The following is a 132,186-nucleotide window of genomic DNA, read 5'->3' on the forward strand; positions in this document are numbered from 1 at the left end:
GGACTTTGAGTTATCATGTGGCCAAGTGATTTCACTCTTTTGGTACCCAAAAGAACTGAAAGCAAGAGGTCAGAGACTTGTACACCAATGTTCATAGCAGCGTTATTCATAATAGTCAAAAAGTTCAGTTGCATACCAAAGTGCAAAAATGCATTCTACTGTCATGTATGACTAATTAAAACAAATTAAAAAAAATTTTTTAAAGTGTCATTTGCACATGACTGTACTCCCATCTACTCAGTAGACTGAGGCAGGAGGATTGCAAGTTAGAGTCCAGCCTCAGCAATTTAGCAAGACTCTTTTTTTAGAGAGAGAGAATTTTTTAATATTTATTTTCTAGTTTTCGGTGGACACAACATCTGAGGATCGAACCCGGGCTGCACACATGCCAGGCGAGCGTGCTACTGCTTGAGCCACATCCCCAGCCCCTAGCAAGACTCTATCTTAAAACAAAACTTTTTAAAAAGTGCTGATGGTAAAGCTCAATTGTAGAGTACTTACCTAGCATGTCCATTGCCAATACTGCAAAACTAACAAACAATAAATAGTAGAAATAACTGAAATAACTGTCCATCAAGTGATGCATGATAAGAAAAATATGGTATCAGGTCAAGGCCAGCCTCAGCAACTTAGTGAGTCTCTAAGCAACTTAGTGAGTTTCTAAGCAATTCAGTGAGACCCTGCTTAGAAGAAGAAGAAGGAGAAGGAGAAGGAGCTGAGGATGTGGCTCAGTGGTAAAAAAAAAAAACCAAAAAACCCTGTTTTTTTTTTAAAAAAAAGATTGTAGTGATGGTCACACACCTCTGAATATGCTAAACCCCACAGAACTGTACACTTTAAATGGAGGAATTGTATAGTTCATGAAGAGTAGCTAAAATGTGGAGCCCAGTAGCAATACTGAAGTTGGCCTCAGGCCCCTTAGTGCCCCACTGTCTTGGTTTGCCGTGGGCTGGGTCGGTCCCCCCGCCTGCTCTAGATTGTGGACCAGGCTATTCTGGACTGAGCCCCAGGCCTGGTGCAGGGCCTCTGAGAGACTGCCCTTCTCCCGGGCATGGTCATAACAGGGACAGCCACAGTCAGGTCTCTCCAGTGCTGTCTCCTGGCTCTCTCAGGAACTGTCTTGCAAGCCAGGTGGGTCTAAGGTTTCATCTCAGGACATGCTGCTGGGCAGAGCAGGCCTCCTCAGGACTAGTGGGCAAGGAGCCCACCCACATTAAAGTCCCTGGGTGGAGGCTGCGTGCTCCCTGCTGGGCAAGAGAGAGCAGTATACATGGGCACTGCCTTGGTGCAGTCCCCACAGAGAAGACTAGACTAACTGGGCATGTGCCATCCCCGGGAGGCCACAGCACTGGGGGCTGCTCCACTGTGCCCTAGCAGCTCCTCGAGGGGTCCAGGTCCTGGCTTGTACAAAGGTGATGGAGAGCCAGCCTCTGCTCATCTGCTGACCCAAGTCCTGAAGCCCAACCTTAAGCCAGGCTGGGGGTGCCCAGGATAGGAGTGCAGTGGCAGACAGGGTCCTGGAACCCCTCCCCATCCCACCACCATAGGCCTGGACCTTGAAGGCATTCTGGGACCCACCTAAGTCCCCCACCTCACTCTGCCTGGCAGGGCTGGCCTGAGATGCACCCTGAAGTATCTGCCACTCTTTTGTTCACTTGACAAATGGGATCTTCTAGTGGCAGTTTCTAGTGGTGACCGAGACAAGGTCCCCACCTGAAGGCAATTTCTGGTGGGTGTGTGTTGGAAGCTGTAGCTGCAGACAAGTAGAAAATCAGATTTAAATAAAAAGGAAACATCTTGTGCAGGCAGAAGCCCAGAACTGCTGTGTACCCCAGGTCAAGCTCCACTGTCAGGGCCCCTGGGGGAAGTGGGCAATTTGGGGCTCTGTCCAGCCCACTTGCTGGACAGATGTCCTTTCTAGTGCTAGAAAAAGACTCCAGGAGGCTGAGTAGGGCCAAGAGTGTGTTTACACATATGCATATGTATGTGCATGTTGTATGTGTTGGTGTATTGCTATAGGTGTGTGCACATACGCTTATGTGTGATTACACATGTACATGTATTCACATTCCTATGCTCATAAATCTGCATTTGTACACATGTGAGTGTGTGTGTATTTGTGTTTGTGTGTGTGCATTTGTATGTGTGCTTGTGTGTGAGGTGCTAGGTTAGGGTGGTCCCCTGCGAGCAGGTGATCCTATTAGGCATCTCCCTCCTCCAGCTCAGACTGGCTCCCTGGTCTTTTCCTGTGCCCAGCCTTGCCTCTCCAACACCTCCTGCCCTTATCTCCATCTCTCCAGATGGGCCAGCTCTAGTTCAAGGGCAGGAGGTGGAGGCCTCTTGTGTGCAGGGTGAGCCTTGTTGTGAGCTTCCAAAAAGGTGAGACAAGACAAGCCCTGGATTACTTTTCCGGAGGGCATAGATACCTTGCAGGGGAACAGGGTGGCAGCCACTGCAGGGCTCTGTCTGAGGCAGTGATACCAGGCAGTGCCATCTACAGCCAGGGGAAGCCCTGGCAACTGAGGAAGCTGTCACCTGCCCTCGGCCTGCAGACAGTGTCCTGGGGTGGCCACAGTTTCCAGCTGGGCACTGGCCTAAACCAGACATTGAAGGAGTATTCCTTGTTCATGTTCTCTGCTCTTTTTCATATGCATTATTTTATTTATTTATTTTTATGTGGTGCTGAGGATCGAACCCAGAGCCTTGCACGTGCTAGGCGAGCGCTCTACCACTGAGCCACAGCCCCAGCGCCATGTTTTCTGTTCTTTAGTAATAAACCAGACAGGAAATGCTGGGCTTCAAGGCTCCAGATTGAGGACGTAGCCTGGTGGATATGAGAAAAGGCGGAAGGAAGAGAGCTCAGGCCGGCACCACTTCCCTCTCAGCCCCATCCCACGCTGAGGGGCCCTGGTTCTCGTGAGAGCCAGGGGCATTACTCCTTGGAGGGCCCTGGGCAAGGTCTGAATAGGCCCTCAGGGTCCAGAGTTGGGAAGACACAGTGTCCCTGGGTCTGAGCAGGGACCAATGGCCGGAAGCCAGCGAGAGGGCTTCTGGCCAAGGTGGGCGGGTGGGCTGGGCACTGAGGAAGAGGAACCTCACTGCGCAGCAGTGGCCTGCAAGGGGCCTAGCGCTGTCCCTGGTCGTGAAGCTGGGAAGGAAGGGATGGGCGAGGCAGGTGGGGACCTGGATAGGCAAGTCGGGCGCCAGGGCTACCAGGGCCCTGGTGGCAAGCTGCGCTGCGCCCAGGCTATTGGACCCTGCTCCCTCGCGGGTGTCTGTGCTGTGCTCGGCTGGGGTATGTTTGGGTTGGCAGGACAGAGGCCACCCCAGAGGCCCGGAGCAGAGGCTCCCAGCAATGTTGGTGGAGCGCATTGGGTGCAGGAAGCTAGCCCACAGCTCCCCAGCTCCCAGACATCCTGGTCCCCAGCCCCCTCTGGGGCTGGTGGAGGTGTTTGGTGATCCCTCCAGGTTGCCTGAAAGTAACCCAAGCCTCTCTTCCCGATGCCCCTCCCCTGCACACTCCTCCTGTCCTGTGACCTTTTTTTGGGGGGTACAGGGGATTGAACTCAGGGCACTTGACCACTGAGCCACATTCCCAGCCCTATTTTTATTTAATGACAGGGTCTCACTGAGTTGCTTAGAGCCTCGCTTTTGCTGAGGCTGGCTTTGAACTCGCCATTCTCCTGCTTCAGCCTCCCCAGCCGCTGGGATTACAGGCTGAGCCACAGCCTGGCTCCCTCCCCACCCCTATTGCCTTTTGGGGTCCTTGTCTGTGGGTGGGCTGGCAGATTTGAAGGGACTTAGAACCCTATCTCACCCCTGCTGAGCCCACTTCTCCCCTCCTGGGTCTCAGTCACTTTGCTAGAAGAAGCTGTTACAGCCAGAATCCAGGCATTGCCTTTGGGATGGGTGTTTTCTCCATACAGGTGGGACCTCTGTATGGAGATCTGCCCAGGACTTAGCCCAAGTGAAAGACTGGGACTTGAGATTGGCACCACTCCCCAGTCAAGGTTCCCAAATGCCACATTCCAACCTCGTGACAATCAGAGCAGGTGGGTGGTGCACTCCTGTGATCCCAGTGACCGCACTGGAGAGACTGAGGCAGGAGCATCACAAGTTCCAGGCCAGCCTCAGCAACTCCGTGAGGCCTGTCTCATATACATATATATGGCTCTGTGGTTAAGCACCTCTGGGTTCAATTCCTGGCAAAACCAACAATCAGGGGGGTCTCCAAAGAAAACAATGGTATTTATTTGGGCAGGGAAAGTTTTTAAAGGCAAAAGGGAGAAGCTCGGGAGCTGCTTGGATCCAGAGCTCCATGGTCTTGGAGACCCCCCAGGACTTGGCGTCAGGGCTTTGGTGCAGGGGCCTCTGCTGTGCTCCGGCCAGAGCCTCCCGTCTGAGCTGCCCCTGTCCTAGAGAAGGCTAAGGTGAACTGTGCAGGGACCTGTGTGCACGTGTGCCAGGCGCACAAAGCCCGGGACGGCTAGAACAGGGACTCTCTTGTGAGGCTCTGAGGCATTCCTCGAGCAGGTACAGGAACGAGTGAGGAGCCCTTCCCAGCAGTTACTTCCTGGCTCTGGTTCTGTCTGGTCTGAGAAGAAGGATTTTTTCCTTGGGATCACCGACTTTCACAGTCACAAACTTGCTGACAGAAGGTCATGGCTTGGAGGGTCTGAGGGGCTTGCAGTAGGGTGGGTGCTGCAGGGAAGGGGACTCTGCCCTCGGGGCAGTTCTCTTCCAGGGACTTTCTACTCTCTTCTCTCCAGGGTGTAAGGCCAGGGGGGCATCTAGAGGTGCTAGATACAGCCCGCCAATGACCTGTTCACTGCAGGGCCCGCTGCTGATGGACCCCCCACCTGGCAGGGAAGGTGGCTGGAGGGGTCTGGGCTCACACCCCTAGTGGAGATGGGAAATACCCCAGACTGGGTTCAGGCTGGGTCAGTGGAGGGGAGGGGTCTGCAGGGCAATGTCGGGGAGGCAGGGTGCTGACAGGCCCCCGGGGCTCTGGCATCCTGGGCAGCACTCCCAGGGGAAAGTGTTTCTTGTGGCTAGTTAGTTCCCAGGACCCCCTTTGCTGAGGCAATGGCCCAGGTGGCCTTAGGAGGTAGGGCTGCAGAGGAGGGTGTGGCCAGCCCCAGGGCACACCCGAGGTGGGGTGGCACACAGCTCAAGAGAAGACCTGCCTGGGCGCAGTGCAGAGAAAGTCTGTGCCGGGGACGAGGTGAGAACTGGACGTTGGCAGCATTTGAGGGAGAGTATGAGGGGCAGGAGGAGGGCCGAGAAACACCTCTGGTGGGGAAGGGGAGGGCGGAGCCTGTCGCCACACAGGGGAAAGGGTGTGCGAGCCTCAGGCTTGTCTCCTAGCAGTCCCTTCCCGCCCCAGACCTGCACCCACGCAGCCCTGCCAGCGGGTGTGGGGTAAGAAGGAAGGAGAGAACAGGCAGAAAAGAGACTGAGGGAGGCTGGGCAGTCAGAGAGGAGATCAGGAAGACGGGGGCCACAGACCAGTGTGCCTGTCTGGGCAGGACTGGAGGCATGCCCGTCGCGCCAGCTAGGCGGTGGGAGGCTGACCAGGGTCACATGACCAGGTGGCGTGCTGGAACCGGCGCTGTGGCTGCTGTGTGCACTGATCCTTCCCCTCTGAGGTGCACATGACCCTGACGGGGTCACTGTGAAGGTCAGGTAAGCTGTGGCCTGGCATGTCCTGGGAAAGGGCCGCGTGGGGCCCCTTTTATTTTGATATTCATGAACAATGTTCACTTGGGGTTTGTTCGCTACAGGAGACTGAGCCTGGAGGTTGCTCTACCACTGAGACACATCCCTTGATACAGGGTCTCACTCCATTGCTGAGACTGGCCTTGAGCTCACGATCCTCCTGCCTTGGCCTCCGGAGTCACTGGGGTGACAGACGTGGGCCACTGCCCTGTTCCCTTGGCATTTCTGTCCTCGTGTGTTTTTTGTTCTTTCCTTTGGGGGATTTCTCAAGAATGAGGTTGCTCCAGAGGCCTCCCCAGTCACATGCTTCCTGCAGACAGCCCTTCAGAAGGGCTACTCAGCCCCGAGGCAGAGGTTCGGGGAGGCTCTGCCCCCTACTGACACAGAGCAGAGGTGCGCGGCTTCTGTCTTGGCCAGTTTGACTGGCATCAGTTGTAGGCATACCTGCCAAGATGGGTTTCTGAGGGCGGGCTGGGAAAGCCCCCGTGTCCCTTCCACAGCTGCACAGCCCTGATAAAGGCAGTGGCTGTCAGGCCTCGCCGGCCACCCGAGACTGGAGGTGGCAGAGGAAAAGTCATGGAGCCAGCAGCTTGGGATCAGCGGAGCGGTTCAGCCTGCTGCGTGTGGCACAGGGCTGGCAGCTGAGGCCTCACCTGGTGCTGGTGGTGTCTGTCAGCACAGGTGGTATCGGTCACATGGCTGTTCTGACCGTCCCCGTGCAGGGGCTGGCTTGGACAGCAAGTCGGGTGCTCACAGGTCAGGGTCTCGGGGGTTGACAGAGGGTCCTCTGCTGTGAGCTGAATCTCTGGCTTCTCCTGTCCACCTCCTTTTCCTCCTTCTTCTCCTCCTCCTCCTCTTCCTCCTCCTTCTCCCGCCCCCCCCCTTTTTTTGGACTAGGAATGGAACCCAGGAGTACTTTACCACTGAGCCACATCCCCAGCCCTTTTTTAAAATTTTTGAGACAGGGTCTTGCTAAGTTGCTTAGGGCCTTGCTAAGTTGCTGAGGCTGGTTTTGAACTTGTAATCCTCCTGCCTCAGCCTCCTGAGTTGCTGGGATTATAGGTGTGAGCCACCGCACCCAATTCTGGCCTCACGTTGGCGGTCGGGACTTCAACATATGAATTTGAGGGGGACATAAAAATATTTGTCCTAGGGGCTGGGGATGTGGCTCAAGCGGCAGCATGCTAGCCTGGCATGCGCAGGGCACCACATAAAAATAGCCTGGCATCCTCAGCACCACATAAAAATAAAATGAAGATGTCGTGTCTGCCGAGAAATAAAAAAATAAATATTGAAAAATTCTCTCTCTCTCTCTCTTAAAAAAAAAAAAAAAAAAAAAAAATATATATATATATATTTGTTTGAACATGGACACATGCTGCTCACCCTCCAGCAGGCCAGCCCTGGCTCCTTCATGAGACAGAGGTTGCAGGAGTCTCCCTGAAGTGGGGCAGGGCTGGGCCAGGGCATACCCCCTCCCCTTCTGAGCTTTGCCAGGTTCTGGGGATCTTAATGTCTGGGTGTGGGCAGGGCCCATGGTCACCAATCCTGGAACATAGGTTATCCAGAGCTACTCATGGGCCTGTCCCACTGGCCACTCCTCTGGCTACCTTGAGGAGAATTCCAGGAAGGGAAGAGACAGAAACCTCAGTTGAGGGTCCAGCCAGGCATCCGGCCTTCTGAGTGCTGGGATTACAGGCACGTATCACCACACCTGGCAAATTTTTTTAAATGTTTGCTGAAGCTATTTAATTGTGCTTTTGAGACCCAGAGCTCCTGCCACACAGGGCCCAGCTGCTCTGTCCTCTCCCTAGGTCTCCTCTCTCTCTCTCTTCTTCTCTCTCATCCTTTTTCCCAATATGGGAAGTGGAAATGGAGCCTCTGACTGGGTACTCACCCTCTAGCCACCTGGATGTCCTCATGGCTGGGGAACAGGCCAGTCAAACTTTGCATCTACTGCCTAGAAGATCTGTGTCTTTTCCTGACTCAGAATTACATGGGGTTGGAAATCGCAGCCCCAGAAGGATTACGTCCCTGAGGTTGGAGGCCCTCAGCTGCGCCAAGCCGTCAGCCATTGCTGGGCCTGGGCGGAGCGCCTGGGGCTGCTGTCCTGGCTGGAGGCCTACTGCCCTCTGGCTGGCCATCAGTGCTTTCGTCCCCATCTTCCTGTTTTCCTCCAGCGGGAGACCTTGCCCCGTCTTGCCCGTGTTTTTCCAGGTCCTGGGACATGCTCTCTTCCCCAACCCTCACCCCAGGGGAGTTCCTGTTCTTGAAACCCAAGGACTTTCTCCTCCCTTCTCCTTCCTCCGTGGTACTTAAAGGCTTTTGAGAAATTTGGTTCAGGTGGTGAGGTGAGTTTTCATCATCATGGGGATATAATGCGTCACTACCAGAGCTTGTCTCATTCAGGACAGCAGACAGGGCCACTGCCCCAAGGCAGACATGTGGCATGTGCCTCTGCTGGTGGCCAGTTTCTTCCCAAGAACACGTCCTTCTCCTCTGGAGTCCTGAAGCCGGCGGTTCTCCGTGGCAGGCCTCCCTGGGTCTCCCACAGGTCCTGTCTTGAAGGACGGTGGCCCTGCTGCTTTCCTGCTCTGGGAGCACTGGGCCTGCTGTGTCTCCTCAGCTGCTCTTTCCCGTGCCCAGACTTAATGCTGCTACAGGGGACAGTTCCATGTCCTCCGAGGAACCCGGGACCACCCGATTTGGTTTAGTCTACTTTTCCTTCTTCAAGGGGCGGGGGTTTCCCAGTCTCCTGGCCTCTGAAAGGCCTTGGGGGTTAGTAAGTGAAGGAGGCAACCCAGGGAAAGGGTCAAACCAGAGTCAGCCCTCACCGGGGGCCCTGCTGGCTGGCCCTGCCTAAAAAACAGGCCACTCCTGCCTCAGCTCTGCAGCCTGTGAAAGCTCAGGCACTGTCCACGCATGGTGACGCTCCCATGACCTCAGCCGCTGGGAGGCCGGGACAGGAGAACACTAAGTTTGGACAACTTAGAGACCCTTTCTCAAAATAAGTTAAAAAAAAAAAAAAAAGGACTGGAGTGTAGCTCAGTGCAGAGCACCCACCCAGCACACAGAGGCCCTGGGTCCATCCCAGCACCACACACACGATCTCCAGATGCCCACTTCAATTTAAAATATGGAGGTCTCTGGCTAAACTGCGGATGTAGAGCCCATTAAGATTTAGTTAAAACAAACAATGCCATTATGTCTGAAAGAGATAGAACCCTATGAAATGGGACCTTGGGAGGCAGTGGACCCATCTGCACACTTTCTTGAGCTGGACTCACTAGTAGTAGCCCCTCTGCGCATCAGTACTTTAATTGAAGAGGAGCTCCGCTTGGTGCCGTGGTTTCCCACTCTCCCTGCTTGTGATTGATGGACATCTTGACTGTTTCTGGTGAATACCTTGAGACAGCTCTTGGGCTGCAATGGTGGTTAACTGCAAGACCTTGCAACTCTCTGCCTCTCCATCTGATTTCAGTCTCTCTCTCTCCCTCTCTCTCTCTCTCTCTCCCTCTCCCTCTCCCTCTCCCTCTCCCTCTCCCTCTCCCTCTCCCTCTCCCTCCCTCTCCCTCCCTCTCCCTCTCCCTCTCCCTCTCCCTCTCCCTCTCCCTCTCCCTCCCTCTCCCTCTCCTGCCATCTATACTAAGATAACTTGTAAGGATTGTTGCAAAATGTAAATTTAAAAAGGAAACAAGGGGGCTGGGTTGTGGCTTAGTGGTAGAGCACTCACTCACCTAGCATGCGTGAGCGCTGGGCTCAATGTTTAGCACCAGATAAAAATAAAATAAAGGTATTGGGTCCACTTACAACTTTAAAAAAATATTTAAAAAAAGGAAAAAAGGCAGGAAAGAACCAATAAGTCCGAAATAAGGAACAACATGAAGCAAGTTATGGGTATGAGGCCACAATTTTGGTAATGAAGGTTCAAAATAAAAGAGAATATTTGGGGAGAAGAAAGAATTTTCTATGACAAGGTTTTTGTTCTAAGATAAAAGGCCAAAATGAAAAGACAGAAAGACAAGGCAAAACCAGAGGATCACAGCATGGAAAGTGTGGCTAAGTCAGCTACAGGCAAGGAGGTCTACACTTAATGCATGATGGAAAACCAGGGTCTGATTATGTTTAAAGCAGCTAGATTCTATGCTATAGCTGAAGTTTATAAAAACTGGCTTAAGGAACAAAGCTTTTGTGTTTTATTGAGATAATCTCTTGTATTTTCTGTTGCATTTGTTAAGCTTTTGATTATTTAGGAAAATGAGTCTTAGCAAAGCCAAGGTTTAAGTGTCTATTCATTTTATTTATTTATTTTTGAGTTGGAATCATTTTTAATAAATACAAAAAGTGAGTGCTGACTTTTTTTTTTTACACACAGGTCTAATAGCCAAAATGTGCAGAGGAAACGAGCCTCTGCTCCGTCCTCCACACTCATTGTCCCCATTTTGTGGCTGAAGCGGTAAACGGCCTCCCTTCTCTTCAGAATACACGGGGCTCCTGGTGCTTTACAAGACAGCCACCGTGCTCTTTGTCAGTTTTATAATATGTACATGTCCCTCCCCAACATCTCCTTTCTTAAAAAAAAAAAATAAAAGAAAGAAAGAAAGAAAATCAGGGGCCCTTCCCTCCGGTTGTGGAGCATCATTTCTACCCCATAATGAGACAGACAGTGGGGTCCTCCCTAGGAGCAATGTACTGAAGGGGTGAAGTGGCCAGCGCTGGGACACCCCTCTGCACAGCTGCACTCTGGTGTCCCAGCGAGGACAGAAGGAACATTGAGGACAGCTGGAGGGCACGGTTGACAATGAGGGGAGAATTCTTCCCACCAGGTTGGGATCAATGTGCCACAGTTTAAAGAGATTTTTGTTTTCTCCCCAAATAGTCAGCAGTCAGATTGAATTGAATTTCAAATTTCTCCCATGGAGACAGCTCCAGAGCGCAGTCTCCACGGATCCTCCAGGCCTGAGGGCAGAGCCCTCCTCTCCTCCTGGCAGCTCTCCTGCAGCCTGACCAGCTGGTTAGCCTAGAGGTGTCTGCCGCTGGGTGACTTCTCTGTCTGGGGACGACGTCACACAGCAGGCGCTCGTCCCTGGCTGCCCTGGAAAACCTGGACCTTTTCTGAGCCACTAAGAGGGAGAGATCAAAAGTGGCTCCGGCCGCCGACCGACCGGACCCTCTCCGGGAACGTCTCCGACAGAGTCTCTCCGAAGGGTCCCATCTGGCTCGTCGTCGTCATCATCCTCTTCCAGCTCTTCCTCAGTTTCCTCCGTCGCCTTTCGGGAACAATTCGTCGGGGACAGCGGCTCCCCAGCTCCGGCAGCGGCCAAGGTCGTGTGTCTGTCCATTTTAAAGTCTTTGAAGTGACCACTTAATGACTCTGATCAAATCGACGACAGTCATTGTAAGTTGACACTGTGTCTGTGAGTCAAGCTGAGTGCCATGTCCGCCGTGTAGCTCGTCCCTAAGTGTAAGGTCGCTCAGGCCTAGCACCGGCAAGGTGACCCTAAGTGCTTTCTTTCACACAATGTGCATTGTATTTGGACCTTCAGCACATCAAATAGTCAATAAAACTTTTGGCATTTCTGCCACTTTCATTCGGTACCATTAAGATGGAAAGAAACTTACCAGTTGGGAAGTCCACCATTAAAACCTGTTGAGCACCTGTTTGCTCTGCGTGTTAGATATTATGATATTAGATGCACTTGTACATGATGCAATCGATCTATTTGTGGTCATTAGCACTGTTTCCTAATCTTATTAGAGATCTAAAGCTATTCTTTGATTTTTTTTTTCAATTTTGTTAGTCTTCCTAGTCCTGTTAAAGGCAGAATCTCACAGTTATAGTTCTCCTACTGAGCTATGGATTCTAAATTTTGCTTCGAAAGTAAAAGCTAAATCAATACATAAAGGACTTCTGTGTAGCTATGATGCTATTCATTACTGGCTTCCCTGTAGGTTAGATATATCTGTGTTTCCCAGTGTTCAAGGTCTGGAGAGCATTTTTCCAAGCTGGTGTCTTCCAGGCAAGACTTATTTGCAGGGACAGCTTTTTCCAGGCTTATGTCTGTGTATTTCTGCTGTGTTGTGATTCTCACTTCTGTGCACGGTACTGGATGTGCCTAAACACTATCTCAAGCAGCACCACTCTGGAAATTAAACGATTGGGCACTAGTCACCTAGGAAGTGAACCTACAAACAAAACACACTCTACTTTTTAAATATCAAAAAATTTTTTGTGTGGTACTGGGAATGAAACCCAGGGGAGCTCTACACTGAGCCATATCCCCAGCCCTTTTAATTTTTTTATTTTGAGACGGTTTCTCACTAAGTTGCCCAGGCTGGCCTTGAACTCGGGACCCTCCTCCCTCAGCCTCCCATGGCACTAGGATTATAGGGCTGTGTCGCTGTGCCCAGCACGTTTTGTTTGTTTATTTATTTATTTTTCAGTATTAGGGATAGAACCAGGGGCATTTTACCACTGAGCTACATCCCCAGCCTTTTTTTATTTTTTTTTTTTTTGAGCAGGGTCTAAGTTGCTCAGGGTCTTGCAATGCTGAGGCTGGTCTCAAACTTATGATTCTCCTACCTCAGCCTCCTGAGTTGCTGGGATTATGCCTGGCTTCATTTCTTTTAGTTTTTAATAGTAGATGGACACAATACATTTATTTTTTTTTAATGTGGTGCTGAGGATCAAACCCAGTGCTTCACACGTGCTAGGCAAGCGCTCTACCAACTGAGCTACAGCCCCAGCCCTCATTTCCTTTAGTTTTAAAAGACAACGTTGCATTGGGATCTGTTTGTGCCATTTAGTGCTGTGCAATTGGATAGAAACGGCCTGTGGTCAGTGGGTGACACAGGGAGGACCGTGTTGAACATTCACACTGGGATGGTGAACTGGAAGAGCTTCTGGAGAGGGCGAGGATATGCTGCATCCAGTGGGATATCAGATCGCCTGACAGTTGCTGAATCGTCCAATCCCGGCTGTTTGAAGTCCTTTGCCACTCACAGTTTTCTCTCTCTGAAGCGCTGGTCAACAGATTCACGGAGACGCCTCTAATGACTGCTCTTCGATCATCTTCCTGACAAGGAGAGACCTATTCTTCTGCAGACTAGTTGGGTTTTCTTTAGATGTCATTGAGAAAATTGACATTATTATAAAATAAAATTATGTTTTTGGTTTGGAACTATCCTATGGCCTGGTTTGTTTTGCCTGTTGGCTTTTTATTTCTCTTTTAAAACTTATGGTTTCCTCTTAAAATTCTGCAGAAGTACGACTATTGATATTATCTGAGCCAGTGTTTTTTGCTGCTAGCCATCACCTCAGGACAGGGAAGTTAAATTGAGCCCCGGGCTCCAGTTACGCTTAGCTGAGGAGCTACTCCTTTGAAAACTTTGTATTGCCCACAGGTAGCTCTAGGGTTTTGATACTGAGTCCAACATTCATCATTTCCTTTTCAATGTGGGACCACGCCCAGGACAGCATCCTGGCAAGCACGGACAATGAAAACCTTCCACAAGTGTCTCGTCACTCCAGGGGAACTGGGCTGCATGAAATAACCACACAAGAGACAGAGAGACCTTTTTCTTTGGGTCCTGTGATGGCTCCTCTGACCTTAGGGGTCAGAGAAGAAAGAGAGTGAGGAACCCGTGCTAAACCCTTTTATTGGGGAGAAGCCATTCAAATGAGGCAAGGGGTCAGGTGTCAGGGGGTTGAGTCTAGCTTCCTGATGTCTCCTGTCAGCCCGTCGACTGACATCTAGGGAGGCCACGCCCATCCCATGAGCTGTGTGGGGATCATGGCAGAGCAAGGCCCAGCCAAACAGAGGGGCAACATTGGGTCTGTCCACCCTGTGGGCTCAGTGCCCATAGTCCACACACACAGCCCATGGCTGGCTTGCCACATCTCCATATTGTCATCGCTCAAGGCTAAGGGGCACTCGGTTCCTATGTGGCAACTTCCGACATATTCCCCCTTTCTAAATATATAAAAAAAAAAGAGCAATTGGGGAATTATATCTTCCAGTCACTGGATTCTTAGTCCAAGGTCATCGTGATCTACTATTGAGACACAAATGAATTAGTAGAAAACAGATTTTAATAACATAATCAACTTGGAAGATCCAGATTATTATTATTATTCTGCCAAACACTCATCAGAATATTTTTAAACTTTTCCCAATTTTATTGGGAAGCATTGTGTTTGGCCATAGTAACACAAACGTCTTCATTTGGCATGACATTTAAGCCTTTCCATAAACCATAGAGCAGAGGGCTCAGTCACAATATTTATTACAGTGGCTTCTAGAGCATTTTAATTTAGTTCCCATCTTTCCATCAGCACTTCTCTGACTGTGAAGGATCTTGGAAATAATTTAAGTCAAATCTTAGAAAATTCACCTGTTGCAAGTTTAAAACAGAGCCATAAAGGCTGTATTGTAGAAGCAAGGAATAATATTTAAAGTAGTGACTTTAAGGATCATGAGACCAGCAGCTTGCCCAGTTCTGGTTAATTGACTTGCACCTGTTTCAAAGCCTGAATATTAACTTCAGCATATTATTGCTCTGAAATATCAGCTGGCAATAACTAGTGATACAATAAGAAAAGTTGTATTCTTACAGGCTACAGGATATTCATCATTCTTCCTCTTAATTCTCACATTTAGGGAGTTTATTGGTCTGTCAGTAATGTAAATATTTTGAAGGCAGAAGTCAAACATAAAAACATCCTTTTGGGTGCCATCTCACTGAGAGTTAAAGTTTCTAGGAATTTTGGCATCCTCATGTGATCATTCTTGTCCATTTTAGAGACCAGCGTAAAATATCCACTATTTCTAGATATCTTGTGTTCTACTGACATGCACAATCCATCCACTTAGGAAAGGTGCCAGTTTCTACTGTAGAATGATTAGGGCGACAATACATTGGTGGATATTCTATGTAAATAACTGGTCTGTATAGGAAAAATCTATTTTAGTAATCTTTCTGACAATTGTTCAGATAGGTAAATATAGTCTTAATCTCTAAGGACCAGCATGATTGGCTGGTTCAGTTTTCTGATATGCTGTCTTTTTCTCAAAGGATACTCCCAGACAGCCTGTTACCATAGGATCAACAGCTAGGGATAACTGACCACTACCGTCAGCACAATTCATCTAGTTTCATTGGTGGACTTTCCAGTCCACACCACAATGTACATTAAAAACAGACCTGGGAAGTGGGTCCATAGAAGTCTCTTCATGATTTTTACTTACCTGAAGAGCTCGTGAAGCTGCATGGTTGTGAACTCTGCAGCTGGAAATTCACCTTCCTAGGCCAGGTTTCTCAGTCATTTTCACAATGACAGGTTTAAAGTCTATCTTTTGAAATCTGATTTAATTTACTGAATCATGTTCAGCAGCAGTGAAACTCTCAGAATCACAATTTAAGAAAAAGTTTTAAAACATTTTATAAGATCTAGTATGTGTCTGTGGGGTCCTGTTTCCCCCTTTCTTTATTTAGTAAAATTGAGCAAAGACCTTCTTTGTTAGTAGTAATTGAGGTTAGAGATGAAGATGAGAAACTTTTTATTGATTGTAACTTCCCAATATATAGACTAGATAATTTATCCTAACGATTTAGAAAAAACCCTCAATCTCTTTCTGAGAGAAGGTCTCAAAATATCTCTATGTTTCAGAATATTATCTTTTAATTAGGCATCTCTTAATTGTCTTTTAGAAAACATGGTTGAGTTTACTTCCAAGTATAGGCAGTAGTATATTAATCTTACCATATTTTTATGGATAATAGGTCCAGTCAGAACTTGTATAAATATCGATAAATTTCCAACAAAGTTTGTAACTTTTATTGTTCAAAACTAACATACAACTTTAATTTGGAGAACCTCAGTCCTAATAAAATGTTCTCCCAAATCTCATAACTATCCAACAAACAAAAGTAATGTTCAAGAATCAGCAGTGTCGTTGAATCAATCAAATTTAGTCTCCAAGGAGAATTGTCAAAATTGGGATCTAAGTCAGCAGTTTAATATATTTAGTGTTTAATCAAGGATGTGAGTTTATTCACCAAAATGAATCCTTGTCTCAAACAGTAAGAATCACTAGGCAATAAAGACCTTCCTTAAAGGAAATAAACTTAACATCTTAATAGGTCTTTATCATGCCAAAATGCGGACAAAATCTCAGCTCACATCAGGGAAATAGCCCGAAATAGCCTTGAATCAATCAGTTAGAATTTTTATAGTCAGTCCAGGACATATATGGTGAAGGTACCTCCCCGCTGCCCACTGTCTCGACAAGGTCACAGTGAGGATAAGTGCTGGCAAAGCCGCGCCAGTGGGAAACCGAAACCATGAGACCCTTTTCATGCCCTTGGGACTTTTCATTTTCATGCTCCTGTCCTGACAGGAGGCCTGAGTATGCTTGAGGCCAAACTAAATTAAACTTCAGAGGGCTAGAAGCCAGCAGGCAGTTCACACCTTGAAGGCTGTTCTACTACCTCTCAGCATATCGGGGACTGCCGGGTTTCTGTTCTCGCGACTAAAAGGCTCAGGGTCACTCTAGTTAAACTGGGCTGACTGGGCTGCACGAAATAACCACACAAGACACACAAAGACCTTTTTCTTTGGGGTTGCTGTGACGGCTCCTCTGACCTTAAGGGTCTGCAGAAAGAGAGAGAGAGAGAGCACTCGCTGACCCCTTTTATTGAGGAGAAGCTATTCAAATGAGGCAAGGGGTCAGGTTTCAGGGGGCTGAGTCTATCTTCATGATGTCCACTGTCAGCAGGTTGACTGACACCTGGGTAGGCCACACCCAAGGGCACAGTAAGAGAAGGGGACACACACAAGGCACTTCCATGGAAGATTCTACCCTAAACAGGGCAAGGGGTTATATTACAAAGGAACAGGTGAGGGTAGCTCCACCCATGGGGCTGTAGCAAGACACACCCATTTCTGTGACTGAGCGCCTCAGCACCCAGCTGGGGAGTGTAACTCAGTCACCCGTAAGGTTGGCCTCCCACAGGGGACAAAACAGAAGGCTGCTCTTCTATTTTAGTACATTGAGGACAAAACTGATATAATGAACAATAATCATTTTCCAAAAGGTCATGAGAACTTTAGGCACCACATTGATTAGATCACTAAGAACCCAAGCCCAAATTTCCAGCCCCTTAGAAAGCCTAATCATCATGCTTACTGCACAAAGCCCACCATATGTAGTTTTATTTGATTAAGGGAAAGTTATGTTATGCACTTAGGAAAGTTAAGGTAAATAAAGATACATTCCCCTCTTTTCTATAAATCCTCTTTTACCTCACATAGGGACTTATGATGAACATAGTTAATATTGGCGGTAAGTGGACTGATGTTCAGAACTTGCCTTTCACTGAGAGAGATTACAAAAATATAAGAACTAGTGCACCTTGAACAAGAAACAAAGAAACTCTTAGAGAAAGTAGCCCCAACCAGTTTTATGAGAATAAATGTAGGAATTAATTAAAGTAGCTTCATAAGACATATAGATTTTTTTTTTAAAGAGAGAGTGAGAGAGATAGAGAATTTTTTTTAATATTTATTTTTTAGTATTTGGCAGACACAACATCTTTGTTTGTATGTGGTGCTGAGGATCGAACCCGGGCCGCAGGCATGCCAGGCGAGCGCGCTACCGCTTGAGCCACATCCCCAGCCCTTACTTAGATTCTTAAGTTTAGAATTCTTAGGTTTTTAGCTGTACAGGTCCGGGACCCGGGTTCGATCCTCAGCACCACATAAAAATAAAGGCATTGTGTTGTGTCCATCTACACCTAAAAAAATAAATATTAAAAAAAAAAGATTTAAGGTGACTTCTTTAGATTGGAATCTTAGATAAGAAATAAAGTACAGGTGTACTTTAAGCTTAAAGGTTAATGATAGGTTAGGAGACTTAGAGTCTTATGTAGTTTCACATCTGTTAATAAGAAAATAGTACATCTTGGGAAAATCTGAAAAATGCAAATTAGTGACACATTTTATTAATGATTTTGTACCCATAATAATTGATAAGGAAATGTAACATCTGGAAAAATGTAAATTGATGTCCCATTTTTCTATACCCCTAATGACTGTTAAGGAAATGTCACATCTTGGCAAAATCTGGAAATTGTAAAATCAATGACATATTCTGAATCCATATGATGAGAAAAATGGCCATAAAAGATGACCCAGAGAAAGCTGCAGGAGAGCTCCCTCTCCGGAGATCGCGCCAAAGGAACGAGTCCTGTCTCATCCTGTGCGCTGATGCCACTCATCCTTCAGGACCCCCTGGACCCCGCTGGGGCCTGACCCTGGCACATATAAATCTCTTTTTTAATTGTTTTTACTTTATATATCATCTGCCTAGCTAATGGTATAGAGATCTTCCTATTTAGGAAAATACTTTTATCATTAAAATCTAGAATATAAAGAACTTGCTTTACCCAAAGATGACTTCTTTCTTTCCCTTAGGACTTCCAGTGTGTGCTTCCTCTCTGTTGAAGAATCTTCTTTTCCTTTTAGAATTTTTTCTTATTATACTTTGGAACAGTTTCTGAAAACCTTAAACTCTAAACAAATTATTGTACCTTGATAAGAAGAAATGTCTCAATGAAAATATAGTTAAAGCCCTTGGATATTTCTGCAGACAGAATTATATTTGTTTGTCATCTTATAAAGTTTGTACAATAATTTGAGAATTAAGGATTATTTGATTATCTCTTGAAAGTAAATTTATAGTAAAATATATTTATCTCAAATATCTGTACCAAAAGGCAGAGAATCAGATAAATGCATGTATAAGAAATATATAAATTATATGTTTTCTGTTGAAGAAAAACAATTAGATAAACATATATTAATTAAACAATTAGACATATATGCTAATTGTTTTATGGATTTTTAATTATAGGTTATCCAAATACCTAGAAAAATATAAATTAAGAATAAGGGCATAACTTATAATTGTAAAAGCTTTATGTAGCTATGTGATTCTTAAGATATTTTGGATCCATTTTAATTTTCCTTGGATTAGTAGTGCACCTTTTTATATTTGTGATGTCACATGATAAGATCCTTGGGTTGGCTGGAGTTGTAGCTCAGTGCTGAGTGCTTGGTGAGGCACTGGGTTCGATCTCAGCACCACATTAAAAAAAAATAAGGTCATTGTGTCCACCTACAACTAAAAAATAAATGTTTAAAAAAATAAAATACTTGTGTATACATATATTTATTTATATATTACTTATATAGTCAGGAATGAGAATAAGGATTCCTTGATTATCACAGGAACATTGCTGGCTTTGTTCCTGCGACAAGCAAATGCATCCTTATAACCTTTAAAATTAAAAGCAAAATGTAAAGAAGCATGTGTGTTTCTTATAATTGTTACATTACCTCTGCAATGTTTTAAATAATACAGCTATAAAGAAAAACATAGATTACTTAGTTTTGAAAATAAGTTAGGCTCAGGGCTGTAACACAGAAACCTGTGGAATTAGATTTTTGTCTGAAAAAGATCTTTCCGTAGCATTTACAGGTGGTCATTCTTAATAATGCAGGCTCCTAGTTTCAGGAGCTGGTCTGTGTGAAACAGGAAGTACAGGTTGGTGGCTGAAGGTGGTCCTGTCTGTGTGACAGTGGAAGAACCAATGGGAAGCCTGAGAAAACGGGGAGGCGGGACCAGGAAGGCTGCTCTGCAGGGCAGGCTTTGGTGGTTACCATGGTGATGGAAACAGCCCACAGTCGGGCAACTTCCCTACCAGTTGCTTTCCATTTGATTTGTCTGTATTTTCTCCCACGGACAGGATCTTATGGCGGGCAGTGGCTTGCGACCTGTGCAGTACGTGGGACCTCAAAATGAGTTTCAGCAGCAGATGCCAGTGTTAGGACCGCATCTTCAGGCAGTCTGCGCTGGGCACCCGGCCAGGCGGCCTCAGGGTTACTAGCACTGCTGACCCCATAGGGAACAGCGGCTAAAGGCTTTTGTCCCCAGCGGCTGAGTTACAGCCATTCTGATCTGTAGGACAAGAATGTAACAAAGAGGTTCAGTATAGACCGAGTATGCTCAAAAATAGAAAAATAAAATTCACTTCTCTACAAAGAATCCTTGTATCAAGTCTCAACACAAAATTTCCTTACCTTTTTCTCACTCTCCAAGCGCAGACTTACAAACCCAAAAAATCTTTACCTAGTATTTCAAAATATGAAGATTCACAAAAACAATCCAAAAGGTCCACAACAGCGCTCTTCCCACGGGAGAGGACTGAACTTAGCAGTATATCCCGTTAATCATCTTAATAATTTTTACATTTATTTAGGGTCTCTAGAATTGTAAAAGTATTTTTTTCTTTCTAAAGACAAAATATTCCCAGGTATTAAGAAGGTCACAGTTCACTCACACGGCCCATGGCTGGCCATGTCTCCACATTCTCATCACTCAAGGCGAATGGCTCTCGGTTCCTATGTGGCAGCTCCAACCCGTGAGGCTTCAGGGACTCTCTCACCAGGACAAGGGGGATATGAGGAAAGTCTGGGCACCTAGTCAGACCCCAAAAAGTAAGTAAAGGGTTCTTATCCTGGTGATTACCCCAAAAACTCTGCCAAAATCACAAGTTTGCCCTGAATCAACTTGAGCCCTATCTTATAGAACTGCTATTGGAGAAAGCCAGATCTTGAGGTTCACGCAGATAAGAGCAGTTTTACAGCCTTGTGATGGCCTCCCAGAGGGAAGGGCGCCAACGCACAGGCCCGTCCACCAGGTGCCGCCACACAGAGGGCAGCACTGTGGCTCTAGCAAGGGCCTCTACCTAGGCAAGGACTAGACAGCTGTTTCATAGACCCCACCAGTGTCTTCCCAGCGACACCCCCTCCCAGGGCTCCCCACTGCTTGGTGGGACGCCTCTGGCTCTGACTTGCTGGGTTGTTCTTGGAGTTTATTATGATGCTTTGCTCTTAGGCTTAAGTATCTTGCTGCTTTTAAAAGATGGCCCAGGGTGGTTAGAACACGGTTAAAAAGGCTCTGTCGGACTTCCTCGTGTCTGTCCAGTGCGCTCAGTGCTAATCCTGCGCCTCCCTTGCCTTGGACCACAGGCCATGCCACAGCCCCTTGTGGGAAACATTCTAGCCTTTACATTAGTACCTCTGGGCAGATAAAAGAAAACATCAAAATCTTAAAGATCACATGACCATCTTAAAAACAAACTGGGGACTGCATCAGGGCAACGTTGTGGGCAGTACTTCATAGCTGGTTCAAACAACGAAGACTGCTGCGCAGCCCTCTGCGCCTGCTGCCTTAGCAATGCCTCTTATTTTTGGCCCATGTAACTTGTTTTTTAGGTACTGGGGGTGCTTTAGCACTGAGACAGATTTCCCAACCCTTTTTATTTTGAGGCCTCTAATTTACTTAGGGCCTCAATAAGTTGCTGAGGCTGGCCTCCACACTGTAATCCTCCTGCCACCACACTGGCTTGACTTGACTTATGTCTTCTACAACCAATTCAAGAAATGGTGATGGTTACCTAGGAACCCCAACGCATTCTCAGTTAGGCACCTATGCCACTGTCTTCTTCACCTTTGGATCGGTGACAGATTTATAACTTCCCAGGGTAGGGCCAGTGTCTATACATCAGCTTGAAGAAATTACAGCAGAGACCTTTGGCACTCACTTCTTAAGAATAAGGGTAAGCCAGGCGCAGTGGCGCACGCCTGTGATCCCAGCAGCTCAGGATACTGAGGCAGAATTGCGAATTTAAAGCCAGCCTCAGCAAAAGCAAAGTGCTAAGCAACTCACTGAGACCCTGTCTCTAAAAAATAAAAATATAAAACAGGGTTAGGGATGTGGCTCAGTGGTTGAATGCCTCTAAGGTCAATCTCTAGTACCCCTCCCCCCAAAAAAAGAATAAGGGTGAAAACTACTCAGGGGGAATGTAAGACAGAGACCCCCATGAAAAACAGAACACCTCAAGATTAAGGGGTAAAATCTCTTAGCAGGAAACGAGACAGCCAACCTAGCTCTGAGTCAGGAGTTAAACAGTGGGCCAGTCTTCAAGGCCATGGGCGTCTTCAAGGAGATGGCTGGTTGGGACATTAGTACAGGCTTCTGAGATGGTGTGGTCAGCAGATACAGACAAGACAGTCAGTAAGACCAAACCCCAGGGGACAGGACAATATTCTGCCCTGTTCTGCAAATATTAGGGACTCTCCCAGATTTGATAAGGAGCAAATTCTAGATGGGAAGGACACAAGTAGGCATAGAATCATCACTGAAGTAACTCGCAGTTACTTTTACCCCATTAGCATAGTAAAAAGCACACCCCAACATGAAGACTTCACCCATTTAGTTCCAAGTTTTTAAAAATATTCTTTATTAATTGTTGATGAAATTTTAAATTTTATTTATTTGTATGTGGTGCTGAGAATCGAACCCAGTGCCTCACACATGCTAGGCAAGTGCTCTACCACTAAGCCAGAATCCCGGCCCAGTTCCAAGTTTTTAATTCTGCAAATATTTCAATGACGTGGGTGCATTATAGTACATTGGAAATCATTACCATCACCTGCAGCATATTTGTCGTTTATTATCAGTGAGGAAAAAAATACCTACAAACAGGACACTGGAACAATACACTATCTTAGAAATATATAAGCCATCCAATGAACAGGACATTGGGCGCACATCCCACAGTTTACGAAGAAGCGCCTGTGACAACCTGCTCCACAACAGTGAGAAGGAGCCAACCCCCTCAGACACAGGGTCACACTGAATTCCTGATGTCTGCTGTCTCCTATGACTTGTTCTCACATCACTGTTCCCACAGTTTGAAGATAAGATGGCCTCTCATGTCCAGTCTGACACCATTGTGGACAGTAGCAGCCCCAGGAGCATGACCCTTTCTTCCTTCTGGTGATTTAGAGAGCTAGGCAGATGGCTCTTCTGAAATCCAACAGATTTGAGATTTTTGTCTTTGTTCACAAATCTGTAAATAATTCATATACTTATGATACGTGTATCAATTATTCAAGTGAAGAGTCCAATATCATTGTTTACCTCAAATAGAAGTGAAATATTTGGAAACCAACCAATCAGGTCTATCGCACCACACTGAAATTGTTATAAGTGCTTACTACCTGTGGTTGGGTACATTGGCTCATAATCTTTTAAAATATCTATTTAGTTGTAGATGGACACAATACCTTTATTTTACTTATTTTTATGTGGTGGTGAGGATCAAACCCAGTGCCTCACACATGCTAGGCAAGGGCTCTACCCCTGAGCCCCAGCCCCAGCCCCAATCTTTTTTTTTCCTTTTCTTTTGTGCTGGGCATTAAACACAAGGGTGCCTTGCCTCTGGGCTGTATCCCCAGCCCTTTTCATTTTTGGGTCTGGAGCTCAACATGAGGGCACTGGGACTGCGGGATGTGCTATGGTGCCCACCTTCACCTGCTCTTCACTGAGGTTCTCTACCGCGGACAGCTGTGGAGTACTCCATTGTACTGTGGTTCATTCCAACAAGGACACGTTTATTATCCCACCATTTTACAGCAAGGACTTCATCATGAGCACTGAATCTGTAATCAGGTGACCCTCTTGCTTATTTTATCATCAAGGTCGTTGGTTTCAGAAGATACTTGTTCAGTCTGTTTTTCCTCACAGTGCCTGGTGCTTAGAATCCAACATTTCAAAGATGTATCAACAAATCATAAGCAGTGAACAGACTGTCGGAAAAAAATAGTGTGATTCAGAGTGTGATTGTGTATTCTTGACTATTTCAAGCATTTATAGAACCACTTTATTCTCAAGGAAGAAAAGGAAAATTGTTTTTTTTTTTTTGGGGGGGGTACCAGGGATTGAACTTAGAGGCACTCATCCACTGAGCCACATCCCCAACCCTATTTTGTATTTTATTTAGAGATAGGGTCTCACTGAATTGCTTAGTCCCTTGCTTTTTGCTGAGGCTGGCTTTGAACTTGCAATCCTCCTTCCTCAGCTTCCTGAGCTGTTAGGGTTACAGGCATGTGCCATTGTGCCTGGCTGGAAAATGGATTTTGAGTAGATGACTAGAAATATTCAGTTATACATCCAGTGTGCTTTTGGTTTCTCTTTATTACAGCACCAGGCATAAAACATTTATTTATATATCTAGCTTGCTATGACTATTAAAGGCAGTACAGTAGCCAGGGCCTTAACAGCAAAAGAATGGCACAGAAAAGGGGTGTCTGAAGAGAGTATAAAAAAATGGACATTTACAAAGATACAGACAGGATTGTGGGAACTGACCAGACATGGTGAAACACCAGGGACTGCAAAAGAGGTGGCAATTATTACCCACCTTACTGTTCGCTGCTAGTAAAACCAGCCAGTGCAGAGGCAGCAGATGCTGTGCTCAGCCTCAGCCAGTCCTTCAGGGTTAAAAGATGCAATTGAAAATCAGGGCTTAAACAGTGGGCCATCACAACAGTCTCGGAGATTGTGACACAACAATCATGGAGAATAACACTCTGACCCTCATCTCCTTTCTGGCTGTGCCTTTAATTGGGCAAGTCCAACAGGAAGCCAGAGGGAAAACACAGGCCATATAAGTCAGCCTCTTTGAACTCCAGGCAGAGGCAAAGATGAATTTTGATGTACAAAGAGGATAATGAGGGCAGGCGGATATTGCTTCTGTGGCCCAGAACTTTCAGGCAATCCAATGCCTGTTACTGTGCAGTCCACAGTGTCCCAGCGTCCTATGTATAGGACAGTTATTTTCCACCACTGAATTTGAAATACAGTTTGAAATACAGTGCATTCCTTGAAATAAAATGACAACCCAGTTCTAAAAAAATACTTCCATAATTTCTTATATTATGCATCAGTTCAGTACATAGTACATAATATTTTGTCATTAAAACTCTAAAAATAGTTACTTCAAAGTTACCATAGTAGCATATTTATTGCTTAGCTTTATAGGTGCTCCACCTCTGGGACAATGGGCAGATGGATTAAGATGGTAATGAGACATTGTAAGGATGGCCTTAAGTAACTCCATTTTGAAACAAAACCGCAGTCCCCACCAGGTTCACTTAGGGAGACCTCCAATATGGTCATCAGACACAGCCTGATAAAAGCAGTCACTTCTCAAAATTCTGACAAACTCAAAGACTGTCTGTCACATTGCCCTCGCCCTGATAAAGGCAAGAGGTGAGAAAATCAGGGTGGGAATCACCAGACCAGATGCCTTAAACTCAGGACAAATGATGTCACTGAGAAACCTGGTAACAGCTGATAGGGATTGAAAAAATTTAGTATAAATGATGGGACCAATGAATAGACATTCAGCCAGTGACACTGATAGCCTCACTGAGAGTCTGATGAGGACCTGGACTGACATCCCAACTCTTCTCATCATCTGCCTGATCCTCTGCATCTTCCTCACCTCTTTCAAACTCTACAACCACATGTTAACCCTGGTGAGAACAGCAACTTCCCCTTATGACCCTCTCCTCATGGAGAAACCTGCCTTGGTTCCTCACGTGATCACTGAGGTCTGAGAGAGTGTGCATCTGCTGGACTTAAAGCCTAAGGCTGGAGACTTTAGATCTGGCACTTGAGCTTAGCCTGCAGAGGGAATGTCTGTCATGATTAAGTGTGATTGCAGTGCTTGGAATTAACTTAGAATTGTTTGCTATGGACTGATTATGTCTCTTTCAGTGCCCAGCATTAAGGATCACATTTTCTTGATTAAGAACCTACAGAGTGGGCTGGGGCTGTAGCTCCGGGGCAGAGTGCCTGCCTCGCACGTTTGAGGCAATGGGTTTGATCCTCAGCACCACATAAAAATAAAACAAAGTTATTGTGTCCATTTACAGCTAAAAAAAATTAAAAAAAAAAAAAACCCTACAGAGTAAAATTGTATTGCGTGATTTGAGTGAATAAAACATAGAAAGGGGCAGAAGCGCATGGGCATTCTTTATTTCTCCCCCTCAACTGTATGAGTCGCATCTTTGCCCACTGAGACAGGTATGAATGGCACTCAAGAGGCACGATGAAGACCAGGCCCAGCTAACACTGTGTCTCTGCCCTCATGACATCGAGCAGCAGTCCCGTGGATGTCATGAAAGCTGCACACCTTTGCCTTTGAGTCAGCCTGGAATGTCCGTCTCCCCCTCCTTTATGCTCAAGCCTAAGAATAAAGTCTTGTTTCTGTTTGATCTGATTCTTCTGGCAGGGAGTAGTGGAACCCACACTTTTACTTAGCATAGTTTTCGAAGTTCGTCCACGTTATAGCACAGGTCAAACTTCATTCCTTTCCAAGGGTGAATAACATCCCATCACATGCACGTGGACATTCTGTTCTGCACACACACTGGCGCTGCTTCCACTTGGCTGTGGTGACGAGGCTGCCGAGTCGCACCGACCGCCCAGTCCGTGCCTTCGGTTCTCCTGGGTGTCCACCAGGTGGGGGCTTGCCACAGTCCTACCTTTACCTTTCTGAGGAACCCCACGGCCGTTTCCGGCGGCTGCACCTTCACGTTCCCAACAGTGCACAAGGGTTTACACGTTTCAACACTTCTTTCCACCCACAAGCCAGGCTTTCATGTCTCCGTAAAAGGCCTCAGGGCGTCTCGATCGTTCTCTTCCGGCCGCAGCTTGGCGTCAGCAGAGCCTCCCGGCCCAAGGCAACTGTTAACCGGTTCATCTCCACCCGGAGCCCCTCGAGAACCTCCAGCTGCCCGGTGCGCAGACACTGCGAGTCGCCGCTGCCGGCGCTCCCCGATGACGTCACCCGCGGCTCGCTCTGCGCGTGCGCAGCTCCGCGTTGCTGAGGCGACGGCGCAAGTCTGCCGCCCGCGGTCTGGGTGCTCCCGGCGTTCAGCCGTTCTGACCCCGCCCGCCGGGCGCAGTCGCTCAGCGATGACGTTGCGGGGGCCTGGCCGGGCGTCGCGGACTCGGGAGATGGAGGAAAAGGAGCAGCTGCGGCGGCAGATCCGCCTCCTACAGGGTGGGTCGGCCCCGGCCGGGCCGGGCGTGCGTTCCCTTTTTTCCCCCTCACCGCTGGCGGGCCTCTCCGGAGTGGTAGACCTCGCCCGCGCTCTCTCGACGCTCGGGACCGCGGCGTCTGTGCGGGATCGGCCTGGGCCGGTTTCCGGCGGGTCCCGGGCCGGGCGTGGGCAGCGGGCCTTCCGGGCAGGGGCGGCCGGTCGCTCGGGGTAGCGCGCTGGCGCCCGGCTGGGCCCGGTCCTTCCCTCTGTACCGACGCAGCCCCTCGGATTCCAGGCCGACTCCCCAGCCCTCAGCTTCCTGCTTAGAACCTAAGTTGGTCTTTGTAGGCTTAAAACCCTTCCAGGTCATCCCCACAGAGGGAGGCCTCAGGAGTGAGAATCCGGCGGGCTGCCGCCGCTGGGCTTCCCTCGCACTCGCCCTGAGCGGGCGCCTGGTCTGGAATGGCTTTCTGTTTGTCTGGGCAGGACTGGCCTGGGGGTGTCCGTAACTGGAGGGCTGCCTGTTGGTTTGGCAGCCGAGTGTTGGTGCCTGTGTCCTGCTTCCCTGCGCCAGGCCAGCCACTGGGGACTTCCTTGGAAAGCCTGTGGTGTCAGGCCTCCTGTTTTGGAGAAGACAGTGACACATCAGGAAGGTCACCAGCCTGTGTATTGAGTGTTCTTTTATCTGCTGTCAAGTACCAGTGTTGGGGGGCGTTGTTTCCATTACACTCCGTGGAAATTATTGAGCATCCTTCCCTTCTGTGGGCAGAGCAGAGGTCCACTCTGGCTGACTTGTATCCTTGTCCAGAGATTGCAGCTTGGGACCTGGCTGGTCTCTGCATATGGAGTGACACTTCCCTTAAAGAATTGTGGATCTAACAAAGCAGCAAATAGAAACTGACCTACCACAGGGCTGCATTTTCAGGATAAACCAGCAGAAGTAATATTGAAATAGAACAGATGGGAAAAAGTCTTGTGCAAAAGACAGGCCTAGGGTTTTGAGCTGAACTGTTTCCAGGCATTGGGGGCTGCCCCCTGAATCAGGCAGGGACTCCGGAGGCAGGGTCTGAGGGCATCTTGCCAGCTTATGCCCCTCCCTTATAGTGATTAATGCTGCTGTATTCACACCTCTGGTTGACTGAGTCTGTAATTCTGTCTTCTCAGGTCTAATCGATGACTACAAAAACCTCCATGGCAATGCCTCTGCCCCAGGCACTTCATCTGCTTCCCAGTGGCAGCCACCCTCTTACCACAGTGGCAGGGCCTTTGCTGCCCGCTACCCTCGTCCAAGCCGAAGGGGCTTCTCATCACACCATGGACCTGCATGGCGTAAGAAATACTCCCTTGTGAACCGGCCCCCGGGATCCTCAGAACCAGCTGGTGACCATGCTGTGCAAGCACCCCTCAAGGACGAGGGCAGCCAGGACCCTGACCCTCAGCCGTATATTCTTGAGAGACAGGTCCAGCTCAGTCCAGATCAGAACATGGTCATCAAAATCAAACCACCATCAAAGTCTGGCTCCATAAGTACTTTAGGAGCCCAGCGGAGCTCTTTGGAAGACTATGAGGACATGCCCTGGAGTGACCAAAGACCCCAGGAAGGCGAGGGTGAGCCTCCTGTTGGGAAGCTGCAGCCCTTGAGGCCAGGAAGAGGCAGGGGGAGCTACAGTGCTAAGGATCCCCTTTTGGTTTGCCAGAAGGAGCCTGGCAAGCCACGGGTTGTGAAGTCTGTGGGCAGTGTGAATGATGGCCCTGCGGAGCCCCGGCGGACGGTCAGTGAGAGCGCAGTTGTCGTCCAGGCCTGCTTGCAGTCCTCCACCTTACCCCCACGCACTGGGATGGCCCTGGGTCGGAAGGTGGGCCCTCATTCTGCAGCCAGTTGTGCTGTGCAGCCCCTTAGGGATGAAAGAGTGAATGCTGGCCATCCGGATCAGCCAGCTCCCTTGGGCTCAGTGGTGGCCCCAGCCAGATCAGTCTCAGGGCCCAGGCAGGCCCGGGAAACCTCACTGCTAGTGTCTTGTCGAACCAACAAGTTTCGGAAAAGCAATTACAAATGGGTGGCCTCCTCTGCAAAGAGCCCCCGGGCCACTCGGAGGTCTCTCAGTCCCAGAGCAGCTACAGAGAATGTGAGCAGGGCCTCCTTTGGCACATCTGGAAAGACAGAGAAGCCACAGCCCAGAGCTGACCCAGAGGCCAGGCCCAGAAGGCTGGCCATGAACTCCAAGACCGGGCCCTCTCCCAGCAAGTACAAGTGGAAGGCATCCAGCCCCTCTGCTTCCTCTTCTTCCTCCTTCCGTTGGCAGTCAGAGGCTGGCAGCAAGGATCATGCTTCTCAACTTTCCCCAGTTCCATCTAGGTCTCCACCAGGAGACAGGCCAGCAGTGGGACCTGGCAGCTTGAAGCCCCTCTTTGGGGAGACACCACTATCAGCTTACAAAGTAAAGAGCCGCACCAAGATTGTCCGGAGGCGGGGCAGTACCAGGTGTGCATCTCCACTGCCCAGTGTCCCATCTGGGTGCGTGGAGGGGGCTGGGACCAGCAAGATCCTTTTGGCCCCTGAGTTGTGGAGTCTGGGGCAAGCCCTTAGCCTCTGCTCCCTCCAAGAGTGTTGGGAGGGAGGGCCTACCTCCAGGGAGGGGCAGCGAGGGTTGGGGCTCATGGTGGGCATGATCAGCACCACTGGCTTGTGGGCCTGACCTAGGGGCTTCGTGTGGGATTGTGTCCAGTGGGCTGTAGGTGTTACTGTCCTTTAGAGCCATGTCGCGCTTGAGACTCTTAAAGCTGCATAAGGGGAGGCTCAGGGTGACTAAGGAACTTGCCTTGGATCCAGCCAGGCAGTGGTGGGGTGGGAGCCTGGTCTCATGGCCAGAAGCTTGTGAGGCATGGTTTCCCTTCCACATTTGTAGATACAGATGGCATGGTACCAGTCTGGCTTCTGGGGAGCAGCCACCATAGATAGTCTGCCCAGAGTGCAACAGGTGGGGGAGGCTGTGTGGGAGCCTGTGGTTGCCCCCAGTCTGGAGCTGTGGACCATGCATCTGAGCTGGGTGGTGGCCTGGGGCTCTGGGCACTGGCCCTGAGGTGGGGGGGTGCTGGGGCCTTGGGCCCCACGAGGCCCTGCCCTGTTGGGTGTTCTGCCCATGGCCAGGTAGCCTGCTGCTCCAGTTCAGTGCAGTGGGCAGCAGCTGGGTGGGGCTGGTGCACTGCAGCCTCTTGGGATTTCTCAGATTTGAGCTCTGGCCACCCTCAGAAAGTGACGAGGTGGCAGGTGGCCATCCTCAGAGGGAACAAAATGATCTTACATCCCAGCCACTCTCTTGGTGGTGGCCAGGTAACTAGATGGTGCTACCACCTCACAAGCATACAGTCCTTTCTGAGCTACCCATCCTCATGAGTTGTAGAGAGACTCAAAGATGATGTTGTAGCCCAGAGTCTTGTTCTGGGTTCTGAGACTTCATCAGATGAGCAGCTAACAAACAGAAGCGTGAGGCTGCACCGCTGGGCAGAGTGTCTGCTGTGGAGTGTGCCTTCCCAGCCCTGCAGGAGCTCTTTCTTCTGTCTCACCTTTGTCTTTGGCTCAGGGTAGGCTCCCTTCCTCTGACCCCAGTCCCTGTTCTTCAAATTCTTGGAGAGTGGCTTTGCTGTACCATGCCTGTGCTTCCTCTGTTCTGGGGAGTGTGGAGAGGGAGCCTTGGGGCACTCCTCTCACAGGTGGGCGGGGTTGGCCTGTGGGCCTGGTGGCAGCTCCTCCTCAAGGGCTGCATCTCTTTCTGTTGCTGCTTGTCCCCACCCTGTGCAGGAGGTTATTGGACTGGGGAAGTGGGGCGGAGTGGGCATTCCAGGAGGGGTTGGTCTGAGGCCTCTGCCCTGGTGGGCAGTGTGGCAGCCTGCCCTGGCCCGGGTCTTCTGATTACGGATCTGCCTGCTTGCTCATCCTGGCTGCAGAGGGAAGGGGAGGGGGAGAAGGGAAGTGGACTAGCAGCCAGGTGGGCGCTGCGTCAGACTGGGTAGGGAAGGCAGGGCTTTGGAAGAAGCCACGGAGCTCTGCCTGCTTGTGTCTGGGTCCATGCCCTCCCATGAAGACTTGGGTAAGGAAGGGTGGGTGGACAGAGCCACCAGTGATTCCGCTGGTATCTGCTTGATTTTGTCTCTACAGCCTTCCTGGGGACAAGAAGAATGGCCCCTCACCTGCCACTACCAAGAGCCACCTTAACCTGCGGCGGAGACAGGTCCTTCGGGGGAAGAACAACCCTGTTCTGAAGAGGACTCCCAATAAGGGCCTGGTACAGGTCACTAGGCATCGGCTGTGCCATCTGCCACCAAGCCGGGCCCACCTCCCCTCCAAGGAAGGTATGCCAGGGGAAGGGGCTCATCATGGGATGGGAATGGCTGCAAGCTGCACCCCTCCCTGGGATTGAACCCAGAGGTGCATCTCCAGTGTCTGGTCTTGAACTTGCACTCTTTCTGCCTCAGCCTCCTAGGTTGCTGGAATTGCAGTGGTGCACACCACATCTGGCTCCTCCCTGGCCTTTTAGGAACCATATTTGCTGTCTCCTGAACATGCTGTTGGAGGGCTGTGGACCCAGAGGGCTCTGCCTGGTGGGCAGCGGGAGGCCAGGTGATGAGTGCAGGAGAGGGACTGGGAGTGTTGTGCCTGGGTGGGGGCTAGTGCAGCTAGTGAGGAGTGTGGTAGCCTTTCTGCCCAGTCCTCAGTATGTACCCACTGCGTCCCTCCTGTGGGAGGTGATGGGTAAGAGCCCTTGTGCCCAGCCTCGCCTCCTCCAAGGGAGGCCCACAGGGCTCCGCTCCCCTGTCCTGGGCCAGCCTGGAAGTCTTCGTTGCATTCTCCCAGAGTCACCTTTTGCTGTGAGCAGCCGGAAGCCTGTGGGAGGTCCTGAGAGCTCCCTGCGGTTGCCTGAGTAGATCCTGGCCTACAGGTTGTAGGTATGACTCCTCTGAGGACAGCCCTGTCCCCCACTGGGAGGAGACGTGTCAGGATACACTGACACTGGGGGGCCACCTCCAGGCCAGTGTGTGCTCCGGGATCTGTGGTGAGGGGTCTTGAGTCCTAGGGGTGGCACTTACCTGGTGTGGCCATGGGGAGCTGGGTTTGTCTGAGTACACCTAACCCTGTGGCATCTCCTGTCATTCTCCTTGGAGCACCTGGGCAAATGTGGCCAAGTGTGTGTAGAGTCTGGAAAGGGTGGGGTGCTTGGAGACTAGCAAGCATGGTCATGGGCAGTCTGAGTGGATACTGGCTCTCATTCAGGAAATATTCTTGGCTGACCGGGAAGGTTCTGGGGAAGGCTCTGGGAGGGGCATTGCTGGGCAGAGCTGAGAGCCTGTGTGGAGAGCTGGGTACAGGAGTGTGGGGCCCACGGCCCAGCCAGAGGACTGAAGGGGCTTGTGCAGCTGGGACTGGGGCTGCAGGCTCATGAGGCAGCAAAGTTGGAGGGTGCTGGCTGCTTGCTGTTTTGTGTGGCTGACTCTTGCCATGTGCTGGGGCCAGTGTGGATCTTCCCAGGTGACAGGGAGCAGGGGAACCAAGAGGTACCTGGTGCTGCAGTGCAGTGGCTGGATGGGAGTGTGGAAAAAAGACTTGACTGGACAGAGGGCAGGTGCTCATGGTCAAGTAGGGAGGATAGGTGGAGGAGGACTCCAGCTTTGGGTGGAGGGGCCTGCCGGTGTCATGGGAAGGCAGGGTGGGAGGATGGCTGAGTGAGGTCCTCACTGGTGTCCTCTGAGTCAGCTCCACACTCTGTGCCTGCAGCTGGCCTGTTCGCTCTGGCCTGGGGCAGGGTGGGGTATGGACGGGGGATGGTTCTGCTGGCAGGGGCTGGCACTGCCGTGAGCCCCACAGGTAGTCAGGCAGGAAGGAATGTGGGTCCCTAGGTTCCCACCTCTCCCTGCTGGACAGTATGTAGCCTTGGGTCAGGCCTTGTTGGGAACTGTGGGGGCTGCTATGGTCACTGCCCTGATAGGACCAGGGGAGCGAGCAACCTCATAATCAAGTGTGGTGACTGTAAGGGAGGGCCTGTGGTGATGGGCCTCTGGGAAGGTCTCCTACCCCCTCCCCTGCCTGCCTACTCGCCAACCACATGTTGGTCACTTTGGGGCCAGGCGGCACGCTGGCTCCTAGGGGATGCTGGAGCCATGCTCTGGTGGTAAAGACAGGTGGCAATCTGCGTCCTTATGGACGGACTGGAAAGATGCTTTTGGGTGCTCAGTGTGTTCTGAAAATGAGGAAGCAGAAGAGTGTAGCAGTGAGTCTTGGGAAGGCTGGACAGCATTGACCGGGTGTTTGGGAGGGATTCTCTGAGGAGGGGACCTGAATGAAGAGAGAGCAAGTAACTCTCAGTTCTGCAAGTGGAGGACAGGGTGGGACTGAGTTTCCTGTGTTCCAGGAACAGAAGGGAGGCCGTGTAGCTGACATGTTGTCCCAGGTGAGGGAACCAGACAATGTGAAAGTTCTTGTAGGTCCCAGTAAGAAAAAGAGGGTTGCTTCTGGTTACATTGGGAAGCCAGGGTGGGACAGAAGAGGGTTAGGGTTAGCTGGGACTTGGGTCGTGTTTTCATGGATAGCAGGTGGTGGTGTTGGCCCACAGTGCCCTGGAGGCTGGAGCAGGTTATGAGTCATAGGCCTGCACGTGTGGCCTTGTGTGCCAGGCTACGTGAGTGTCTTCACCTCCCACGTGGGCAGGGGCCTCTGGAAGACGGACATAAGAAGTGTGAGATGCTGAGGCGCACCAGGTGGTCCCAGAGACTGCCATCCGAAACTTGGACAGCAGAGGCCACGAGCTGGGATTGCTGCAGGAGGACAGGGGCCTGGTTAGGGCATCATGAGAGGGGGGGGGGAGTGAGGACAAGCATCTCCCTGGGTTGGGACCTAGGCGGAGCCTGGGTAATCCTGAAGCCAAGGTGAGGCTTCCCCAGGGTTCCTCCTGCAAGGCCTGCTGTCTCCCTCCCTCCTGGCTAGGGCTGTCTTGGGTCCCCAAGCTGGGGATCTTGCTCAGATGTAGTTCTGCCTCCAGGAGGGTGTGGAACCCAAGGTTGTGTGGCTCCTAGGTAGCAGTTCCTCCCAGTGGATGGGGTCACTGGTCAGGGGCTGCCCCTTCATCTGGCTGGAATATTCTCTTTTCCCATTTTCCTCCAGAAAATGCTTAGCCCCAGCTCCAGCTCTCCAGGGAAGCAGTGTCCTGATGTCCAGGGAGGGACCTGACCTCCTAATGGGCTTCTGTGCCTGGGAGGGAGGGAAAGAGGCCTTTGGCAGCTGCAGGGCAGCCCTGCCTTGTGGCCTTGCTGCCAGCAGAGGGCGCACTTGCCTCTCTTATTCTTAAGTCCACCTTTTTCTAGTAATTGATTGCCTAATTTCCTCTTTATGTGAAAGAAAGCAGATATCAAGTAATTTGCAGCAATAACCTGCTAATGCTGGGCCAGTATCGAAACTCCCCTGTTCATTTCAAGTGGCAGATAAAACACTAATACATAATTATCCTTGCAAATTGGATTGTTTTAAATAACCAAAAGGCTACGGCCAGGAGAAAGCGATCCCATCTCCCTCGAGTTACTCTTGCAGCGTAATTGCCGCGTTCAATCAATTTCCCTGGCATTAGAAATTCCATCACAATCAACATTAAGCTTTATTCATTGTGATGGCTAAGAGCCGGGCCATTTCTCCTCTTTTTCTTAACTGGCAAAATTAATCAGGGAAAAGATTTTAAACATTTACCCGTGCGAAAGAGGTCAGCCCTGCCACTATATTGCTCAGCAGATAAGGGGGCTAATAAAAAGAAAATTGAATTACTAATGATCACCAGGAACAGAGTATATAAAACCTGGCAATCGCCAGTTCAGGAGAAGGGAGAATCAATTTTCTTGGGACAAGGTGCGCTCATTTTTTATTTTGGCGCATATTATCAGCAATTTAATTTGAGAGCACATAAACAGGAGGAAACAGTTAGGGAATAATGAGCCCCGAGGTGTAAAGTGCCGCAGGATATATGCTGTACACAATTTATTTGGCACAACAGATAATCACTTTAATTGAATTCAAAACTGCATTGTTCAGCAGCCGTGCGGCCGCTCAGCCCGAGGACTGAGAGTGTCAGGAAGGTTCCAGCCTGACTCAGGGAGTCCCTTCCTGACCCTGTCTCCTCTGCCTCCAAAGAGTTCTCTGGGCCCCAGAGTTTGACTGGAGTGGGGGGGGGGCTTGGGGTACCCTCTTGACCCTGTGCCCCTTGTCTCTGTCTCTTCCTTCCCTTTCTCCTGGGGTTGAAGGCTTAAGATTCTGTTGGCCCCTATGGGGTTGGAGCGTGTGGTGGGTCTGAGTGGATATCTGCCTGATTGTCGTGGATATTGCAGGAGAGTCTGGGGCAAGGGGGGGCGAGACCTTTAGGGTTCGCAAAATGGTGCCTGATTTACTGTCCCCGTAATTCTTGCCATCAGTTACCCAGTGTGATAACCATCCATCTGGGCTCTCACTCTGGTATGGGCATGTGGGGCCTGAGGGGCTCAGGGTCAGCTCTGAGGCTCATTCTCCTCAGGCCCAGCCAGGCCCAGTGCTGTGTCTGGCTGCCTGAGGAGACCGTGTAGGCTGCTGAGCTGCCCTCAGCGGGGGTGCTGCCTGGGGTGCTGCGCCCCAGGCTAGGGTGCTGCTTGATGCCAACAAGTCAATGTTTCCTTTTCTCTTGCTGTTCTGGGGCTTGAAGCCAGGGCCTTGGTGTGCTAGGCAAGCCTCTGCCATGGAGCTACATCCCCAACCCATTTAATTTTGTTTAAAAATAGGGTCCTACTAGGTTGCTGAGGCTGGCCTCAAATTTGTACTCCCTCTGCCTCAGCCTTCCGTCTAGATACTCAGCCCAATACCTAGACCCTTCACTACTCTCCAGTTTGCTGTCCTGCCCTCCCCAGCCCTAGGCTGGCATCACTGTTGTACAGTTGTGTGTCACCGGGCCTGGCTTAGTTGGGGATTCCTAACAGCCACTTGGAAATGTCTGCTGCTGTGTGCCAAGGAAAAGACTTTGTGGAGATCTGCTGGGGTGGAAGGCCCCTCTACTTTTCTGCTCAGGGTTGTGGGTATGTAGTCACAGCCCACCTCTTCTCCTGCTCTCCATGGTGAGCCTGGGGCCCCGCCCAGGAAGCAGCAACTTTGGCAGATGAGTTGCTAGAGTGGAGGGCTTGGATGAGGCCTTGCTGAAGGTGGATGGGGCTGGGGGCTCCCACAGGCATACCTGCCATGGGCAGGAAGGGCTGGGTTTCTTGGTGTTCTTACATGTGACAATTTGTGACAGTAGGCTGGCCCAAGACCTGTAGGTTGCACAGGATTTCACATAAGCCACCCAGGCAGAATCATCTGCCTCTGGCCTAGAGTTCACTGGCATATGACAGGTGATTCCCACCTTGTCCTTAGTCCACAGTGTTGGCTCTGTGGGTATGGAGGAACCACTTTCATCATTTATGGACAAGAAGCAGGATCACCCTCAGTCACTGGCAGAATGGGCAGGAGTGGATCTTGACCCCCCCCTTCTGGCTGGGTGTCACCAGTTCTGGGGCCCACTGCCCATTCTTAGAGTCCAAGCACTTCAAGAAAGTGCTCAGGGAGTCTTCCCTATGTGACCTCTGTTGACCTCCTCTTAGCTCCCTGCTGCCCTGCCCAGTTTCTAGGCCCTTCACCACTCACCAGTTTGCTGTCCTGCCCTCCCCAGCCCTAGGGCTGTCACCTATGGAGAGGCTGGGGACCCCTCAGGCATACAGTGCTTTCTGGGCACTGGTCTGCCCCCCAGCCTCTGTCCACCTGAAGGCAGCCTCCCGAGTCTGTTGGTGGGGGTGTGTCTACAGACTATTTGACACTCTTCTCGCATGCCCTCCTGGCTGTGTGCACAGTGTGCTTAGGCTTGAAGGACCTGCCCATCAAGGCCCTTCCTCCCATCCTTAGAGGTCCCTGGGGCTTCAGGAGTGGAAGCCTGGTCAGGGCAGCTTGGGTCCTTGCCCAGTCCCAGCATGGGCATTGAGCCTTGGCAATGCTGGTGGCCACTTTTCTTCTATGTCAGGCGAAGGCATGGGTTCTCCCTGTGAGGGAGCAGAGAGCTGTGGTCATGGACCCAAGTCCGCCACCTCTCCCTGCCTGTGGGCAGAGGTGTGTGCTGTTCTGCAGCCCCAGCTGAGCAGACAGATGCCATAGAGGACGTGTGCCAGGGTCCAAGGTGCTGGCTTCGAGAGTGTTCACAGTGGCTCGCTGTGCCTGGCACGGTAGGGCTCAGGGCCGGTGTGCTCAGCAGGGAGGCTGAGCTGGGTGACCGCCTCTGTTGCTGGGTGCTGGGAGCAGGCTGTATTCAGGATGCCAGGTACATCCTGACTCTGAGTGTTCAGGCTTGGTGCTGGCATTTGCCTCGCTGGGGAACTTGGGCCCCTTGTGTTTGTAGTGCGGATATCTGATTCCCTATGTGTAAAGTGGCCAAGGGTTGATTCTCCTGGGATTGGGAGGTTAAGGGGTAGAACTCTGGGGTGCTTTGGACCAGCCCTGCATTCCTGCGTGCCGTGTGGCTGCTGGAGATGCTGCCTGGGAGCTGTGCTGGCACCTTGGGGGTCTGCGATCCATCACTGCTCACTGGTGTGCAGCTGGGCTGTTCGATTTTACTATGGCGAACACCGTTAAAGGGCGTGAGAGCAGTTAAATCTGGAGTCCTGCTTTCATAAGGGAAAAAGAAAATGCTGAATTAGGCTCTGGGAAAGGCAGCCGCAGCGATCCTTGGATCTTGCATAAATTATCAGGCGCGCTGGAGGCCTCCAGTTTTACGTTTGTCGTGGCCGTTCTAATGAATTATTCCACAAGAATTGGCATGGGATTGCACATGTGTGCTGCTCATGGTGCCATCATAGCCTTGAAGTCAAGACCTGGGGCTGGCTTCCCTTGGTGTCTTGTGCATAGCACTGGTGGCCCTGCTGTCAGAGGGAAGAGCCCCAGCCTAGCATGCCTTGTCTTCCTGCCACTGTCCCTTATTGTGCCATCCCTGCTCTCGTTGGAGACCCAGTGGCACTGATGTGACTCTTGGTACGCGGTCCTCAAGGGCAAAGGGAGGCTGTGTGGCTGGGTCTCTAGCTGGAAGATGGAAGGACCTGGTGGCAGCAGGCTCAGTTCCTGGGATTGGGGTCGGGGGACATTGTGAGCAGAGTGTGTGGTGAGCGTGAGGAGGCTTGAGTTTGTGCACAAGCCGGGCATCATCCTCTGACCCTGGGAGGGCTGTTCTCAGCTCCCACTGTTAAGAATATCTTCCTGCTATAGTGGGAAGCTGCCAGATCCCTCCTGCCCCTTCCCCTGTTCAGGCCAAGTATGTCCTGCCCTCCCGAGTGGGGAGCTGCCATGCAGAGGTGGCACCTGGCCTGGTTCTGTCTAGTGTAGGACACTCAGTGGAAAGAGTTTTGGGGTCCCCTCAGAATTGCACTGCAGGCTCTGGGGCAGTACCCCATGGTTGGTCAGGGGACAACTGGGGCCATGGGGTCTAAGAGATGCCTGCTAAGACTCTGAGGGACATTCGCTAAGTGGGGAGCCCCTCTCCCTGCGCTGTGAGCTAAGCTGCCTGAGAGAGTGCCAGTGAGATCCTCTCTCCAAATAAAGATAAAAGGGGTTGGGAATGTAGCTCAGTGGTAAAGTGTCCCTGGTGCAGTCACCAGTGCCAAAAAAAAAAAAAAAAAAAAGCGTGGTCTTCAGCAGTTGTGTTCAGTGCCAGAAAGTCAGTGTTGGTTGTGCTGTTGAAGTCTTCTGTGTTCTTACAACTCTGGAGGGGAGGGCTGATTCTGGTTTTCCACTGTCTAACACAGGGTTGTGTTAGAATCTTCCAGTGTGCTTGTGAATTTCTTCAGTTCCAGGTGTCAATCTGACATTAAATATCTTGAGGATACTTTGCTGGGTGCAGACCAATCTGGAATTTTATTTCCCTAGTGATTGAAGCTTTGAATATTGGGAGGTGCTCTGCGTCTTTTGTAGTGTTCTTTTGTAGTGTTCCTCGCCTCAAAGCCTGCTCTACTGTCACTGTGTACCTACTTTAGTTCATGTTTGCAGCATGTATGAGCCTACACACATACCTACATGTGTATGTATGAGAAGTTTGTATATGTACACATTTATTTTCACCTTTTCTCTATTATGTTTGGACTTTTTATATAGCAAAGTGTTGGGTTTTTTTTTTTCTTTTCTTTTGGTACTGGGGATTGAACTCGGGGCCACTCAGCCACTGACCCACATCCCCAGCCCTATTTTGTATTTTATTTAGAGAAAGGGTCTCACTGAGTTGCTTAGTGTCTCACCAAGCCTGAGGCTGGCTTTGAACTTGCAATCCTCCTGTTTCAGCCTCACCTGCCGCTGGGATTATAGGTGTGTGCCACTGCACCTGGCTAAGAGTTGTTTTTTCAAAATTCTTTCAAAAATATTTAGTCTAAGCAGCTCGGGGGGCTGAGGCAGGAGGATTGCGAGTTCAAAGTCAGCCTCAACAACTTAGTGAGGCTCTAAGCAACTCTGTGAGACTCTGTCTCTAAATAAAATATAAAAAGGGTTGGGGATGTGACTCAGTGGTTAAGTGTCCTTGGGTTCAGTATCCCCAGTACCCCCATCCCCCACAAAATTTAGTATGTACTTTTGATGTGTTAATTAGCATAAATTAGAATCTGCCATTTTATTGTGTACTTTTTGTTTCACCAGCTCTGTATCTTTTCTTTATTTCTTCTTTTGAGATATTTGAAAGTTTTCATTTTCCTTTAATGGCTTGTTACTGTGTGTTCTTCATTCTGCATCTAGAAGTCACCTCAGGTGACAGTGTGCATTTATGTCATCACTGGTGCTTGTACACAGCATGGTCCCTAGTTGGATGGTGGCAGCTTAGAATGTGTCCCTTGGCTTCTCGCCTTCCCCGTCATGCACTGGTATTGTTGTGATGATAACTCTCCCTGTGTTCCAGAAGGCATGAGGCAGAACTTGCAGCCAGCGTCTGTGCGGACTTACTCATGTGTTTGTTCTTCCTTTTCTTTCTATTCCTTTCTCTGCTTATGGTTGAAGAATATCCCTTAATAATGCAGGTCTACTTGGGACCAGTTCCTGCAATATGTGTTTGTTGAAAAATGTCTTTAGGGGTTGGGGCTCAGTGGTAGAGCACTTGCCTACCACGTGCAATGTATTCCGTTCCCAGCAACATGCGCGCGCGCACACACACACACACACACATACGCACACCAGCCAGATGTGGTGACACATGCCTGTAATCCCAGCATGCAGAGGCTGAGGCAGGAGGATCGTGAGTTCAAAGCCAGCCTCAGCAACTTAGTGAGGCCCTAAGCAACTTAGCAAGACCCTGTCTCACAAAAAAAAAAAAAAAAGGCTGGGTAGGTAACTCAGTGGTTAAGTGCCTCTGAGTTCAATCCCTGGTACCAAGAAAGTAAAATAAAAATAAAAATATTGTATCCCACAAATACATAGGATTATTTTATTTTATTTTAGGTACTGGGGATTGAACCCAGGGGGACTTAACATCTTAGCCACATCCAGTCCTTTTTATATTTTCTTTAGAGACAAGAGTCTTGCTTAGGGCCTTGCTAAATTGCTGAGGCTGGCTTTGAACTTAGAATCCTCCTGCCTCAGCCTCCTGAGTGGCTGGGATTACAGGAGCGCGCCACTGCGTCTGGCCATACAATTATTTAAAACAATTTTACATTTGTCTTAGTTTCTCAATCTTTTTTTCTTTGAGAAGAACTCTTGTGCTTGCTTCAGCAGCACATATACCCAAACTGGAAGGATGTACCAGTGAGCGTGGCCCTGCCCAAGGATGGCATGTACGTTCATGACACAGGCCTCGCTCAGTTGCTCAGACTGGGTTTGGAATTGTGATCCTCCTGCCTCAGCCTCCTGGGGAGCTGAGATTACAGGTGTGCACAGCTGCAGCAGAGTGCTTTTGCTGGTTAAAGAATTTTAGGGATGGACTGAGGATATAGATCATTGACGGAGTGCTTGCCTAGCCTATGTGAGGCCTGTGTACTGCACTGCAAAAAAAAAAAAAAGTAAAGAAGAGATTTTAGGATGGCCACTGTTTGTGTGTGTGTGTTCCTTGATGTTCTGTCTCATGGCCCCTGACGTGGCTGCTGCTGTTGAGGCCAGCTGGCCTGCCTGGGAAGGTGTGACCTCTCTCTTCCCCTTGGTACGATTTTCCTCCACCTTTGGTTTTCAGCACTTTTGCTGAGATGTGCTTACGTGTGCTTTTAATTTATCCTGCCTAAGGTTTGCAGTAGTCCTAATTTACTTATTTGCCATTTTGCATTGTATGATTTGCCACTAAATCCATTCCTTGAGTTCTCAATTTCAGTTAACTGTTTTTAAATTCTAAAATTTCTATTCGTCTTTTAAAATAATTTCTAGGTCTCCACCAAAAATTTGCAGTCTTGTCTTTTTAATTCCTTGAACACATATACTTGTCTGTAAAAGTCAGGGTCTGGCTAAGTTGCTGAGGCTGGCCTCAAACTTGTTCCTCCTGCCTAAGGATCTTGAGAAGTGGAGATTCCAAAGGACACACCTAGATTCATCTAATTATTTTTTAGAGAGAGAGAGAATTTTAATATTTATTTTTAGTTTTCAGTGGACACAACATCTTTGTTTGTATGTGGTATTGAGGATCGAACCCGGGCCGCACGCATGCCAGGTGAGCGCGCTACCGCTTGAGCCATACCTCCAGCCCTCTAATTATTTTTTAAAGTTCAAGTGTGTAAAAGAAAAAATTAATCTTACTTTATATGTGTGTGGTGCTGATTGACTCCAGGGTCTCACACATGCTAGGCAAGTGCTGTATCCTAAACATACCCTCAGCTCCCTGTCCTTTTAAAGACCACAATTATTGGGATGTCTTTTCCACTGTCTGTTGTTATTTTTCTTTATATGTATTTGGTCATTTTGTGTATGCAAATTTTGGAGATAATTTGAAGCTGGATAATGTCTTCTTCCTCCAGATGGGCAACAGGACTTACAGAGTCAAGGGCAGTGTGGGGTCGTGACCCAGGAGTGAGAATGCCTAGCAGGCTGTCTGGTAGTGTCCTGCTGAGAGGGTGAGCTGGCCTGTACACCTGGAGCCCTGGGCAGCCTGTGGGGCCCTTCATGGGCCTGTACCTCCCCCTCAGCGGCATGGCCCTCATTGCTCACTGTGCCTGATGGTGTAGTATGGTGGACAGGGTCCATGTCAGGACCAGGGGCCGTAGTGGGCAGTCAGAGCTCTTGCAGCCCAGCCCTGCAGCTGGTGGTCCACTTTCCCATCTATAGGCAGGTGCATTGGAGCCTCTACCAACTATGGATAGTGGGAGAGGAAGGGCTGCTCTGTGTGTTGGTGACCTGTATCGGAGACCAAGTGGCTCACTGATCTATGGCCTGTCAGGATTCTTCACTGAAGTGGTGGGAGGGCTGCTTGGTGGATGGGCAGCTCCTCACCCTGGAGAGGTTTGTGGAGCGTCCTCGAGTAGCTGGAGTGGGACTTGAGGCATGGAGCTGGGCTGAGGAGGAGGTGCTGTGGCTGGTGCGCCTTGCCAAGGACATCTGGAGTGTACGTCTGAAAGTCCCTGGGGGCTGCTCAGTGAGGCTGGGTGCTCTCTGATGATGCCCATGCAGGAGGCCCCTCAGGGAACTCCAGGGAGAGCCTAGATTTCAGGGTGGCCCAGGACCCTAGTGCTCAGGCTGTCAGGGAGTGGGGAGTGGTCTCCAGTTCTAACTGAGGTCCTGGACAGGAACTGGCGGCCTCAGGTGCCCTATAGGATGGAGGGGGCTCTGCTGGTTTTAGGTAGGGCTCTGGGTGGGGTCCACTTGTAGGGGTTAAGGGTGACCCACAGGGTGAGGCTAGACTGGGTGGGTCTTGTCCCAACTCTTGCATCCCACTGTGGCTGGGGCAGCCCTCGGCCAGGTAGCCCGGGGAGAGCAAGGCCAGGGTTGATGGGGGACTTCTTCCTGGGAGACCTGGCCAGGCCCTTTTCTCTGCTCCTCGCAGGAGCCCCTGTGCTGGCTGTCAGTATTTGCTGGCTGGCCGGCCATCCTCGTTGGGAGCCCCCAGGCCCCTCAGCCTCCCCACCTCCGTGACTGCAGCTCCCTGGCCTGTGTACTCCTGGGAGCATGTCAATGTGGCATTCCCTCTTAGGATGGGTTCCAAGGATGGCCTTGCGTGCTGGACTCTGAGCTGAGAGCTTTCCCTGCTTTTGTTGCTGAACCACTTTGGTGGCTCTGCCTAAGGAGGAATACCAGCTGTATGGGTGCCGCTGTTTCAGAAAGGGCCAGGCTGTGTGTGCCTTTTCAGCTGTCAGAGCTTCTAGATGTTAGGAAGATCCTGAGAGAGGAGTCTCTGTACACTGTGACCTTCTGCTCCATGCACTCTGTGTGCTTGGAGAGGGCAGTGGCCAACAGTGCCCTCAGTGATTGCCAACCGTGACTCTGTTGCTGACAAGAAACTTACTCCATGCAGGAGACTAGCGCCTTCGCCAATCGTGAGCAGAGCAGAGCCTCCTGGGTGGCAGAGTCGGTGATGCCAAGAGGGACTGAGAAAGAACAGTAGCCACATCTGGGCCCTGTAGAGCCACCTGGGTATTACCTGCAACGTGGCCCAGAGCTTCCGAGGGCCCATGATCTTCCAAATTTAACAGTCTAAGTGCATAGAATTGATGGAATGTGTAAAGGAAATCTATAACTGGGTACAATGACTATAAATCCAGCAGCTTCTGATCATTAAGTGTCCTGTTATTTGTGGGTTTGCTTGAAAGTCTTTCTCTCAGACCTGGCAGGAAGGAGCCCTGGCTTTGGAGATAAGCCTTGTGCCTCAGGCTCCCTTTTGGAGCTTCTGACTTAGGGGGTCTGTACAGAGACAAGGGGATGGGTATGGCCCACATACTTGCTTCCACTGCTGGCTAGTCCTTGCAGCCTTCGGGTAAGATGTCCAGCTCAGGGAGGTGGTCAGGTCATCCTGCTATGGGGGGTCTCCTGGCTAGAGGCAGACTGCTGCCCTCCCCATTCTCTCTTATCTCCTCCAGGTTGCTGAGTCCCAGAGCCACACAGCCATAGTGCAAGGGAGCATGGCTTGCCCACTTTGCCCTGAGGGCTGCGCATATGGAGGTATTGGTTCTGTGCCAAGACCTTGCAGGCCCAGTTTTCTCTCCTGGGGCCAGTGGACAGGCCGTCATGGACCCTTTGAGCCACCTTTGCTCTGTATCTTATCTCGGGCTTTACTTTCCCTTCTGTTGGTGTGAAGGGAGTGGGCTCTGGGGATGGGGCTGTGAGTTCTGAGCCCCTCAGCCAGGTGGATGTGGTAGTGCAGTGGAGCCCAGGCTGTGCTGTGCTCCTGCCTGTGTCTAGGCCAGGCCCTCCCCAGGTGGTTCTCTCTGGGGCCATGAAGGTCCCAGCCTGGCTTTGGAGAGTGCATTTGGGTTTGGCAGCTGTTGCGTTCTGGGATCAGCTTTCATCTGAGCACAGCTGCTGAGGGGAAGGACTGCAGGAGTGGGGCTCAGGGCCACCTAGGCCTGCTCTGTCTTGGTCACCGTGCTCCAGGGCCCATCTGAAGCATGCTGAGGGGCATCCATGGGGTATGGCACTGTGCGTAGCTGTCTGTGTCCCTAGCACACTTGCCTCTCCCAGCCCATTAACATGTAGGCCTAGAAGGAATCTGGGAGATATGCTGCCCCGAGTGCCCTGCTTGCCTATGTGTGGACAGGGAGACTGCCCCAGGGTCAGGCTGCTGTGTACAAGTTGGGCTGGAACAGACCAGAGTTCTGGCTCCTATCCAGGGCTGTACCCTCCCTCCCTGCATCTATGCAGGTCCTCCAGGCTGCTGTGGGCTCTGTGGCCAGGACTCCCAGCTCCTAGCAGCCTGTCTGTGGGCTCCGCTCCTGTGGGTCAGTCCTGGGCTGCTGTTTTCCTCTCATGCATGGTGTGTTCTGAACTGCATGGGTCTGCAGCAGCCATGGGACCTGCAGCTTTCTTCTAATTGCCCTCTCTGCCTCAGCTGCAGAGCAGTTAAGTGGTAGGTGTCCATGGGAGTGAGCAGCAGCCTTGGCTCCTGTGTCAGGGTGAGGCTGCCTGTAGAGAATGGGGCAAAGCATGACTGCAGCTACTTCCTGGAACCCAGCAACTAGAAGAAAGCTTTGTAAAGACTTGGCGGACCCAGCAGCTGGCAGAGACGCTTTGTGTGTGACTCACAGGATGCCCTGGAGTTCTGAATGGCCCTGTGAAGATACCAATGTAGACCATGAGGTGGCTGCAGATTTACACTGCTGCCTTACCTCCTACCCATCTGGGAGCCATGATGCTGACCTGGGAGGGCCTCGAGGATCTCAGCTGGGCCTACAGAAAAGAAAGGAAGGACTGTACACCTTGTAGGGACTCTAAACTGCTCGGCCCTGCTCTGCCTGGGCTTCTGAGGACTTGGGCAGGAAGTGCTCTCCTGGCTGAGAGTGAGTTCTGGGGTGTCTCTGGTGAGCCCCTCTGAGCTGTGGCCATATCACAAATTTCTGTCATTATATGCCTAGAAGGTTGCAATAGGATCAGGGCTCTGTGGGGCATGTGAGGTGCAGGTGGTCATTGCTGGGCCCTTCCTTGGGCCCTGGAGGAGGCTACCTAGCCTCTGTGTCTTCCAGGTGAGTGGGGACAGCAGTATTGTCCCCATACCTGAGCTTAGGAGCCCAGTCAAGTTCCTCCTACCAAGTCTAGTGGGTTGAGGTTAGGTGGGCCGCCAGATTGTTGGTGCCCATTTGGATGTTGCAGGCTGGCTGCTGTGCCACAACCCCTGTGGCACCTGAAATACCATTGCCCAGAGTGGGGAGGGGTTGGGGTCCCTGGTTCTCATGCCAGGCAGATGAGTTAGGGGGGCTGCAGCTGATGAGGCCTGTTTGGGGACCTGTCTCCAGCCTGACACTGCAGCTGTTTGCCCTAACCCTAACCTAATGTGGACTGCCCTGGTGTCCACAGCCTCCTCAGCCCAGCACACCCCTCACCTCCCCTCTCCCTTACTCCTTCCTGCCAAGGCCCTTGCAGGGAGGAAGATCCTTTGCTTTCGTAGGCTTGGGTTGGGCTGTGCTGTGCCAAGCCCCTTTCTCTCCGGGACATTCTGTGCCTGGCCTGGTGTGGCTCCCTTGCTCCCTGCTCTAGCAACCTCTCTGCTCCCAGATATCTCTTCCAAGATATCCCTGGGAGCCAGGAGCAGGCACTGCTGCTGCTGCGGCTGGGGGACTCCAGAGAAGAGGATGGCCCTGCTTTCAAGGGCAGTGTTGCCTTAATGGGCTGGCATACCAGCAAAGCTCTATTTCCGGCTGGGGGAGCCCCAGTCTCCCCGTGGTCTTTGTTGGGCTAGGGTAAGAGAAGGTCTTGCCATCTTCTCAAGGGCCCTGGGCTGTGCTGTTAGCTCAGTGCTACAGCTCTGTAGGCAGTTTTTGTTTGTGCATGTGTGCATGCTAAAGCAAAATCAAGTGTATAAATGCCTTTTAGAAGCTGTGACATGAGCTGAGGCAGTCCTAAGGGTGTGGCTTTACCCTGCCATCTCCAGCCACCATGGTGGGTGTGTTCCTGGTGCTGTCCACAGGGCAGGCTGTGTGGCCCACAGATGAATGGGGCCTAGAACACCCATTGCCTGACTCCAGGGGCTCCCCTCGCTGCCCTGTAGCCCTGCTCCTCTGGCCACCAGAAAGTCAAGGAGTGGCCCAGAGGGAAACTGAAGAGTGATCAAGAAAGTCTTGGTTGTCTGGGGTTCCGAAGGAACATACAGTTCCCCACTGACTGCAGCTGCTTTGTGTAGATAATGACTCCAGGCTCTCTCAGAAGCGTCTTCCCTGGGCTGTGACTGGGAAGCAGAGGAGAGATGCAGGAGAAGGCCAGCTGAGGCTCACAGGACGCCCTGTCCTGTGGGAGCTACAAGGTGGGACTGCACGTTGAAGCTGGGGCCACAGGACACCTGGCCATTCAGACTGTTGTCTGTCCTCAACCTCACAGTCCAGCCTGGCACTGTCCATGTAAGGGTCAGGTGCAGCTCATGGCCAGGGTTGGGGGGAATAGTCTCAGTGCTTCCTGGGGCAAATTGAGGCTGGTTCCTAGCCTGGCTACCCAAGAACCACCTAGCGGCTTCAGTGGTTTGGATTCCTGGGCAGTCTCCTGCACACTGGGTCCCAGGGTCCCACCTCCCCTGTGGCACCTAAATCAGTGGTGCTCACTTTGAAAGGCCTGAAGCCCTGTGGATGGGCCTCCCCTGCAGCAGTTCTATGATCGAGGGGGTGCAGATCTATGCTGAGGGGCTGCTTCTAAGGTCTGAGGAGGCCCCAGGGGCTCTTCCTGAGTTTCACTTAGGCCTGAGCTGCTGTGCGAGCCCTGGCAGGCCTTGTCCTCTGGGGCTGCCCTGTTACCAACACACGTCTGGGAGTCTGGTCAGCTCATGAGTATAGGGGGCCCAGGGTCCTGGGGACATAACCTGTGGAAAAGAGGGGGCGCCCAGCTGTGTGAGTTGGGATCATGGTGTATATAGGGATAGAAATGCCAAGCTGAGGAGCAAGTTGCCCTTTCTTCCCGTGTGCTGCCATAGCTGGGCCTAGACATTTAGAGAGGGAGCAGGAGTCAGAGCAGACAGGGTGAAGAGGCCACAGTGGTCCAGCCTGGGCCCCCAGCCCCAGGGAAAAAGTGTCCTATCCCAGGTGCTCCTTGGGATCTGAGATCAGACAGGATGGTGGGGGGAGGCTGCGCTCCATCCAGGCAGCCCAGCAGTGTGGGAGCAGTCTGGGTGTGGCCCTGAGCTGGGCGGGGCTGCTGGGAAGGGAGGGAGAGCTGGGGCCCTGAACTTGCCCAGTGAGCTCACGCTGGCCTGGCCCCTTTCTCAGGAAGGCCTGCGGGGAGGTGAGGCAGGGTTCACGCCTGGTTCACACCCTGTCAGGGCCCTGCTCTGGCCCTCACCTGGCCTGTGGTCACCCTCTGAGAATCCCCTCAACTGCCCCTGCACTGTTCACTCCAGTCTGTAGAGGCCAGGAAGACTCCTCAGGTGTCGCCTTCCTGGTCTGACAGGCTCTGCTGACCCACCTTGCGATGGAGGACACGCAGCACATGGGAGACCCTGTGCTGTTGGGCAATGCCACCTCCTTTCTCCCCTGCCCTGCTTTTGAGGTCAGGTAGAGCGATGGCTAAAGGCGAGTGAAGACCCACCCTCTGTAATCTATAGTGACTGTCACACAGCAAACTACTCCCATTTCATACAGGCGGGTCAGGTGTCAGCGCGCGATCGATGGCTTGCGCACAATAATTACAGGAACTAGCTGCTTGTGTTGCTCGAGTGACTTTAGGAAGAGTAGGGTCTCAATCTTCCCTCTAATAGGGCTCTGACAGTCCGAGGCAGCAGTGGCGGCTTCGGTGGCGCCGTGTCTCAGGCTGACAGTGTTGTCATTAAACACCAGGTAGCGTGGAACAACAGAGAACACGGATCCCACACAGGGGGACAGGGCAACTGGCAGCAGTTATTTGTCATCACTGAGCTGCCTAGACTCGTCAGACTACCGTGCGGACAGCTGCTTAGGGTGACTTATGGCCCTGTCTGGGCTGCTGTTGTGATTGGATAACCCGTAAGCGTTTGTCAAAGATGGATCCCCATTTCCATGGTGTTGCGAGGAAGGCTGGTGAGCAGCCAGCTGTGGGCGGGGGTGCAGGGCTTTCCCTTCCTATGGCAGCCGCTTGCCCACATCACCTGGGGTGCTCCCAAGTGGCTGGAGCTTCTCAGTCCCCAACCAGGCTCCCTGGATGGGCCTGGGTTATGACACTTGATAGACCCACTCCTCCGCTCAGGGCCTGGATCTTTCTGCCATCTCTGTCAGGGGGTGAGCGCGTTCACCTGCACACGCACATTCAAGTCACTATCTTACATAGATTCTGACTGGGAGGCAAGAGGCCTGGCCCTGCAGCCATCTGTGTGACTAGCGTTTCCCTCTGTGCTGGTCAGGTCATGAGGCAAATTTTCTGCCCATGTGGGATCTTGTAGGGTTGTTCTAGCAGCTGATGAGCCCACTGTCTGCTCTGCCTTGCTAAGTGACCTGCTGGCCCAAGGGGCCTCTGGTGGCCTCAGCATTCAGGATCAGGGTATTTGAGGGTGCTTAGAATGGGATCCAGCTGCCCTGCTTTGGCCATCACTAGGTGTGAGGTACTCAGCCCTCTGCTTATAATAGGCCTGTTCCCGGGTTTGAAGCACGGGAAACATCAAGTGCAAGAAAAGTGGAGTGATTTATTAGACTCATAAAAATTCATACTTTGTGATTCCAGTTATCCCACATCTGAAGCTTGTTAGACCACAGTCCCTGGCAGCTCCTGCCGCGCCAAGGTGGGGGCAGGGTGCTCACCAGCAGCCCCTGCCTTAGCTGCCATCCTGGCTCATTTAGAGAAATGGACAGGACCCTGGAAGCACATGAACGACCATTCTCAAAGGAGGGTGGGCAGGGGTCTTTGTTAGGTGAATACTGCTGAGTTATCATGGCAAGAACAGGAGGCAGCCATGTCCCCTGGTGCCCTCTGCACCTGCCACTTGGACTGGAAGTGGCCTGGAGTTGAGACACTGAGTATGGGTAGGCCCTGGGGTGGGCGGTGCCCCTGTGTGCAAGCAGGTAGGGCTCTGTGGGCACCAGTGGAGGTTGTCATGGAGGATGTGGGGTGCCGCCTCAATTGTTTCCAGGCTGGGGACTGTGGGAGTTGAGCCCTTTTATATCCTTGAGAGGCCCCTGCAAAGGCTGTTTGTACAGGTGCCCACTTAGCCTGGCCCGATCTGGACCTATTTACTGGCATCATGGGCAGGCTGTTCCTCACCTCTAAGGCCTTGCCAGCTTCCCCTAGTATACTGAGAGGCTGGTGTGCCCCTCAGCTCTGCTTTGTGGCTGTCACTGTTGAGTTCTGCGAGGGTGTGGGGGATGGAGGGCTCCCCCCCTCTCAGGGCAGGGATGTTCTATCTGACTGACCAGAACCAGGCAGAAGCAACCCTCTGCCGCATCCTTCCCTACAGAACAGTGGAGGGGCCTGGAGGAGGCCTCCTGCTGGGCCCACTTTGCTTCTGCTTTCCCCAGGAGCTGTCTGGCCTCCACAGCCCCCTGGGCCACCAGCAGGGAGTGGGTGTCATGCATGATCAGCTCACAGTGCCGTGCTCATCGCCACCGATCACTGCTTCCCCTTGCTGCACCCTGAGGGCCCTGCTACTGGCCACCTGCCAAGACGGAGGGCCAGAGGCAAGGTGGGTGGGGCCTTCTCCCGCGGGGTCCATGCTCTTTCAGGAGGAGAACGGCTGCTGCAGATGTCTGGCTGGGTGCTGGGAGAGGAGGCAGAGGCTGGGATTCTGGATTGGGCAGGGTAAGGCAGGAGCCCATGGGCAGGCCTGGGTCCAGGCTAAGGGTCTGACCTTCACATCACCTGGGTTCATATGGTAGAGTTGGTTACACTGCCTCTCCAAGACCAGAAGCACAGGGCTCTTCCCTGTCCCTTGCTTGCTGCTCTCCGTTTCGTCTCTCTCATCTTCTTCACTTCTCTTCTCCTGTGTCTGGGCCTGTCTGCAGCCATTCTTTGCCATCTGTCTTTGGGAGCTGAGGCATGCACCAAGCCCTGAACTGCCTACCCAGCAGGCTCCCTTCCCCTGGACCTGGGATGCTGAGAAACCACCTTGCCTGGTGTCTGTAGGAACCAGGCTGATGGTGCCTCATATGGGCGCCTCACCCCCCAGACACACCCCTAGGCTGTGAGCTCAGGGGCTTCAGGGCTGGGTCCCTGGGACTGTTATTCCCTCTGGCTGGCCCCAGAGCACAGTGCCCTAGTCCTAGCGTGGTGACGTGGCTCAGGTTGGCACAAAACTGAGGCAGCTACAGGAGTGAGAGATTCAGGCAGGGCATGAGTGGCCCTGCTTCTGTCATTTTACAGGAGCTGCTGGTCAGTCTTCCTGGTAAGTGGGTAGCTGAGCCATGGAAGTAGGAAATGACCCCACACAATGTGTCCTTTGTGTGCACTTGCGGTTTGGGCAGGAGCAAGCCTGCTGTGTGGCAAAGCCACAGTCAGATACTGAGGGCTGAGGGTGGGAGGCTCCAGGCTGTGACTCCAGACACGTTTTGTTATGGGTCTGCTGTGGGTGGAGCAGGCTGGGGAGAAGCAGGCCTGAGCCAGGAGGGACCACAGTGGCAGCCTGGGATGGGTGGAGTGGTGGGGTCAGATGGCCTAGGTGTCCCACAAGGAGTGTGGGGCCCCACTGTGACATGAGTATTTGAGCTCACGCTATTCGGCTATCTTCTTGGCTTCCTCCCACAAATGTGCACGTCAGATGGCTCCTCTGGAAGCCCTGCCTTTTGAAACATGTCTCAGTGGAGTGGCCCTCACTCTGGGGCGGGGGTGAGACACTGTGATAGGGAATTGGCCGACTTCGTCCTCCACTCCTTGGCTGGATCTTGTTGTGGCGCCAGACCCCGGCAGGCCACACATAGGCTATAACGTGCTGAAGTGGGCTGCCCTGCCTGGGATACCCCAGGCTTGTGGGTAGGACCTCCCTGCCTGTGCTGGGCAGAGCCTCTCCTACCCCAGGAGAGGCACTTTGCCTATGCCACCCTCAGTGAGGGACAGGAAATCCTGCTGACACTGCCTCCACTCTGGCTGCAGTAATGGGCACTGTGCTCCCGCCAGGCCTGCAGCCTTTGCAGACAGCTCAGATGTACGTCACGGTTTTAAATTCTGGAGCAGAGGCCTCTCAGAAATGTATGCCACACGTTCTGTTTAAGATTTTGTGGCCATTTTTCTAAGAGTGCAATTCAGCAATTGTTGGAGAGGAGGCTGCCTGACAGACCTTGCTGGCACTGCGTGCTGCACTGGCTCTGTAGGCGGGGCCCCAGCGTGCGGGCTTTGCGTGCTTTTGCCTGTGTGAAGTGTGCGGCCCGTCTGCAGCAGCCTAGGGGAACTTGGGGTTCCTCTTGACTGCAGCAAAGGAGAAAGGGCCTCTATTGCCCCCACCCAGGAAGTGGGACTTGGATGGAGTGAAACTAGAGGCCTGAAGGGATGGGAGCCCCATTGTGCGGTCTCGGGGCCCTCTGAGAATCTATCCAGCAGTCACTGAGCTCAGGTTTTTCCTCCCTCCTACTGTTCTCTGCATCTTGCACATTCTGGCCCAGATAGGCTGCCGGGCCCCTCTTCCCACTGTTGTCCAGCCTTGCCCTTCAGCACTCTCTTAACCTGAATAAGGAGGGACAGTATAGTCCCTTAGGCTGAGCCTTTGAGCTAGGTGCTTACTGAGTGCTGGGTGAGCACATACCAGCCAAGGTTGGGGGGAGCCTCCCAACTCCTAGCCACCCCCAGCTTCGCTCCCTGCTTCTGCCAGCAGGAGCCAGGGCACTCCTGTCTAGGACTGTCCCTACTTCTTAAGGCCCTGCACTTCTCCAATAATCCTGGCCTGTGCCTGGAAACCTCAGCCTCTTGTGCCCCTTTGAAGCCAGGCTCAGAGTTGCTCTGGAGGTGCACTTCCTGGTGCCACTCATTTTTGGTGTACCCTGCGCTGTGGAACACTGTCTGTTGTAACCACACTGATTGGCAACTAAAGGCTGTTCTGGGAGGAGGCTTCTGCCTTAAGTCCTGCAGCTATGAGTGTGGAGGTGTGGCCACCTGAGCTGTGGGTGGCAGAACTGGTGCCTGAGGTAGATGGAGGAAGAGGCCTTACAGGGGAGGTTGGCACAGGAGAGGTGTGGGTGGTGGTGCATGTGCCCGCTAGGGAGCGCTTGACCTGGGACCTCTGCCTTCCCTCCAGGTTCTCCGTTCCCTACCTGTCTATCAAGCACTCAGCAGCCCTCTGCCACCCAGCTGTGCCAGTGGAGGGATGGGGCCCGTGGCTGCTGCTCACTGCTCGCACCTCAGGCTCAGGTCACCTCTCTCAGGGCACGGGTACCAGGATAGGCCCTAGGCTGGGACACAGCTGGCATTTTGTCAGAAACGACAGTGCTAGTGGGGGAAGGAAAGGCCCTTTGGACTACCGGTGCCAGGAAAAGCAGTTAGGGCGTGTGGAAGCTGCTGTGGCTGGTAATGCTGACTGCTCAGGGCTGCTGTGCCAGAGATTGAGGTGGGGTTGGCCCCAGGGCCCTCCCTTCAAGGGGACATCAGAGGCCAAGGGAAAGGGTGCTGTCAGCTGAGATGTAAGTGGACTAGGAGGGAGGAAGGTGTATGGAGCAGGAGAGCAGAAATCAATATGGCTTCTAAAGGGCTGAGCCGTGACAGCCTTTGAGGGCTGTCTTCAGCCAGGGAAGGGTACATAGACAGTTTGGAGATATTGAAGAAGTGTCAGGGTAGCTGTCGATAAAAAGCAGATTAGGCAATATACAAAGAAAGTTGAATCATACCAGATTGGGGGCAGAAGCCTGACCGGACCGAAAGCCCGAGCCCAGCAGCTATCCCTGTGGCCTGCCCTCAGCCCAGGAAAGGCCCTCAGCCTGGGCAACACTGCAGAGGCCTGAGAAGCTAGCACCTGATTGCCCCTGCCCTGCCCACTCTGCCTGCATATGGGCCTACTCCCTAGGGCCCCTGTTGTTAGGAACTTGATGTGGTTTCCAGGGTCCCTTTGGGCAGGTCATATTCTCCCTGGAGGCCCTATCTTCCTGGCCCACTGGCATGGGTGATTCGTAGCTGACCCCTGCAAATTCTGTGCTCAGGTGTGAGTCAGGGACCATTTCCTAGTTGTTTTCATCCCCAAACTGGGACTAGGGGCTTCTAGAACAGGGCAGTGGGGACAGCGCCTCCTGTCTTCCCATGGGCCGCCTTAGTACAGAGGCCTCCTGCTCCCCTGCCTGTTTCTGGGGCTCTGGTGTCAGTGGGGTCTAGGGGTTGCTGCACAGGAAGCTGGGTCTGCAGCTTCTTCCTGAGCGCCAACTTGTGTTGTGCTTCTTGATACAGCTGCTGCTGCTTCCTCAGCTCCTAGGCTGGTTTGTGGAGGAGGAGGGGCAACCTCTTCTCTCTTGGGTTCACCATCAGCCTCCAATGGTTCTTTGCACAAAGTAGTAGTTCCAGGTTCATCTTATTCATTAACCAGTTGTGAAATTAGCAACTCATTTTCTTTAGCTAGTTATTTCCCTTTGCGGTTCCATAAAAATCTGAACTGTTTCTCAACTCTCATCTGCACTAAAGCAGATTAAGAGTGTGGCCTTCCAGCCTAGATGCCCTTCAGTAGATGAATGGATAAAGAAAATGTGGGGTGTGTGTGTGTGTGTGTGTGTGTGTGTGTGTGTATACACACCCACCCCCCCCCCACACACACACCACACACTGGAATATTATTCAGCATTAAAAGAGAATAAAGTCCTGGCATTTGCAGGTAAGTGGATGAAGCTGGAGAATATAATGCTAATTGAAGTTAGCCACTCCCCAAAAAACAAATGCTGAATGATTTCTCTGATTTAAGGATGCTGATTTGTAATATGCTGCAGGGGGTGGGTGGTGGGTGGGAGGATTAAATGAACTCTAGATAGGGCAAAGGGGAGAAGGGGAAGGGAGGGGGCATGGGAGTAGGAAAGACGGTGGAATGCGATGGTGGAATGCGATGGTTATAAGTACATGCATGAAGGCACGAAGGATGTGACTCTACTTTGTATACAACCAGAAATATGAAAAATTGTGTTATATATGTGTAATGTGAGTTGTGATGCATTCTGTTGTCATATGTGACAAATTAAAAGAAAAAAAAAAGAGTGTGACCTTGGTCTGAAGGACTCCGCCATCTGTGATGGAGCCACCTGAGGAGGGAAAGCCAGGTTAGTGTACCTGCATGCAGACTGTGAGCAGTGGGTGATGGGGTAGAATCTGACTGCTGGGCTCCTGTCCCCTCCTGTTACCCAGTGCAGTCCCACCTCTCTGGGCCCAGTGGCCTCCCTCCCCGTCTGTTCTCCAAGAATGAAGTACTCCTGTACAACTAGCTTTTGGGGTGCCTCAGGCTACCCCTTCGGGCCCCCAGCCCTTCCTGGGAGTAGGGGAGAGGAGGATGCAGTCTGCAGTTGGGCAGTGCTGTGGGCAGGAGCTGGAGCCTTCTGATAGATGGGGCTCATATCCCATTCAAATATGATGCCAGCAGTTTTTCTGTAGTTTGTCTTCCATTGCGGTAGTAAAGTTTTTAATTAGGAAAGCTAATGAGATCGATTAGTCATTAGAAGTGACCTCTGGACGGCGGGTGGAGAGGGCTGCGTGTGTGGGCCTGATAACGCGGAGCGGGCATTGGCGGCAATAAAGGCACAAGGGGCTTGATTTGAGTGAAGCGTGCCGTGGGGGATACATCATGCAGAGAAAAAAATCACAGCCCTGGGAGTCTGTAATGAAGGGAATTAAACCAACATCCTATCTAAATAACATGATTATCTACACAAAACCCTCAGCCAGCAAGGGGTGGGCGGCCTGTGTCCTCGAGGAGGAGGGCGAGGCCCTTCCTGTCTGCAAGCTGGGCTGTCCAGCAGCCCTGCAGCTTTGCCTTCTGCCCACGGGGCAGCCCCAGCCTGCTTCCGGAGTCTCTGTGTACCAGGCAAAGTCTTAGGAGTCCTGGCTCCTGCCTGCCTCTGGGGCCTGGCCCAGGTCGACCCCACAGCCCATTTGTTTAGCTTGTGTCCTCTAGGGTCACTGAGTGCATTCACACTGCCATCTGGGAAGGGCAGGACGAAGTCCCCCGCTGGGCAGGCTGTAGGGGACGTAGCTCCACTGTGGGGCCAGCGAGGGTTGTGTCCTCCCCTGTGTGTCCCACTCCGATGGGAGGCCTGCCCTCCAGGACCACAGGAGAGGTGAGGATTTGTGGGAAGCACACCTCCCAACCCTGACCAGTGACTAGAGGCCACTTTCTAAAAGGGGGTCAGCTTTGTTACTTGTATTTTCTTGGCAGGGTCATTGGGCTCTAGTGAGTCAGCGCAGGAAGTTAGTGAAGACGTCTGACCTGATGGTGGGCCCAGCAGGTAGGACAGGCCAGAGCCTCAGCTCCTTGCTGCCATCCAGGTGCTGCCTGCTCCTGTCTGTTCCATCTGGGGACGAGCTTCTGGAATTCAGAGTGGTGTCCTCTGGGTAGAGGGGGCAAGGGGCTTCCTAGAGGAGGTAGTGTCTGCCAGACCAGGGGGAGAAAATGGACTTTGACCTCTGAGGTCAGGATAAGGTGAAGATGTGCATTGGGGATTGGGAGCAGAGCCTGGCCACGTCTGGGGACTCCCTGGCCCAGGCTAAAGGAGGGAAGCGCAGGCCCCAGTGGGCTAGAGCCTGGCTGTGTGGTACCAAGGGGTGTGCCTGTGCCTGGCTTTGTGGTCTGTCCCAGCAGTAAGGTAGGCAGCCCTTGGAGGCCTGAATGGAATGTAGTCAGAGGTGGCTGCAGAACAGCAGGTGGGTGGCCTGATGCCTCCCTGTACACCTGGGCACCCTGGGGTTGGGGAACAGGCAGGTGGAGCCCTAAGCTGTGTTCTGGTGGGTACCCCCTCCCCGGCAAGATGCCACACAAGAGAGTGGGGGGAAGAGAGAAACAGGCAGGAGCTGGAGCAGGCTGCCCTCTTCTTTCAGACAGAAGCAGGGAGCCTGGGGCTGGTCTCATGGGGGCTGAGGTCGGCTTGGGGTTATTGATAACTTAAGGAATCTCATGTTCTTGAGCTCTTAGTTGGAACTAGCTATTATTGATTTTTGTTGGTCTCTCCTTGCTTGTAAGACCTTGAAAATTCAATTCAACAAACATTTATTTATTGACACCCACTATATACCAGGCTGTCCCTGGTGTACCAAGCACGTTTAGCTCAGAGCTAAAGATTCATTGGCTTTGGTCTCTCAGTGAGGACCAGGGGATTCCAAGTTCCTGTTTTTCCCCTGCTACCCCAGAGTCACTGTCATCATAGGCTTGGGGGGTGGGAGGCGCAGGCAGGGAAGGGAAGAGACAGCAAGGGGGACAGACAGAGAGAGGGGAGGTGGAGGGCTTCTGTTGCCGGGCGTGGTGGCAGGCATAAGGAACTGGCTGCATCCAGTTGTCGCTGTGGCCTCCCCTCAGTGGGCGGCTGCCTCTAGCTTGTGCCTTCAATCCTGGGGACTAGAAGTGGCCCCATATCCACCACTCTCAGGCCACCTGGCCCCACCATCCCCCTGATCCAGGCTGGGAATGTGCAGCCTACACTCCCTCCCCTTGTGCCACTGGGGCAGGCTCTCTGGGTGGCTTTGCCCTCTGGGTGGCCTTGCCCTCTGCCTGACCCACCAGCATGTGGGCTAGTGGAGGCCTTGGTGGAGGTTACAACCCCAGTAGAAGTTGGGGGGACCCTGAGGGGCTTTTGCCAACATCTGGACGAGGAGGGGCAAAAGCACTTCAGGCTGCATGGGTGAGGGCACACTGGGCACGGGGCTCATCTGCTCCCTGCTCTTCCTGAGGACTGCATGGCCATGGTGCCACCTCAGGAGTCTGGGCTGAGGGAGGTGTGCTGGTGCAGAGCTCTGGGCAAGGGGTCAGAGGAACTGTAGCAGCTGCTGCTCTGCATATAGAGCAGGGAGGGGGGGCAGGTGAGGGTCCCCAGGGCAAGGGGAAGCTGGGCACAGACTAGAAGGAAGCCAAGGCCACCCAGGCAGACCAGGCAGGGGCTCCCGCTTGGGGCCATGTGCCCAGGGCTGGAGGGACAGCCATGAGAGGTGGCCGTGTAAGCTTTAATTATCTGGGCAGTTAGAGCTGTACATTATGAAAGTCGGGCAATTAGACTCGTTCCTTGAAGCTATGGAGAAATTGCTGGCTATCAAGTGGAAAGGAACTCAGGCAAAACAGATCCTTGCTAATTGCCTGAAACATTCAGCAAGAAAAAAGCTGTTGTGGATATCGCCCTGCAGAATGTTATGAAAACAGTGATTAAGTACATAAATCTGCCTGGGCTGGTGGTGGCAAGGTGCCTGGAGAGCAGGTGAGCTCTCTGGGGCCCCTCCCACGTGTGGGGCCACAATGCGGGAGCGCCATCTGCCCCAGCCTCCTGTACCAGCCCTGGAGTTTGGAGCCTGGGGGGGGGGTTGGGGGTTCCCTGTATGGATGCTCACCTGGGACGCTCCCCTGTGGGCTGTTACCTGGCTTGCTGGGCTTCTCTGCTTTCCCCTAGGCTAGGCAGTCGGTCACTCAGCATTCTCACCCTACCTGTCAGGTGACTGTGACTGTGAGGATATGTGGAGTCTGTGCCCCAGTCTCCTGGAGGCCACACCGAACCCTTGGCTGCCAGGCTCTCTGGGACCATGGGGCCATGTAGGACCAGGTTGGAGCCAGTGGGAGATGTGATGGCCAGCTCAAGGGCGGCCTTGGGCCCCAGGACCCCTGCTGACCTCCTCTAAGCTGACCTGTGTCCTGACTTTTCTCTGTAGTGGCCGGCATGCACACCTTGCGGACTCCACCCGCCAGTAAGGTGATCAAGACTCGCTACCGCATCGTCAAGAAGACGCCAGCTTCTCCTCTCAGTGCCCCACCCTTCACCCTGTCTTCACCCTCCTGGCGAGCCAGGCGGCTCTCACTATCCAGGTAGGAGGACCTGGCCCAGACTCCTGGGCTGTTTGGGCATTGAGGGCTGCAGGTGGGGTCCCAGGGGTGCAGGAACAGAGTGCGCCCAGGGAGCTGCATGGTGTATAGCATGTTGGCTGGCAAACAGCCTGTTTTTTCTGTTTGTTGAGCAATTTGTGCACCAGATATATGGCCAGCTTGTGTGTACTGCACGCACACGAAGACACTTATGCTTGTGCGTGTGCACGTGTGCACACACCCTCCCCTGTTGTTGGCAAGCCTGTTAGCTGGTGGGGCCTCCTGTGCAGTGCTATGGAAGCAGCCACTGCCCAGACAGTTGGGGACCCCATGATGGTCTTCCCTTGGTCATCTCTCAGAGAGAAACTTCTGGTGAGAGGCCAGGCCCTGAGTAGCCTGTCTGGAAGCTGCCAGTGTGTCGATTGTCGAGGGCAGTGCTGTGTGGCTCCTCCTTGCCCCGCCCCAGCTGGAGCACATGCTGACCTGCTGCGGCTGCTGTGTCCAAAAGCTGTGGGGGGGTGGGGGCAGGGGCGGGCAGCCCCCAAAGAGGAGCCTGTGCTGCCTTCTTGGGGCCTCCCTCTGGTTGAGGTCTTGCCACCCACTAATAGAGGTGGCCCAACTTCTGGGCCCCCAGAAGCCAGGCCCTGGAAGACACAAGAGTCCCTTCCTTTTGTTGCAGTGGGAGCATCCCACCTCCAGCCTGGGGAGGGGTGGTGGGGAGATGGGAAGCAGGCAGTGGCCAAGTCCAGCTCTGGGGGGATGGAGGGGCCAGATGCTGTGGGGCAGGCCCACTGGGCCAAGTGATGCGTGCAGGGTCCTGCCACCCTCTATATGGTGGCTGCTTGGCCATTTCCCCTGCTGCTCCCCAAAGGATTCCAGGCCTGAGGCCAATCCCAGGGGATACACCAGGCTGTGTGGACAGAGCCCTGTCTGGGTCTGGGGCCTGTGGCAGGCCAGCCCACCCAGTTTTCTGTCTGAGGCCTACTGGCCTCCCTTCTGGCAACACTAGGTTTGGCCCTGCTGCTGACTTTTCTGGAGGCAATAGCTAGAAGTATATTTTAAATTAATTTTACTGCACTTTTTGTAATATTTTTGTTTTAAATAGATTTATATGCATCTTGGGGGCTATTTCTACAAATTTATGAAGATAATTTTTACTCTCTCGATAAGGTTAAATTTACACCTGCTATTTCCATATTAATTCACATTGCTAAGTGGATCTAATTTTCTTCCGTTTCTCTATCTGGTGAGCATGGCCTTTCCTAATGCAATTTCCCCCTCACTAAATCACTGTGATCGGGAGTCATGATCGAGCTAAATTAACTTAAATTAATTTACTTAATAAGAGCTCCAGATCATCGTGAATGAGGTTCAGATTTATGGGTTTTCAGCTCCTGAGAACCTCCCCTCCTGTGATCGGCGTTTGGCCTGATGCCCCTCTTCTCCCAGGGGCATGCATGGTCAGGGGCCTGAGGTGACCTTCCTCAGAGACCTGAGGCCAGGCCCTAGTGGGTGAGCAGGTCCTGCAGGAAGGTGGCTGGTGCGGCCCAAGGGCTGCATGTGCACCTGCACCATGCATGTCAGCTGTAAGTTGCAAGACCTTCTGCGGAACTGAGCTCATAAGGTAGAGAGTAGGCAGTGGCTCAGCTGTGAGTGTGGCTGGGCAGGAGGCAGGGAGCACCGTGCCCTTGAATGGCTCAAGTCCCTCAGTCCTTGTCCAGTAGCCTGACTGTGGGCTCCTGGCCTCAGTGCCCTTCCTGCACATGGAAGCAGGGTGGAGCCTCCCCTGGGAGGGTGTGTGAAGAGGCCCTTTCTCTCTTTCCTGACTGCCTCACCCTGGTTCTGTCCAACACCTTGTTAGACATCCAGGACCCTTGAGGTTATGATCCCTGGGCCTGGGGTGGGTTGGGGAAGGGAGCTGAGCTGAAGGATGAATGCAGGTCTCTGGAGGCCTAGCTAGAGGGGTTGCCAGTGGGCTGGGCCTTCTTTCCCCAAGGTCATCATGCCCTGATGTGGCTGCGTGCTCAGCAGTGTGGCTGTCAACCAGCTGCCTGGCCTGCTGTTGGCTGCATGTGCCTGGGCCTGGCTTGTTGAAGTAGCAGAAAGAGCCTGTCTCTGGGTCCAGTGGCTGAGCTGGTGCCCGACTTCCTACTGCCTGCACTCCATCAGAGCCAGGGCCACCTGCATGTGGTTGGCAGGTTCACCTCACTGTGGCCTTGACCCTGCAGTTACTCTGCCCCTCCCTGAGCAGTGAGAGGGATTAGGCCAGTGATGGGACTCAGGCTACCACAGACTAAAGGCTACTGCAGTGGTAAGAAAGCAGGGCTGGCTACCTGAACTCTACTTACCCGTGCTCGGTCCCCCACCCTGGGAGGCAGGCTGTAGACACAGGTGGGAAGTGAGGCAGGGTGGCCCAGTGGCCAGGTGCTAGCTCAAGTGTGGGGTGGCCCCTGCTCACCCCTGGCAGACACTCACTGTGTTGCAGATTTGCTCACTCGAGAGGGAAGGGGAATCTGCCATCCCACGATGGGCTGAGTTACCATGGGCAAGCCTCTTTCCACCTGGAGCCTCAGTTTCTTGTTCTGCCCTTGTGAGGGGATGGCAGGTGGTTAAGTGCAGTGGCCATGGGCACCTGTGTGGAGTCAGATGGGGCCTCAGAGTCCTTGGGGCTGCTGCCTGGCGAGCAGCCTGTTGGCCACGTGCTGAGCAGGCCTCCTCGGCTCCACACAACTCCTGCTCCTCGGCTTTGGCATGTCCGTGCCCTCCTTGGAGAGGTTTTCCAGGCTTGGGTCTGGTGGAAAGCACAGGACAAGGACTGAACCTTGGGGGCCTGGAATTTTGTTGATTGAGGAGGGGACAGGGAAATGGCAGCACAGTTTATGGGGAAGCTTGGGCAGGTCCCCCAGAACTCCTCTCTTGCTGCCTATGGCAGCTCTTGCCGGTCCTATCCTGGGGCCTTTCTGTGCCCCTCCCTTCCTTCTGTTCCCTGCTGAGTGCCAAGGCTTTTACAACTTGGAGAGGGGTCTGGGAGACGCCCTGGGTCTGCTGGACCAGCCAGAGCCCTCAGGACCCCTCTTCAGGCCTCACTGTTGTGCTGGGAAGGGGAGCTCTTTGTGCCCTGGGCTGTCAGCGCTCCTCTTGTTCTGGGGAGAGGACACAGGGTGCTCATCTGTACTGCTTTGGGGAAGTTGCAGAAGCTCTTCTTCCCCTCGCTGTGGCAGCTCCAAGGCCTGAGATGGGTGGTGGCGTAGCTGCCCACTGCGGCTGTTGCCCCCGCTCTTTTGCCCTGTGAGGCATTTGCTCTCGGCACCTTAGAAAGGTGGCAGGCATTGTGAGCCATGTTGACAGCCATGCTTACAGGAAGGGATGGGCAGCTCCCTCCCACCACTAGTGCTCTCTGCACTGGACATGGAGCAACAGGGGCACAGAAGGTCATCTGGGAGTCAGCTGGTGGCCTTAGATTGTCTCAGCTAGTCAGTGTTTGTCCCTGTCCAGACAGGAGGCCAGAGGCTGCTGAGCAGAGCCCTTAGGTCTTCTGGGTGCTGCCAGCCAGTACCTCTGAGGATCGATGTGCCCACTGAGGCCATTTGCCCTGGCCGGACAAGCATGTATAAGCCAGGGACAGAGAGAGAGAGGGCAAAAGGGACTCTGCCTTTGAGAGGCAGTGTCGGTGGTTTAACGTCCATCCTGTCCTGCAGACGTCTGGCCTTGGGGCTGCTCGGGTGTAGGGACAGGTGATGATGGGAGCAGTGTAGGCCATTGCCACCCAGCCCTAGGAGGCTGCTGTGTAGGATCAGGTGGCTCTGTGGAATGAGGTGCCCGTCTCCTGCCTGGGGAACTAGACTGGACAGGTTCAGCAGGACAGAGCTGTTGCTCAGGCCCAGTCCCTGGGAACCCACAGCACAGGCTGCCCTGCACTCCCCCGTCTTCCTGTGGCAGTCCTGAGGACTGAATCACACTGCTGCCTGGGCACAGGGCCTGTCCCCGGGGAGCCAGACCCAGAACCAGCCCAGGGGCTCCGAGCGTGTCTGTGTGCAGGCCTGGGATCCGAGGTGCACAGGCAGGAGGCCAGCAGAGGGTCCCTCCCGAGCCCTCCCAGGACTGGGGCTCACATCCACGAGTCAGTTTTCTGTTGTTCTGAGATGTGTGGATTTGCTGTGTCGTCGCCAGCTCCCAGCAAGTCCATTAATCTGAACTGAAGCTGAAATGTGACTTATATCCCTAAACTGCCTGTCACTTTTTTTCTCTCTCTAAATTCGTTTGACATGAAAGTGCGAAATAAACAGGAGCTGCTGTGCTTAAGCAGATGAATCGGAGGCTTTTCCATCCGACTACAAATGGTCCTGTCACAGGCTCTTGCTGGCTGGGCTGCCTTATTTTATTTTATTTTGTGTCTGAGCAGTAAATCTTAAGTAATCTCTGTGCAGTTTGACGAGGTTTAGGCCAAGATTTTGAAAGGCTCTGAAACACTTCTCCGAAGTGACGTCTCATTAAAGAGGATTCAGGCTGGCGACGGGAGGCATCCCTGCCGCGGTAGTCCTGGCTCCTGTGTGCTCCCCTCTGTGTGTCTCCTTAATGAGGGGTTTGCCCACACAGCCCAGCCACCAGCCACTGCACCGCTCTGCCTCCTGCCTGCTCCCTGGTACATGGCGGCCCTGGCAGCATCACCAGCTGCCCACTTAACAGCAGGCATTCACCTCTCGAGGCTCAGAAAGCTGGCAGTCTGAGATCAGAGTGCCCACAGATTCAGTATCTGGTGAGGGCCTATTCTGGTTTACTGGGGGACTTCTGTCGTTGTCACAGGCAAGGAGAGAAAGGGAAAGGAAGAGGAAGGAGAGGAGGGAGAAGCTGTGAGGCATGCTCTCTGGGGCTAGGGCTTCAACATAGGGACTTTAAGGGGTACAAACATTCAGTCCATGCCAAGGTGTGCCCTGCCAAGACCAACTGGAGCTGAGATTCCACAGCCTCCTGACGGGCCCAAAGGGTGTGTTTGTGCGAGGAGCCTGGGGTGACCCTCACAAGACCGGTGCTCCCTCCTCCAGGACTGCTTCCCTCACAGTCCTCCCTGGGTCTGCACTGCCTTGGCAGGCCTGCCTCGTGCCTTCACCCTCTGGTCCCTGACAGTGTTTAGAGCCCTGCTTGGCTCAGCCCAGGCTGGGACCCTGTTACAGGCTAGCTGGGAATGGCCCCAGACACTAAGGGTGGCAGAAATATAGGTTTAGTGGCTTGCAGGGATCTGCAGGGACCTAGACAGCAGGTCCTGGGGGGAAGGCAGTCAGGAAGCAGGTGGTTTCAGGAACAGCCTCTGCTGGAGAGACCCTGAGACCTGTCCAAGATGGGTGGATTTGGGGTGGCAGGCTCACAGAAGGTTCCTCTGGAGGCAGGGCCCACATGGATGGGGCAAAGGCAGCACAGTCTATGCCAGTAGGGCCTTCCTGTAGGCTTGGCGAAGGACCCAGAATGTTTGCTGACATCTGGTGATGAGACGTGGAGGGGTTGGGTTTATGTGAAAGGCAGTCCCACGGGCTGGCCAGGGGGGTATTAGGGTAGGTGAGAAGCAGCTGCCAAGATAGTAGCATTACTCTGGACACACCTCAGAGCCACCTGTGGACATCTCCAGGGTTTGCTCCTAGGGGGTGAGTTGCCTGTTCCCCCAACTTTTCCCTGGACATGGAGCCCAGGATGCTTTGGACCTTCGCCCAACCCTAACCCCTGGAGGTAGGGGGTGTTGAAGGGCTGCTGTCAGCCATGCCTGGTTCAGTCCAGTCCCCAAGCACCTGGGTAGTGGCCCAGGGCCCCACAGTGGCTGTGCTTGTGAGTAGTTCATACGAACAGTCTAAAGGACCCTGGGGCTGAAGACAGTGCCGCATGCCTGTGAAATGCTTAGAATAATGGGATCGACATTTCTGGTTTGGGTTAATGGAGTAGCAGAGTTTTGGATTGGTTCTATTAAAAATGAAAGTGTCTCTGTCTCAGGGAAGGAGCCCTTTCCACTGCTTTTGTGTTGAGTGCCAGCACCGGTACTGGTCCAGAAGGCCTGCTTCAGGGCCAGCCTACAAGGGCCAAGGGCAGCTGTGACCCAGAAAGCTCTGCCAGACCTGCAGCCAGGGCTGTCCTGGTTTTGTGTTGTGAGAAGGGGTGGCCTGGCCTGGACCCTCCGCCCTGCCAAGAGTGCTTCCTCGGCTGGGCAGGGCTTTCCTGCTGGTCTCAGCAGAGGGGCTGTATAGGATCATGGTGCCTCGTGTAGCTGCCTGGCTCCATGCCTAACTCCTCAGGAAAGAGCCCCTGGGCTGGGCTGCTCCATGCCTGCTTTCCAGGGTCCTCAGGGAAGCTGCTGCTGGGTGGTCTCTGTTGTGTGAGCACATTGCCAGGGGAAGCCCCCGTGGAGTGTCACAGGAAGCTCTTCCCCACCGGTCCTCCCCTTGTAGGTTTGGAGTGCTGGGAGCCAGCTTAGGCAAACGCGTCCTAGGCGGTAGACTGCATGGACTGCTGCCTTCATCCTGGAACCCAGGACACCCGGTTCTCCTGAGGCTTCTCCTGAGGCCTGGAGCTTCTCTTCCAAGTCCCTCAGCACTCACAGCAACTTTGGGCTTAGTGGGGGCCCCGACCGGTAGGGTCCCCAAGAAGGCAGACCTGCATGGTGTGAGCAGGTCAAGGGGCTTCTCACGAGAGTCTCTGGGGCTTGCGTATAAACCATGGCTCTGCCCTTCAGCCTTCCTTCTCTATCCCCTGGTCCCAGGAAGCCCTGTTCCAGATCCTCCACTGTGCCTGTCACTCTTACAGGGTTGTCCTAGACCAGCTCCATTTCCTAGTCCCCATGAACTATGGGGTATCAATAGGCCTGGGTAGCGATGGCAGGACAACAGGGGACCTCCATCCAGGAGTATGGTGCCACATGTGGCAAGAACATGGTTAGGAGCATTGCTGTCCATTTTGGGTGCCTGGTACTCCTCGAGACCTAGGAGCCACCACAACCTCCCTGACCCCCTTTCCTCACCTCAGTATCAGCATTAAAGACACAAGTCAAGACACCCCACAGCCATTGTCCTAGGCCAGGAGGTCTGGATATAAGCAATCTGAAGTACTTCTTCAAGGCCAAGAGGAAAGGATGCAGTGTTTGGTACTGCAGATTCTGGGAGAGCCAGGCCTCCAAATGGTCAGCATAGAGGGGCTCTTGTGGGGGCTGAGGTTTTTAACTAGGTCACCCTTGTATTTCACTTGCCTGGAGACATCAGAGAAGCCCAGTGGAGGAACATTCTGCACCATATCTGGCTTCCACTCTAGGCACGTGAGCATGGCAAGACCAGGCAAGGCCTTGGCATCCCCTTCTGCCTAAAGGTTGATGCTCAGCCACAGAGACATGCCCTCAAGTACCAATTTGAGGGGCACAGAGGTTCCAGTCAGAGCCTTTGCAACTTGGGTCAGAACCTGGCAGTAAGCAGGGCCTGGCTTCTTGGGAGACGATGCCTCGCTGCCCAGGGCCTCGGTCAGAGGCACTGTTTCCCCTGGCCAGGGTCCAGGGCTCCTGCTTTGTTCCTTTGCTCATCCAGTAGTTCTTTCACTCACTGGTGCTGTTTGAGGCCTGCTCCTGACTCAGGGCCCTGCCTGACTGGACGCTGTAACACGGCAGATCACCATCCCTGGGCTGAGAGGTACAGCAGGGCCTGGAGACTGCTCTCAGGGCCTCTTGGTAGCTGTGGCCCCTGTCAGTGAGTGAGCAGCCATGTGCATAGTTGGGGCTCCCTGGCACAGGAAGTGGCCATGCCCCATGCTGGGAGACGCCAAGGAGCCCACACAGGAGGCCAGGCAAGTGCCTACACAGAGGCTTCACGGGACCTCGAGCAGAGGGAGCTGGCCTTGGAGGGCAAGTGTGAGGTTCTAGAGTGACTGAGTGGCCCTGGACATGGTAGGCCAGCTTCCCTGTTCCAGCTCCCCTTGTGGGATGGTCAGCTGGCAGGCATAACATCTGAGTCCAGGCTTGATCTGGCCACTGAGTGCCCAGAGCCCTGCTGACTACAGCACAGTGTCTGCCCTGCCCACCCTAGGCCTATTAAGACCTCAGCCTGTAGACAACTGCTTCTGACAGGTCTGAGAGGCCGTGGCGCTGTGTCTGGGCAGGTGGATGATGCTGGCCCAGGGCTGCCACATGCCTGAAGCTGACCTGCTCTTTGGCTTCCGGCCCAAGGGAACTGCAGGCTGCCTCTCTCCTCACTTTGTGTTAGTAGGAGAGAGGAGTGTCGCCCTGTGGTTCCTGGGTTCATTCTCCTTCCCTCTCCTAACTAGTCTTGCATTTAATATCTTTAGATTACTTTGTATTTTGATCTACTTCTACACTTGCATAAAAGTTGCAAAAATATCTCATATAATTTCCACATGTACTTTACCTGAATTTACCAGTTGTTGCCATTTGTCCCAATCTCTTTGTTGAACCGTTTGGAGCCTGTGTGCCCCTTGTGCTCGCATGTGAGGGCATGTCTCTGGCTGACATCAGCCTCCAAGCAGGAGGGGCCTCTGAGGCCGTGTGTAGTCTTGCTACATGCACACGTTCAGAGTAGAGACCAGGTGTGCGGAATGTCCCTCCACTGGACTCATCTGATGCCTGCAGAATGAGGTATTTGACAGGGAAACTATGGCCAGTGGTGTGTGTCCCTGGGCTGCCCTGCATGGACACTAGGGCCAGAGCTGCTGGCTGGCTTCTGAAGTGCAGAGTGCTCTGAGCAGCGTGGGGAAAACAGAGCACTCCTGCATCCTGTTCCCCGCTGAGCTTCACTCCGGTTTTTTACATCTTTTTGTGGCTTTCTCGCCCCCACCTTCCTTCTGTGCTGCTTGGTGGCACTGACAAAGCAGTGACCCCTTGCTTTGTCCTACATGCGTCTTATTTATAACAGCTCAGGGCCCACGTTGCTACAATCTGTTGTCACTATTTATTTTGGTCTGTGCTTGGCCTGGGAAGCATTTCCTGGCTACCCTGGGACCTTGGACGTGGCTGTTTTTCCCTGGGTGCTACCTCACTCTCTGCCTGACAGGGTGCTTCAGAGTCACCCTGGACTTCCTTTCCATGGCCCTGGATGTGCAGCATCGTGGCTCCCTGCCATGCTGTGACGTCCAGCTGGTTCTCTATGGTGCACAGGACAGCCCCAATGGCCAAGTACCAGTAGTGCTGAGGCCCAGGCTTGGGCGAGCATGTCCTGCTGTGCGTCATTGCTCCTGGCCCTTGGGTCTCGCCCTCACACACGCACAGGTGCCTGCTTGTAGTGTCAGTCACACTCTAACCCTACTGCCTGGGGTGGGTGACCCTCCTCCACCAGCCTCAATTCGTGGCCATGTGCTTATTCACTCAAGCCTGAACTGCAGGTTTCAGAACTGCAGTTACCACCGAGAAAAGAAGCATACCAACCAGAGTTCCCATTGGTTCTTGGTTCTTTCTTCAGGTAAAATTTGCATACTGTTAGACGTGGAAGTCCAGGTGTCCAAGTTTGTGAGTGGACAGGTGTCTGTGCGTGAAGTGTGCCTCTGTGGAGGTGCACTCCTGTCTCCCTGCCAGTGTGCCTCTAGCCCTGGCAGTGCCCCGTTCAGATTCTGCACAGTGGGCTGGCTCGCCTGTTCTGGAGTGACACGTGTGTGACCGTCCCCGCCTTGCTAGCCCAGTGGGGGACCTGACTCTGTGGTTGCTGGTTACTGTCAAGATGTGTCCCTTACCTTGTGCTACATGGTGCGTGGATCCTCTTTGGGTGGGCTCTAGAACTGGTATTGGTTCGGGAAGCATGAGTGAGGGCTGCTGGTGCCTGTTCCCCTTCAGTGTGGCATCCAGATGAGCACTTCCCTGCCAGCCCAGCTCTTGATAGGAGCTGCTGGGGCCTGGGCAAAGTGCCTGTCAAGATTGTATGAAGTGGGCCAGCCTTGTCCCAAAGCAGTGGACCCTTTCCGTTCCCGTCAGGCTTGCGGTCTTGGTCGCCTTGACTTGCACACTGTGGCCTGTGGCACTGTCTCTGGTTCCCCTGGTGACTGATGATGCTCATGGGCTACCTCGAAGCTCTGTCTTCCTCTGTGAGAGGTGTCCATGTTGAGTGTGTGTTTTGAGTGGTGTTTTGTCCTCCATCCCTAAGCCATAGGAGCGCGTGCCTCCCCTTGCTGGGTCAGCCTAACTGGGGCTTAGTTTTAGGCGCAAGAGTCCCATGGTGGGCACAGGGATGGGGGCTTGTGGCCTCGGGGGCTCATGTTTCTCTGACTGCCATTCCCTGCTTGTCTACTGGGGCTCCACTCAAGGCCTGCACCCTCCCTCAGCCTCTGTTCAGTGTCAAGTGAGGATGCAGAGCACCCAGATGAGCAGTTCCCTGCCAGCCCAGCTCTTGATAGGTGCTGCTGCCCACCAGTGTCGCTGAACTCCAGGCCCTGGTTGTGCTGACTCTGCTAGGACCCACTTGGGGGCTACAGGCTCCTTCCCATTTTGTGTGGGGCAGGATCCCGTGCTTACATCTCAGGGACATTGTTGACCCTCTGTTCCCTGCCTACTCACATGTGTCCCTCTTAAACCTGGCCAGACACTGGGCTGACTGAGCACATCTGTCCCTACTGCCAGGGTTGCTCAAATTCATGTTCTAGCTGACATTCTGGAATTTGAGAATCAGGTTAAGAAACCAAAGCACGATGTTTGCTGCAGGAGGCAGGAGTCTGCAGAGGCGGCCCCCGGCCCCTGTGAAGGAGGTGTCTGGTGGGCCCCAGGTGTGGTCAGCCTGTGAGCAAGGGTCTCAAGCCCACACTGGCCCAGTGGAGGGCACATGGGGATGACTCCCAGAGCCCCTTCCCTTGCCCCATGTTTCCCGGGCTTCCCCACATGGTGCTGAAGCAGGTCTCCTTCGGCAGGTTTTTTAGAATTTTATTTTATGAGAACAGGCGGTTACGGCTCCCCAAGTGCTGTAAAAGTTAATGTGATGGCCTCCCTGCGCCTGTGCTCATTTTTATAATTTTTTATTTTATGAAACAGGACAGGGAGCTTAGTGACTTATTACTATTCATTTCGTTTCAATGCAGTAAATATTGATTCAGTTGGGGGTTTTCAATTTAAACCACTCGGCGATTATATAAAATATTACTGGCCTCTGAAATTATGCTTACCGATCCCTTCGGCTGCTCATTAAGGAAGGAGTGCAATTTTTAGACCCCTTTGCCTTCATCATTCTAATAAATGGGCCGAGATACGTTTTTGCACGGAAGGTACCACAGACGCTGCTGGCAGGGGCTTGACAGCACCGTGCAGCTCTTAATTTGGAAGTCGTTCTGAAGCGCGCCGTGGTTATTTATTTATTTCTGTCTGTTGGAGGCAGACCGGCTGGCCTTGTAGCTCAGGCCCTCAGTGGAACTGGGGCTATAGGGCTGAGCTGGCAGCCTTCCTAGCTGGATGCCTGCTGCCCCTGCTGGCTATGGGCAGCCCAGGACCCCATGTCCTCCTTTGGCCTTTGGGGGAGGGATGGAGAGGAGAGCCAGCCTTCCCAGGGCATGAGCTGGCCCCGAGCAGCACCCCAAGGCTGGGACATCCCTGAAGGTCAGCTGAATCCTTGAGACCTCATCCAGAGAAAGGGAGGGGACTTTTTCTAAGAGATCTTAGAACCCAACCCTGCTGACAGGTGGGCCAGAGTCAGGCCTGAGACAGGAGCCCCTGGATGCCGGGCCTTGCTGGTGCCCAAGACAGCTCTTCCTGCTCCTTTGCCGTCTGATAGTGCGTGCACACCACACAGTGCCCACACAGGTGTGGGCAGCAAGTTGCAGTGCTCCCAGGCCACCCTGGCATCAGAGCAGGAAGCCAGTTGGCACTTCTGGGTCCACTTCTGTTCTTAGCCACTCTGTCTCCACCTGGATGGGCAGATTCTGGTGGGGAGCTCTTGGTTGGCCCTGCGGCCAGGGTAAGTGTGCTCTGGACTGAGAGTGCCCCGGTAGGCTGCAGGGACCCCTGCTCCCAGGCAGAGGCAGGGCCTGAGCCATATCCCAGCTGCCTCCCAAGATAGCACAGGTGCCTGGAATGGGGCAGGGCAGGGCTGAGGCCCGTGGACTCTTCTGCCACCCCATGGCAGCCCCCTGCAACTTGGCAGTCAGTTTGTACCTCTACTTCCTCAGTGGGCTGTGAGACAAGCCTGTGGCTGGAGGGGGTGTGACACCAGCTGAGGGGAAGGGGGAGGGTTGGTCCAGGGGTGAGGAGGAGCTCAACAGTTGGGGTCATGACCTTGGGCCCTGGAATTGGCTTATGGGAGGGAGGGCAGGACAGGTACAGCCCCCTTCTGCTCCCATCTCAGGTGGAGACCCGCTCTCCAACCCAGTGGGCCTCCTGTGGTCTCAGTGGCCCTCTAGTGCAGCAATAGGTTGGTGGAGTGGGTGGTGAGGAGGGCACCGGAGGTGCTGGGAGCAACAGTCCCACAAAGACTCATGCCCGTACCTCTTCCCTGCCCTGAACTCTGCCCTGAGGCCTTCTGCAAGGCCTCTGTCTTCTGCTGGCCCCTTTCCTATCTGTCTTCCAGGCCCTCTCTTGGCTCAGTTTCTGTGCTGTGTGTTTGGCGTCTGCCTGTCTGTCTTTTCTGCTCATTTCTCTGGCCCTGCTCCTGCTCCACCATGTCACTTTCCTCTGTGGCAGTCTTCTGTGGCCTCATTTTCTCTTTTCTCTCTGCATCCAGCTATACTCGGGTGCTGTGGCCCCAGCAGGGGACGCGGGCCGCTCCCAGTGTTCCTGGGGAGTGTGCTTTGGGTGGGGGAGGTGGGGCTCCCCAGCAGAGGCGCACTCCTGCCGCAGCGCTCCTGAGTGCAGGCCTGAGGGACAGCCTAGGCTCCACGCTCCGCTCCTCCCAGGCCCACCCACCCTGTCCTCTCTGGCTGGAACCTTGCAGTCCCATGTATTCCCTGATTCCCACCCCGACTGTCCACCCAATCCCTGCTGAGCTAGGTTGGTAGCGAGGGACTGGGGCATCCATCAAGGGTGAGGAGATTCTCATTGTACCTACTGGGGCTGCCCTCGAAGGGGCTGACTATGGCACCCACTCCTGAGCCCTGCGTACAGCACATGGACTCTGATCCATGGGATTGGAGAGTGACGTCTTGGCCCTTCTCATTGGCTTGTGGGCAGCTGTGGTCCTGCTGCAGGCCTCTAGGCTGGCCTCCAGGAGGAGCATCGCAAAGTCAGGCAGGTGTGACTTCTGGGTCTGGCTGTGGATGGGCATCCCTGTCCCTGTTGTGGGTAAGCCCTGAGTGGCAAGACTAAGGACGGCCCTGTGAGACACTGCCACAGCAAAGCCACAGGCAACATGTGGCCTTCCTGTGGTCTGCAGTAACCCACAGGGATGGGCCCTGGGAAACGCAGTGCCAGAGCTGGCAGGTGTGCGCTTTCATCTGGCCCAAGGTGGTTGGCAAGGAGTGCCCAGAAGTGCCCGTTAGGTCTCTCCTGTGGGATTTGTGGGGAGCGGCCCACAGCCTGAGGGGAGTCCACCGACTGCCTCCCCAACCCCAGTGATCCAGTAGGAGGGTCCTTTGAGACCTGGAGTAGAGGAGAGTGGAGGCACCAACCTGACAGCAGGAGACAAATTGCCCTCATCACAGTGCCACCTGGCTGCTCTACTCCATTAAATACCATTTTAAGTGGCACTTTTACCCTGGTTTTAGAGGTGGTAGTAAAGTATTGTTCAAATAATCAATATCATACCTAACTCCTCACATATATCAACCCTTCAGCTGATCACCTCATCGCTTCACCTCTCAGGCCTGGGACCAGGGTCTGACTGGCAGGCAGGTATGGCCATGCCCAGGGCCTGGGGGAGCACGGCACCTCAGGGGACAGGCTCATGTGCTGCCTGCCATACTGCAGGGCTCAGGTGGGCTACCAGGGTCCTGCTGTGCACTGTTGAGTAGGAGGGTGCCAGGGTCATGACATAGTGGGATGGAGGAGGGAACGAGGTTCCCGCGGGGCACTGGGCCCCTGGGAGATGGGGCGAGGTCCTTTCCTTGGGCTGTCCTTCCCCATCTCTCTACCTTGCCTCTCCTCTCCCCCCTCATATTGCTGTGTCCTCGGAGATGGTACTTCAGTGACACCTGTCTCCACTCCCCTCCCACAGTTTAGGGGCCCTTGGTGAGGGGTCTCTCCTTGTGCCCATGAGGGAGGTGGGCTTCCTGCCCCTGGCTCCTGAGGCTTCTTCCTTCCATGCCACCCTCCCCCAGCCCCGACGCTGTTGGAGTCTCTTATCTGTGTCATGTGCCACCTGGGGCAGTTTTAAGGAGTCAGGTTAGGGGTGTTTCCTGAGGTGCAGGCGGACTGGGGTCCAGCCAGGCCTGTTGTTTTGCTGCTTTCCCCAAGTCAGCAGGGTGCCTGTGGCTGCCCGTCCACTCCCCAGAGCCGGCAGCCCCCAGTGTAATTTGCGGTGGGATGTCTGTTAAGATTGCGTCCACTTCCCAAGTCAGCACTTAATTGGCAAGGCGCTTGATTTAACAGCGTGGGAGCCTCCACCGGAAAAATGGCTTGAATAAATCACTGCCCGACGCCAGAAAATAGATATAATCTCAGCATTAACTACATTAATAGTAGCAGGAGCCGAATTAAGAAAGCCATAAAGCACAGGCGGGGAGCATAAATTATGGCCCGCTCCTCCCCTCGGGTCTGAGAGGGTGGGCCTGGGCGGGGCAGGGGCTCCAAGGCACAGGCCCATCTGTGGTCAGCCTGGGATAGAAGGGAGATGCAGGCCTGTGGCCTCGGCCCTCCTCACTGTTCCCCCACTCCACAGTGCTGGGCCTGGGGGGACGGGGGTGGGGGTTCCTGGGAGGTTGCCTGGTGGCACAGCCCTTCCATCCTGGCTCCTGCTTGCTCAGGGGCTGGCGTAGTAGCCACTGCCCCGCAGTACCAGCAGGTGCCAGGATGGCCCTTGTGTGCATGCCTGTGGAGCAGAGTGCAGAACAGGGCTGGGGTCTCACTGAGAAGCCCCCATAAATTACGTGCCTCCTGTCTGGATGCAGAGGTGGCACAGCTGGGCCACCTGCTGCCGTTCACCTGGGGCCTGGTCTTGAGATCTGAACCTCTGTTCTTCCTTATTCTTATGGGGTCTAGGTGGCCTCTCCACTGACTGGGCCACTGCATGGGCCTGGTGGCCTGGGCATTCACTGGTTTAGGGACGGCCAGGCCAGGCATGTCTTTCAGACACATCAGTGCTTGGACAGCGAGCAGAGGAGAGTGTGTCCCGGGCTTTATTTTAGTTTGGCTCATAGCCTTTCTCAGGTTCGTTGTTGTCTCTGGCTGGCCTCCTCCCTGTGGATCTGTAGTGCCCTTTTGGTGCTGAGGATGTCCCTGGGTCCTGTTCCTCAGTGGTCCTTTTGTCTTTCGGTGTGTGAGGATTCACGCTGGAAGCTCTTTGCTTTTTCCCTGCACTAAGTCGGCTTGCTCAGAGACTGATGTGTTTGGTGCTCAGAGCAGCTTCCTCCTGCCAGCTGGGTGCTGCAGCAGCCCCAGTGCCTCTGGCCTCTGGGGCCCCAGAGTGTACAGTCGTGGAAGCATAGGGTGGGAGCAAAATGGCTGTTCCCGTTGCCCAACACTGCTGTGCACTGGATTGTGCTTCACCAGAGCCCCTAAGTGCTGAAGCCCAGATCCTGGTTTGACTGTCTCTGAGATGAGGTCTTCAGGAGGCATAAAGGTAAGGATCAGTCAGGTGTGTGTGGTTGTCATCGGGCTGAGTGGCTGCTTGTGAGGAGAGGAAGAGATGATGCCCACAAGGAGGGGCAGTCCCGTGAGAGCAGTGGGAGGGAAGGCGCTGCCTGCAGCCAGGAGAGCCTCAACAGAAAGCCAGTGGGCAGCCCGGGCCCACCCCCCAGCCTGGGTCTCTAGGCGCTGGGTGTGCAGTGTGGCACCGACCTTCCCTGCCAGCTGGGTTGTGCCCCGCTGTGCAGATGGGCCATTGTGTGTCTGTGTTGCTGTTGACGGGTGCAGGGTGCCTTCAGCTGGGCATGTCTCTGGGTGGCGAGGAGCTGTGTTCCTGTGGAGCTGCTGCCTCCGGGAGGGATGCTGAGCCCGCTGGTCTCCCTTGGTGATGTCTCAGCCTTGGTCACTCCAGCGCAACTGTTGAGGGGTCCAGGGCCCTGGCCAGCTCCTCTAGGTCGTCTTCCCTGGTGGAGTCCTGCTGGTGATGTGTGGTGGCATTGCACAGAGGTCTTACTTGGTGTCTCCTGATGAGTAAGAGATGCTGAGCATGTTTTTGTACGCTCAGTGCTCCACGGCTGTGCTCTTTGGGGGAGCGCCAGCGCCTCTCGGATCCTTTGTTTCTCTTCACATTCGCCTTATTGATCTGTTGGAGTTCGTTGTGTATCATGGACACAGTCCTCTCTCACAGGAACTCTACTGCCAAGCCACACCCCGTTGCTAAGACTTGCTTTTTAATGATGTCTGGTTTATTGATCATTTCTTTTACAAATAGTGCTTTTGTATTCTGCATATGAAATATTTGCCTAGACAAGGTTATTGGAACATGCACATTTAAACCTCCTGTGATCCTTTTGGAGTGTTTTTTTTTTGGGGGGGGGGGTTGGTTTTTTTTTTTTTTTTTGGTGCCCAAGATTGAACTCAGGGGCACTTAACCACTGAGCCACATCCCCAACCATTTTTTATATTTTTATTTAGAGATAGGGTCTCACTGAGTTGCTTAGGGCCTCACTAAGTTGCTGAGGCTGGCTTTGAATTTGAGGATCTTGCCTCAGCCTCCCAAGCCTCTGGGATTATAGGCGCCCAGCTTGAGTTAATTTTTGCTTGTGACCAGAAGTAGGTGTGGTTCAAGGTTCTTTTGTTTCCTCACGGAGATACTCTGTTGAAATGAGCCTGACCTGTCCAAGTGCAGGGGTATCAGCTCTCACCCAGGTACAGGATGTTAGGGCTGTCTCTGGCCTTCCCATCCTTACCGTAGACTCATTGATCTATGTTCTTCGTGATTCCTGGATGTTTATTCTTCCAGGTGAAGTTCAGGAATGTTGGGTCCTGACCTCAGCCTTCCCCAGCAACCATCCTCCAAACCAGCAGCATGTGCTCTATATTCTTGCCATCTCACCCACTTGGGCAAGGTCCTAGGAGGCCGAGCATCACTGCATGTGTGCCTCGTGTTCTCAGTACCTCAGGAGCAGCCTTGTGCTGGGCTTCTCTCTGTGAGCCTCTCACCCCCGCTGTGGAGATCTCCCTGCGTGTTCCACCCGGGTCTTGCTGATGCCAGGAGGCTGTGGGTTTCCACGTGTCTTTACTTTTCGATCAGCCACCTATTCACCTTCTGAATCTAATGCACTCTGTTGTGCCTCATAGGCCTTCCCTGCATGTGTGGTGGCAAGGCTTCCTGGCTGCATTAGGGCCTACTGAGGTCATCACCTCGTCCGGACAGCCAGCTGGATTTGCTGTCTGATCCTAGGAGATCTGTTTCACAGGTCAGGAGAGTGTCGCTGTGAACCCGCTTGGACACCAGGCCCAGCCCTGCCCCTCATGAGCTGCACACGTCAAGTGGGTTCTGGGTCAGCAGCCAGGAAACCTGGGTGGCACTAAGTACGGACGATTGAGGGCACTGTCCAGGGCCCATGCCAGCCATGCCTGCAGAGGTCGAGTGCACCGGCCACAGGGCCCCAGCTTTCTGCCCACGGAGCTGAACTCTGCTTTCTGGAGTAGGGCCATTAAGGTCCAGCAGTACCTGTTTTTTGCAGTTGACATACAGAGCACCAATAGCTTCAGCTGAAATGGATTTTTAAAAGTGTCATTTTATGGAGAATTTTACTTTCCATCTTGTTGTTTATTAGGCTCTTAAAGGGAAAGCTTGTAATGCATCCATTGATCGAAATACCAATTGAATAGATGTGAGCACATAAAATACGTAGAACAGTCCCGCTCCCTCATGATGGAGCAGCAGCGTTTGTAATGGAGGCAGTGCAATTAGTATCGCCCACCACCACGCCAGCTGGGATGGGGGGCCCTGAATCGTTGTTATTCACCACGGGGGAGCGACGGTGGGGGTGGGGGTGGGGGTGGGTCCCTCCCTCGCACCCGAAGGAGGCCCGAGGTGCTGCAGTAGAGCCCTGCCAAGGAGCCCAGCAGGCTGCCCGCTGCCCTGGCTCAGTCTGTGTCCTCACACACACCTGCCTGCAGCCCTTTCCACCGGCCAACCTGCCAGAGCCCAGGCCGTGGCCTCCTTTCCCTGCTTAGCACTGGGCCTGGGTCGCCCGTTGCCTGCCACTGTGAGCCTGGCATCACATCATCCCATTGTAGGGATGATGCCTGGAGGCTTGCAGGCCCTTTTCCTCAATGTGGCCCCAGGACTCCAGCGCCGTCTCAACTCCCACATAGGCCTGTGGCCCTGTTGCCCACCTGCTAGAGGCTTGTCTTGGGTAGCTGAGCTGCTGGACAGCCTCCACACAAATGCCATGGGTGGACCTGAGGCCGCCCAGTGCAGCCTGAGCAGTCCTCAGTCAGGTCCTATAGCCTTGGAGCAAGAGCTGCCGTGTCCTCATGGTTTGGCCATGGGCTTTGGGGCATGGTGGGCTGGGCACAAGAGGCGGCAGTTAAGTGGCAGATGGAGTAAGGTTTTTTGAGGTCAGGAGGCCATAGCCATCATGAATTCATGCCTGTGTGTCCTCTGAGTCATCAGGTTTCAGCTCGGTAATGCAGAGGCAGGCCTGGTCCATGGGCACATAGTCAATGGGTCCCCAGAGCACCGAGCCTGCTTAGTCACCCTAACCTCATGCCTCTGCCCTGCCAGGCCCTCCCCTGAAGGACTGTCCTCATCCAGGGACCTAGGGTATTGGACTGCCCCAGGTCGCGTGGCCTTGACCTGCTGAGGTGAGTCCTCTAGTTGGGGCGTGTGAGGCCGTGCTGTGCAGCTAGAGGGAGGCGGCGAGCTGGTCCACCCCACTACTCACACGCACACCTGCACGTGCACACACACGCCACACCTACTCAGCGTGCACACACACAATATCATGCACACACTCGCCTATGCTCGCCCTCCCTGGCTGAGCAGTATGGTGGGCCGTCGTCGTTTCCGGTGGAAAGCCCCGCTAAGCAGTTTAGTGCCTGTCACGGCGGCTTCGCCTGACCTACTTGGGGATTCGCCGTGCGAGCTGCCTCTTCTGCTGACTGCGCACTCCCGCTAGCTCAGCTTCGAGCTTCAAAAACCGTGCTCCATTTCCTGAAAAATGCTTCCCTGGTCGTTTTCTCTGCTCCCCCGCTGGCCTGCCCATCTCTTGCATTGTCAACAGTGGCCAGAGTGCCCTGGCTTAGGGGACAACTGGCTCTGCAGCCCATGCACTACCCCTCCCCAACCAACCACATTGGGGTCAGCACCCTACTTGGAGGGCTTTAGTTCCTGGCCCTGTGCACCCTCTAACCCCTGTCCTTCTCTCCATCCCACCGCCCCCTGTGTGCTCAGCCTGTGCTGCCAGGCTGTGTCCCTCACTGGCTCATCACTGCTGGCTTCTGCCGAGCAAGCCGGCCTCATTCCTGTCTCCCTTTGCCCTGCCTGTGACAGATCCCTCCCCTGCTGTCCACCTCTCCCCAGAGGTTATGGGAGCCCTAGGGGTGGTATCCACAGCCGTCCCCAGGCCCTGCCCCACAACCAGCATTTGTCCCCTTGGCACAGATTATAGAGCTGTCTGCAAGCCTCGTAGCACAGGCAGGCACCCAGCAGACATGGCCAGGCCTCAGGGAATCCTGGCAACAGGCTGTGGCTGCTGGGCAGCCCCCCAGGCTTGAGGGTCCCATGCTCATCGTGGATCAGGGAAGGCTTCCCACAGGCCGTGGCTTCTGAGCTTGGGCTCAGACCTGCTCAGAACACCAGGCAGGCACACCATGTGTGCAACCGGCCAGTGCCAGGAGGGGGCACAGTACTTTGTAGGATGTGGAACTTTGCAGGGGGCTGGCATTCTGGACTGGTGGGAGGGGATAGAAGCAGTCGCCAGGGAAGACCCAAGGTCCAAGCCCACAGGGCCTTGTGACAATGAGGGGACCCACTGCAGGGTTTGAGGGGACTCGATCAAACATGTAGTTTCATACCAATGGTCAGAGCAAGTTCTGAGCTGGGGACCCCCCCCCCACCAGGAGCTGTGCAGCAGAGTAGGGACCTCAGCCTGCCCAGGAGAGGCCAGGCTGGCTCTGCATTGTCGGCCGAGGCTGCTTGGCAGCCGTGCAGTTGGTGCGGAAGCCTGGACTGATCCTGGGGGCTTTGCATGGTCGGCCCTCAGGCAGAGCCAGGCTGAGATTCTGGGGTTGGGGGTGAGTTTGTGAGGGAGGGGAGTGATCCAGGGTGAGAGGAGGGCAGGGGAGGGGGACCAGCAAGGCATTTCTATCTTCTTAACAGGTAAGACTGGAGGGTGGTGGATAACAGCAGGATCCAGAGTAGGGCTGGGAGAAGCCAAGTCCTGGGTGGGGGCTCCTCACTGAGGGGGCTGACAGGATGCCTGTCTCCGTTTTCTTCCCAGCGTCCAGTTTTCCTTTGCCCACGGCACTATATGTAGCCTTGTGCGCAGGAAGGAAATCCAGCCCCTGTCCCTGTGGTGCCACAGGTCTCTCCCATCCGCTCCCCTCCCTGGCCTGGCCCCAGTGCTGAATGACCCTGGTTCCTACATCTGGGCCTTGGGCCAGATGAGGGGTTGGTTCTTGAGAGGCCCACTTTCTAGGGCCCAGCCCTATTCTTGGAGGATCTGTGCCCACCTGATCTCCAGTGTTTGTTTGAAGTGCTATTGAATCTGGTCAGCATGGGACACAGCATCCAAGTTTGAAAGTTGCCTGGCTGTGGCCTGTGCCTCCCGAGTCCACCTTATTGCCCTGCCTGCAGTCTCCTAGAGGCCCTCTTGGCCCCTTTACCACCTGTACCTGAATCAGCCACTGACCCCCCACCCTGTCCTAGTAGGCTGGTCTCTAGGAGAGGGTTCTTTCTCTCGTCAGTCCCGAGGCTGGATCGCATGCACAGAGAAGGCACGGGGCCGAGAGGCTGTTGCGTAGACTCTTGAGATGCAGAGGGGCCAGACTCCCTGGAGGGCTGACTTTTGCAGGGGGGCAGGTGGAAGCCTTCAGGAGGAGCCGCTGTTCATCAAGTGAGTGTCCACCAAGCCTCAGGCTGCTGCTGCTACTGTGCGGGAGCCACCCCTGGGGTGCACGTGTGCATGCACGGGCGTATACTGCTGGAGCGTGTGGAGGCTGTTTGCTCGTCTGGTGGGCACTCCCATGCCCTGCCCAAGAGGCCGCCAGTCTTGTCTCAGGCCAGCATGCTTGCATGTCAGTGTCCAAGAGGTGCGAGTCTCAGGTAAGTCCCTGCCTCAGCCACACAGGGAGCCCTGGCATCTTGTGTTGGAGGCTATGCTGACCCTCCCCAGTGGCGCCCTCAGGGAGGGCAGAGCATGGTGTCCGGTGTTGGCCCTTAAACCCAAGTGTGGGTTGGAGCGTGTGAGAGCCCAGCAAGTGGGCACTCTGGGGCCTGCGCTCAGGGACCCAGCAGATACATCGGGGATGCACTGAGATGACTTCTGGGCTAAGTAGAACTTAATGGCCTCAAGGACAGCCTCCCTCTGTCCTGCCCAGACCCCTCAGAAGTAAGAGCCAGGCTCAGCTGCCCCTCTGTCCTGAACAGCCTCTTTCCTGGAAGTTGCCAGTGCTTCTGAGGAGTGGACGCAATCTTTCTGCAGACCTAGTTTTGTGGCGTGTGTGCCTGTGTGTCTTTCTCCCCCCACCACCACTTTTCATCTGAAATGTTATCTCCCCCCACCCTGTCCGTCCTTTGTGCCCCCCCAGGGGGAGAGGGGAGGCCCAGCCTCACCCCGGTGTAGTCAAGGTTATGGTGATAAATCCTGGGGCATTGTCACTTCTATTCGGAGTAAATTGGCTGGCCGCTTTCGGGCTGAAGGAAAGATAATTTGCTGTAGTATTTCAAATGGATTAGAAATGGATTTGAAGGGAAAGTTCATGCCTCCCATTACAAAGGCGAGGAAGAAGACTATCTTAAGGCACTGTTCCCTCCCTGGCCTTCATTATCCACGCTTAATACCTTTCCTATTTTCCAGCGTTAATGAAATTTCCTGGCGGCATGGGCCTGCCGGACGGATGGGAGAAGCCTTTAGATCTGCGGCTCCGTTGCAGAAAAGGAATTACAGAGCGGTGCCGTGAGGGCAGGCGCTCGCAGGGTCCTTGGCCCCGCTATTATCTCATTAATTCTATCCCCTCTTCTCTGTACAGTTCGTTTCTAAAGGCTGTCCTCTCCATTAGGGTGACAATTTACTGGAGTGCTGTGACACCCATGGCAGTGAAAAGCTACAAGGCCCCGCCCCGCACCCTGCCTTGCAGACTCAAAAGCCAGTAGGGCTGATGGAGAGGTGTGGGAAGGGGCAGAGGGCGAGCCCATGCAGCCCTTCCTGACCTCAGGCCTCCCCAGGGGCTGCCCACATCAGCTTCCTAAGTGCGAGTGCTCCGTGCAAGGCTCCTGGGCTTCTGGGAGAGCCGAGCAGTGGGCAGCCCTGTCCCCATCCCCTGGAGGCCTCAGCTCCACTGCTGCTCCCATACGTGGGTCCACAGGCATGTTGATCCTCGGCTGGGGATTGCCACCCCTCTGGTCTGCCCACATGGGTCCACAGATGTCCTGTAGCTACATTCAAAATCCAGGGAGTGGATTTAAGGAGGGAACAGAGGGGGACGGATGGGTTCCTCATGATTGTCTTTAAGAATAAGCATATGGAATGACCAAGAACTTGGCTCTGGACAGAGGGTGGAAAGCTGTCCTCTACAAAGTTGATCCTCCACCTACCGCCACCTGGCCCAGGCCCCTCGCTGGCTCCTGGCTTCCTCAAGGTGGGCCCTCTGTAGGCCTCATGGGCAGAGACTCATGTTACTGGGGAAACCCCTCCCTGTCCTGCTGGTGGGGCAGGGACCCTGTGGCTTCGTCACATTGCTCTTAGTGCCGGGCTCTGCCTATGCAGCTGCCCTTAGGGAGGGGCAGGTGGAGAACAGGTTCAGTACCTGCCCCAGGACACCTCTGGAGAGAGGCCTGGCGGGGTCCTCAGTTGGGACACATTTCTACAGATGAATTCTCACAGGGCTGGGCCTTGGATAGCGGTTGGGCACAGGTCTGGCTGCCTCCTGTCCCTCATGTTTTCTGGTGGCCAGGGACAAACAGCCATGCTTGGGAGAAGGGGGTGATTGGAAGGGTTGTTGTGAGGGCAGGACCTGCCTGGATCCCAGGTCAGGGCCCAAGAGGCAGAGATGTGACTGGCCTGGTGGGGAGGGGGGAAAATGGTATACCTAGGGACTCTGGGCAGTGAGACAGTTAGGGATTCTGGGTAGTGGGGGCCAGGGCAGTCCTAGGGGCCTGCCAGACCCCTGAGCTCAGTTTTGGACTCAGGATTTGGGATCAAGATGGACATCACTCATGTGGCACCCACCTTTGAGCCTCCAGAACCAGCAGGGCTCTGGTATGGGAGAAGACCTCTCGTGTCATGGCCGCCACTCCTCGTGACTCAGTCCCTAGTGCAAGGCCAGGGTATAGGGCCGGTGCCATGGGGTTCCGAGTCTGATGGGAACCTGGAGCTTAGGGTCTGGCCCACTTTACCCTGCCCTGGAAGGGCACAGGGGTCCAGCAGGTGCTTCTCTCCTGCCCAGACAGAACCCTGGGGGAACCACAGGAACGTGTGATGGGTGCCCTGTGGCTGGACTCCTTCCCTCTAAGACCAGTGTTCGTAAACTTGAATTTTAATTAAGGGAAACTGGGTCAAGTGCCTTCCGCGGCCTGCCTGCCTGTTTGTACTTACACTGCAGCTTTGGTCCCCAGAGTGCGCGCTCACTTCGCTCACATTATCTCTCTAATGGGGCCACAGAGGCCACCAGCTAGTGAGAGTTACCCCAGCTTGCAGATTGGGAGACCAAGGTCCACAGAGACAGTGGTGCTGAGCTCAGGGGACAGCAGTAGTCTGAGAACAGGGCTGCTGCACCCCTCAGCACCCACATTTCTGAGTGGCTTCCCATGGGTGGCAGGGTGAGCTGTGTGCGAGTGCTGTGACCAGGCCATCTACAACTCACCTGTCCAGCCAAGCAAGTGAGACCCACCTGCTGTTCCTCAGCAGCCCCAGTCTGAGATCACTCCTCCTTGGCCTGGATGACTGGGGAAGGGTCTCCTACAACTGCAGAACCGGGCACTCCCCACGGGGAGCATTTTTCATAGCTTGCTTCCCTCAGGAACTGGGCTGTGGGCTGCAGGACAGTGAGGGCCGGTGGGAAGGGCATAGCCCTGCACATTCCTGGGTTGACTGACCTTCCCTCCTACTTGAGCTGTCCCCTTGACTGCTCCCTGAGCTGATGTGAAGGCTGCCTTGGACTCTGTTGATAGATAGCTGTGCCCGGATAGAAAGTTTGAGGCCAGCCTTAGCAACTTAGCGAGGCCCTCAGCAACTTAGACTATGTCTCAAAAAAGCGGGGGCTGGGGATGTAGCTCAGTGGTTAAAAAAAAAAAAAAATACAACTGTGCCCATGGCCCAGACTTGCCACAGGGTGCCACATAACCAGTCGATGGTCATGTTGTGTCCCAAGCAGAGCCTGAACACATATAGAATCTAGGCTTCATTTGTGGAAACACCTCACTTTTGAAATGCTTCCTGAGTCAACTGGTCTCTGTGCCAGGCCCCTGGGCTCACCTGGCTGCTGGGCACTGAGTCCTCTCCTCGGGGAGAGCCTGCTCCTGTCACAGCTGGGCAGAGGCTGCTGGGCTGGTGGGCAGCTGCAGAAGCCTTCTCTCAGAGTGGCGTCATCACAGCCTGTCCCCATCTTGGTCTGCGCTCTGGTTTCCCTTGGGGAATGCGGGGCGTCTGGCAGGATGGGGCTAGGAAGGGAGTAGGGCGGCCACTGGGACTGGAGGTCCTTCTAGCCCACATCTCTCCTCCTGGCCTGCGCTCCGCTCATCCTGTGGCTGCTCCGGGACTCTTGAGCCCGTGGCCTCCAGGGAACTCTTTCCCCAGATGGCTGACCTGATTGGGTCTGCCAGCTGCCCCACAGGCCCTGGTGCAGGGCTCTCTCAGGGAGAGGGACAAGGAAGGGAAGGACAAGTGGCACTCCTACCTCTGGGGCAGGTCTGAGAAAGGGGGCCACCAGCCTTGGCAGAGACTTCAGTGATGCCCTCTACAGGTGACAAGTGACCAGGCCATTCCCTGCATCCCATCAAGATGTAGGTACCGCCAGGCGAGGTGGCGCACTCCTGTAATCCCAGTGGCTTGGGAGACTGAGGCAAGAGTATTGCGAGTTCAAAGCCAGCCTCAGCAAAAACGAGGTGCTAAGCAACTCAGCGAGACCCAGTCTCTAAATAAAATACAACATAGGGCTGGGGACGAGGCTCAGTGGTCGAGTGCCCCTGGGTTCAATCCCTGGTACAAAAAAAAAAAAAAAAAAAAAAAGATGATGTCAGTACCCTGGCAACTGTCCTCCCTGAAGTTTGGGGGCCAGCCCAGGCTAACTGTGTCCAAGGGAAGGGCCTTCCCCATCGCCCCGAGGGGACCCCCAGGTTCCCAGCCAGGTTGGGCAACACCACCTTCTGTTACTTCTTGTCAGAATTCCCTGCTGCCACAAAAGCACCCCTGCAAAGGGGCAGGGGACAGAGGCCTGGTGGCTGGACTCCTGGCCCAGGACTGCCCTGACTGCAGGTTGTCCCAAGCAGCAAGTGCTCTAGGCTGGCCTGGCCTCCCTGACCTTGGCATTAACCACCAAAGCTCCAAGCCTTCCTGGGTCCCATCTGATGGGCATTTTGCTGTCTCTGCAGGTCCCTGGTGCTGAACCGCCTGCGTCCTACTGTGACCGGGGGCGGGAAAGCCCCACCTGGGTCCCCTCGGTGGGGCAAAGGCTACCGCTGCATTGGAGGAGTGATGTACAAGGTGTCTGCCAACAAGCTGTCTAAGACCTCCAGCCGGCCAGGTGATGGGGGCAGCAGGGCCATCTTGGGCACTGGGGAGCATGTGATGGGGTACTGCAGGCCAGCTTGTCTGTGAAGGCCTCGACCGGCTCCAGCCGCCTCCCTCAGGCCTGGAGCTCACGGTGCTCCCCAGGGGAGCACAGCCCAGCTGGACGAGCTCTCCTCTTGTATATGTGCCAGCCTGGGTAGGCCAATGGGACAGCATGGCAGGGAGGGCGCCGGGAGGCCTGCAGCCCTGCCATCCCCTGGGAAGGCCAGCGCCTGCCTCTTCGCTTGGCCGAGCAGCCTCTGGTTTTCCGTGAGCTTTGCTCATGGACAGGAGATAAGCCAGGTGTAGGGAGCACGCCTGGGCGGGCGAGCACCTGGGGCCTCATGCCTCTTTGCCAACTGTCACAGGTCCAAACCTCCCTGCCCAGGAGACGGGCACGAGAAAGGAAGTGCTCTGGACATGATCATTGCATAAATTAGCTAGAGGAATGTTTTGGTTTCAGTTGTACCTCCTCGTCCATCAAAAAAAGGATTATAGGCCAGCCTTGGGACCCAACAGCCCCACCTACCCACCAGAGGGGCTGGGGGAAGAAGAGGCTCATCCCAGGAGGTAGTGGGGTGCCCGAGGCATCATCTGCAGCGGGCAAGGCAGATATAAGGGAGCCTTCCTCCCAGAAGCTGGCCCCCCTGGCTGCTCCCACCCGACTGTGTTCCCAGGTCCTGTCTCCAGGGCCCAGGGGCTTCCAAGCTGCCGGTTTTCTAGCCAGGATGTACTGGGGAGGTGGTTCCTGACAGTGGCACTTGGGCTGGGAAGAGCCAGGTAAATTCTCCAGAGGGCTTGGCTCTGCTCTGCCCCTGGGCCAGTTCTCTTCTGTCCGCACCTATGGTCTCCCCTCTGCCTCACTCTTCCAGTGTTCAGTGACCAGGTCTTCTGACCACCAAGGGGATGCTGCCTTGGGTTGGGGTACAGGTCCTCTCATCACCCTGAGTGCCCACTCTGGTCACTTCTGACCCCAGAGCCATGCCTGCTGAAGGAGTGACCACTGCCTACTGGCAGCAGCATTTCTGGCCCTGCTGCAGTCTCTGTGCCCGGACCCTGCTGTGTAGCCATTGCCGGACCAGAACATTCACACCAGGGCTCAGTGGTTCCTCTGGACTCTCCTCAGGGTCCTGACCTCAGGCCCCAGCACCATCCTGTGGCTGGGTCCTGCTGCCCACATGTGCTGCACTGGGTATGACTGTGGGGTGGGGCTGTACCCACTGTCCTGACTCCTCACATCCCCTCATGGCCACAGAAGATGGCTGGGAGAGATCTGAAGGCCAGCAGGGGAGTGGTGTCCTTTACTGAAGCCAGGCTGCTGCCCTGAAGCTGCTGGAGCTTGGGAGGGGGGGCTGGGCTGTCACTGCTCACTGGGAAGCTGCCTCCTGCTCCCAGGACCCCCGGGCCAAGCGCTGAGCTCGCAGAATCCACCTTCCCACTTACACACATGGTAGAGCCCTGGTGGCCACAGAGCTCCTGACATCACCAGGCCGTGGACAGTCTGTCCCGGGCACCCTTGCCCACTGGCCTCCGCTCTGGCTTGGCACTCTTCTGTCCTGGCAGCCACCCAGAGCCTGCCACTGTGGAGCCCAGCTGTATGAGGGAGCATCAGGAGAGAGCAGGGCGGGTCCCAGGGCCTCCTCCCTGCAGGCTGCAGGTGGTGGGGTTGGGGGTCATGGCCTTCCACCAAGCAGGGCTGTGATTGTTCATGTCCTGCAGACCAGCCTTGGCAGCCACTGGGGGCAGTCCTGGGCTTGGCCTTCCCTCCTGGGAAGGGGTGTGGGGCAAACGGGCAGAGGCGGCCTGACAAAGCCACACCCTTCCAAGGAGGTAGTAGACAGGGAAGTAGCGGGCGAACGGGGCAGCTCCAGCTGCTTGGACCCCTGCATGGCCCCCACTTCACTGTGAGGAGGAAGGTGGATGGTCCCCAGCTGTGGGCTGCTGCTGACTGGCCCACTTAGATGAATTATAATTAAAGAAATAAATTTCCTCCCCTGGTGTCAGCGAAACTTTGACTTCAACAAGAAAGTGTAGCCCTCCTTGGAGGGAGAGGGATTCCTTCTCCCCTCTCAGCTGCCCTTTTGGGTCCACAAGAATAGTCAGCATCTGCTCCTGGTTGCCCTGGGTTGCTTTAGCTAATCCCCTCCCTCCCAGGCCCACCTTCCACCCAAAGGGCACAACCCTTAGACTCCTTCCCACATACTTTGGCCTGGAACCTGTATCCTCAGCTGACTGGTTTATACTGGGGCCACCAAGAGCCTGGCCGTCTCTGCAGTGGGTACAAGTGCCAGGTCTGTCGGTAGAGCTGCTGGGCTCAGGCTCGGCTCACGCTGGAGGCAGGGCTGGCCCTGGGATTGTTCTGAGCTCCCAGACCTGTGGGTCAAGTGAGGCAGAAGCAGGTTGTGGTCCCCACCTGGTTGCTGACTACCTGTCGCGTGTTCTGGGCAAGTGGGCTTTCTGTGGCTCCTCATCTGTGCCCTTCTCACTCCTCCTAGGTGCCACGAGGTCATAGAAGGGCACATGAGGGAGGCCCTGCCAACTGCTGCCCCTAGAGTCAAAAGCTGCTGGGTCACTGAGGCCCTGCCCCTTGCTGCCTGTCCCTGGGGCGCCCTCTGCTGTTTTGGTCTTCTTCCCAGGCCTGCAGGTGCTCTCAGCTGAGCAGGCCCCGGCTTGGGTAGCTCCTCCTCTGACTTCCTGGGAATGGACAGGCCAGCCTGGCAGTGGGCCTGGGGATGGCATGTGAGCTCGTCCCTGTGCTCCCCAGGCTGTGCAGGGCTAGTGAGAGCCAGGGGTACTGAGGACCTGGTGCCCAGTGGTTCCCTTGGAGGGCCCATGGGCAGGAGGCAGGAAGCAGATGGGGGCACCAGGCATGGGTGGTGCTGGAGGGAGCCAGTGTCTATTTTGGGAAACACCAGGAAAGTGAAGTTCTCTAGAATGTGCAGCAGAGGCAGCACCTCGCGCTCCCGAGGTCGGGGCTCGCCTGAGTTTCCTGCACCTCCCGTTGCCTGTTTTAAGCTACTTCTGCTTTATGTGCATTTTTAACACTGTGCAGCATTTGGAAAGGTGCCTCCCGTTCTTGTCAAAACTCCCACTATGAGCCCCACACTGGCGTGCTTTTAAGAGCAGAAAGTGGAAAGAGGGAAAAACTGCTCCCCTCAGGTCCTGACAGGCAGCACGTGACACCACCGTGTCCCTGACTGGGAGCAGATGGCGCCAGTGTCACCAGCAGCCTGGGTAACAGCCCAGGAAACAAGAGCTCACTGACAGGCTATCAAATTGCACGTCATTCACTGTGAAGGCTGGCAGGTGCAAGGGTGCGTCTGTGCCACCTGGACAGGCATCCACTGCCACCCTATGGACAGGTGTCCCCAGCTGGGAACGTAGGCCACCCTGGGCATCCCCACCCCACCCCACCCCCACACCCCTTTGTCTTTGTTGATCCCCACCCCCGTCCCCTCATCCCTCCTTGTGCCCTCATCCCCCTCCCCCCAGGCATCATTTCCAGCCCCACTCACCCAGCTGTCCGGGCTTGGGCCACCCTGCAGCAGAACTCCTCCCTCCCACTGGGGATCTTGCCGCTTAACCCTGGAGATGCCCTTTCTGAACTTGGGGATGCTGAGGCTGAGGGTAGGAGACCCACTGGTCTGAGGGGCCACAGAGCTCCAGCAGTGCAGTGCCAAGTCTTCCCTCAGGGTCTCTGCAACTCAGAGCAGCAGGCAGCCTTCGCCTGGTGGGCACCGTCTGTGCTTGACTTGCTCCCGTTGTCTCTGGAGGGCCAGGGTGTGACAGCACCACCCAACATGGCCCAGGGAACTCCAAGGGCTGAGCCACTAACTCCTGGATGCCAAGGAAGGAGGGTCTGAGGTCCAGCCAGTGGGGTGTGAAGGAGTTGAGGTTTGGAGAGGCCATGGGTCATGCCAGAACCTGGAGAGAGGGGCCACACTGGAGATGGGCTCACAGATGCCCTGGGGGAGGGGAGCTCTGAAGCATCGTCCCCCAGACCTGCACTGGCAGTCTGCCGTGAGAGCAGCGACTAGCTGAGTGAGTCTAGGCACCCTGGAACATCCCTTTTAAAAACCCCAGATGGTTTTGTCATCACCTCAGGCCCTCAGAATTTCTGCATGATGTCACTTCTGCCTCTTAGCACCGTATTCATTTCAGCAGCTGCCCTGTAGGAAATGGGATCTGGTCTGGGAAGGGTCATGTGCGTATTTGAGGAACCCAGGGAAACAGTCTGAGTAGGCCCTGCCCTGCCTGGGCCTCCCCGCAATCCTGGGACTGGCCTGTGCCTTTAAAAGGCAGGCCCCTCCTTTTGCAGGCCCCCTTCCTCACTGACCGCTGTCCCCCACATTGGTCCCTTTAATTCTAAGGGGACCCCAATTCATGTCACTGCTATCCTCACACCATATTAATGATCTCAGAAAAGCTAAGCCGATCTGATCTTCAGTCTCATCTTCATGCTTGGGATTTTAGGGACTATCTGGAAAGGTACCTCCAAAATTGCAAGTGATAAGCCACACTTGCACCTGGGCCAGACCCCTGAGTGTGAGGCTCCCACCAAACCATCTGCATTTCCAAAGCCAGGCCACATGTGGTCCACATTCACTGCCTTGTCTAAGCAAACCCCTCCCGGTCCTACTCTGGGGCTCCGCCAGGAGGAGGTACCCCCACCAGTGTCAAAGCCTGGAAAGGGCCTCGGCCTGAGGACCTGCCCCATGAGACGCCTGGCTGCCAGGGTGGGCTTGTAGGTGGGCGGAAACCAGCTGGTGGGACAGCCCATCCAGCCTCAGATGTGGCTTGGGAAACCCAGCTGGCTGCAGGCCACTCACTTATCCCTGAGCAGTCCAGTCCCCTGAAGGGGGCTGCCTGGCATGCCAGCTCTGAGGGCACCAACAGGAGCCCTGCCTGGCCCCAACCATGACGCTGTGTCCCTAGAGGGCGGGGCTGTGGGCAGCCTTGTGCAGGAGGCAGCCGTGCTGGAGCCCAGGGCTGAGGGCCCTGGGGGGGCGTTGGCCAGGTGGAACTGTGGAAAGAGGATGGGCTGGGCTGGGCTGCGGCCTGATGGGACCCTCTCCTCTCCCTGCTACAGGCCGGATGGATCCTACCAGCAGCTGTAGCCGCTCCCATGCCAGGTGCGTCCCCCGGGGGCTGGGCAGGTGGGGCTCACTGCTCATCCTTGGGCTCATGAACCTCTCGCTGTCCACAGCCGAGCGATCCAGCGCAGCTTGGCCATCATCCGCCAGGCGAGGCAGAAGAGAGAGAAGAGGAAGGAGTACTGCATGTACTACAACCGTTTTGGCAGGTGCAACCATGGCGAGCGCTGCCCCTACATCCACGACCCTGAGAAGGTGGCCGTGTGCACCAGGTGCCCAGCTGGCTTCGCCCCGGGTGAGGGAGTCTGTGTGGGGTCTTGCCTCCATCCCTGGCAGCCTCCTCCAACTCCCCTGTCCTGTGCTACCACAGGTTTGTCCGGGGAACCTGCAAGAAGACAGATGGGACCTGTCCCTTTTCCCACCATGTGTCCAAAGAGAAGGTAAGTGCTATTGCTTGTCCCCTGAGCTTTGGCCAGCAGCCCTGCCCCTGTGGGCCTTTCATCCCCATGTGTGGGCGGTGCCATGGCTGCCTTTTAGCTGAAGTAGCTAACTGGGGACTTTGGGGGGGTCCCACGCACCACACATAGGGGTCGGTCTTCCCTGTCCCTCCAGCACCCAGCCTTGCCAGATGTGTAGGCCCCCCAGTGATGCCAGGCTTCTCTCCATCACCGCCTCATGCACAGGAGAAGGTGGCCCTGTGCGTGCCCCTGGAGTACAGGACCAAGACCTCACCTGCCTCCTCAGGCCTGGATTTGGCTAGTAGTGGGCATTTTGAGAGTTCTCCTGGAGGCTGCAGGTTCCCCTAGGCAGAGGTGGGGACAGGAGAGCCGCCACAGGGAACTGGGAAGGGACCACCTATAGGGCGGCCACGGCTGGAAGGGTTCGGGTGTTCTGGCCTGCATGACTCCATAGACTTATTCAAGCCAGGGAGGGTCCCCTACCTGGGGGATTGAGAGTGCTGAGGTCTGTGATTCATGCTGGCTAAAGCTCCCAGAGCCTGGGGCAGGAGGCCAGGGGGCCTTGCCCCATGCCGAGGCCTGCCCACAGGCCCTGGGAACCCAGCCTGGCCATGGGTGTGGGGAAGGGCTGGGTGTGGGGCTGCAGCTGAAGGAGGCGTGTGGGCAAGGCCCACTGCTGCTCCGACAGCTTTTCCCCTTGAGGAGCTTGGAGAGAATCAGCATTTTTCTCCCTAATCGCGCTTCGAAACTCTGTCGTGAGCAATTTGGAAATTCACGTCGAGTTTCGGGTTCATTAAGCGCCAGCTCCAAAGCCGGTGCACACTCCACACTGTCTAATGTGTGGGCCCGCACCAGCGCCCTGAATTAATGTTATTGTTATTTGTGTGGACGTGGTAGGGTGCAAACAAGGTTAATTGAAATGAGAACGCAGTTTCCTCTTGGTAACGGCCCCGCTCTGACAGCCAGGAGGAGCTCCGTTTGGTGTAAGAGTTGGCTTTATTATCCCTTTTTATTAGAGCTAATTTGGGCTCTATATCAAAAACCACATTAAGGGAATTGTCTGCAGCCGCACCACCACCAGCCCCAAACAGGGCCCCCAGCCCCTCTCCCCTCTGCGGCTGCAGTTAAAAGACAATTAAAAATAAACTCTTGCTCAGTAAATCACCCTTTGTTTCTTTGATTTCTCCCTCCTTCCCCCTTAGCTCCAGGGCTGCTGCCCAGGCCTTTTCTTCCCTTCTTGGCCCTCAGACAGGTTCCTGCCCCTACCTTATATTTCACCCTAGAAAAGTGACATTTTACAGCTTCCGGGTGCCCCAGAACCATGGAGGGCTCCCAGCCCACCGCTGGCCTCGGTGCTGAGCACCTTGGGCAAGCCAGGACTCTCAGCGTGGGCAAGGAGGTGACTCCCTGGGGGTGAGAGTGGGGGGTCTGACCCAGGGCCTCAGGAGGGGGTCCCAGGGAAGTCCTGCTGAGGCCTTCGGGTGGGCTCCATACTGGACCAGGGCAAGTGACACCACTGCACTCCCCCAGATGTCCCAGGAAGGAGCTGGTGTCTGGCCCACAAGGGGAGCAGGGAGTCTCCCGGAAGTTTTAGAAACATGCCCTGCTTCCTTCCCTGGGTGACCCCACCCAGCTCCTGTTCACGAAGGCCTCAGTTTTGCCCCCTGGGAGAGGGGTGGACTGCATTTCTTACCTCTCCCAACCCAGATGGTGATAACAAGCAGCAGCCCCGGCCAGAGGTCAGTGGGGCTGCGGCTCTGTGCTGGGGAAGGAAGAGGGAAAGTCAGGCTGGGCTCATGAACCTCTGTGCAGCCTGCCAGGGGCATCCATGCTGCCTATACTGGGCCCTCAGATCTCCCCTGAGCCCCTCCTGTTGCCAGGCTTCAGTGCCACCCTGTGGTCAGGGCCAGACCAAGCCTGCTCCAAGACACATGTCAGGTGGCTAGAGAATCTCCAGCTTGATGCCTGGCCCTAAGGCTCTCCTGTGTGAACACTGGCCCCGTGGGCTGTGACTCCCGGGCATCTGGGCCATGGTTAGTGGCTGGAAGTCCAGACTGCCGTCTTGCCCTGGACATTGAGGGATTTGGGGGATAGTATACCTGCCCCAAGACCCCTCAGGCTGACAGAGTGAGGGTAGATGTGCTTCTGGGTCACCTAGGAAGGGGGGTCTGACTGTGAGCAAGCAGCTCCCTTGCCCAGCAGGATGCATCCACTTCACCCCTGTGGGGGCCACAGTGGGACCCTGGACAGGGCCTCTGCGTCCTTGTGCTGCTGCCTGTAGAGCGGCTGTGGTTGCTAGGGCGTGGGTCGCTGGCCCTCACCGTCTGCCCTCCCTCCCGCAGATGCCTGTGTGCTCCTACTTTCTGAAGGGGATCTGCAGCAACAGTGACTGCCCCTATAGCCACGTTTACGTGTCTCGGAAGGCCGAGGTCTGCAGCGACTTCCTCAAAGGTTACTGCCCGCTGGGTGCCAAGGTGAGGCCCGCAGGCAGGCATGGGCAGCCTCCCACAGCCCTGACCTTACGTCTCCCTCACAGGCAACTCTGGCCCAGTGACTTGCCAGGGGCTTGTGCAGTGTGAGCCGAGGGAAAGTGAGGCCAGAGTACCCAGGTCCCCCAGGGCAGCAGGGTGTACAGTGGGTTCACCCCACTGCATGGTGGGCCAGGGATGCAATGGCTGGGGAGGCAAAACCCCTGAGAGACTGCTGTGGGGTGAAGGGGGGTGAAGGTCAGGGTTGGAAGAGCTGTGGGTAGGTATGGAGCCGTGGCCATCTTAGGGTGGCAGGTGTTGGTAGCCCACACCCACATTGCCTGGGATGGAAGGGCTGGGCAGAGCCGAGGGGTTGTCCAGAGGGGCAGGTGAGCCTAGGGTGAGCTGAGGCTGGACCTACTGGAAGTAGGTGGGCAGTGCCAGGTGGGCAGTTAGTGAACTGCTCTCAGGGGACTGGCTTGCCTTGTCCCAGCCCCTCACAGTTGCCTGTCTGGCTGCCAGGGCAGCTCAGTCTCGCCTGTGGCTGAGCACCAGTGGGGAACTTCCTTGGCCGAGCAAGCGGGGCCTTTCCCTCATTCACTAGGATCCTTCCTGATTCAGGGGGCTGGCCAGAGGTCCCTGCAGGCCTGACCCACTGGGACCCTTTTCCCCAGCCTCCCACAAGACCTGGGCCAGGGGCCATAGAGAGAACTCTTCAGTCCCTGGCACCCTGAGAGCATCTGTGTTGCACAACCCAGGGGCCTTATGGCAAGGCCCACTCCTGCCCCTTCTAGCTGCAAAGCCTGGGAACATGGTCCTGTGGTGGGCCTGCAGATTGGAGGGAGGACCCCCAATGAAGGTGAGGTCACCAAGCACCAGGGTTGTGTGAGTGCTGGGCCACGCCCCCCCCAGAGCTGGAAAGGCCCAGGTGGCACGCACAGGAGCACCTCCCTCACTGGCTGCACTCGAGAGGACCCACATAGGAGCTCTCCAACACCTGCCCTGCCTCCCTAGAGGTCTGACACCCGCTTCCAGGGAAGACCTGAGACAGTGGGTCCCTGGAGCCAGCCCCGACTCCTGCTGCTGCACTGCCTGCTCACAACATGGGCCCTAACGTGGAGCTGGGGGTCACCTTGATGGGCACCTGGGCACTGGGCAGGGAAACCCTCCAGGCCCTGGTCCAGGTAGGGGGGCAGGACCCATGGAGGCAACAGACAATTATTGTAAAATATTCCAATTTAAATGAAAGTATCAAAGCGATATTTAAGTTCTGCTTCTATTAGTGGAAGTGCTTACTGTGTACGTTTCTGCGCGTCAGGCTGCGTCCTGCCACATGATGGATAGCAGCTTGTGATTACATAGGGGAAAGCGCTGAGCAGGCCAGATCCAGCAGCAGGGAGGCAGCAGCCTGGACCTCGAAGGGTTAATTTTATTCTCTAAATAATAGGAAAAATGCTGAGTCGTCACCTTGCGCCTGGAGTGCGAGTCCTCAGTGGGCCCCAGAGAGCTTGCGATATTCCACTGAATCAAGTGGAATTGTTAACCTTGCTTCGTGAAGCCATGCTTGTTAAAGAGGTGCACTCCCTTCTCTCCTGAATAATTCAGGCTGGGAGTAAATCTATGCTCCTTCCCTTTCTCATGGCCAGGCTCAGAAGTCAGTTTCCTCCAGACAGACAGCCCCAGGCCAGCTGTCCCCACCCTCCTGGACTTTAGGACAGATTGGTCATGCAGGCCAGTTGTCTTGCATGCCTCTCACCCTGGGGGTCTGACATGACCTCTGCCTAGAGCAGGGAGTGGCAGGTGTGGGCTGTGTTCCCTTTGCCTCCTGGCAGTAGTCACAGGGGCTAGCCTTGACTGCTGGATAGATATGAGGCCAGGAGGCTCTCTGCCTGTCTCCTCCTGGTTTTGCACATTATGTGGGAATCTTGAAGCCCTTGATGTTTCCGGTCGCTGAATTCATTTTCCATCTTTCCTCCCACAAACTCTGTGAGCCGGTGCCCTGCGTGGAAGAGCACCCTTGTCTGCCTCTCCATTCTTCTGTGTGTCTGCATGCACTTTTAACTCATCGCTCCCGTTGCTCCCGTTTGGCTGCCCGAGGCCTTTGCTGCTGGCTCCTGTCCCACGTGCAGCCCCGGAGTGTCTAGAGCTCTTCCCTCATTTCTGGTCTCACAGAAAGCTCCAGCTCTGGAATGGCCACTTGCCCAAGAGTCTTGGTTCCTTTGGGGCTTGTTTAAAACGGGCGTTCAGGTGTTGGATGTGGCAGAGCGCCCTGTCGCCAGCCCGTGCGCAGAGCTGGGGATGCAGGTGTGCGTGTGGGCAGCTGTCCTTCTCAGGGTGTGTGTGTGTTCTGCTCAGCCTGCTTCACCATGCCTGCCAGTGGCCAGACCCACCTCCATGGCCTGGCAAGTGCTGGGCTTCAGCTCCCGTAGTCTGCCCACTCTGGTGCTCCTGGAACCCCGCCCTTACCCTTCTGCTCTAAGCAGAGGTCACATCAGCTCCTCCAAGGGCCACTCAGAGTACCTGCTGTTCTGATGCAGTGGTCCCATGGCCACACATCACCCTCGCCAGGTGTCCTTTGTTCAGTCAAAAATCCTTATTTTTTCTGTGGGGCGTAGACCTGGCGTGGTGTCGACCTGGCGTGGTATTCTTGGCTTGCAGGCTGTGGGTCTGTGCAGGGCCTGCCCCACCCACGCTCTCCGAGAGCCTCTGCCTCTGCTTCTGCTGGCTTCACTGGCCATGGCAAGCAAGGCAGTGTGGTGACAGGTCCTGCCACCCTCCAGGGCTGTTTCCTTTTTGTAAATTAGAAGGCCATTGTGGTAAAGGGGCCACACCCCTGCATGCTCACTGGGGTTAGTTAGTTGTTAATTGGCAAGTCAGCGGGGATCATACTCAGTGCTCCTCTTCTCCCCAAACTACTTCTCCCTGATTGTGGTGACCCTAAAAGAATAATAAAGTACTTTTTTTTTGAGACAGAATTTACATACCATGTAATTCACACATTTAAGTGTAGAAACCCGTTTCGGTGGGTTCTGTGTTCCTTACTGCTTCTATATACAGTGCTCAGGACTGAGCCCAGGGCTCAGACACAACAGGCAGCACTCGAATGTGGAGCTGGGTTGCAGGCCCCCACACCGTTAACTTTTTTTTTTTTTTTTGACTAGAGATTGAACCCAGGGATGCTTAACCACCAAGCCGTGTCCCCAGTCCTTTTTTATATTCTATTAGGGTCTCACTGAGTTGCTGAGGCTGGGTCTGAACTTGCGATCCTTCTGCCTCAGCCTCCTGGGATTGCAGGCTTGCCCCATGGCATTTAGCAACATTGTTGACTTTTTAAAAACTGTGCTACAGCCCGTGTGGTGGCTCACACCTGTAATCCTAGCTACTCAGAAGGTTGAGAAAGGAAGATCAAAAGTTCAAAGCCAGCCTCTCAGGGACTTGGCAAGACCCTGCCTCAAAATGAATTTTTAAAAAGTCTGGGGTGCAGCTCAGCGGTAGAGCACTTGCCTAGCATGTGGGAGGCCCTGGGTTCAATCTCTAAGACCACCAAAAAAAATTTTTTTGGTGCAATATGTATATAACAAAGTTTACGATCTTCACCATCTTTAGTGGACAACTCAGTGGCATGGATTTTTTTTTCATAGCCATGGCAGCTCCTCCAAGGGCCACTCAGAGTACCTGCTGTTCTGATGCAGTGGTGCCATCCATCGTTCCACGCCCCTGGGCCTCTGGAGACACAGTCAGCTGCGTACCCAGTCCTGCCCCAAAGCCAGAGGAGCTGGGAGCTGGCAGAGAGGCAGGGGCATCAGGGTCCAGCTCCAGCTCACGGGCTTGGGGGACACGCACCTCTGCTCCCAAGGGCACTGGGGGGGAACCACGCTGTGGCCTAGCTCAGCCCTGGGCTGCAGGCCCCACTTGGGTCAGCCACGGCTCTAGGCTGCTCATGTTCATCGTGGGTCATTACAGCAGCTGGGTCACAAGAAGCCCAGGTTCTCAGCCCAGCTCAGCCAGGCTGCCCGGGTGGAGGTTTGAGGAGGCAGTGTTTGGGGCACACCCAGCCCCCAGAGGGGCCCAGGGAAGAGGGGGCATAGAGAATGCTTACCATCGATGGACACCGAGGCTCCTAGACCACAGCTGCCCGATACTGGACCTTTCAGAGGCCACTTACCACACTGGCCTGAAGTTGCAGGATGAGAACTCAGGAATGGAGGGCAGGGGAGAGGGTCAGGTGCCATTTCTAACCAAGAGGACAAAGAGCATATTTTGGTTGATTCTAGAAAAGCAGTCCAGAGGCTGAGGTCCCAGAGAAGACCAGGACAGAAGGGAGCTTTGATCAGGAAACCTGGTCTCAGGTCTTCTGCCATGGTCCAGGCTTCTGACAAGATGGAAGGTTGAGGAGCCCTGAGTTCTGGGCCTGGGGTCCCTGGCTCCCTCACACATGCCCGCAGAGGAGAGGCAGGGCAACAGCTGTGCTGGCGGGGGCGCCTCCCTGGGCATGCCTGCCACTGCACGCCTCCAACAGGCAGGAGCCTGCCAGGCATGGCAGTGGAGCCCCCCATGGGGCAGCTGACTCCCAAGCAGAGCTTTAGACAGAAAGGCTCCCAGCACCCCAGTGCCCTGGGGGCCTGTGGTCACACAGTGAAGCTGAAGCCTGCACCAATGCCCCCCACAGCCAGCTGAGCCTGGGGCAGGGCGGGACCCAGAGGTATTGTCCTCGCGGCTCCTCACAGGACTCTGCAGAATGAGAGGCTGAGGACAGTGCCGCAGCGCCCCCAGAGCCAGGAGGAGGCAGGAGCTGCTCTGGGGGCGCCAGGTGTGGGAGGCAGCCCTGGTGGCCAGCTGAGTGAGGCCATCATGCTGGGCTGGCCAGCTGGCACAGGAGAGCAGGTGGGGCAGGCAGCCCGTGCCTGCGGAAGGTCTCTGCACAGTGTGGTGCAGCCATCACTGCTATCAGATGTTTCCAGAACTTTCTCATCACTCCAAGCAGGAACACTGTGAAATGTTAAGCAGTAACTCTCCTTTCCTCTCACCCACAACCCCTGGCACCCTGTCCAAGGCATTTCCCATGAATGGCATCACACCGTGTTTGTCCTTTTATGCCTGACTTCTTCCACTGGCATCGTCTCTTCAAGGTCTATCCGCGTGGTGGTGGGTGTCAGCTTCACTCCGTCTCAGGGCTCAAGGGTATTCTATCCTGTGTGTGCACAGGTTCTGCTCATCTGTGCACACACGGTGGTTCTACCTTTGGGCTGCCGTGATAATGCCACAGTGATATTGGCACACATCCATCTGCCTTCACGAGCCTTGGTGTGTACCCAGGAGTGGAGTTGCTGGACCATATGGGGATCCTGTTTAGCTTATTGAGAAACCAGGCCAGTTACATTCCGTGTGGCTGAACCCTTTCCCATCCCACCAGCAGTGAATGAGGGTTTACTTTCTCCATGTCCGCCTGCCTCTTGTTGAATTGGTAACAATTTTCCTGAAATTTTTAGAGTGTGTATATACGTATGTATACACACACACACACACACACACATATGTATGATCATGTCATCTGCAATCAGAGGTGATTTTGTATTCTCTGTTTCATTCAAAAGTCTTTTCTTACTTTTCCCTGCCTAATTGCTGTGGCTAGGACTTCCAGTACTGTGTCAGGTGGAAGTGGTGACAGTGGGCACCCTTGTCCTGTTCTTCATCTTGGAAGAGTGTTCATGTTTCGCCACTGAATATGATGGTAGCACTGGGCTTTTCATGTATGGCATTTATCATGCTGAGGACTTCCCCTTCTACCACTAGTTTGTTGGGTGTTTTTTTATTACCAAAGGGTATGGAATTTTGTCAAACCTTATTTTATACATCAATTGAGATGATCTTGAGGGGGGGCTTTTTCTTCATTCTATTAAGTTGGTCAGTTAATGACATTGACCACATTGAATCATAATCAGTCACAATCAACATATCGATGTTTGCATGTCAAACCATCCTTGCATTCTGAAACCAGATCCCATGCAGTCATGACATATAATCCTTTTAACATACTGGAGAATTTGGTTTACAATTATTTTGTTCAGGATTTTCTCATTAATATTCATGAAGGATATTGGTCTGTGGTTTTCTTTTTCTCTTTTCTCTCTCTCTCTCTTTTTTTTTTTTTTTTTACTATTTTGCACCAGTTTTTTTTAATTGATTTTTTAAAATAAATAACAGCGAAATGCATTACAACTCATATTACACACATAGAGCACAATTTTTCATACCTCTGGTTGTATATAAAGTATGTTCACACCAATTCATGTCCTCATACATGTACTTTGGATAATGATGTCCATCACATTCCACCATCACTGCTAACCCCCTGCCCTCTCCCCACTCTCCCTTCTCCTCCCATCCCTCTCCCCTATCTAGCCCGTGGTATTCTTATACTGTCTTTCTCTGGCTTTGATATGAGGATAATGCTGACCTTGCAGAATGAGTTAGTAAATATTCCCTCCTCTTAAATTTTTGGGAAGAATTTGAGGAGAATTGGTGCTCATTCACCAATGAGGCCTTCTGCTCTCAGGTTTTCATTCTTGGGAGGTTCTTGATTACTGATTGAATCTCTTTAACTATATAAAGGTTAATTCAGACTTACTTGAGTCAGTTTTGGTATAGATTGTGTATTTCTATAAATTGGTCCATTTCATCTAAATTATCAAAATTTTTAATTATTTCCCAGTTATTGTTTTGATGTCTTTCAGGTCTGTAGTGATCACAGTTTCAGGGCTGGATATATAGCTCAGTTGGTAAAGTGCTTGCCTTTACCAACTAAAATTCAATCCCCAGCATCACCAAAAAAAAAAAAAAAAAAAAAAAAGTTTCTTTCCTGGTACTGGAAAGAGGTGACTTTAATGTTTTCATTAAAGTTTTTTTGCAAGAGACTTGTCAATTTCATTGATCTTTTCAAAGAACCAGCTCTTCATTTCACTGATTTTTTTCCATTTGTTTTTTCTTTTGATTTCATTGCTTTCTGCTCTTACTGTGTTTCTGACTGCTTTGGATCTGTTTTGCTCTTTTTCCCTTGTAGCTTTCTTGAGATGGGATCTTGATAATTAATTTGAAGTTGTTCCTTTTTTTTTTTTTTTTAAGTTTTCTTTCTTTCTTTTTAAAATTTTTTTTTAAGTTGTAGATGGACACAGTATCTTTATTTGTTTGTTTGTTTGTTTGTTTTATGTGCTGCTGAGGATCAAACCCAGGGTCTCACACCTGCGAGGCAAGTGCTCTGCCACTGAGCCCCAGCCCTAGCCCCAGCCCCAGCCCTGGGGTTTTCTTTCTCAGATACTAATACAACCACTCCTGATTTTTTTGGAAAAAGTCTGTGTGATACATCTTTTTTCCATCTTTTTATTTTCACTTTACCAATGTATTATGTTTGAAGTAACCATTCTTTTTTTTTAATTTTTTTTAAATTTTAACTAGTTATACATGACAGCAGGATGCATTCATGCACTTTGATATATCATACATAGATGGGATATAATTTCTCATTTTTCTGAGTGTACACGTTGCAAAATCATATTGGTCAAGCAGTCACATATACACATACAGTGATAATGTCTGTTTCATTCTCTCTCTCCTGTCCCCACTTCCCCTCCCATCCCCTCCCATCCCTTCCCTCTACCTAAACTAAGGTAATGCTGTTCTTCCCTAGTGCCCGTCCCCACCCGCCTTACTGTGAGTTAGTATCTGCACATTAGAGAAAACACTCGGCCTTTGGTTTTGTGGGATTGGCTTATTTCGCTTAGCATGGTATTCTCCAACTCCAACTATTTACTGGCAAATGCCAACCAATCATTTTTATAGACAGCAAATAGTTGTCACATTATTAAATCCACTATGCACTTGTTATCTTTTAATTAGTGTATTTATGCGATTTACACTTAGTGTAGTTTTGATCTATCAAGGCTTAAGTCTGTCATTGGTTTGGTTGTTGTTTTGTTCTTTCTGGTTTTTGGTTTCTTGGTTTTGTCTTGTTCCTGCCTTCTGTGGATTGCTTTTTAGAATTGTATTTTGATTTATCTATAATATTTTTAGTATATGTCTTTATATAGTTTTCTTAATGGTTTTCCTAGGTGTTATATATTCATAACTAATCAAAGCCTACTGGTATTGGCATTTTATCAGTTTGAATCAAGTGTGGGAAGCGTTATGTCCCTTTAGCCTTCTCCATGTGTAGTTGTCCTAAGTGTTTTCTCCACATACATTTGGAACCACACTAGACACTATTATAATTCTCACTTCCACCACAAACATGATTTAGGAAACTTGAGAAAGAAAATCCACTGTGTCTGTCCGTATTTTTGTTTATCCTCTTCTTTATTCCTTCCTGCTGTTCAAGGGCTTTTTTTCTCCATCATCTTTCTGTTTAGAAGACTTCTATATTCATTTTTTTCCTTTTTTTTAACTGGAGATGGAGTCTTGCTGAGTTGTCTGCGTCAGCCTCTAATTGGTGGGCTCCAGTGATCTTCCCACTTCAGCCTCTGTTACCACCACCTGCACCTGACCCTTACTTTTCATGGTAGATCAACTGATGACCAATTATTTAACTTTTCTTTCATCTGAGAATGTGTTGATTTCCCCTTTATTCCTCGGGGTGGGGGCATATCTCCAAATGTAAGATTCTTGGTTGACAGTTCTTTCAGTTTGAAAAATGTCATGCCTCCTACTTCTGTCCTCCATGATATCTGATAACTTCACTATTGTTTGAACATTTTTCCACGCCATCAGCTCTCAGGCTCCTGTATGTGTCCCCTTTCCTGTGGACAGGCCTGGATCTTTGTCCCCTCCTGAGGCCCTCTTTCCCTGCTCTGCTTATAGCCACACGTCTCTGCACGCTTGCCGTGGTCTTGCCTGCATGGCTGTCTTGGCCTGCGGGATGTCTTGGCACAGACCAGGGACACTGCACACCCTGGTCCTCGCTGCTGCTAACCTCCCAGTCTCCTCTGCCCACCACACCCCGGGACCACACCTGGCTCTGCCCCTCTCAGAGCTCTGGCCTCCACCTCTGCCTCCTGTTCCCCCCACTGGCAGATCTCGCACCTCTTCTGCCCTTCTCGTAAGCCCTCCCCAGACCTCTCGCCACACACAACTGCCTTCCAGCTGCTGTGTCCCAGCTGACCTGCCCACTCCAGCTCATGCTGCTCCCTGGTGAGCACACCCCTCCCACAGCCTCAGCCCTGTGCTCCTCCCTCCGGGGCCTCTCAGCCCTGTCCTGAAGTGGGCGGTTCCCTGGGGTTTTCTTCCCCCGCCCCGCCCCCCCCTCCCCGCGCTCGCTCATTTGGGGCTACTGATGGCTTCTAGACCAGGTCCCTCCTGTAGCCCTACATCCTCCTCATCCTCTGCTGTCCCCATCTGCTGCGCCCATCCTTGGGCACAGACCCGTTGCTGTGGAGCTTCTTCCTCCTGTGGCCTCAGTGCCTTAGGATGAATACAGGGCCCACCCAACGACACCAGGCCCCACCTTCCGCCCACTCTGGCCTCACTGGGTACCTCTGGTGACTTGTACTGCCCCACTGCAGCACAAAGCTCATGGTCACTTATTGTGTTTAATGAACATTTACTTTGGAATCATTTTAGATTCCAAAAACATGCAGAGCCTCCAGGGAGCTCCCGCCTCCCATCCTGATGACACCCTCCGTGACCACAGCTAGCCAGCTAGCATCCAGACTCCAGAGCCAGCGGGGACACAGCCCTGCCAGCCTCTGCCAGCCTCCCTCAAGGCTGCACGGGGTTTCCTTGCTCCCTGATGCCCATTTCTGTCCGGGTGCAGCACGGTGTGTAGTCACCCGGGTCAGGGTGAACCAGGGAGCAGGTGAGGGAGGCCTTGACTTGGCCAGGCCAGCAAGAGTGGGGTGAGGGTCTGGAACATCTTCTTTGGACAGTGGGAAGGAGGCTGGTGTGTCCACTGTGAACAGGGTCCACCAACAGTTCATCCGTGGAGATGGTGCTGGCCGTGGCTTAGGGCCTGTGTCAAGCACTGGGTGATGTGGAGGGGCAGTGGCCCTGGACTTCTCTGGTGTGGGGGTTGCTGTGGACAGGCCAGTGGACACAGTCACCCAGAGATGAGTATGCCGAGCAGACCCACCTGGTCCCTGCAGGCCATCTGCCAGCACAGCCACCCCCCATGCTTGCCTTGGCCTAGAGTGGCAGCCAGTGAGGAAGGGCCCCTCTGCCCGCCATGTGCAAGGCCTCGCTATCTGATATGTGCTCCATGGGGCAGAACACAGTCTGACACCACTGTGGGATTTCCTTGAAGGCCCCTGATGACCTTCCTCAGTATCCTGAGGTGGGTGAAGAAGCTGGGTGACTAGTGAATTGCTTGAACATGGCTTTGGCTTTGCAGGCCTCTGACCTGACGCTCAGGTACCACGCCTGGGGCTGTACAAGGCCTGCACCCAGGGGCCAGCCACAGCGCCTCTCCAGGCCCCTCAGCACAGCAGATCCTGCCTCCAGCCGCCCTCGGGGTTGCCCAGCCTCCTTCCCTCCTGGCCACTGAGAGCACTGGCCAGTGTTGTGCCTGTTGGTCTGCATTTCTGACCTGAGGTGAGGCCGGCCCTCTTCCCGGGAGCCCTCATACCTCTCTTGGGGGCTTTCTGGTGAGGGGTGGGCATCTTCAGGAGGTTTGCGAGTGTAAGATAGGGATGTCACTGAAGTATAAACGGGTACTCGGTTTCTGTAGCCACACCATGGCGCGCATCTTCTTCCAGTGTGTGGTGTGGTTTTTTGTCTCTCTGTGGTATGATTTAAAGAACAAAAGTTCCTAACTTTAATGGATGTAGCTTTATCAGTCTTTTCCTTTGCAGTTTGCACCCTTAGTATCTGGTACAAGGAAACCTTCTGTACACCAACGCATGCTAAATTGCCTTCTGTCTTTAGGACTAGGATCTTATTTTTTGAGATACTGGCAATTGAACCCAGGGCCTCTCTACACTAGGCAAGCCTCTGTCCCGGGCCACACCCCAGGGCAGGGCTGGGACTTGGAATCCTCTGGAACTGGGTTTGGCCGGGATGCGAGGCAGAGCCCAGCCGCACTTGGCACAGTGCCCTGCTGCAGGCAGCCGTGCTCCCAGCAGTCCTCGTGCAGCCTGCCAGTCCAGCCCTTGCATGAGTGCAGGGTGCCTCCAGCTCCCTTCTCCTCACGGCTGGCTGTGCCTGAGCCAGTACCACACTTAAGTTATCTGAGCTTCGTGACTCAGTGGTGGAGTGCTTGACTAGCATGTGCAAGGCCCTGGGTTCTATCCCCAGGAATGCAAAAAATTAAAAATAATTCATAATAAAGCAAGTTCCTTCACCTCACTGATTTCCTTTAGTGAGGTTTTCATGGTTCTTACCTTTTATTCTTCCAAACATGTATTTTAACCTCTTTTTTTTTTTTTTTTTTTCCAGTGCTAGAGATTGAGCCCAGGGTCTCACGCATGCTAGGCAAAAGAATATTTTAAATCCGCTTTATTAAGTTAAAAAAAAATACTTTGGCCAAGTATGTAGCACACGCCTATAATCCCAGTGACTCGGAAGGCTGAGGCAGGAGGATCTCAAATTCAAGGCCAGCCTGGGCAACTTTGAGACCCTGTCTCAAACTAAAAATAACAAGTCTGGTGCAGTTCCCTGGGGTTCAATCCCCAGTACCAAGAACACAGAAAGGCCCCTTTGGGGTTCTAACAGGCGTCGTCTGGACCCTGTGGTAGAGGTGGTGATAGCTGCTGCTGCCTACGCCACAGTGAGCCTTGTGGACAGGAGGGTGGCACCCATCCTCCCTGTGCAGGCCTCTCTTGGATGTCTAGAGTTCTTGTTTTCTGATAGGTGTACCTCTGGCATGTTGTTTCGTGGGGGGGGTGGGGGGGTTGGTACTGGCGGTTGAATAGGGCTTCACAGATGCTAGGTGAGTGCTCTGTCACTGAGCTCAATCCCTTTTTATTTTATTTTGAGGCAAGTTCTCACTAAGTTGCAGAGGCTGACCTTGAACATGGGATCCTCCTGCCTCAGCCTCCTTAGTAACTGGGATTACAAGCTGGGCTGCCATGCCCAGCTTCTTATTTCTTTTTCTTTTTTTAATATTTATTTTTCAGTTGTAGTTGGACACAGTACCTTTATTTATTTATTTATTTCTATGTGGTGCTGAGGATCGAACCCAGGACCTCACACATGCTGGACAAGTGCTCTACCACTGAGCCACAGCCACAGCCCGTATTCTTTTGAGTCCAAATGCATTTTCTTGCCTGGTGCACTGGCTCGGATCCAGGACATGTGGATCGGTGGCCATGGGGCTTCTGGCCTTTCTCATTGACAGTGATGCTTTATGGAAGGCTGTCTAGAGTATGCTGAGGAGTCCCCTTCCACCACTAATTAGCTAAGTGTTCCTTTTTTCAACTTTGAATCAAGGCTGAATTTTATTAAATGCTGTTTTCCTATTTACTGAGGTGTTCATATGACTCTGCCCTTTGAGCCTGTTAAGGTACTATTAATCTCTGTTTATTGATTTTTCTTTTTCTTTTTGTCACTCTGTTTTTGTGCACTGACTTTCTGGTGTTGAACCAGCCTTGCATTCCACCCGATCCCGGGAGATCAGTGTCTCCATATGTTACAGACCATCTCTGGCTTGGGGAGGCGGGGTGCTCTGGCACCCTTTTTTGTAAGGTTGCCCCAAGTGGACTTTTATCATATGGTCCTGGTCAGGTTTTGGTTTCAAGACTTTTCTGGCCTCATAAGCAAACAGTTTTTTTTCTGTTTTCCCATTCTATGGGTCAGTTTATGAAAGGTCAGAATTATGTGCCTCATAAGTATGTTAGAACTCTGGGATATAGCTTTCTTTGCTTCTCAACTACTGATGGAGATTCTGCTATGGTTGTAAGAAGACGCAGGTTTGAGTGTTCTTCCTGTTGGTCTGTCTGGAGCTGGATGTGCCCGTCTGTCCCCCGAGGTGCTGGCCTGCTGTCTGTCCTCCTGCTCCCCGCTTCTCGTCTCACCTGACATGCCCCTGGCCACCAGGGTTTCCCAGGAGCAGCCTGGTGCAGCCTGGGTCTGATTTCTGCCCAGGTCCGCTGCTTCCCTATAACGTCAGCACCCAGGTGTCAGGCTCTGGTTGCCCCACTGGGTGCTGAGTGTTATCGGCCCCGCACTCCTAGCTGGATTAATTATTCAGTGACAGTTTCCATACTGCAGGTCTTGCCAGCTGGGGGCGGGGGGTGGGGCGGAGCTCAGCTGGCTGTGCTTGCCCTGGTGCTCCTAGGGGCTCTTCCTCCTTAGACTTCCCCTCATGGCTCTCGGGTGGCCCTCCACCTTAGAGTTCTGGTTGTCTTCAGAGCAGCACCGTCTGGTGGCAACACGTGAGCCACAGGGGTAGTTTGAGCTGGAGGGTGCAGCTCCATGGCAGGGGCTTGCCCAGCATGAGCAAGGCCCCGGGTTCATCCCCAGCACCAAATAAATAAGTGAAAAAAGGAAAACAATGGATGAGATATACTTTATTAAGCACAGCACATCACAACGTGTAACTAACTAAGGAAAAAAATACAATTTTGGTATTTTACCTTCTTGTTTTTCTGTTGAGTCTAAACTCCGAAGTCTGGCCTCCACACAGGCTGTGTCTTGGGCCCAGAGCCACCTTGTGGAGCTGGACCCACTCTGTCCAGCACCCCGTCCACTCCTGCGCCTCTGTCATCTGCTGTGGAGCCCTGGTGACATCCCTAAGGCACTTGCTGGCCAGCACGGGCAAGCACCTCTGCTCACAGGGCCTGGGCTCATGTGCGTCCTGCCGGTGGGCCTCTTCCTGCCTGCCTGGGCTCTGGCAGTGCTGTCCCCTTCTCCTCTGCCTGCCACACTGCACTGGGTTTCAGGGCCCTGTGTCACTGGCCAGGCCCGGCGCAGAGGGGACTTGACTCTGTGGGGATGAGTGAGTGAATTGGGAGCTCTTGCCCAAGCCTGCTCTCTCTGTGGCGGGGTAGGTGGCCACGGGGCAAGATGGGCATGGGGCAGGGGCAAGGTGTCTGCCTGGCCAGCCCGCTCACTGCAGCCGGCCCCTCGTGCTCCACGCGCCGTCCCCCATTAGGCCCTCAATCCTGGGCGCTGGAAGCAGGGCCAGGCTGGTTCTGTGGGGCCTGAGATGAGAAGCTTCAAGGTGGGATCTGCGCTGGGGCCCTGGCCTGGTGTTGAGTTGGACTCTGTGGGCTCTCTAGGTTCTGTGGGGTCTAAGTTCAAGGTGGAGCGGCCTGTCACCAGTCTAGGGGAGACACAGTAGGGGTGCTGCAGGCCAGGTGGACTGTGGCTCCCTCCTCCAAGTTGTGCCTATCTGAGCCAGCTGCAGCAGGGTGGGGGGACACAGTGGGGAGACCTTATCCCTAATAAAACCTGGGACTCAGGTGGGAGGTAGGAGTGAGGGGCCAGGAAGGAAGGCCCTGAGTGCCCGTCCCCATCCTGGGGCCGCTCAGTAGGGTGCAACCAAGGCTTCTCGCCTCCCTGTGGCCTGGTGACAGAGCTGAGGCCCAGTGGCTGCCTGGAGCACCTGCCTGCTGGCGCCCCTTCTCCTCTGGGTATAATTAGCCCCACGACAGGTGCTGTGGATCGAGTGCCCAACCCAGCCCTGACCCAGTGCTGCCCGGCCTTAGCCGACCTGCCGCACCCCATGGCCCAGGCTCCAGCCTGAACCCTGCCTGGCAAGGTCCCCTGGGGCCTCAAGCCCCACCTGCCTTCCTCTGGGCTTTCTCCACACCCACCAGGATGGACAGGCTGTCAAGTGGGGGCGGTAGACAGGCAGAGCCCTGGACAGTGGCCTGGCCTCAGGCTCTGGGAGTCCTCAGGATGGCCGGTCCCTCAGGCCATGTCCAGGGGCCCAGGCGAGCCACTTGGCCTGGTGACCTCATCCTTCCGGTGAGACACCTCCAGCCCGAGACCCAGGGGGCACCGTGCAGCTGCAGGGACGCCTCCCAGTGCCATGCACAGCGTCCGTGCAGCACACCCAGCTGTGTCCCTTCTCCCCCAGTGCAAGAAGAAGCACACACTGCTGTGCCCAGACTTTGCCCGTAGGGGTGCATGTCCCCGGGGCACCCAGTGCCAGCTGCTCCATCGTAACCAGAAGCGCCACGGCCGGCGGGCAGCTACGCCCCCCACCCCAGGGCCCAGCGAAACAACTCTCAGGAGCAGAATGTCAGCTGGCCACGGACCCAGGTGATGGGGTGGTGGGTGCTGCGTTGTTTGTGACAGAGGTGGCCCAACCCTCCCCTGGGGACATTGACCCTCTGGGGTGAGTCCCCACCCAGTAACTTCTTGTAACTGCAGATCCAAAAACAAATGTCAGTCTGAGGCAGGAAATGGAGTGGAGGTCCCTGAGCTTCAGACCCAAGGGTGTCCCGCCAATGGAGGGAGGTGGGGGCTTTCAGAAACCCACTCCCCCGAAGAGGGGATGAAGCTGGGCTCCCAGGAGGGGCTTGTGGAATGGGGAGCCCCCTGTAGGTGAGGAAACTGGCTGCAGAAAGGGGCGAAACTCTTCTAGCCCACCCCAGCTGCCTCAGCCAGAGGCCCTGAGACCAGCCTGTCCTTGGGGCCAAGGGTCAAGCTGGGACCTGGATGGAGACACCTGTGGCTGCTGTGACAGGAAGTGGGGGCAGGGGCCAGAAGACCTGTCACTGGAATGGTTCCTCACAGGAGATTGCTAGTGCCCTCAGAGCCCCTGACTGCCAGGCAGCTGCCCACCCTTACTGCTGCTCCCTTCCTTTCCTACAGGAAGCCCTCGGCTACCCAGCGTCCCACCAGACAGACGCCCAGCTCCCCCACCTCCAGGGCTGCAGTCCCACCCTCTCCCTCCCCCTCCCCCTCCCCACAGGCTTTGGCCTCAGCCTCGCCCTTGTCATCAAAGGCTGCCTCCTCCTCCCCCTCCACCCCCTCCGCCCCCTCCTCTCCTCCCCCTACTTTGGACCAGGAGGAGCCATCTCTCCCAGAGAGAGCCACCTCATCCAGGACAGGCTCAGGTAGCCTCTGCAAGCTGCCGTCCTTCATCTCCCTGCAGTCCTCGCCAAGCCCAGGAGGCCATCCCGGGGTCCGGGCTCCAAGAGGCCCCCTCACCAAGGACTCAGGTAGGCAGCCTGGCTGTTCTTGAACCCAGCTGGTGCCACCAGGGGTCATTTTAAATATGCACTTCGACCCCACCAAGGGGGTCTCCAGGTCGGGGCTGGTGAGTCAGTGGATGCCCTGTATGCCGCTGCTGGCAAGGGGCGGGGCCAGTGCAGGACAAGCGCATCAGTGGCCACCATGCAGACCACCCCAGCCAAGGGCTGATTTAATTAGAAAGCACCCATTTTCTGTTAATTTGTTCTGGAAGATCTCCGCACACTCCTGGAGAGAACAGATGTTCCCTCTCCCCAATGAGCATTTGGGGCTTGGTAAATGGCTCCACTCAGCCTTGTTTAGGAGAGAAAAGAGGATTTTATGGCTGCAAACGACCCTTTCTGTAAACATTTTACAGCTCTCTGCGCGTTTGAGTGACGATAAACCCCACGCAGCTCGGCGGGCTGCAAATTTGCGACCATACGGCTATCATTTTATTGTCATATTTCACGGTCGTAACGTTAATGGAAGATGCTTGCTGCAGGCTTCTCTAACAGCCCCGCTGAGCACACTCGAGCCCTGCGTGGAGGGGCTGCCTCCTGGCCCCGTCCTCCTGGTGGAGCGCAGAGACACAGCCGGGCCTCCTCCCAGCCCGACCCAGGAGGAGCACCAGCTCCTCCCATCTGGGTGGCCCCTCAGCAGGGAGCAGCTGGGGACCCTGAGGCAGCCATCTCTTTATGTTTTTTTTTAAAGGTCAGGAACCCAACAGCCTGTCCCAGGACCAGAGGAGGCATGGGGTGCTGGAGGCCCTGCATGTAGCCTGGGTGGTCAGGAGAAAGACTTCAAGGCCATGCAGGATTTGGCCAAGAGGGCAGCGTGAGGGGCAGGTGTAGTCAGGTCTGGGGCAGTCTAGCAGGAAGCCCCCGTGGAGGGGCAGGCCAGTGGCATCTAGGCCTGCTGCTGCTGCTGCTGCTGGCCTGGCACCCAGCTCTGGTTCAGCTGAGGAGGGATGTCAGAAGGGACCTTGCAGGGGCACGTGGGTGTCATGCCTGTGGGCAGCAGTACCAGTCCACAGGCTGCTGTTACCCCTGAGAGGGTCCCTGACAGACCTGGAACATTGATGGGAGGGAGGAGAGGCTGATGCCCAGTGAGCATATACCTGCCTGGGATGTGCCCCTCCCTCCTCAGGCCCCTGCCCTGGAACCGTATCCTTCCCGCTCAGCCCCTGCCCCTGCCCAGCCCCTGCTGGCACCAACCCAGCTCTTCACGGGGAAGGCGTTGTGTGCCTGCGAGTGTGTGCGTCTGGCAGCCTTCTTCCCAGGTGTGAGCAGTGTGTGCCCTTGCGTTTCTGTGCACCTGGTATTTATAGCTCAGCCTGCAGAGTATTGTGGCTCCCACCTGTGAGCTAGCCACTGTGGAGGGACTGCCCAAGCCCAGGAAGGCCCCTGGACCTGCAGAGACCCAAAGACTCCTTCCCATCTTGATCCCTCAGGCAGAGGCTTGCCAGGGCTCTGCAGCAGCAGGCAGACAGTGGGCAGGGACTGGGAGGCGGTGGCCTGGTCTTTAAAACCCTGTTGGGCAGGCCTGGGCTTATGAGGCCTCCCCTCTGCTGAGCCCTAACCAGAAATTTGGGGGATGGATGTGGTGGTCCCTCCTGGCCGGGGTTACCTAGCACCTGACCTTTGCCCTCTCTATGCAGGGAAGCCACTACACATCAAACCGCGTCTGTGAGGACCCCAGGGACCAGCCCACACCTACCTCAGACCTTCACCCCTGGAGAGGATAGAGGCTCTGTCCATCACTCTGCCCCCGCAGAGGAGCCACCTGCCACCAAGTCCCCCAGGGACCGCAGGGGCGCCACTCTGCCTGCCTGCCTCTCTGCCTTCTGCAGCCTGTGCGCCCAGGGCCTTGTCTTCCTCCTTGGGGCCAGCCCTGTGCAGCAGACAACCTGCCCTACCCTCCCTGCCCCTGGGCCTCAGTCCCGCACCCAGGACTTGCCCCCCACCCCCTGCCCCTTGGGGTGCTGTGTGGGCTTTACCCCCAGGCCTGTACCTCCCTGTGGGTAGGGCAGCAGCCCTGCGATGTATGTCCCTTGCCCTTCCCACCTGGGACCCCTGCCAGGGGAAGAGGCCATTGGCCAGGCCCCCCAGCAGGCATTTTATGTTCAGCAATAAAGGTTCTGTCCTGTGTCGTTGCCTCATCCTGACTACCCCATGCCCACAGGGCCCTGGCTCTGAGGGAGATGGGCAACTAAAAAGCAGAGACCCCAGGTGGCCGAGAGGGTTGGAGGCAATCTCTCTCTGGATGCCCAGGTCAGCACAGCTTGGGGTCAGGAGGGGCGGGGTCAGGAGGGGCACTCTGGGGACATGGGTGGGAAAGGCTAGAGTCAAGGCAGGAGCAGAAGGAGGCTCAACCACCCAGAGAGGACTCAGTACAGGGTGAGGCTGGAGGGCACAGGGCTGTGGGGGGTATCTACCCTGCAGACTCTCCCAGAGCACCCCCCCCCCCAGGGAGGCAGCTCAACAGTCCCGGGGTGATCATCCAGGACCTCAGACTTCTGCATAGGCCCCTCAACCTCTGACCACACCATGTCCACCAGACCTCTGCCCATGAAGTGGGCATCATGACACCAGCCTCAAAGGGGGCCAGGACCAAGGCTGACTGGTCCCTGTCCCCACCACGTGGGCCCTCTGCAGCTGTATCTGACAGGATAGCAGATGCTGGAACCTGGACTTGGCAGGAAGGACAGCCCCAGCCCCAGCCCCAGCCCCAGCCCCAGCCCTGTCCCAGCCGTGGCTGAAGAGAGCCCCTGCTGCTGACCTCTGGAGCCTGAGCCAAGAGGGCCTCCCAGTGGCCTCCAGATATACCTGGGGGCAATTGTTTGCAAGGCCCGTGTCCATGCCTGACCACACACCACCCCTGGCCACCTTGCTAGGGTCCTTTCATGCCCACATGGCTTCATGGGGTGAGCAGATTGTTAGGTGGCTGCCTTTGAGCCTGCCTGCCTTGGCGGGCAGGGTCCAGGCTGGGGGCTAGCAAGGGACTGCAGGGTTGGGGCCTGCACAGCAGCAGCAGGCTCTGGCAACCAGGGCCAGACGGCCAGGGCATAGAGCCGCTTCCTGGGACAGTCTGGACGGACCCAGGAGATGGCAGAGGCGAGGGCACCCTCAGGCCACTCAGAAGTGCTACCCCTAACAGCACTGGTGGCTCTGGTCCCAGGTGGCCAGCCTGCAGGGCTGCCTCACCTGCTCCCACAGGCTCCCCACGGAGAGCAGGCCTTTGACAGCTTGCAGTCATCCCTGTCTCCCTGGGCCGAGGGGACACAGGTCTGGCCAGCCAGACGGAGAGCTGTAGTGGTTTGCGCACACCACCAGCAAAGTAGACTCAGGCTGGCGTTGCAGGTCAGACTCCCTGGAAACTTCTGGCTTCACAGGTGGACATGTGGGCACATTCCCAATCCTCGTGGTCATGCCCCCAGTGGGTCTCCACTGCAGTTGGGTCCTAGCAGCCCAGGAGACAGCCATATGGGCAACCATCACCCATTTGCCTGCCAGGAACCACAGGGAGACCCACCCCACAGGTCTGCTGTTGTAGCCCCAGTTCAACAAGCGCCGGACAGCCACACGGCCCACACAGGACCTGGGCATCACAAGGAGGTGGTGAGGTATGGTGCTGGCTTAGGCCCACTGCCCCTGCCCCTGGTGCTATCCACTGCCTGCAGCTGCTGGTTGAGGCCCAGGAAGATGTGGCACTGCCCTCCGGGAGTCTGCATTGAGTCCTGGTTCTCCACTGCTCTGGGATGCCATTGGGGGTCAGTGTAGCCGCGGGCCCTGCCTGATTACAGCCCCTGCGCTTCTTCCAAGCCCAGTGTGCCCATTGGTCACCCTGGGCACATGTCAATCATCAGGTGATAGAGACTGACCCAAGGACCCTGGAGGCCACTTGTCCCTGGCTCCATAGTGACCATGACTTTCATACTGCTTGGGGCCAGCAGAGACCTGGAGGTAGGTGGGGTCAGCCAAGCACCCACCCAGACTGGGGGTAGTAAAAATGACATTTAGGAGGGACCTGGGGCCAACTCTCCTAAGTCTCCCTTGGGTCTCTAGAGCAGGTCCCCATTCCGAGCCTCCTAGGACAGCTGAGGGCTGAGGGCTCCTGAGGCTGAGGCAGGGATACCTGCTGGTAGTACCAAAGCAGAGATGCGGGGGACATGGGACACAGGCCGCCTTATGTCGGGTGGGCAGCCAGCCTGTGGCCTATCTTCACACAGGCTTCCCTTCCAGTCCCAAGGAGGAACACAGGCAGACCCAGGTCCACACAAGCAGTAGCAGGTTGGTGGCCTGGGGACCAGCTGGATAGGGACCCTGCAGCAGAAACATGTGGGACCCCAAGGCTCTAAGTGACCTGGGCGGTCCTCAGACTGCTGGCAGGGCTCCACTGTCCAGCCCCCAGCCAGGTGTCTTCCCACCACAGCTGAGAGGAGGCCCTGGCTGTGGCATCCTCTCCGGGGAACTTCAGGGACGCCTCGAGGTGGTGGGGCAGAGTCAACTGGTAGAGGGAAGTGGGCCTGGGGGTATAGGCAAAATGTGACCCCCAGGTGTGGCTCTGCCGCCCCCCTGTGCCTGGAAGAGGTGGACTCACCTGGGGCTGGGAGGAGCCAGGAAGGATGTCCCCCTGGCCAGTTGGAGCCCCTTTCTGTTTCTGCACTGTCCTGGTTGGTCTTGCTGCTCCCTACCCGGTGTTCCCCAGGGCAGAGGGCACTTATGTCACTTGGCGCAGCACTCTGTCCCCAGGAGGGTGGGAAGCGTGGATATGTTCATGCCTGGGTGCATACCCCAGGAAGGTTCCTGGCATGCAACAGGTACCCCGTAAGTGCTGGGGCAGGACAAGGAGGCTGCCAGGCGGGGAGCAGCTGAGGCCACTTCCAGGAGGCCGGTCTTTGTGAGCTGGCTCTCTCGGCCCTGCCCTGAGGCCCCGCAGCCCCAGCCCCAGCCCCAGCGTTTGCAGTGATCGTTCCTCACAGCCCTGGCTTGGGGTAACCAGGCACTCACCACCTGTCCAAGAGCTGCGTTCCCATGACAGGAATGGAACAGGACCTGGGCACCATGGGCCTGTCCAGAGCACTTCCTGAGGGCACCGCAGTGGCTTTGACAAGCTCCACCTGCCCTGCCTGGGATCAAGCAGACCAGTCCTGCACACGACCCCCTTCCCTCTGCCAGGACAGCCTACTACCCACCCAGAGCCTCCGTGGTCCACCAGTCCCCATGCCTGCTGCCACAGCTCCAGCTTCTTTTGTTATTTGATTTAGATGTGTTGGTTCTTGTTGTGACACTAGGGATTGAGCCCAGGGGCACTTTACCACTGAGCCACATCCCAGTCCTTTTTGTTTTTTATTTTGAGACAGCCTCACTTAATTGTCCAGGCTGACCTTGAACTTGTGATCCTCCAGCCTCAGCTTCCAGAGTCACTGGGATCATAGGTGTGGCCACTGCACCTGATGTCAGTAGCTGCCACCATCCAGATCCCGTTCCAGTTGGCCCCTCCCAGAAACAGGCTCCCTCCCCTCCCTGAAGGGCTGGCCACCCCTTCATCTGCTCCCGTCTAGGAGAGGACTCTCAGTACTCCGTACCTTCTCACTCTGAAGCCAACCTTCACCTTATGGGGGAGACTGGCCTTAAGGTGGCCCCGTGCCCCTGCCTGCTGGGGTTCACACCTGTCGTGCTATTTTAGTCAACTGTGACCAAAAAAACCTGATAAGAACAATTAGAGGAGAAAAGGGTTATTTGGGGGCTCACAGTTTCGGAGGTCTCAGTTCATAGACAGTGGACTCCATTCTTTGGGGCCTGAGGTGAGGCAGAATATCATGGTGGAAGAGTGTGACAGAGGGACTAGCTGGGGACAGGGCACTCGGAAACAGAGACTAAACTCAGGTCACAAAATACAAACCACAAAGGCACACCCACCTGCCGCACTCACCGGCGGCGGCGCGTCCCTGTTGGGCTTCTTGCACTGAGCAGGCTGAGGCTCACCCCAGCACCTTTCACCTCCAAACAAGCTTGGGGGGACACCTCATATCCAGACCATCACAGGTGCCCTTTCCTGGGGCAGCACCTGTGGCCTGCTATTCACCAATAGTCCATGCCAAGGCGGAGGGAGGTCTGGGTTGGGTTTGTCACTGTCAGTCACCATTGGACCTAAGACCAGTGGCGCAGCCCCTGCTGGCCTGGGGAAGCCGGAGACCGTGGTGGGAGCGCCGTGTGGCAAGGAGCCCAGGCAGCCTCCAGCCGCCAGCCAGCAAGGAATGGTGTTTTCTGCAGCCAGACTGTGCTGGGGAGGACCCTTGGTCTTAGCTTCTGTGCTGCTGTGACTAAAGGACCCAACCAGAACAACTACAGAAGAGGAGAGTTTACTTGAGGGCTCACAGCTTCAGGCCGTAGTCCATAGGAGGCTGCTGCATTCCTTGGGCTCCAGGCAAGGCAGAACATGGTGGCCGGAGAGTGTGGCAGAGCGAAGCAGCTCGCATCATGATCAGGAAGCAGAGAGGCTCCACTCTCAAGATAAGAAAAATACAGGGCTGGGGACACAGCTCAGTTGGTAGAGTGCTTACCTCACATGCACAAGGCCCTGGGTTCAATCCCCAGCACCACCAAAAAAGAAAAAAAAAAAAAAAAAAAAATATATATATATATATATATATATATATATAATATATGTCCCATAGCCACGTCCCAATGCTCACATCCTCCACCCACACTCACTGTCACTTCACTGACCACTCCATAGATCCCTATCAGGGGTTAAGACTCTTACAACCCACTCATTTCTCCTCTGAACATCTTGCGTTGTCTCACATGTGAGCTTTTAGGGAGGCACCTCATGTCCAAACCATAATACCCTTCCCTGACCCAGAAAGCGTGTGGTGAGTCGTGCCCGAGTCGTGCCCGAGCAGTGGGAAACTATTTACTAAGTTACTGTGAGGCTCATTTCTGTCCTCTGAAGCCTGCCCTGGCAGCTGCATTTTCCAAGCGTGTCCCCGTAAGGTTTGGGGGTGGCTTCAGATGCACAGCCTTTCTCTCTGGGATGCTTCTGAGGGGAGCCAGCCAACATGCTGAGTGGAAGGCCCCAGGCACAGGCTAACAGTGTGGGGACACTCTTCCAGCCCCACCCGCCAGGCCCCTGTGGGAAGACACTGCCCATGGCTGCATCACTCAAAAGTCCCATCACCCCCGCCTCCCAGTCCTCTCAGCTGTCAGGATTAGGGACAGCTGTCCCCACACTCCCAGGACAGATGTCCTGACAGACCCCGTGGACACAGTGAGAGGCCACATTGAGACGCTAAGCTCCAGGGGCTTGCTCTTCAACAAGGAATCCCTGACATATAGTAGGTGCTCAGGAAGATTTCTGGGGTACCTTTGACACCAAGCCCCCCAGGGAGCCGCTGAGGAGTTCTGAGGACGGGAAGGTGGGCGTGATGGGAAGCAGCCCCAAGGCCCAGGGTGCTGCCTTTCTTTCTGCCTTCTCTGCAGTCCCCCAGGGCCTGGCAGGGGTGTTCACTGGTCTACCAGGGGCCAGTCTAGGCAGGAACTTCTGACCCCAGAGCTCACTCTGCAGGGTGTGTGCAGGGTCCAGCTGGACTGGGAGTCCTCTGAAGCCTCACCATCCAGCCTGACCATCCAGCCTGACAGATCAACAAACAAGAAGGGTGCTGTGCCCTTAGACCAAGCACCAAGGGCTAACAAGCCGCAGGGAGGTGACAGGCAGGACAAGAGCCCGGCTCCCACGTGGAGGCCAAGAGCTCAGGTGGCTCTGTTGGCTCAAAGAACTTCTAAAAAGCCAGTCCGACCTGCTGGCCTCCAGAGGCCAAGTCCGGGCTATGAAGAAGCTTGGTCCAGGAAGTAGGGGCTGGTGCTCTGCCCCAGGAGGCCCCCACCACCCCAGGCGGCTGCAGAGGAGGACTGAACCCTGCCATCTCCCTGCACCTCCCACCCGCTAGCTCTGAAGTCCTTGCTCACCAGTGGCACCCTGGTCACTTCATCTCACTGTTGGTCACCAGGGTGGTCCTGGGAGAGCTGACCAGACCTCCCTCTACCCACCACAGTGCCCTCCCTTGTTTCCTGCACCAACTGCTTCCTCTGCCCTGCCGGGAGGGCTCTTGTTCCTGCAACCCCCAACCCCTGCCTTGGGTGAGAAAATGAATGAGTGACCTGTGCTTGGTGCAGGGACAGGCAGGGGTGGGGGATGGAGAGGTGAGGGTGACTGGCTCAGGTTTCTACAACCAGAGTCCAGGGCAGGTTGTCCTGGCTAGAGGAAGAGTTGGAGTGGGTTGGGGTGGACAGGGGTCAGGGCCAATCAGCAAAGCTGTCCCAGCCTTATCCAACTTCCTGCACCTCATGGCAAGATGAGGCTCCAGGTGGGTTTGGGGGTGTTGCTGACCATAGCACAGGGATCCCTTGGCCTGAGGCTGGGAGCTGTGGCCCCGGGAGAGCTCCTACCTGCCTGGGGGCAGGCTCCTCCACCATTCTCTCCCTGGCACCCTCCTGGGATTGTGACTGAACCCGCTCACCTTGTCCACAGGACTTGGAGCCACACCTGAGGCAGGCCCGGGTGGACAGCCTGCCCAATGCCAGCATCCCCCCTTCCTCTGCTCCCTTTCCAGCGTGCCTAAGCGTCACACAGGACGCAGTACCCAGCAGGCCGGTGGGCCGCTGCAGGAGGCACCTGCTCCCACTCCTACAGTGGGCTGCTCCAGCTGCTCCACAGCCTCCTCTGAACACAGGTGGACAAATGGACCCACTCCCTGGCCTCAATGTCTGACCAACCCAGTGGTCAGTCTCAGCACCTGGCGGGGGCTGTGGGTCTGCACCTGCCACAGGTCATCTTTGGCAAGGCCGGTCACTTTTCAGGGCCCCTTTTCCCCGTCACCTGGAGGGAGCTGTGAGGCCACAGGCACAGCCTGTGTTCCACCAAGGCAGCCTCCTTTCAGGGGCGGAGGTGGCGGTGGGAGCTCAGGCTGCGCGGGGGGGCCCTTTTCAGAGAGGAAGGCCTGGACTTCCAAATCCTCAGCCCCGCCCCACCCTGAGGAATGGCGGTGAGGAGGGTCAAAGAGCACCCTTGGAATATCACTTCAGATCCCTGGCATTCTCTGCAGATGTGGGCATGGAACCCAGGGTCTCCATAGGCAAGTGCTCTGCCACTGAGCCACACCCCCAGCCCCTTCGTGGCATTTTTATAAAAGACACTTGTAGAGGGAGCACAGCAAAGCCCTGAAGACAACCTGCTGGCATGCCTGCCAGCCCTGTGACTTCCTGTGTACACCCTTCCAGTCTTTTTTTCTGTGCATAGGTGGTTACTTTTTTTTTTAGGTACTTGGAATTGAACCTGGGGTGCTCTGCCACTGAGCTCCATCCCCAGCCCTTTCTATTTTTGAGATAGGCTCTCCCTAAATTGCCCACCCTCCTGCCTCAGCCTCCTGAGTTGCTGGGATTACAGGTATGCACCATCCTCCCTGCAGATAGTCACATTTAAAATCTAGTTTTTGTTGTTTTCTTTTTTGTGGTGCTGGTGCTAGTGAACCCAGTATGCTCTACCCCCTATAGGGATAAGCTGCATCTCCAGTCCTTTCTATTTTATTTTTGTGACAGGTTTTCACTAAGTGGCCAAGGAAGGCCTAGAATTTGCCATCCTCCTGCCTCAGCCTTCCCAGTTTCTGGGATCACAATAAAATTTAGTTTTTTAATTGTCAGTTATAAAAAAGTACACCCTCCCATCATGCTTCCCTGGGGCCCCCAGGGTCCGCATCCTTGTCCCCTTGTTCTCTGGCTCCGCGCGGCCCCGCACCCTGCGGGTTTCTCCTTGCGCGAGGCTGCCTCCCGCAGGTGTCAGGCCCCGCGGCGCTGGGAAGCAGCGGTCACCGGCTTCCCGACACGGTCGGTCCATCCGCTCCTAGGCAGCACCTCGGAGGACGCCCGGCCCTCTGTCCCCCACGCTCCAGGGACCTTCGCGCCCCTTGCACCCGGGCCTCGGCACCGCGGTGGCCCCACGCATTCCTCTCCACCCGAGCCGCGAGCTCAGCGCCCAGCGAGTCCCACGTGCAGGGCGTCCCGCCGCCCGGGGTGCCAGCAACTTTGTTGACTGAATTCCTGAACCCGCCCGAACCGCGGATCTAAAAATAGCGGGCGCGCCGAGCTCGAGGACAGCGCAGTCATTCCGTGTCAGGATGCCCGGAGATCCCCGCGTGCGGACGCCGCCAGCGGAGCGGGACGTGGCTCCAGGCCGGCGGAGCCCGAGGGGACCGCGGAGGCTCGGCCGGACGGGTGGCCTAAGGGACCCTGAGGCGCCCAAGGGTCTCCTGAACACTGTCTTCTGTGCTCCCGGAACTCTCCCGTCCCAGGGTTGCGGACTCCAGGCTGCGGGAGGTCGCAGGCCGCCGAGCAGCCTGGCACCACCGCGCCCCCAGGCTCTCCGCGATTGCAGTCCTCCGCCACGGCCGCCAGGGGGCCCTGCCCACTTCTCTTGCCGGCGGCCTATCCCCACCCCTTCCCACAGCTGTTTCCCGCAGGAGACTGACAGCTGGGCTCCGGGTTGCCATGGGGATAAGCAAATGAGAGCGGCAGGGCTGGGGCTCCGATTGGCCCGGGGGCGCGTGCCCCCTCCCGGGGAGGCGGGCCTGGGCGCTCGGCTCTATAAAGGCAAGCGAGGCTCTGCGCTCGGCCGTGGGAGGCGGGGCCGGACAGCAGCGCAGGCGGGGCGTGGGGCGGGGCAGCAGGGCCCGAGGCGTGGCCGCACAGCCACCAGCCGGGCAGGGACAGCAGAGGACGAGGACAAGGAGGAGGAGCAGGTGTCGGGCGGTGCGCCCGCCGCCCGCCGGGAGCGGGCCCCGGGCCGCCCTAGAAGCCCGGCTGGCGACCGTTCCCGGCGCACCACTTCTGAGTTGGCTGTACGAAACTTTTCCCTGCGCCATTAGGTGCCCCAACCCGGAGCCCGCGTCCCGCCCACGCTCGCCCCCGCCGGGACCACAGCCCTTGGGGAGCTGGGCAGGCGAAAGGCCCGCCGCTACTACCCCCGCCGCCCGTCGGGGCGCGGCCGGGTGCGGCGGCGGGGCTGGGGCCCCGGGCGATGGCCGCGGAGCTGGCGATGGGCGCTGAGCTGCCAAGCAGCCCACTGGCCATCGAGTACGTCAACGACTTCGACCTGATGAAGTTCGAGGTGAAGAAGGAGCCGCCTGAGGCCGAGCGCTTCTGCCACCGCCTGCCACCCGGCTCGCTCTCCTCGACGCCGCTCAGCACGCCCTGCTCCTCCGTTCCCTCCTCGCCCAGCTTCTGTGCGCCCAGCCCCGGCACCAGCGGCGGCGGCGGAGCGGGGGGCGGCGGCGGCGCAGCACAGGCCGGCGGTGCCCCGGGGCCTCCGAGCGGAGGCCCAGGCGCCGTCGGGGGCGCCTCTGGAAAGCCGGCGCTGGAGGATCTGTACTGGATGAGTGGCTACCAGCACCACCTCAACCCGGAGGCGCTCAACTTGACGCCCGAGGACGCGGTGGAGGCACTCATTGGCAGTGGTCACCACGCCGGGCACCATGGGGCACATCACCCGGCCGCCGCGGCCTACGAGGCCTTCCGGGGCCAGGGCTTCGCGGGCAGCGGCGGCGCGGACGACATGGGCGCAGGCCACCACCACGGCGCACACCACACTGCCCACCACCACCACGCCGCCCACCACCACCACCACCACCACCACCACAGCGGCACCGGCCACCACGGCGGCGCAGGCCATGGCGGCGGCGGCGGCGCGGGCCACCACGTGCGCCTGGAGGAGCGCTTCTCCGACGACCAGCTGGTGTCTATGTCGGTACGCGAGCTGAACCGGCAGCTCCGTGGCTTCAGCAAGGAGGAGGTCGTGCGGCTGAAGCAGAAGCGGCGCACGCTAAAGAACCGCGGCTACGCACAGTCGTGCCGCTTCAAGCGGGTGCAGCAGCGGCACATTCTGGAGAGCGAGAAGTGCCAGCTCCAGAGCCAGGTGGAGCAGCTGAAGCTGGAGGTGGGGCGCCTGGCCAAGGAGCGGGACCTGTACAAGGAGAAATACGAGAAGCTGGCGGGCCGGGGCGGCCCCGGGGGCGCGGGCGGGGCCGGTTTCCCGCGAGAGCCCTCGCCGGCGCAGCCCGGCCCCGGCGGGGCCAAGGGTGCACCGCCCGACTTCTTCCTGTGAGCGCCGGACCCCGGGCCCGCACCGCCACCGGGGACAAGTTCGCGCAGGCAGCCGAGGCCTCGGCTCGGACTCAATGGCTCCGGGCGCGCGCAAGGGGCCAGTGCAGCCAGCCACATACGCGGTGGTCAGCCTGCGCTGGGACCGGCGCGCCTCTCCGCGAAGCCCGCGGTGCCGGGTGGAGGCCCGCCTCACCGCCTGCGCCCTCCTGCTCCGCGCGGTCTTGGGGTCGTAGTCCTGACGTTGCCGCGATCCCGCCGCACGCGGAGGACGGCGATGTCCAGGGAAGCCCGGGCCAGGTCTAACTTCCTCGCAAGCGTCCACTTGTACATATGTCGAGCGCGGCTCTCCGTTTCGACCTTCGGCCGTCCGCCCGCTGGGGGGCCGCGCGGCGGTGTCCTCTCGGGCAGCCTCTTCTTGCCCCGCGCGCCGCCTCTGTTTTCTGCCTCCCCTCTCCTTGCCCTTTTTTACTCTTCCTCCTTTTTAAACCGGTCTTGTTTTCGAAGCATTTATTTATTTTGCTTGGTGATTGGAAAAGAAAACCCAGAAGAAGCCCCCTCCTTTCCCAGCCGGTGTTCCCTCGCGGTCCGCGAGTCCCCGCATGCGTCGCTCGCTCGCTCGGGGGCCGGTTCCCTGCCTGCCCGGCTGCCCGCTTGTCCCCCACCCCGCCGGCCTTCCCTGGAGACCGAAGCCGAGGGACGCCGGCGCCGCGTTCGGTCCTGCTGCCCTGCTGTACTCGACGGGGGGGAGGGGGGTGGGGTCCCGTGCTCAGCCGGGTGGGGGCTGGCCCGGACTCCCGCGCTGCTATATCTCTATGCACCAGATCGTATTTATGATTCCTGGGGAAATATATCTTATTTTAACTCTCAAGAGAAGTGAAAGAAAATAAAGTAATGCACAGTATTTCTCAAAGAAAGAATTTAAAGAGGAGGGTTAGGCCTGAACCTCCTGGCATGGTCGGGTAGAGAAAGTGTTTTCATTTAAATTGTGTTTCGTTGTTTGTGGAATCTTTTTAAAAAGCTTGTCCGCCTTTTGGACTGTCCCGGAGAGAGAACGGGAGGCGGCAGCTCTAAGCTGGTGGAAGCTCCCGCGGTCAGGTCAGGGGACCTGGTTCTCCCAGGCCCACGGTGGGGACTCCAGCGACACTGCACCCTCCACGGCTCCTGCTGGGCCTTTGGGCAGTAGCCACTCGTCAAAAGTTTTGTTGCGTTGCTGCTTTTTGGTTTTGTTTTTGTTTTCATTTGCTACGAAACTGAGGAAAGAACACACACAAACAATAAATCCGTTTAGATCCAAAGTCTCAGGAGCCTGGCTGTTTTATTTGTGGCTTTCATTTTTGCCATGCTTCTCCCTGAAAAGAAAGAAAAGGAGATTCCTGGATTGGGCTTTGCTTTATTTCCGGGTGACCCCAAACTAACGTGGTGGAAACTGGCTGTGCGGAATGTGGAGGCTGACCTGGCTGCGCCGGGCAAGCCCCGGAAGGTTCTGGCCCTGTGCTGCCACCAAGACCGACGGAGGTTCAGGGTGGGTGTAGGACGGTTATGTCCTGGTGGCAGGAACCGTCCCAGCTCCCCTAAACCTGCTGGTTTCCTCTGGAGTGGCCACTGGCCTCTGTCCACTGAAGGGCTGACTGTTCTCCCCTTCACCGCGGCCAGGGTTCTTGGGGTTCCTGCTGTCAGATTTGGAGGGACTGCTCACCTCTCCTTGAAGGTTCCAGGACACGCCTCTCCCCAGAGGGTGGCTTTTGCCTGGGGAAGCAGAGGTTCCCTTGCCCCCGGGGCACTTCGGTGGCCCGAATTTGTTAGATGGGCTCAATCCCAGGTCCCAGAAAAGGCAGGTCGACCTGCTCTTGGTGGGGATTGAGCAGAATCCCAGGTTGGGGGAGCCTGGGTCTCTGCTGGAGGAAATGCCGAGGGAAGAGAAGGAATTTAGGCCCTCGGGCGGGGGTTTTGTTAAAGGGAGTGTTTCAGAAGCTACTGTGTGAGAGTGTGACAGGGGACTGCAGGCTCCGCCAGGCTGTCCAGGAAAGTCTCCTCAGGCCAGAGTATCTACACACAGAAGACACTTTCCCAAGAGGGCAGCGAGTGGTGGGTGTGCAGCCGGGCACCGCTGGTCTGGTTTTGGTAGTTGGAAGTCCTAGTCAAGCACAGAGGACATGGGGCACCGCGGTCACCATTCGGAGGAGTCTTTACACAGCGCCTTCATCCTGGAAGAGAAAGTGCAAGTATAGGGCCGAGGCTGGACACTGGGCAGCTGGTGCAGGGGCTGTCCTGTGCAGGGGCAGTCTTTTTCTGGTGGGGGGAGGGGTGGGCGGCAGCAGCGGCACTCACCTTGCCTTCCCTGCCTTGGTCTTCCAGAGCGCAGCACCTGGCCTCTGGACCTCTAAAGGTGCCTGGAAGCAGGGTGCCTGGGGGCTTGGCTGCAAGGCTGCTGGGGGCAGGACGCAGCAGCCTGGCAGCAACCTCAGCAGCCACCAGCTTTTCTCTGCAACCAGGGCCCGGGTCTGCAGCAGCGGGTTTGACTTCTCTTTCCTCTTCCCCGCTCTCTCCCTCTTTTTAATATTATTTATTTATTTATTTTAGTAGTAGTTGGAAACCGTACCTTTATTGTATTTGTTTATTTTTATGTGGTGCCAGGAATTGAACCCAGTGCCTCATGCATGTTAGGCAAACGCTCTACCACTGAGCCACGAGCCACAACCCGGCCCCCTCTCCCTCTTTTCTCTGGTTTCCAGCCAGGACGAGGTGGAGCTGACAAAGGAACTGGACAGCAGGGCTGCGTGGGGTGAGAGGAGTGCTTGCTTTAGGTTGGCAGACCTTTTCCAGCCCCAGCCCCAGCCCCTGTGGGACGCACCTGACTGCAGCCTTGGCCTGCAGTGGAGGGAAGCGCCTGGCCTGTGTATGGTGCCACAGCCCATGCTGGGGGCTCCTCTCTGCGTGGGGCTGGGGGGCTCCTCTGCACAGGCCTCCCGTGGGCCAGCTGGGAACCAGGGGTGGGGAAAGGGGAGGCTCCGACAACTCTAGTTTTTTTGGTCAGAGAGGTTTGGGTGGGCTGGCTGGGGACAGGAAAGTTGGCAGGTTTAGAGCCCACCTTGCAGGGCCTCTGGGCATCAGGAGCAGGAAGTTTACTGAAGAGCCGCTGCAGAGCAAGCCTGCATTCAAGTGCGAGGAGTGTGTGTGTGTGTGTGTCTGCACGGCAGGGTGTGTGCGGGTCTGTGCAGGTGTGTTGGGGCAGTGGCAGCACAGTGGCTCTGGGCCAGAGCCACTTGGGCCCTTGGTCTGAGAGGGTGCTAGAGGGAACTGGGCCTGAGGCCAGGGTGACCACTGTGCAGGGCAGCAGGACAAGCATCCACTTGGCTCTTGGTTCCCCCAGCCCCTCTCCAGCCCTGCTGACACCTGGATGTTCCAAGAGGAGGGCCTATGTGTCCCAGTATCTCCAGCCGTGACATCTGGAGCCCGCACCTGCTGGGCCTCCCTCACACCTGGCTGACAAGGCTGCCCAGGGCCCACCAGGCCACCTCCGCACCCCTTCCTGCCTCTTGAAGTCCTAGTAGGATCTACAATAATGACAGTAAAACCAGCCAAGTAAACCCGGAGGCCTCTGTGCTCTGGTGGGTAGCAGGGGGAAGCTGGGCTGGGGGTTGGGTGACCCTCGCAGCAGATGCGGAGGCTGAGGCAGCAAGAGGACCTTCTGTTCCAGGGCTGCCCTACTTCCCACTGGCCGCCATGGGGGAGAGAGGCTGCAGGGGGTGAAGCCTGTGGTCCGTGCCCTGGGTGGGCCTGGGGAAGGAGAGGGCCCCTGCTCCCACAGGACCACCAGGTTCCCATGCCCAGCGCTCCTTCCCCTGGAATCCCCAGATGCTGGGCCCAGGGTAGCCCCTGCACCAGCCACCCCTGCTTCCAGCCCCAGCTGAAACAAGCCCACCCTAGGAAGCCCAGCCCTCTACTCTCTCTACTCTACCCTTCCCTGGACCCTGGCCTAACACCCAGCTGGGCTTCTACTAGGGTCCCCCAACCACACAACACACACAGTTCTTGGCCAGACCCCTGACCCTCCAGTGGGTCAAGATCTTCACAAAGCCTCTGAAGACCTGGACCCAGACACCAGTGCCGCAGGCAGGTCAATCCTAGCCCTGGCCTCGGGTCCCTGAAGCTGGCCGGTCGCAGCCTGTTTCTGAGGCCCAGGCTGCTGCACTGGGGCACCCACAACCTCCAGCCTCTGCACTGCCTCCTCCTGCCTCCCTGTGCTTCTCCTTGGCCGCAGGCAGGCCCCTCTGCCTCCTGTGTACAGCGGGCTCCAAGGCTGGGCAGGGCAAGGCCCAGGTGAGCTCCCCACCCCAGAGGAGAGGCCCCTGCAGCACAGGGGCACCCCTGGGCCTGCCCAGCACACACGGCCACATGCACGCTCAGACTCAGCCACAGGCCCGTGCCAGCAGACGCAGTCGCGCACACAGACCCCTCACGCCACATCCTGTTCACGTGGCCACTGCAGGCTCTGATGCCGGCCGCCTACCCAGTCATGGTTCTGCCCTTAGCCAGTCTGCAGTCAGCCTGTCTACCTGCCCTGGCCTCTGCCACCTCTCTCCCAGCCCGTCCTTGGGGCCACCAGGGAGTTCTAATATCTCTTCCAGATGGAGGCCTTGCTCCCTGCTGCTCACCACTGAAGCTAATTTGGTCCTCCTAGGGTCCTGCTCCATTTCAGGGACAAAGGAGGGGTACAAAGACCAGCCCCCCCCTTGGGCCATCTCCAACCAGCCCAACAACTGTGTCTGTGCCTGAGCTGGGGGCTCTTTATTGGCAGCCCGACTGCTCATTGGGGACCTGGTCAGCCTGGGCAGGAAGCTGTGAAGTGTCCACCAGCGGGTCTCACAGTCACACCAAGGGGTTCCTCCAGAAAGGGTCATGAGTAGGGCCAGGAGCCTGGGACCCCACACTGCTACCCCAGCCCCCAGGAAAGGTGAAGCATCTCCCGTCCTGGCATAGGGCTTCTGACCCAGGGCCAGGGACCTGGTCAGGAAGTGTCAGGAGGAAGCTGGTCTCACCCCCTCACCTGCCAGCTGCTCTGGGAAGCAGGGCCGTGGGCGCTTTGAAGCTGGGTGTGGGGGTGACAAGCTGACTGTTGGACAGGGGAGGGCCATCAGTCCTGCAGGGTCCACTGCTCTTCTCCTGCCCATCCTCCACCCCTGCCTGCCACTCGGCTGCAGGACCAGCCCTGCCTCTCCTGTCCCTTGCCCAGCTGCCTGGTCAGCAGTTCCTGAGGCCACGGAGCTGGGCCAGGGCCCAGGGAGGCCCTGCCAGGGTGCAGGAACAAGGCTCTCGCAGAAGCAAGCCCAGCCCCGTTCCTGGCCCCCACAGAGGCCCACCTCCCCAGTCCTGCTGCCCCTGAGTCCAGGGAGGGGCGGACTGGGAAAAACTCTGATAGGCTCTGGTGGGGAGGATTCTGCACTGGAACACTGATTAAGCATCTTCCATGGATGGCGGGAGGGCTCTTCTAGGGGTGGGGACATGAACCCAGAGCCTGCCACCTGGAGGTCATGGTATCATTTTGGTGGGAGGTGGTGGGAGGCATCCAGCAAGATGGCAGGTGCAGGTAGGCTCGGGAGGGGAGGGAGCCCCGTCAGTGCTCAGGGCAGGGCCTGGGGGGAGATAGAACCCCGATGGGGCAGCCTGGGGAGCTGAGGGGCGAGTAGGGGAGAAGGGGCGCAAGGTTTGGGGACCTCAGAGGACAGGAAGGCGGGCCCACTGTCATGGAGTGGTGCCCTGGCGGCAGCATGGCAGCTGGACTGTGCAGGGCAGCAGCAGGGGAGTTTAGACAGCTGTGCGAGGGCAGGGACAGCCTGAGGCTGTGGCCAAGGCTGGAAGGAAGGAGGGCTGGCTGGGGTGCTGGGGGTGGGCAGGGTGGGGCCTGGCTGAGCCCAGCTCTTGGCGAGCTCAAGGTGGGGGTGTGTGGCTCTTGCAGGAACCCAGCAGTGACCCAGGGGCCACCGAGATGAGAGTTCCTGCCAGAGCTCAGTCCCTGACGGAGGGAGAGGGCAGCAGGGGTGGGAGAGGACCCCCCGACCCAAGAGGGCAGGTGTAAGACATGGGGCTGGGCAGGGAGGGCAAGTCAGGGCCAAGGAAGGGGACCCTTATGTGGGGTAAGGGGAGCAGGCCGAGCTCTGCAGGCAGGTATGGAGGTGAGCCCACCCAGGGTCAAATCAGGAGGCAGGAGGCAGCCTTCCCCGCCCCTACACAGGCACCCCACGCCTGCCTCACGCACACCCCACGCCTGCCTCACGCGCACCCCACAGCTGCCGCACACGCACCGCACCTCCAGAGCTCAGGTTCGCAGTGCGCACGCTCAGCAGTCTGTAGGGTGCAGTGACAGGGTAATTTGTGTCTGGAGGGCTCAGCGCCTACTTAATTCACAGTGACACCACTCAGCTGCTGGGGGCTCGGGCTGTCACAGCCAATTAGCCTGCAGCCAGGAGGGGCACTGGGCAGGTTGTGGGAGTGTGGGCAGGGGGGTGGGTCCTGGGAGCTGCTGAAGTGGGGGACCTGCTCCAGCCCCCAGAAAGGGGGAAGGAGGTGCCAGCCCCAAGAGCAGCCCCATGCCCTGCCTCAGGGCAGCCCTCCTGCTGTCCCTCTCAGCCTTGTGCTCCCCAACCCTTGCCCCCACCCCCAGGCTGGCCTCTGTGACTCCAGTGCCCTTGCCAGGTGATACTGGGTCAGGTGACCTGAGGCCATTTGGAGTCAGCCTCGAGTGATTTCTCCTCATCCTCAGCCTCCACCTTCCCAGCGGAGCAACTGGGCTGACCTCTGCCACCCATCTGTCCTACACCCTTTCTGTTGCATGCAGGCAGGCCCCAAAGGGAGTAGCAGAAGGGTCACCCGCCCAGACCCCACCCCAACTTCTCTCTGATGTCCCTGGTCTCCTCTCTTTAACCCCAGGGCTGTTCTCTCCAAGCACAATCTCCTTGGCTACCCAGGACCCTCAAGCCTGCACTCCAGAAGGATCTGACCCTCACCTAAGGCTCCGTGTACCCTGTTTCTTCCTCTAGGTGTGTTCTTCCTTATCCCAACCCCCCAAGTCTCTGCTCTTTTCTGGGGCTCAGGTCAGTGGACAGCTTGTGTGTTCCTGGAGTGTCCAGCGCCCAGCCTGCAGGCCCAACCCTACATTCTGTGCTGCTGGCCAGGCCATGCACTCGACCCTGACTGGGGCAGAGGGAGTAGGTCAGGCAGAGAAGGAAGGCTGCAGGCCCAAGAGGGTGCGGCCATCTCTGCGGTGGGCCAGCAGCAGGTGGAGAAGGACCGGGGTCTCTTGCCCCTCTGCTGCAGTTGGGGAGAGCTGTGCTTTGCCTGGGTATGGGGCACAGGGTGGGGACAGGTGGCACTTCAGGCACTTGGTCTCAGTGAGGGTCAGGGGTGTGAGGCTGCGGCTGGGCTGCCCCAGGAAGCTTGGAGCACGGGGGAGGGGGAGGGAAGGTGGGGGGCTGGGCAGTGAAGAGGAAGGGCAGGGCTGGGAGGGGGAAGGGCAGGGGGAAGGGCAGGGGGAGGAGGGGGATGGGGGAAGGTGGGGGGGGGGGAGGGCCAATGGTGGGGAGTGGGGAGGAGGGGGGCGCAGGGAGGAGTGGACAGTGTGGGCCCGGAAAGGCCGCAGGTGCCCCTCTCTGGAGTGCCTGGGACAGGGTGGTCTTGGCCTTGGAGGTGGGTTGAGACAGGTGGGTGGGCAGAGGCTGGGCCGAGGGTCCCAGTCCTGCTTGGATGGTGCGGGTGGTGTGGGCACCTCCCCTGCTCCAGCTACAGTCCCCACCAGACTGGAGGCTGGGCCCTGGCGAGGCTGAGCCCACTCCCAGGTCTGGGCTTTGCTGAGGAAGCTTAACCTCCCTGGGTTCCTCCCCTCATCTGTAAAGAGAAATTAAGCCGATCCACCCACCTCCATCTGCGTAGGGCCCTGTGTGGTCCCGACAAGGGGGTCTTGGCAAGCCTTTTGCCCACTGGGAGGCTTCCTGGAGGAGGAGGCGTGGAGCAGGTGTGTGGGACGGCTCCTGGTCCACAGCAGAGACGCCTGGACCATGTCTGTAGAGAGGCTGGGGGAACTTGGCTCCTGGCAGGAGGCCCCGGAGCCGCCTGTCCTGTGGGGCCTGACCTGTGGGCCTCTGCCCAGGTCCTGCAGCCTCCCCTCCCCTCACACAGTGGCCACTGCAGCGCTCCCTCACTCCTTCGGTTCTCTGCATGTCCAGTCTGGGCCTGTTCCCCACCCACCCAGCCTGCACTGCCCATCAATAGGTAAAGTCCAGCCCTGTCCTGGTCTGTGAGCCTGGGTCCTTTTTAGGGATGGACCTGCCCCAACCCGAGAGTTTGGGGAGCTGAGTTCAGACATTCTGGGGCCCTGACAGAGAACTTAGGGCTACATCAAGATTAGGACCAGCGGTCAGCCAGGGGGTTTTGTTAAGGCGATGAAGGGCAGGTGGGAAGCCAGGGGGTGCCCCCAGAGTGGGGTGAGGGCCAGTTCAGGCCGCAGTGCTCGGCCCCTGGTCCCTCCCTGGGTCTTCTGTCTTGGGTCTCCTCCCCCTCCATCTGCTCCAGCTCGCCCTGTGCTGACCACAAGCTGCCCCCTGCAGGAGGTGGGCTGCGTGCACACTGCTGGTGCCTGGACTCGGCCATGATTCTGGCCCCAAGAGGTTCTCCACAAACTTCTGACAAAGGGACACAGACAAGGGAAGGACTGAGAGGCCAGCGGCCCTGGGGGGGAGCCGGCTACTCTGCCTCTCCATGCAGCAGCCTCAGGTGTCCTGGTCATGGCTGGCCCGCTGGTCTTCTCTACACCCTCTCTGGCTTCCCATTACCCCAGGAGAGTCGGGGTGACTCAGGTGGTCCTGAGATCCCCTCTCCTGTCCCTGCCCTCAGCTCCACTTCCTGCTGAGGGTCACCCAGGCTGCTCCCTGAGTGGGTTCCCTTTGTGCCCCCCTTACCCTCCCCAGTGCTGAAATCCAAGTTCCACCTGCTGCCCCCAGGGTTGGCCCCAGGCAGGGGCCTGCCATACCCATAGCTGCTCTGCAGGTTCCAGTGACCCTTCCTACTGGCCCGTTCTCTACTCCATGTTCGCCAGAGGTCCTAGACCAGGCCTGAGCCCCAGGGGTCTCTAGGGCCTCCAAGGCAGCTGAGCCCCTGGCAGTGGGCGGCATCTGGCCCTTCTGTGGCCTTTTGAAACGTCATTTTATTAATGTGCTGCAGCCACATCTAATTTTACTTTTTCAAAGTGACACATACACATCTGTTTTCTTAAGAAACTCAAATATGATGAGAGTGAAATCATAACCCAGCCAGGCAATGTGGGGCATACCCACAATCCCAGCCACTCCAGAGGTTGAGGCAGGAGGATGACAAGTTCAAGGCCAGCCTCAGCAAATAAGTGAGGCCCTAAGCAACTGGGTGAGACCTTTCTCAAAACAAAAACACAAAAAGGCATAGGGATGGGGCTGGGGCTGGGGCTCCGTGGTGGAGCACTTACCCAGCACGTGTGAGGCCCTGGGTTCGATTCTCAGCACCACATCAAAATAAATAAATAAAGGTCCATTGACAACTAAAAAAAAAGGTTTGGGGACATGGCTCCGTGTAAAGAGCCTCTGGGTTCAATCCGTGGTACGAAAAAAGAAAAGAAAGAAAGAAAGAAAAGGAAAACAAACAAACCACCCCCTGCAGTCCTGCCCCTGCCTTCGTTCCTCCATCCCAGGACAGCGGCTTGACACTCGCGTGTGTGAGTCTTCATATCCAAGTCAAAGAAAAGGCTTCTGTTGCTGTTCCGTGACGTGCCGAGTTCAGACATAGGCTCTGATCCACAGGTGGACAGTATTCCAAGACTCAGTCTATCACACATTCACTGTCCCCTCCCATATTCTTCGTGTATTCTTTCAGTATTTTTAGTTAAAAAACACCCCAAGTTGCCTTTATGATACTATATGAATACTGTTCTTGCCTGTAAAAAGTGATCTGCTACAGTTCAGCGTTCTTCCTGGAGCTGATGAGTGCCTCCTGCTTTCCTTCATTAGGTCTTCTGTGTGTCTGCCGCAGACTCTTCCCAAGTGCTCTCATGGTTCTAGAAACCTCTGTGGACGTGGTGGTTCCCACAGAAACTCATTTTCTCTGGGCACCTTGTGGCAGGCACCAGCCACTCTTGGACAGCACTCATGCAGCTGCCAGGCCTCCTTCCTGCCTCACCCTGCGGCCACCCCTCTCCAGGGGACTCTCCACCTGCTTCCTGAGGACAGGCCCAGGCAGGTCTGAGGTGGCCTCGGCGCTGGGGTGGAACTGCTGTCAGGAGCCGGCTCCTTCCAGGGCCGCGACGTTGGCTCCTGACTTCGTTCTTGCTGCTGATCTTTGGACCGTTTTTTCTCTCCGGAGACTTTTTTTGGGACACCCCTGGGCACAGGTGGCCTGAAGCTCCAGGATGTCCTGCTGGGTCCCCGTAGCCCCCTGCCGCGGCCGGCTCTCCTGCCCCGCCCTCACCTTGCCCCAGTCCACCCCCTTTCCTTCCCTCTCTTACTCAGTCCTCTCGGAAGCTGTCCCTGGCCACCTTATGTTTTCTGACTCCTCTCTCCCGTTTTCCGTTACTTGTTCTGTCCTCTGCCTGGCTGGCTGCCACATTTCCTCACCGAGCGTCTCTGGCTCTCTGATTGGGATCTCTCCCTCTCGGGTTGTCTCTGTCTCCGCCTCTCCCTCTTTCTGTCTCTGTCTCTCATCTCTGTCTCTCTCCTCTGGCGTCTCCCCCATCTCTGTCCCTGTCTCTCCTTCTCTCTGTCTCTTTCTCTATCTTGCTTGTTTCCTTTTTGCCACTGAGATCCGTGTGCCCTCTGGGCCAGCCAGCGTGTCCCAAACCCTGGCCAGGCCGTCCTCGATGACTCTGGTTGGGGGGTCCTGTGGCCTCGCTGCAACTCAGCTCTTGTGACAGTAGCCCTCACCTCTTGGACGTGTCCTTAGGATTCAGTCAGCTGGCTCTGTCCCGATGTCCACAGTGTGCACAGTGCTGGCCCCACAGGGCTGGCTGGGGCGCTGTCCTCCTCTGCTCTCCTCACGGTGGGCCCTTCGTCGCCTCCTGCTGGTGCTCAGCTTCCTGTGCGGGTCCCAGCAGACACTGCACCCCAGCCCCAGGTGGGGCATGTGGCCTTCCTGGGGCCAGCTTCCTCACAGGGCACAGGGCAGCAGTCAAGGGCCCAGTTCTCCCCCGTGGCCGGGAGGTCTCTCAGGGAGGCTCCTCACCCTCCTGCCTGCTGGGTGCCTTTTCACAGGAGGACGGCTGTGCTGTTTGGGACCGTCACCTGATCCTCCAGGTGAGCCTGGCCCAGGTTGTTTCTCCAGGGTCCCCTGTGACTGGGAGAGGCCACAGGTCACCAGCCAGGCCCCCAGCTGAGCCTTGGGGCTCTTCCCCTGGCCCTGGGGACACTGACCCCTGGGCCCCACGACTTTCCCCACGGAGCGCAGCGGCTCCCGGTCCCCACAGACCGCACCTCCCTGACATTTCTGTCGGTTTTGTTGGGAGACTCTGGCCGGTGCTCAGTGGCAGGCTCCCAGGTTCCTGGGACCTGCAGGCCCTCTGGGGGGTCCTCTGGGAGCCCAGGCCAGGGCTACCCCAGGGCCAAGAGGCTGGGGAGGGGCAAGAAAGGGATGGGGGACTTCCTGGGGCTGCTGGAGAGGGGGCTGAGGCAGGACCACCTACCTGCCCCGCTGCTGCCGGACCTCTCCTGGCTCCAGGCAGTGGCAGAGGGTTAGGTCAACCAACAGGAGCTGCCCCTGCCTCCCATCCCTTGTCCCCATT

At 55.2% G+C, this 132,186-nt stretch overlaps 2 protein-coding genes and 1 long non-coding RNA gene across 4 annotated transcripts; all 3 read left to right on the forward strand.

The window, feature by feature from the left end:
• The first annotated feature begins 5,527 nt into the window (after nucleotides 1–5,527).
• On the forward strand, nucleotides 5,528–12,902 carry LOC114104864 (uncharacterized). 2 transcript variants are annotated; one of them, XR_011704701.1, is made up of 4 exons: nucleotides 5,528–5,685; nucleotides 7,936–8,069; nucleotides 10,094–11,116; nucleotides 12,526–12,902. It is a non-coding gene; the product is annotated as an uncharacterized lncRNA (long non-coding RNA). The 2 variants fall into 2 exon arrangements; XR_003584902.3 differs by lacking the exon at nucleotides 7,936–8,069.
• Nucleotides 12,903–26,629: 13,727 nt separating this feature from the next.
• Zc3h3 (zinc finger CCCH-type containing 3) lies at nucleotides 26,630–110,387 on the forward strand. The gene is made up of 12 exons (XM_027948372.3): nucleotides 26,630–26,703; nucleotides 27,848–29,165; nucleotides 30,840–31,033; nucleotides 58,023–58,176; nucleotides 83,937–84,088; nucleotides 89,204–89,246; nucleotides 89,321–89,479; nucleotides 89,578–89,647; nucleotides 92,008–92,139; nucleotides 107,138–107,322; nucleotides 107,878–108,227; nucleotides 109,898–110,387. The coding sequence occupies exons 1-12, from the start codon at nucleotides 26,658–26,660 to the stop codon at nucleotides 109,927–109,929; spliced, it is 2,835 nt and encodes a 944-aa protein (XP_027804173.2). The 5' UTR covers nucleotides 26,630–26,657; the 3' UTR covers nucleotides 109,930–110,387.
• Nucleotides 110,388–119,313: 8,926 nt separating this feature from the next.
• Nucleotides 119,314–120,396, forward strand: Mafa (MAF bZIP transcription factor A). The gene has a single exon (XM_027951013.3). The coding sequence runs from the start codon at nucleotides 119,314–119,316 to the stop codon at nucleotides 120,394–120,396; it is 1,083 nt and encodes a 360-aa protein (XP_027806814.3).
• The last annotated feature ends 11,790 nt before the right edge of the window (nucleotides 120,397–132,186 follow it).

Source organism: Marmota flaviventris, chromosome 15 (assembly GCF_047511675.1).
Source record: "Marmota flaviventris isolate mMarFla1 chromosome 15, mMarFla1.hap1, whole genome shotgun sequence".
Classification (NCBI taxonomy): domain Eukaryota; kingdom Metazoa; phylum Chordata; class Mammalia; order Rodentia; family Sciuridae; genus Marmota; species Marmota flaviventris.

Excerpts from the sequence above, each read along its gene's own strand:
- Zc3h3 (XM_027948372.3), top strand. The coding sequence starts at position 26,658 with ATGGAGGAAAAGGAGCAGCTGCGGCGGCAGATCCGCCTCCTACAGG. Across the intron at positions 29,166-30,839 it reads CGGAGGCGGGGCAGTACCAG|CCTTCCTGGGGACAAGAAGA; the intron begins GTGTGCATCTCC and ends TTGTCTCTACAG. Across the intron at positions 92,140-107,137 it reads ACTGCCCGCTGGGTGCCAAG|TGCAAGAAGAAGCACACACT; the intron begins GTGAGGCCCGCA and ends CTTCTCCCCCAG.
- Mafa (XM_027951013.3), top strand. The coding sequence starts at position 119,314 with ATGGCCGCGGAGCTGGCGATGGGCGCTGAGCTGCCAAGCAGCCCACTG.